The 142101-nt window shown below is 43.6% G+C and overlaps 1 protein-coding gene across 4 annotated transcripts; it reads right to left on the reverse strand.

Moving 5' to 3' along the window:
• Positions 1 to 25451: 25451 nt before the first annotated feature.
• Positions 25452 to 111868, reverse strand: LOC132897859 (acyl-CoA desaturase 1-like). 4 transcript variants are annotated; one of them, XM_060939102.1, is made up of 8 exons: positions 73248 to 73496; positions 70805 to 71021; positions 55910 to 56040; positions 49410 to 49615; positions 33371 to 33603; positions 30248 to 30298; positions 30095 to 30154; positions 25452 to 25670 (listed from the first exon to the last, which is right to left on the reverse strand). In XM_060939102.1, exons 2-7 carry the CDS (start codon positions 71004 to 71006, stop codon positions 30099 to 30101), a joined length of 879 nt encoding a protein of 292 aa, XP_060795085.1. In that variant the 5' UTR covers positions 71007 to 71021; positions 73248 to 73496; the 3' UTR covers positions 25452 to 25670; positions 30095 to 30098. The 4 variants fall into 4 exon arrangements, with proteins under 4 accessions (XP_060795085.1, XP_060795084.1, XP_060795083.1 ...); XM_060939101.1 differs by lacking the exons at positions 70805 to 71021; positions 73248 to 73496 and adding exons at positions 110929 to 111055; positions 111734 to 111868 and having other exon boundaries at positions 30095 to 30298; positions 55910 to 56018; XM_060939100.1 differs by lacking the exon at positions 73248 to 73496 and adding an exon at positions 110929 to 111009 and having other exon boundaries at positions 30095 to 30298.
• Between the last annotated feature and the right edge of the window lie 30233 nt (positions 111869 to 142101).

Here is a 142101-nt window from a genome sequence, read left to right on the forward strand (position 1 = left end):
GGTTAAACGAGCCCTTGAGGAGTGGAGGCACTGGCTGGAGGGAGCGCAACATCCATTCCTGGTGTGGACCGACCATAAGAACCTGGAGTACCTCCAGCAAGCCAAGAGGCTGAACCCATGACAGGCTAGGTGGGCTTTGTTTTTCAGCTGTTTCAATTTCACCCTATCATACCGCCCGGGCTCTAAGAAAACAAAACCGGACGCACTCTCCAGGCTGTTCTCACCCAACAACAGGGAGAGTGAAGTTGGGCCTATCATCCCTGTATCCCGGATTGTGGCTCCTGTACGCTGGGGTATTGAGGAGACCGTTCGACAAGCTCAACGCTGGGACCCTGATCCTGGGACGGGGCCACCGGGCCTCCTGTACATCCCTTGTTAAGCCCGGGCCAAGGTTCTCCAGTGGGGTCACTCTTCCCCTCTCACCGCCCACCCGGGAGCTCGGAGGACCCTGGACTTCCTGAAAAGACATTTCTGGTGGCCTAACATGGAGAAGGAAGTAAGGTCATTCGTCCTGTCCTGTGAGGTCTGCACCAGAACCAAGAACCCGCGACAGCGTCCCCAGGGTCTCCTGCATCCTCTGCCTATTCCCCGGCATCCCTGGTCCCACGTGGCGGTCGACTTCATCACGGGTCTCCCTGAGTCTCAAGGTAACACTGTCATTTTGGTCATTGTGGACAGATTCTCCAAGGCCTCCCACTTTATACCACTGTGCAAACTCCCTTCTGCCCTTGACATTGCTAAATTGCTATTTAATCAAGTCTTCCGAGTCTTTGGTCTTCCACAGGACATCGTCTCTGACCGGGGGCCCCAGTTCTCCTCCCAAGTGTGGCATGGCTTCTGCAAGCTCATTGGGGCCACTGCCAGCCTCTCCTCTGGGTTCCACCCCCAGTCCAATGGCCAGACAGAGAGGCTCAACCAAGACCTGGAAACCACCCTGCGAGTCCTGGCTATGGATAACCTGCCATTGTGGAGCACCTGGCTGCCATGGGCTGAGTACGCCCACAACACCCTGCAGTCATCGGCCACCAAGCTGTCGCCGTTCCAGTGCCAATTTGGGTTCCAGCCACCTCTGTTCCCGGACCAGGAGGAGGACGCTGGGGTGCCCTCGGTCAACCAATACGTGAGACGGTGTCGCAAGACCTGGAGCAAGGTCAGGAGGACACTCATCCAAACCTCCAGTACCAACCAGACTCAGGCCAACCGCCATAGGAGACCTGCCCACACTTTCCGCCCTGGGCAGTGGGTTTGGCTGTCCACCAAGGACCTTCCGCTATGGGTAGAGAACCGCAAGCTTGCTCCTCACTACATTGGCCCCTTCAAGGTTGTACGCAGAGTTAACCCTGTCTCCTACCGGCTCCAGTTATCACGTACACTAAGGATTAACCCCACATTCCATGTTTCCCTGTTGTGGCCCGTACTGACGTCCACGTATGCCCCTGCCCCTAGGAACCCCCCCGCATCTTCCAGGGTCAGACTGTTTTCACCGTGCGCCGCCTGCTGGACTCCCGCGGGGGTCTCCAATATCTTGTGGACTGGGAGGGCTATGGCCCTGAGGAGCACTGCTGGGTCCCAGCACGGGACATACTGGACAAAGAACTTTGTCGGGACTTCCATTCGGCCCATCCTGATCGTCCTGGGAACATCAGGAGACGCTCCTGGGGGGGGGGTCCTGTTAGGACTGGGGCTGTTTTGGCCTCTAGAGGCCGCTGTTATTTCCTTTTCTGGTCATGTTTGTTTTGGCCTCTAGAGGTCACCACTGTGTTCTGTGTTTTGTTTTTTCTTATTGCCTGTTTCCTGCCCCGCCCTGTCCTTAATTAGTTTGTGTATTTATACCCCTGAGTTCAGTCCTCTTGTCATGGAGTCTTTGTGCTGTTATGTTTAGCTCCAGTTTCCTCTGTACCGTGTTCCTTGCCTTTGTCTTTTTGGTTTTGCACTTTGCTTTGCTTTTTGGACTTTTTGGACCTTGTATTTACTGTTTTTTGGATCTTCTGAGCGTTGGTATTTTTGCCTTTTCTTTTCTGTTTTTTTGGCTTTTGTTTTGACTTTTGTACCTTGGATATTTCTTATTTTTCCCTTCATCTTCTGAGCATTTTGGATTATTTCTTTTGGACTGTATATATTGTAAATAAACCTTTTTGATACTTTTTCTACTTCCGCCTCTGCATTTGAGTCATCCCCCTGGTGGCCTAGTGGGGGTTTGCTGGATTATCACACCAGCGAACCAGGTTCGAATCCCAGCAAAACCCTAACAATGGTAGATTTGGATATTGATATGCCTACTTCCTGGAGAGTGTTGTTCACTTGGTTGCCTGTTGTGAAGGGGTTTCTCTTCACCATGGAAATTATTCTGCGATCATCCACTACTGTTGTCTTCTGTGAGTGTCCAGGGGCCTCATGTACAAAGCTTGCGTACGCACAAAAAAGCTACATATGTCACTTTCTGCGCAAACATTCGTATGTACAATGATTGACTTGGCATGGAAAAGTGCGGTACTCTACGCAAACCTCATGGCTGGCGTACGCACATTTCTGGTGCATCTTGGTACTTGGCGACACTTAGAGGCAGAGCAACGCAACTACATTTAGGCCTACTCGGTCAAGAGTCATGACATGGCGATAAGAGGCATCCAAAAATGCATCGGAACATCAGGATGCGTGAATTGAAATGTATGTCAGTCATACGACATTGTCGAGACACATAATGCGAGACTGTTGGGTAAATGCCAACAGATCCATCAACCATCCCTTCCATATTGTAATTATGGGAAATGAGAAACCCCAGCAATATCATTTCGATATTATTCCCATTGACTATTGGTTAATTAATTAAATTAAAGAATGCACATGCAGGACCATGCATTGCAGCTAGCTTAATAGATCTTCCTCGTGCATTTGCCGCGAGGTGTCAGACTGAAATATTATTAGTTGATGTTGTGTGGGGTAGCCTTATCACATAATTACTAAGCTCAATATATGAAATGATTTCCAAGTGCATACAAATCAGACACAACTGCGGTGTGTGGCGTGTTACACAATGTGGCACAGCGGCACGGCGTGCCAATAATGGAGCGAGACCTGCCGGAGGACCCAGACCCTGGGCCTCACAATGAGGTGCCACAGCGACATGGCATACAAACCCAGCAGCGCTTAATAGCCACAATGTGAAAAGGTAAGGACAGACGGGACACCATTCATTTTTTAAGATATTCTTTTAATGTGTTATTCAGTTCCTTCAATTCCTCGCGGATTCCCTCGAGGTTGTCGTTAATCGCCTCTATCCCCTTTAAAATTTCCCCCTGCGACTCAAGGACCGCGCGCGTCAGCACCCGGCCTGTGGACCCAGCGACAGTGGCAGGCGGTGGAGAAGGGGGGCAGGTGACAGTGACGCTGGATCCGCTCGGCTGGGGGTCCTCTTCCTGCTCGGGTGGGATGGACTGGGGGCCTCCTGTTGTTCCCTGGCACCCTGCTAGAATACATTTGTCATTAAAATCCTATTGTGGAAAATATGTGCACGTTTTATTTCTGGTTACATGTGGCTAGGAATATTGGGCCTACTAAGAGAGGAAGACATTTCCTCAAATACAGGGTGTCCCCGAAAAAATGTACACATTAGAGCACTAAAGGTGTTTTTTTGTTTTCAAAACCCATGTAACTCAAATAGACACTCATTGTGGCGCAGGCACTGCGGACGATGCGAATCATACCGTTATCTTGGTATAGGCTACATTCACATTCAGTGGCATACAATCAGTGACTGTTGCATGTCTCATAGCATACACTTTGAACATCACTTTAATTGGAGGTGACAGAACAATTAAGTGATGTATGTGAATTCTATTACACTGTGCTAAAGGCAGGGATTAACACGAATAAATGTTAATGTTAAATGTTAATAATAAATGTTAAATGTTAATTTGATTAACGCGAGATTTCTAACATTTAATTAACATTAACGCGTTAGTAAAAGTTGCCATGTCTTTTACCTAACGCGGGCCTTACTGCAGGTCTATTTATACTAATTAACATATTCAGTGTGGAATAATTGAGGGAGGAGACGGGGTGGGGAACGGGGCTCGTGCATGTGCACCGAATTCCACGTTGATTGGGATGTACAACAGGAGAGTGCGTGGAAACCTTCGTACGCACTGATTGATACATCCGGATTTTTTTGGTTGTACGCAAATTTCCCGATTTTGACGTGCGCACATATTTAGTGGGAAATCCACGCAGGTCTTTGTACATGAGGCCCCAGGTCTTTTTGCATTGATGAGTTCACCAGTGCTTTCTTTCTTTCTCAGGATGTACCAAACTATAGATTTTGCCACTCCTAATATTGTAGCAATTTCTTGGATGGGTTTTTTCTGTTTTTGCAGCTTAAGGATGGCTTGTTTCACCTGCATGGAGAGCTCCTTTGACCGCATGTTTTCTTCACAGCAAAATCTTCCAAATGCAAGCACCACACCTCAAATCAACTCCAGGTCTTTTATCTGCTTAATTGAGAATGACATAACGAAGGAATTGCCCACACCTGTCCATGAAATAGCCTTTGAGTCAATTGTCCAATTACTTTTGGTCCCTTTAAAAACAGGGTGGCACATGTTAAGGAGCTGAAACTCCTAAACCCTTCATCCAATTTTAATGTGGATACCCTCAAATGAAAGCTGAAAGTCTGGACTTTATGTTCATGTCCATTATATAACTATAACTTGAATATGTTTCAGTAAACAGGTAAAAAAAACAATTTGTGTCAGTGTCCAAATATATATATGGACCTAACTGTAGTCTGAGGTCCACTGTAGGGTTAGCCCTTTTTTTTTTTTTGAAAAACAGATAACTTGGGTCTTCTCAACAGACAAATGAAACCCCCACTCATGTGACCATCTTTTGACCTTGTTTATTGCGGCTTGTATTCTGTTCCTCAGATTATTAGTATTTCAGCCTCTCACCCACAGTGCCCCATCGTCTGCATAAAGTACTCTACTGATTCTGGAGTGTTTCCAACTAGCGGGCGGCCTACCTTGTTCCCAAACTTTATTATATAACTTTAAAACCACTTTTTTAGCCACATCAGATAACTGGTCAATCATCTTATATCATATTCCGTCTTTACCTGGAGATGTATTCTTAACACCTATGATTGCTCTCTTCAGTTCAAACAATGTAAAGTTTTTATCAAGGGCACTCTCACTTACTTCTTTCCTTCCCAGTATGTTACCATTATCCTCAATCTTTTTTGTTCTCCATAATAACTCTTCATTTGATAAGTTTTGAGAGCTATGTACCTTAACAAAAGCCCTAGTAAGCATCTCTGCTTTTTTCTTCCTTAGTTACTGCTTCGCCATCATTGTCTTTAATTACTGGTAAAGAGAGATCTGTTCTTATTCTTCCCATCTTTCTAATCATTCCCCATACCTCACTAACCTTTATTTCTGCCCCAATAGTACTACAGAAATTCCTCCAGTATTTCTTTTTGGTTTCTCTTATGATTCTTTTAACTTTAGACTGTGCTTTTTTTTTTAATATGATATCAAGTTATTAAAAGAGTGATTTGTTTTCACCATTCTAAATGCTTTATTTCTGGCTTTGACTGCTTCTTTACATTCGTCTGTCCACCATGGAACCATTTTCTTTTCCCTTATCCCAGAAGATTTGCTTATAGTCTCCTCTGCTGATTCATACATTATATTTGTAATTATGGAGTTTAACTCTTCAATATCATCACTTAAATTTGACATAATCTCCATAAATTTACCACTTGCTCTCATATTATAAAGTCCCCAGTTGGCCTCTCGCATTTTCCATCTAGGGTACCAGTTTTCTTCCAAACTTGCATCTTTTTTTTTGTATCTTGGTCCAAATAGGGTAGTGATCGCTTCCTAATGGAGTATTGTTAAAAACTTCTCACTGACTGGTTCCTGCTATTTGTTCTGATAATATAGTAAGGTCAATGGCTGATTCTGCTCCATGAACTACATCAAATCTGGTGCCTCTTCCATCATTTAAACAGACTACTTCATGATCATCCATAAATTCCTCAATTGTACTCCCATTTTCATCTGTTCGTATGCTTCCCCAGGGTGCATTATGTGCATTGAAGTCTTCACAAAAAATAATTCTACCATTTCCCTTCTCACAGATGTTTTCAAGCATCTCTCTTGTTATCATTTGGCAGGGGTTATATAAATTAATTATTTTAAACTTAAATTTACCAACCCATACTTCAACCACAATCACTTCAATTCCTTTATTTATGTTTAGAGCCCTATAATTAACACGTTGAATAAATTTGGCTACTCCTCCCCCATTCCTGAGTTTCTATCCTTGCGTACTGCTATATATCCATAAATAATAAAATCAAGTGATGGTTTTAACCAGGTTTCTTGAACACAAATAATGTTTGGTTTAACATACTGCATTTCAATAAAATGTTTAAATTCTTGTCCATTAGCGATTAAGCTCCTGGCATTCCACTGTAATATGGACAGTACCATCAAACTCCACCACCACTTTCAGACATCCCTGCTATTAATACTGCATTGATTGACTCAAATGATAGTTCCTCTATCTCAAGGTACTTTTCTGCTGCTTTTGTGATGATCTTGATTCTCTCTTTTCTGCTGTCTGTCTGTGCTGAGCAATTAATAACTTCCACTATAAAAGCAACAAATTTCTTCTTCTCTACAATCTAGGTATCTTCAGAGATTTTGCAGTTCAAAGGTTGTGCAACAATTTGAGCTGAAGGTTGAGACACAGAAACTGCTTTAGCATTAGGGCGTCCTTTACTATCTACCTTTTTGATTGCATCAGCATAGGTAAGTTTCTCCTTCACCCTTACATTTTGAATCTGCACTGCTCTTTTATGTGCCTCACATCCTTTATAAGCGGCACTGTGTTCCCTTCCACAGTTACAACACTTTATTTTAGTTCCTTCGGCGCATTTGCAATAATCATGCTCCCCTCCGCACTTAGCACACCGGGCTTTAGCCCTACAGGCTGCAGCAATATGCCCAAACCTTTGGCATTTAAAACACCTTGTTGGTGGAGGATATGTATGGCCATACTTGTTAGGACTTGGACTGTTTTGGCCTCTAGAGGCCGCTGTTATTTCCTTTTCGTGTCATATTTATTTTGGCCTCTAGAGGCCGCCACTGTTCCTGTGTTTTGTGTTTTTTTTTGTTAATTGCCTGTTAGTCCTAATTATCTTCACCTGTGTCCTTAATTAGTTTGTGTATTTATACCCCTGAGTTCAGTCCTCTTGTCACGGAGTCTTTGTGCTGTTATGTTTATCTCCAGTTTCCTTTGTACTGTGTTTTGTGGATCTTCTGAGCTTTTGCATTTTTGCCTTTTTCTTTTTGAATTATACTCTTTGTTTTTTTGTTTTTTTTTGTTTTGCCCTGGATTGTATATAGTGTACATAGTATAAATAAACCTTTTGTTACTTTTTCTACTTCCGCCTCATGCCTCTGCATTTGAGTCATTCCCCTGGTGGCCTAGTGGGGGTTTGCTGGATCATCACACCAACGAACCAGGTTCGAATCCCAGCAAAACCCTAACATACTAAGTAACTAACATACCCAGTCTTAACCCTTTCAGGTAATCTAAACTCATCCAGAGATAGCATAACCGACATACTTGGACCTTTAACTCCATTTCTTGTAAAAGGCAATTGTTTTACTTTGGTTACTCGAACCCCTCTCACATTAACTCTGATCTGTTCTTCAGTCAATTCTGTGGATACTCCAGAAATTACACCCATAGTCTTTCCCCTTTCCTCCCACACTTGTGGCTTGATCGCTTTTCCCAATAATGTCTTACACATCATTAGCCCCTGCTGCTGGTCTTTATCCCTACATACAACCATCAAATTGCCATCTCTTAAGGTTTTGACCGTACGTACCTCGCCTACTAGCTTGTAAACAGCCTCGCTGACTTTTAAAGGATTCAGAGTACATGGGGATTGGAATCTAAGTATCACTTTAATTTCATTTCCTTTACTTTCTTCTCCCCCCCTCTTCATCAGGTTCTAGTTCTTTCCTTTTCTTGCTCCCTTGGTTGATCTTCTGCCATTTTCCTGTGTGTGTATTTCTCTCACTATGATCATTGCTGGCGGCACAGTGGTGTAGTGGTTAGCGCTGTCACCTCACAGCAAGACGGTCCGGGTTCGAGCCCCGTGGCCGGCGAGGGCCTTTGTGTGTGGAGTTTGCATGTTCTCCCCGTGTCCGCGTGGGTTTCCTCCAGGTGCTCCGGTTTCCCCCACAGTCCAAAGACATGCAGGTTAGGTTAACTGGTGACTCTAAATTGAGCGTAGGTGTGAATCTGTGTCTATGTGTCAGCCCTGTGATGACCTGGGGCCTCATGTACAAAGACCTGCGTGGATTTCCCACTAAATATGTGCACACGTCAAAATCGGGAAATTTGAGTACGACCAAAAAAATCCGGATGTATCAATCAGTGCGTACAAAGGTTTCCACGCACTCTCCTGTTGTACATCCCAATCAACGTGGAATTCGGCACACATGCACGTTCCCCGCCCCGTCTCCTCCCTCAATTATTCCACACTGAATATGTTAATTATTATAAATAGACCTGCAGTAAGGCCCGCGTTAGGTAAAAGACATGGCAACTTTTACTAACGCGTTAATGTTAATTAAATGTTAGAAATCTCGCGTTAATCAAATTAACATTTAACATTTATTATTCACATTTAACATTAACATTTATTCACGTTAATCCCTGCCTTTAGCACAGTGTAATAGAATTCACATACATCACTTAATTGTTCTGTCACCTCCAATTAAAGTGATGTCCAAAGTGTATGCTATGAGACATGCAACGGTCACTGATTGTATGCCACTGAATGTGAATGTAGCCTATACCAAGATAACGGTATGATTCGCATCGTCCGCAGTGCCTGCGCCACAGTGAGTATCTATTTGAGTTACATGGGTTTTGAAAACAAAAAAACACCTTTAGTGCTCTAATGTGTACATTTTTTCGGGGACACCCTGTATTTGAGGAAATGTCTTCCTCTCTTAGTAGGCCCAATATTCCTAGCCACATGTAACCAGAAATAAAACGTGCACATATTTTCCACAATAGGATTTTAATGACAAATGTATTCTAGCAGGGTGCCAGGGAACAACAGGAGGCCCCCAGTCCATCCCACCCGAGCAGGAAGAGGACCCCCAGCTGAGCGGATCCAGCGTCACTGTCACCTGCCCCCCTTCTCCACCGCCTGCCCCTGTCGCCAGGTCCACAGGCCGGGTGCTGACGCGCGCGGTCCTTGAGTCGCAGGGGGAAATTTTAAAGGGGATAGAGGCGATTAACGACAACCTCGAGGGAATCCGCGAGGAATTGAAGGAACTGAATAGCACATTAAAAGAATATCTTAAAAAATGAATGGTGTCCCGTCTGTCCTTACCTTTTCACATTGTGGCTATTAAGCGCTGCCGGGTTTGTATGCCATGTCGACATGGCACCTCGTTGTGAGGCCCAGGGTCTGGGTCCTCCGGCAGGTCTCGCTCCATTATTGGCACGCCGTGCCGCTGCGCCACATTGTGTAACACGCCACACACCGCGGTTGTGTCTGATTTGTACGCACTTGGAAATCGTTTCATATATTGATCTTGGTAATTATGTGATAAGGCTACCCCACGCAACATCAACTAATAATATTTCAGTCTGACACCTCGCGGCAAATGCGCGAGGAAGATCTATTAAGCTAGCTGCAATGCATGGTCCTGCATGTGCATTCTTTAATTTAATTAATTAACCAATAGTCAATGGGAATAATATCGAAATGATATTGCTGGGGTTTCTCATTTCCCGTAATTACAATATGGAAGGGATGGTTGATGGATCTGTTGGCATTTACCCAACAGTCTCGCATTATGTGTCTCGACAATGTCGTATGACTGACATAATTTCAATTCACGCATCCTGATGTTCCGATGCATTTTTGGATGCCTCTTATCGCCATGTCATGACTCTTGACCGAGTAGGCCTAAATGTAGTTGCGTTGCTCTGCCTCTAAGTGTCGCCAAGTACCAAGATGCACCAGAAATGTGCGTACGCAAGCCATGAGGTTTGCGTAGAGTACCGCACTTTTCCACGCCAAGTCAATCTTTGTACATACGAATGTTTGCGCAGAAAGTGACGTACGTAGCTTTTTTGTGCATACGCAAGCTTTGTACATGAGGCCCCTGGCCACTTGTCCAGGGTGTACCCTGCCTTTTGCCCGTAGTCAGCTGGGATAGGCTCCAGCTTGCCTGCGACCCTGTAGAACAGGATAAAGCGGCTACAGATAATGAGATGAGATGAAAGTTTGAGCAACTATTCATGCACAATTTACATATTGAAAGTCTTTTCTACTTTTGCAATGGCCAAAAGGTCATTAAGGTGTTGATACAGTGGATATAAAAAGTTTACACACCCCATTAAAATGATTGGTTTTTCTGATGTAAAAAAAAAAATGAGACCACAATAAATAATTTCAAAACTTTTCCCACCTTTAAAGGGCTCCTGACAGCAAAACATATGTTAAATTGTTAATTTCAGCCATATTGAGTTGAATAAAATGACATATTTACTTCACACATCGCGCGACAGAATAGTAACAAACATTGTTTTGAATGGCCCGCCACGCAGATAAATTGATATCATAGCGAGCCAACCCACGGCCGAGGAAGAAGGCGGATATGTCACATGCAGAACCACTGACAGACATTTTCTCAACTTCTCGTTGTTCACCAGTGCTTGGTAAGTGAATATTTTTGCGTCTGAGTCATTTATTTTGGTGAATATGCCTGCTCGTTGTGTGGCTGGATTTTGCTCAAACCCCAGGGAAGCCGGGTCTAGTCTGTTTACCTTTCCCAAGGATCCCATCAGATGCGAAGAGTGGGCAAAACAAGTGCGCCGGACACGGGACATGTGGACTCCCAATGACAGGTGGGCCTCTGACAGACATGTGACACTTGTTTGATTAGTTGTTGACTGATGATTTTTCGGTGTAGATCTCCATCTTGTAATGAGATATTTACTAATAAATAATAGCAATAGGTGAATTTGTTAATGATTCAAAGTTCTGCCACACTCCACTGCAATACCGTGTTGGCTGGACCTTATAGGCCTAACATGCATTTGAATTTCATCAGTTCACAGAAGTTTTTATTCATATCAAATAAAAATGTGAGAAAACGGCCCAAATCTAAATGACCATGAACTTTCAAGAGAGCATGTTTTTTTAAAAGGAAATCAGTGCGGTAATATTGTCTGCATGCCCCCCCGAGGACTAGATCTATTATTATTATATTACCATTCAGTGTTTTGGAGCCTCCCGATATCAGCTGGGATCACGACGTCCTCTGCATTGGGCCCGTCGTCTGTGTCAGAGTCGGAAATCTTGCCTTCTGCAGGCAAATCGTCCAGATACGGCTCAAAACGATGAGGCAAAATGCCACCCACTGCTTCGTCTTCATGTAATCCGACATGTCCAGTTTCAACCTCAAAAGGGGCCTCAGTTTCTGAAGACTGGTCAGAAAATCGCTCTGTTTTGTCGGCCATAGCTGCCTTGAAGGCCGAGCAGTTGTTCTGCATGTGACGTCACGGCAAGTATGGCGGCCACTGACAGCGGCTTAGCGCTTGGCCAGATTGACGCAACTTTGCACAAAGACAAATCTACTGAATTCGTTCTGTTGGTGGTTAGTTCTATCATGAAAGTGATCAGTGGTGTTCGTAGTTTTATTACAGAAACCTATTTTAGAGCATAATTTTGCTGTCAGGAGCCCTTTAATGTGACCTATAACCTGTACAATTCAATTGAAAAACAAATCTGTTTGGGGGGGGAAGCATAAAAAATGTACAATAAGCTGGTTGCATAAGTGTGCACACCCTTAAACTAATACTTTGTTGAAGCACCTTTTGATTTAATTACAGCATTCAGTCTTTTTGGGTTCACAACTGCCATCAATTAAAATGACTCTGATTAACCTCAAATAAAGTTCAGACATTTACTCAGTTTCATCCTCCAGCAAAAGCCAGGGTTCACAGAGAGCTTACAAAGCATCAAAGGGATCTCATTGTTGAAAGGTATCAGTCGAGAGAAGGGTACAAATTTTTTTTTTTCCATAGCATTAGATATACCATGCGTAGCGAGTGCAAATAGGCACTGTGCCTTTAAGAGATGAGAGTTTCATGAACGCGCTTGGGTGTGCACGAGCAGCGGGAGAGATAGAAAAAAGCGGGATTGAGCGCTGTGGTCTGCGCGGTAGCTAGGCGAGAGCTACACTGTGCTAAAGATTAAATAAAGTAAAGTTTAGAGAACTGCATAAGTGAGTACATACGTTTGAAGTTGGTACCACGGTTACTCTTATGTTTGCGTTTTCTTTGATAGTGCGAGCACCGAAGTGGGCTGCCTTTAAGTTAACTTTCCCATTAGCTTTACAAAGTGGCATGGAGATGCACGGATAGGCTACACGGGTGAAGACGCCTGGAAGAGCGTAAAGGTGTGAGTCTAGTGCAATTGTTTATCGTCCAGGTCGCTTGAAGTAATAGAAAAGTTTTATTTCGTCATAGTTTCGTTTGTTTAAGTGAGTGCTACCCAGAGGAGAGCTAACAGTGGAATCCCGCCACCCTGCTGTACTACCACGAGGCGCCGCCATTTTCAAGCTCAGCTTCCTTTCTCCTGCAAGTAGAGCCTGCATTTGTTTCGTGAGCCTGCAGTTATAGCTACGAAAAGGTTTTCCCTGCCATCCTCCAGACATCCACGACGTGATCTCTGCTGTTTGAGGGTAATATCGGTACATTGCACGTCCCCATTTATACTGACTAATACATGCGTACTTGCGCGGCCTGAACTGAAGCTGCGCTCGTACACCTACAAGCACACATGCCACTCGCGCTTGGAGAGAGCCGGGACTACCTTTAGCTGCACTCTCCGCGCAGACTCAAACCGTGCCCGCCTCAGCATACTGCAGCAGAGCTCACACAGGACATTCTCACTCATACTGACACTGTTTATTGCCCTTTTGAATGTTTGTGAAAAGAGGGATATAGCCTAATGTCTGGAAATTGATATTGTTTTGAGAAAACAAATGGTTTTTTTTGTAAACTGGATGATTATTTTGAATGCTACCTTGTCTTGAGAGAGACATCAAGGGGATGCCTTTTGTTCCATTGATATGGTTCATTGATATAAGTGAATGTCATTTGAGTTGAATGTTGTATGTGAAGAGAATTCATTCAGTGAAGTTTATTTTGAAACTAGTTTAAAGTACCACCTCCCATAAGTGTATGGTTAAAAATGACCTGTGTTATGGTATAGTAAATGAAAGAAAGGTTTGGTTTACTGACAGCTGGCGGTAATATAGTCAACAGTGGAAGTACTCCTTTGTTAAAAGAAACATTGATCTTTATTTTTGTTTTTTTAATTTTTTTATTATCTTTCTAAAACAAAGCTCTGCTACAAAGGGGCTATAGACCCTGTAATCATTTTCTTTAATCATCCCGGTAATAAATGTTACTATATTGTTTATTACTTTAGCGTCTTGGGCTACTTATCTGGGGGTAGGGGCGCCTCACCTGTTCAGCTGGATTGGGAAAGTAGGGAGTGGTGCCGAGTCGATTTAGTACTCACCTTTTACACACTACACACACTTCAGGCAGCCACCGGACACTCTACATATCCTGAAGCCCACTTTACCCTATCTAAGTAAGTCAGTGCCAGGGCCAGGCTGCTGAACAGGAGACAACCTGCTCATATTTTTGAACACTGAGGCTAAAGGCATTGAGCGAGGAAGACTTGGATCCTGTCCTGCTCAGTCCACCCCAGACTTAAGTATTTGGTAACCCCTACAAGGCGGCGGCAATACCCCCGACCGCCACAAGTGGCATCACGAACAGGATCAAATATACTGCAATTTTACCTGAGATAGCCTATTACATATTTGAGCATACAACATGGCTGAATTAGAAGAGCTCAGAAAACAGTTTGATGAGATACAGGCAAAGTTCAATGACCAAGCTGATGCCTTGGTACAAGCCACAACTGAGCGAAGAGAGGCTCTGGCTTTAGCTAAAGCTGTTATAGATCAGCAGAAAGATAAGCCACCCACTGCTATCGTGTACATCCCAAGAGACCGCAAGTGCTCTGACTTCAGCGGTAAACAAGGGGAAGTAAGTGTTGAGGAATGGATTTCGTCAATGAAATCTGCTCTGCAGATCATGAAAATTCCTGCCGAAGATCAGGCAGAGTTTGTTAAGCAACACCTTAAAGATGAGGCTAAACTTGCTGTGAAGTATATGGTGAAAGATGCCGATCAGAGTGTGATGGAGATATTTGGTGCACTGCGTGAGACTTATGGTGACAAGGTCCCCTTAGGAACATGGCTTAAAAAATTCTATGACCGAAGGCAGGTGCCTGGAGAAACTACCTGCTCTTACGCCTATGACCTCCAAGAGAAGCTTATGCGGATTCAGCGGAGAGACTCAAAGCGCGTTCCAGATGCAGACCTAATGCTTAAAGAACAACTTGCACTTGGGCTCCGGGACGACATCCTGAGGAGAGAGATAAAGAAAAGACTTAAAGAAAGTGAGGGTCTTGCCTTCTCCGAGCTAATGCAAGATGCCATCTCATGGTCTGAAGAAGAGGAGGCTAGGGCTTTGGATGGCATGAGAAGCGGTTCCCGTTCCAAAGGGGTTGTTAATGTCACGGCAGCAGCAGGAGAGTCTACATTGCAGCTTACTATGGAAATGTTGCATGAAGCGATACAGAAGATAGCTACACGCCAAGAAGAACTCTTCCAGATGATAAACAGCAGGGGCATGCCACAAGGGAGAGACAGCACAGTGAGAGGCCCACCTCTGAAGGATGAGGAAGGCAAGTTCATTTGCTACACGTGTAACGAGCCTGGGCACACGAGTCGGCGCTGTCCCCAGAAAAGAGTGCCCATTAGCCCAGCGCCTCCTCTGCCCACCACAGACGAGCCATCAGGGGTTGCGGGGACAGGGCAGCAGAGTCCAGGCATTTCCATAGTCACAAGTCACCTGGCGAGGCAGTCCACTGATGTGTCCGGCGGCTCAAACGAAAGTGCCTTTGGAGACTGCATGGCAGTGGACATTAAAATTGCAGGCGTTGCAACAAAGTGCCTCCTGGACACCGGGTCAGAGGTGACCACGATCCGTGAGTGCTATTTTAAGAAACATTTTGGAGAGTTGGCCTTATCTTCAGCTAACTGGGTCCAGCTCACTGCAGCAAATGGCCTGGAGATTCCCCTCTTAGGGTGCTTGGAGGCAGAAGTAGAATGTATGGGAAAGAATGTTGGCAAAAAGTGTGTCTTTGTGCTTAAGGACAAGAGTCCAGGTGTGGATGACATGAAGGGCCTTCCTGGAATCCTGGGGATGAATGTGCTGAGTGAGTTGACAGACCTATTTGTAGTGGCAGATGGGGTGAAGAAGATGAACAAGTACCATGGGCCTGAGGCCAAAGCAGATATCAAGAAAGAGGCAGGGGCCCTTGGACAGAGCGACCGAATAGGTTATGTAAAGGTGGCTGGACGAGAAGCTGTAACTATCCCTCCTCTCAGCGAACGTATCCTTGAAGGCCGTTGTGGTGTTCCCTTGAAGACAGGCCGTCAGGTGTTACTGGAGGCTACCTCTGAAGTAAGCCTGCCCAAGAGTCTCCTTGTCGCTAATGTACTTGCTAAGACATCAGGAGGTCGTGTGCCTGTCCGAGTGCTAAATTCCAGCCAGAAGCCTGTGAGACTGAAGCCACGGTCCCGAGTTGCAGTAGTGTATAGGCCGCAAGAGGTGCTGTCGAAAGAGCTTGTGGAGTTTGAAGAGAGAGACGGCACGCTGCATGTGAAAGTCATTGAACACGACCCGATTCCTGCTGGCAAGAGCAACACAGAGCAGCTACCAGTTCCAGTCCAAGTCAAGCTGGAAGGGCTCACCTCAGCCCAGCATGATAGAATCTGAGACCTGTTAGCTAGGCACCAAGATGTCTTCTCAAAGAATGACTCAGATTTTGGATACACCACTGCAGTTACTCATAATGTACTGACGGGAGACGCCCCTCCGATTAAGCAGCGCCATCGGCGGGTACTGCCTCAGGTTTTCCAACAGTTTAAGAAACATATTCAAGATCTGGTCTCTCAGGGAGTTCTCAAGGAGAGCTGTAGCCCTTGGGCCTCGCCTGCTGTAATAGTTCTCAAAAAAGATGGCAGTGTTAGATTTTGCTGTGACTACCAGAAGCTAAATCAAGTGACATGCAAAGACACCTACCCACTGCCGCGTGTGGATGAATCGCTGGACGCATTAGGGAAAACGCAGCTGTTCTCAACACTTGATCTGACCTCCGGCTATTTCCAGGTAGCCATGGATGATGCAGATAGAGCAAAGACAGCAGTCACCACACCATTTGGACTGTTTGAGTGGTCCCGAATGCCTTTTGGACTATGCAACGCCCCAGCCACTTTTCAACGGTTAATGGGCGTGGTGCTGGGTGATCTGACATTTGAAATACTGCTCGTCTATTTGGATGATATCGTAGTCTTTTCTAAAGATTTTGAGACACACTGAGAGATTGGAGCTTGTCTTCAACCGACTGAGACAGCACGGCTTAAAGTTGAAACCAAGCAAGTGCCATCTCTTGACAGACGAAGTGAAATTCCTTGGTCACATAATCTCTGCCCAGGGTATCCGGGTAGATCACGAAAAGGTCCGGGTCTTGGAAACATGGCCATCTCCTAAGTCAGTGAGAGAAGTGAGACAAGTCTTGGGGTTCATGAGTTATTACAGAAGATTTGTCCCCAGATTTGCCAATTTAGCTCGACCCCTCCATGCTCTCGTCGGCAAGGGCAGTAAAGGGGGGCCTACTGAACCGTTCAAATGGAGTGACGAGTGTCAGCTGGCTTTTGAGGAGCTAAAGCACAGTCTGATGCATCCACCTGTCCTAGCCTACCCTGATTTCAGCCTACCCTTCATACTCACCACTGATGGGAGTCGACAGGGCTTGGGGGCTGTATTGAGCCAAAAGCAGGGGGGAGTTGAACATGTCATTGCCTTCGCTAGCCGGGGCCTACGTGGTGCAGAAAAGAACGACAGGAACTACAGTGCATTCAAATTAGAGCTGCTAGCTCTTAAATGGGCAATAACAGAGAAGTTTAAAGAGTATCTTATGTACTCAAAGTTCACAGTTTTATCCGACCACAACCCTTTACGCTATCTGGCCTCCATGAACCTTGGAGCAGTGGAGCAACGCTGGGTCGCTCAGCTTGCGGACTATCACTTCGAAGTTTGCTACAAACCCGGGCATCAGAACACTAATGCTGATGTCTTATCAAGGATTCCAGTGACCACAGAACCAGATGAAGACAACATGGGCAAAGACTTCATACGTATAGGAATGGAGGAAGTGCGTGCATGTCTTTGGCCAGGGCCAGAGGAGAAAACGTGTGCACCCGATCCAGAAGGGGCCACACAGAATGCAGTAAGAGGGACCGTGAGTGGCTTCAGCTGGGCCGAGATTGAGCAAGAGCAAAAGCGAGATCCCAGTGTCCAGCCTGTCCACTCGGCTGTGTGGAACAAACAAAAGCCCACCCTGGCCGAGTTAAGATGCATGGACCCTAAGCTGAAGCGGCTCGCCAAACAGTTTGAGCGGCTGACTCTTCAAAGGGGAGTCCTTTTCCGATCAATCTATGACCCGAAAGATGGGAAAGAAATCAGACAGTTAGTTGTTCCAGAGAGCTTGCAGCGTCATGTGTATGAAAGCCAGCACGAACATGGTGGTCATTTTGCGGAACAGAGCACCTTGGGGCTAATGAGACGGGGCTATTATTGGCCAATGATGACCAAGGATGTGCAAAACTGGATAAGAGAATGCAAGCGTTGCAGTTTGGCTAAAGATGTCTTCCCAAAAATTAAAGCTCCCATGACCTGCACCAACATCACGGCACCCCTCGAAGTTGTGGCAATGGATTATACCTTACTGGAGAGGTCAAATGGGGGGTATGAGAACGTGCTTGTTCTTACAGACATGTTCACTCGGTTTACAGTGGCTGTCCCGACCAAGAACCAAACTGCCTACACAACCGCCAAGCACCTTGTGAAGAATTGGTTTGTCCATTATGGGTGCCCAGCACGACTGCATTCAGATCAAGGGCGGTGCTTCGAGGCGAATGTGTTAAAAGAACTTTGTAAGATTTACAGAATAGGGAAAAGCCGCACCAGCCCTTATCACCCACAGGGCAATGCCCAATGTGAAAGGTTCAATCGAACCATGCACGAGATGTTGAGAACTCTGCCGGTCGAAAAGAAGTGGAGGTGGGATGAATACCTGCCTGAACTAGTCATGGCCTACAACAGTCGCATCCATTCTTCTACGGGCTACTCACCTTTTTACCTGATGTTTGCAAGAGATCCTAGGCTGCCAATGGATGTCCTAGGGGAAAGGACCTGTATGACGAGGAAGTGGATAACCTTGATGACTGGGTTAGGGCTCATCATGACAAGTTCAAAACGGCTGTGGAAGTAGCTAACGCTGCAGCACAGGATGCGTCCAGGAAAAGGAAAAGAGCATATGACCGCAGGTCTGTGGGAGCTCTCCTGAGGGCTGGAGACCGTGTTCTTTTACGCAACCACTCACACCGGGGCAGAAATAAAATAGGAGACAAGTGGGAACCCTTTCCTTACATCGTGCTCAAACAGAACCATAATGACATTCCCGTGTACACTATCTGCCCTGAAAGAGGAGGCCCTTCCAAAGTTGTCCACAGGGACCAACTCAGACATTGTACTTTCCAGTCACCACCACCACACCACACCAGTGCTCGCCAGCCTACGAAAGACTCTGACACAGACTGTCCCGATATCATTTGCATCCCTGTCACTACGCACATGCCCAACACAAACATGGACATGGGGAATGGAGAATTAGTGCAGGAGCAACCGGGCGATGGGGATCAGGGCCAGGGTGAGGCTTTAGATGACGAGGGGCCTATACCTGAAGAGATGGGAACTGTGGGTGGGTCAGATGCAGAGAGTGAAAGTGAAAGTGTGTATGAACCTAGACGGTCTACTAGACAGAACAAGGGTACACTTCCCTGTAGGTTTATGCGGGATTATGTTTTGAAGTAATGTGTGTCCATGGAAAGTGTTATAAACTTGCCTTTATGCATATACATGTATTTGGGTATTCTTGCAAGCAGTGAGTTATGATTTTTACTAGTTTGACTACTGAACAGTGTTCTGGGGCATCCTCATGTACCACAGTGTTAAGTGATTGTGTGACTGATACTGCATGTGTTGACATATTGTGCTTTGCTGTCTTTCAGAGATCACATCGTCGGTTGGATGTCATGGCAGGGTTTCGCAGGGGGGAATGTAGCGAGTGCAAATAGGCACTGTGCCTTTAAGAGATGAGAGTTTCATGAACGCGCTTGGGTGTGCACGAGCAGCGGGAGAGAGAGAAAAAAGCGGGATTGAGCGCTGTGGTCTGCGCGGTAGCTAGGCGAGAGCTACACTGTGCTAAAGATTAAATAAAGTAAAGTTTAGAGAATTGCATAAGTGAGTACATACGTTTGAAGTTGGTACCACGGTTACTCTTATGTTTGCGTTTTCTTTGATAGCGCGAGCACCGAAGTGGGCTGCCTTTAAGTTAACTTTCCCATTAGCTTTACAAAGTGGCATGGAGATGCACGGATAGGCTACACGGGTGAAGACGCCTGGAAGAGCGTAAAGGTGTGAGTCTAGTGCAATTGTTTATCGTCCAGGTCGCTTGAAGTAATAGAAAAGTTTTATTTCGTCATAGTTTCGTTTGTTTAAGTGAGTGCTACCCAGAGGAGAGCTAACAGTGGAATCCCGCCACCCTGCTGTACTACCACGAGGCGCCGCCATTTTCAAGCTCAGCTTCCTTTCTCCTGCAAGTACAGCCTGCATTTGTTTCGTGAGCCTGCAGTTATAGCTACGAAAAGGTTTTCCCTGCCATCCTCCAGGCATCCACGACGTGATCTCTGCTGTTTGAGGGTAATATCGGTACATTGCACGTCCCCATTTATACTGACTAATACATGCGTACTTGCGCGGCCTGAACTGAAGCTGCGCTCGTACACCTACAAGCACACATGCCACTCGTGCTTGGAGAGAGCCGGGACTACCTTTAGCTGCACTCTCCGCGCAGACTCAAACCGTGCCCGCCTCAGCATACTGCAGCAGAGCTCACACAGGACATTCTCACTCATACTGACACTGTTTATTGCCCTTTTGAATGTTTGTGAAAAGAGGGATATAGCCTAATGTCTGGAAATTGATATTGTTTTGAGAAAACAAATGGTTTTTTTTTGTAAACTGGATGATTATTTTGAATGCTACCTTGTCTTGAGAGAGACATCAAGGGGATGCCTTTTGTTCCATTGATATGGTTCATTGATATAAGTGAATGTCATTTGAGTTGAATGTTGTATGTGAAGAGAATTCATTCAGTGAAGTTTATTTTGAAACTAGTTTAAAGTACCACCTCCCATAAGTGTATGGTTAAAAATGACCTGTGTTATGGTATAGTAAATGAAAGAAAGGTTTGGTTTACTGACAGCTGGCGGTAATATAGTCAACAGTGGAAGTACTCCTTTGTTAAAAGAAACATTGATCTTTATTTTTGTTTTTTTTAATTTTTTTATTATCTTTCTAAAACAAAGCTCTGCTACAAAGGGGCTATAGACCCTGTAATCATTTTCTTTAATCATCCCGGTAATAAATGTTACTATATTGTTTATTACTTTAGCGTCTTGGGCTACTTATCTGGGGGTAGGGGCGCCTCACCTGTTCAGCTGGATTGGGAAAGTAGGGAGTGGTGCCGAGTCGATTTAGTACTCACCTTTTACACACTACACACACTTCAGGCAGCCACCGGACACTCTACATATCCTGAAGCCCACTTTACCCTATCTAAGTAAGTCAGTGCCAGGGCCAGGCTGCTGAACAGGAGACAACCTGCTCATATTTTTGAACACTGAGGCTAAAGGCATTGAGCGAGGAAGACTTGGATCCTGTCCTGCTCAGTCCACCCCAGACTTAAGTATTTGGTAACCCCTACAAGGCGGCGGCAATACCCCCGACCGCCACACATGGAACACAGTGAAGACAGTCATCAAGAAGTGGAGAAAATATGGGACAACAGTGACATTACTGAGTACTGGATGTCTCTCCAAAACTGATGAAAAGACAAGACAAAAACTGGTCAGGGAGGCTGCCAGCAACACTGAAGGAGCTGCAGGAATTTCTGGCAAGTACTGGTTGTGTACTATATGTGACAATGTCCCATATTCTCCATAAGTCTGAACTAGAAGGTAGGGTCAAAGAAAAAAAACATCCAGGCCCAGCTCAGTTTTGCGAATAATAATAATAAAAAATCAGGGCGGCACGGTGGTGTAGTGGTTATCACTGTCGCCTCACAGCAAGAAGGTCCGGGTTCGAGCCCCGGGGCCGGCGAGGGCCTTTCTGTGTGGAGTTTGCATGTTCTCCCCGTGTCCGCGTGGGTTTCCTCCGGGTGCTCCGGTTTCCCCCACAGTCCAAAGACATGCAGGTTAGGTTAACTGGTGACTCTAAATTGAGCGTAGGTGTGAATGTGAGTGTGAATGGTTGTCTGTGTCTATGTGTCAGCCCTGTGATGACCTGGCGACTTGTCCAGGGTGAACCCCGCCTTTCACCCGTAGTCAGCTGGGATAGGCTCCAGCTTGCCTGCGACCCTGTAGGACAGGATAAAGCGGCTACAGATAATGAGATGAGATTAAAGGGAACATCAATAGAATATGGCAGGATAGATGGAGTATAGAGGAGAAAGGAAGACGTGTATAATTTACAAAAGGAGGTAATAACAAGGAGTAGTGAACTGAAACGGCAGGAGGAGGTATGGATGACTAGGCTGAGGATTTGGGCACACAAGTCTAAATGGTTCTTTTGGAATTAGAATAAAACCTTTCCTTGAGGACTTGAATGTTAATTTGGACAGTCTAACACCGACACATTTTTGTTCTGTTCCCCCTTGGATTTTGAGACGACCTGACATTATAAAGGATTTAAGTCACAGGAAGAAATCAAGCACCCATCCAAATGAGTATCAGAATAGTTTTTTTGATGTACGACAGCGTTTCCCTTTACACGCTCCCATCTATACTGATGGCTCAAAAATGGATAACTGTGTGTCATCAGCAATAGCAGTTGGATCAAATCAGTGTGGCCTACGTATTCCAGAACTATGTTCTATTTTTACAGCTGAGGCTCGAGCCTTGCTTTTAGCTCTTGAATACATAGAAAAGACCAATCGACAGTATTCTTTGATTTGTACAGATTCTAGATCATGTCTTCAGGCACTGGAGTTTTTAAAAACTGATCATCCTTTGATTGTGCGAATACTTGAAAAAGTGGAACTTTTTAAAAATCTAAATTTGAACATTGTTTTTTGTTGGGTTCCTGGCCATGTGGGTCTGAGTGGCAATGAGAAGGCAGACAGTGCTGCCAAAAGAGCCTTGAGTGAAGAAGTTACCGAATGTCAAATCCCTGCCTCAGATATTAAACCTGTATTGTGTTCTTATATCTCTGATAAATGGCAATCTGAATGGGATGAATGTCTTAATAACAAATTATATGAAATATGTCACACTGTTAAGAAGAGACTAATATTTTCTTTTTCACTTCAACATGATCAAGTAGTTTATACTAGATGTAGAATTGGACATTCTAGACTCACACGTTTTTTTGTTGACTGGAGGTGAACTTCCACTGTGTCATTTTTGCAACAGGCCTTTATCAATTAAGCACATTTTATCATGTTCTGTCCTGAGAATTAAAAGGCAGCAGTTTTATAAAGAAGATAATGCTGTAAACATCTTTTCTAAGGTCCCACCTTTAAAAGTTTTAAACTTTCTAACTTGTATTGATGTAAAAAAAAAACCTTATTTAAATTATTTGTTTGTTTGATTGTTTAAAAAATTGTGTAATATTCATTTTTACCTGCTTTGGCCACAAAATAGCCACAGATGCTAAAATGGCAATAAATTAAATAAACAAACAAAAAACAAGTCAAAAAGTTCTAAGACAAATTGGGAAAAAAATCTTTATTTATGAAAATAACAAAGCTATTTCTCTACATATCCTCCATTTAAGTCTAAACACTTCTGCAAGCGGTGTCTCCATCGGAGAATTCCTTCTTTGTAGAATTCTGGGGGATGTTTGTCACACCTTTTGAAATTATAACATCTGTCTTAGAACTTTTTGACTTACCCTCGCGTGTGTGTCTGTGCATGTGTATATTAGTAAATGACCCCCACACAGGTGAAGTATTCGTCCACAACCTTTGACCTGACGATTTGTACAGTTCACTGCTGCACATGTAGGCATTTTTCTTAATTTTTCTCACCAACTACATAAATAACTTGTCCAACTTTGTGTAGCTTCTAGTAGTCTAAACGACGGTTCCACGCCACGATGGGAGTGGTAAGATGGCAGCCAGCTGGCTTCACTTTGATGGGCCTACAAGCTCTCCAGATTTTATATAGAGCTCAGTGGATGAGCCCCATCTCACCTCTAGAGCACTGAACCTCTTCCTGAACAAGTTCAAAGTCTTCCTCTGCATTTTCTTCATCTGATAACCAAGTTTGAACCCCCTGGATAATTTTGCACAAAATTCCATCTCCTACAATATTGTTGCCCACTATAGTGGGCATTCATAAACAGGCTTTTATTTGAAAAAGTCTGGAAATCATTGTGAACGATAAGGAAATTAAATAATTAATTATTTAATTTCCTTATCATTCACAATGATTTCTATTGTGAGCTAACTGAAATGAGAAGAGGGAGAAGATGCAAAAACCCAATGTCCACTACAAAGGACACAAATTAACAGGCTGGGTCTCAGGAGGATCTGTTGTGTGCACGTGTGATTGGCCAAATCTGGCTTGAATTAGTGGAAAGAAGTTGCACCTGAACTTTGTTATTGGACTGGGTTAGGGTTAGACTGGATTGGCCTACAACAAGTGAGGCTGTTTCAAATTTATTTTATTTATATATTTATTTTTAAAAGCTCACTTCATGGTATAACCCCTGTCTGTTATACAAGTGTGTGTATTGCTGTTACAGTAAAATACCGAGTGACAGGGTGGCATGAGTCTCAGTTACTGGTATCACCCCACAGCTGATCGTTTTCCTAGAACAACACATCCCCGTGTTTTATTTCTCTTATACCACAACAATTTGCCAAAGATTTTTTTAAATTAAATTTAACTTCAATCACAGCACTCTAATAATAGGTGCTGTACACAAGTCATCTGTTTATACAGTAGTGACATTTAATGCTGTGGAAAGTCAGTGAAATAATTTAGTCCCTTTTGTCATATTATAGCAGCTATAAACAGTTGTTCCCTCACCAGTCTCTCTCTTCAGAAGTGGCACCCCTACAGCTTACATTTCTGAGAAACTCTAAAGCAGCGTAAACTCCTCTGTCCCGAATGTGTCACAACTTAGAGCTTTACTTCAGACTCTTAGAAATCTAACACTGGGGACTCCATCCATAAAACATTAAACATGCTACTGAAAACTTTTTAAAATAGATTTTGAAAATCCATTTGTATTACACCTTGTGTACAAGTCTCTGTGAATGAGCTGTTACTATAGAAACAATAACATACTAGAAGCGCAAACCTGTGATTTGCAGCTGCATAACTGTCAGAGCTGCTGTTATAAAAATTTAAATCAACACCTTCTAGCCAGTCAGAATCATTATTCTACTGTGGGATAATTAACAGTTATTCCATGAAATTGAGTTGTACATGAGCTGATAGCTGACGAGGCACATAGCACAGAGTTGTCTATAAGCCATGAGATTGAGTGGAAGTTTTATTCTATACACATTCACTGGATTTTGAGAAACACAGCATTTTTATTTTTGAGCAAATTCGATAAATAAAAACGTCTGACAATCGTTTCCGCTTAGAATGTAAACAAACTGGCAAAATGACAGGAGCAATTTGAAAAATGCTATAATTCTTAAATTGTTTAAAAAATATACTTTTATTTCATATTTTGGGGGGTTGTTTTCTTCTTTAAGGTTTTTTTGGCAGTTGGTGAACCAACTTAAAGGTGCATTACCACCACTGACTGGGCTGGAGTGTGGAACAGGAGATACTGGGCGAAAGAAACCCCAATATTCTTTTAGCCATTTCGGTTTCTTTTAAATACTTGGCAATTTTGGGGGTTTTGTTTTCGAGTACAGTTTATTTCATCCTCAGTTGGTTCAGCAACATGCTCCGCCATTTTGTTTTTCTCTGCTCATGGTATATGAGCAGACAGGCTAGTAGTAGAGTAGCCAATCAGAGAGCGTGATTGCTTGTATCCAGTGAATGTGGACAGAATAAGTTAGATATCTCAGTCTTCAGTGGAGAGGAAGGAGTTTCAGTATTGCAGTATTTGTGTTATCAAATTTTATTGATTCTGCAGAAATTCCCTGCAAGCGCAAACCCCGACAAACATTCAACTCCGCTATGTTTAATGTATGAGATGTAATTCAGCATGTAGGAATCTGAAGATCCTCAAGTGATCTCAGCCTTTCTCCACTTCTGTACAGCATGCAGATGCCCAGGTCTTGATTTAATCCAGAGGTGGTGACCAGAGATGCATCACTGCAACTGACACACACAAACACTCAGTCATACACACTCCTCAGTTTGACTGAATGAAAGCTACAGCTATTCTATAACCAAAGTTCACTTGCACTGCATTCAACTCAAGGTCATAACTTGTAATTTCCAAACTCCAAATCAGTAAAAGCCGGGGGGGTAAATATTCTAACAATTTGAGACACTGGATTTCTGACTTTTTGAGCTATAAGCCATAATCATCAAAATTAAAAAAAAAAAAAAAAAAAAAAGACGAGCCAGATAAGAGACCCCAGCTTAATAAAATTGAGGAATGTGTAAAGGACATTAGACACTGGACGCTTATTAACTTCCTTCTGCTTAACTCCGACAGAAGTCCTTGTATTCAGATCACATGCAGATAGAAGTAGGTTTTCTGATTCCACAGTAACTCTGGATGGCCTTTCCAGATTATTGTAATGCCTCACTGTCTGGCTGTTCCAGTAGGAGCATAAACAAGCTCCAGTTCGTCCAGAACGCAGCAGTGAGGGTCCTTACTAGAACTAGAAGATATAACCCCATCACCTCGGTCTTATCCACACTGCATTGGCCTTGTGCTACAGTATCTGAGCAAACTTCTGGCCTTTTATGACCCACCACACCTACTTGGATCAAAAGGTGCAGACCTAACCCTGGTACCTCATATAGTGAAGGTTACATCAAAGGGCGGAGCCTTTTCTTACAAAGCCCCACAGTTATGGAACAGCCTTCCAAGTAGTGTTTGGGACCGAGACACAGTCTCAGCTGAAAACATATATTTAGTCAAGCTCTCCCTTTTAGTTATGCGGTCATAGTTAATCTCGCTGGAGTCCCTGCTTTCACGTAGCACAAAATGTACACTGTTCTTAACCATTAGGTGACCGTAGGCTAGGCCTGTCGTGATATTCAATATACCGACTTATCGTACGGTAAATGAAAATGAACTCGTTAATTTTTTTTACCATGATTTTGGTATTTACACGCTGTACATCTACATAGGGAAGTCGCCAGAGTATTAGCTTAACCCAGTGACTGAATAAAACACTGCATTGTTTTGTCGTCTCACGCAACTCTCAGTCAGAGGCGGGGCCTCCCAGCATGCAACAGTTATCCAGCCAGGGTGTTCACTGAATGGGGAAAGGACAACAACACGTTGCTCCGTTGTACAGACCATAGGCATAGAATTTAGGTATGGACGGGTCCCTACCAATATCAAACGACAGCTGATATGTCCCTACCAATATTTCTGATGGGGGGGAAATCGTGCTCCGTGCGTGGTACACAAATGGTTACTGCAGGTTTCCACTGGGCAAAACCACACAAAATTTGCTCATGAATATTCGCTCTGGGGGCGTGGTCGCGAAAACAGCAAGCAAGTTCGGCTACCATGTCAATTAGCAAGTGCGGTTGCAGTGCAGTGACCAGCTGCTAGCTAGCAAACTGTCCTTGAGGAATGTAACATTAGATTAGCTCATAAAATTAATCAGTTAACAACAGTTTGTATTCAGTGTGTAAAAATGACAACAGACGAATATGACTGTTTTCTAAGTTTGTGTGGCACGTAAATAACAATCCGACTTGATTACAAACAACTGGTGTTCATTAAGGTCACAAAGACATTATTAAATCATATCAAATTGTACTAATGTTGGCTAATATTGCACTGAGTCTTGCTTGTGAAGTGCCTGCAAACTTTAGCAGCCCGCTAACCCTGAATTTGAAGCGCTTCAGTTAAGACCTACAGAGTCCTGACCGAGTTCGTGTAACATGACGCATGTAATCAACAACCTGATGGTGATGTGGACATTGTTCGTGGCCCAGACACCTTTTAAATCAAATCAAATATTTTCACGTAATAAGCAGAACAGCCTCCGCCTTCTGGATCAGAAATGTTTGGTTACTCTGCCTCTCTTTTGAAAACGTCACATACCGAGTCCACACATCCGCTGAACTGATTGGTTTTCGAGGCGGTTGATTTGAAAGCGGTGGCTAAAAACATCTCTGTAGAACCCTGTCCCTCCTCCCCTCCCCGCTCTGCTCTAGGCTCAAGAACACAACAAAAGGGCAATAATATAGCAACCAATCAGAATTTAGATACATTTTGTTGTCAGGTAAAATTGTAACCTTTCAACGTGTCAAAGTTGGCGAGCCCTCGTGCTGTTTTACCGTTAGATCGATCACATATCAGCTTAAACTAGCATTCTAAAACTAGTTACAGATCCCACAGAAGAGAGGCGACTCCCCCTGCAGCCTCATGGAACGCAGTGTTTAAGGCTCCGGATGGGTTTTACTTCCATTTGAGGGCAAGGAACATATACCCTCCCGACAGTCAGTGCGTTATCCGCTTGTAAAACACGTTTGCAAATTGGTAGAATGAGTTAATCATCACATGCAAGATTTGCAATTAATCAGATGAATTGCATTATTATTATTATTATTATTATTATTATTCATGAATTACTACAGTTCTGAACTTCAAATGTTAAAAGTCTGGCCTTTGGAGAGATGATGGAGACTCTTTTGGTGGAACACAACACAGCAAAATATTGTGACCCTCTAATGTTGACCGGAAGTTGGCGCCACTGGGGGTTGGCATTGGGTTTATGTCCCCACCAATGTTAATACCAAACCCACGCCCTTGCCTACATGTTCTCATTCTAATTGTTACTTTTATCCAAATGACAGCTGGCAATACGTTGTTACTTTGCACTTTGTTTATCTGGGTTCTAATCTTTGAGAAACTGGATTGGCAGAATGGTGCCTGTGAAGAAGTGTCTTTATTACCCTGTGCCAAGTTAATATTTACTTAAGCACAATTTTTAAGAGCCATAGATTGTATTTTATTTATTGTTTTTGTCGTGAGTGGTTTTTTGTTTGTTTTATTTCTTTAGGTTATTTATTTATATATTTTTTACATTCCACTGTTGAATTGAATACTGTAAGTTGACTTAATTAAAAAAAGTTTACTGTTCTTTGAAAGGGTGTATTTGCATGATCATTATTATTATTTTACTAGTGGCATAAACTTGTCTTGAAAAAGATGTCAACAATAATACCGTTTATCACAATTTCTGAGACAATATATCGTCCAACAAAATTTATCATCATGACAGGCCTACCGTAGGCATACCTAACAATTTCTCTCTTTCTCTCCCTCACACACACACACCTCCTGAGATACCACTGATCTCAGTGACCTCTGCTGACCTCTCCTGCTTGATCCATCCTGATGCCCTACTTCTGGCTGAGAATCTCATCATTTTACTCCTCAGAATGACCCCATATAGACAGCCTAAAGATGCACTTAATGCAAACAGTTTTGCTCTGATGGTTCAGGACGACAATCGCAATGATAACTTTACGACTGCAGTTGTCATGAACAGTTTTATACTCAAGTCTCCATCATCCATCCATCCATCCATCCATCCATTATCTCTAGCTGCTTTATCCTGTCCTACAGGGTCGCAGGCGAGCTGGACCCTATCCCAGCTGACTATGGGCGAAAGGCGGGGTTCACCCTGGACAAGTCGCCAGGTCATCACAGGGCTGACACATAGACACAGACAACCATTCACACTCACATTCACACCTACGCTCAATTTAGAGTCACCAGTTAACCTAACCTGCATGTCTTTGGACTGTGGGGGAAACCGGAGCACCCGGAGGAAACCCACGCGGACACGGGGAGAACATGCAAACTCCACACAGAAAGGCCCTCGCCGGCCCTGGGGCTCGAACCCGGACCTTCTTGCTATGAGGTGACAGCGCTAACCACTACACCACCGTGCAGCCCAAGGCTCCGTCAGTGAATGATTTATAACTTCAACAAAATAGAATTCATGTTAAAACTATAATGAATTTCCTGGTTACACGGTTGTACTTTCTGACTATCAGACACAGTTATCGAAGTGAGTTATTTATAATCATGCTGTCACCCAGATGAGGATGGGTTCCATTTAGAGTCTGGGTCCCCTCAAGGGTTCCTCACGTCATCTCGGAATTTTTCCCTTGCTTCAGTTGCCTCAGGCTTGCTCATTAGGGATAAATTTATTAATACATGTTTAAAATCTATATATTTTGTCAAGCTCCTTTACGACAATGGCCATTTGTTCAAGCATTATACAAATAAATTGACTTGACATTCAGTTGTTTAATCTACAACACTGACTATATAGTTCTGCGTTTCAAAAGGAATCATCTTCACATGGTGTGTGATGTGTGCCAAGATGGGAAAAGATCTCATTCCGACCTGCAAATTACAACTTAAAAAGGCAAGTTGAACACAGCAAGAATGACCGAGGTTTACAATAGGGGCAGAGTTTAATCTTAAGTATGGGTTATAACAGGGGTGGAGCCGATATATATTTTTTTAATTTTACATATTTACCACATTACCCGCTAAAACATTTACAATAATGTTAATTAAAATTATTTACCGAATTATCCACTCCTGTGGCTCCCGTCCCCGGTGCGCTTGGCACGAGCCATGACGAGCTCTGTGGGGACACGGCGGCGGTCTTTAGCCAGACCCAGAACACACATGAGGTCAATGAAGCAGGTAGTAAGGTTCAGCTTGTAGCGAAACTCACTGGTGGAATAGTCATATGGAAAGGTGTGGTGGTAGTTATGGAATCCTTCGCCTGAAAAATGAATAATTGATCATTTATATGAATGAAAAAATTAAAAAAGAGAAACAGTCCACACAGTCATTACTAATCTACAGGTTTAAAAAAATAACCTTAGGCCTGAACGCACAATCTTTGAAAGTCCCACATCAGTGTCATGGGATATGATATGAAGTAGATAGAGCATATATGAACAAGTGTATGAGCTGTTGGTATAGACCGAGTGTGTATGAGCAGTAGATATACAGCATTGAGAGGTGGGTGTAGAGCATATAGAAATAGAATGCACAGTGTATATGAATAGTGATATAAAAGTCGTATGAGCAGTAAATTATAGTTTTGTTTTGAATTATAAAATACTACTAGTGATCTATAAAGCACCAAATGGTCTCATGCCACGGTCCCTGAATGAACTTCTGGTCTTTCATGACCTGCCACACCTACTTGGATCAAAAGGTGCAGGCTATTTGTTGGTATCTCAAATAATGAAAGGTTACATCAGGGGGCGGAGCCCTTTCTTACAAAACCCCACAGTTATGGAACAACCTTCCAAGTAGTGTTTGGGACTCAGACACAGTCTCCGTGTTCAAGTCTCGGCTGAAAACACATCCGTTTAGTCAAGTCTTGTGAAAGTAGCCTTTTCTTATTAGGTAAAGCAGCAGATCTGGAGAGTTGAAGGGAAAAAAAAAGTGTTGTTGTAAACTAGGATAACTGGATGCTGTCCTCCACCCCCATGTTCACTCTGGTTTGTTGATGGTGGAGTGGCTGCTGCTTCATGTCCTAGAGTTCCCTCATGTCTGTATTACCTTCTGGCTCTTTCTTTTAGTTGTGTTGTCAGTCTTGCTAGAGTCTCTGCTTGAACTTAGCACACAATGTTCACTGTTCTTCACCATTAGGTGACAATATTAAAGAATGTGTTTGTTTCTCCATCTCCCCCCACCCCTCACTCTCTCTGTGGAGCTACACATGCTATTCCCAAGATACCAGTGACTCCTCCTGCTCACCAGGCCTGCCCAATTCATCCTAATGCCTGACTTCTGGCTGGAGTTCTCATCATTTCACTCCTGCTGAAGATGGGCCCCATAGGGACAGCCTAAAGATGATAGCAGCTTTGGACTGCAATTATGAACAGTCTTACATTCAGGTCTTCACCAGTGAACAGTTGATAGTCTCGTCAAATCAGACATGTTGAAACTATAATGAATTTCCGGGTTACACAATTGCACTTTGACCACAGAGCACAAAGTTATAGAAGCCAGTTGCTTATAAAATCACACCAATTCATCACCCAGATGAAGATGGGTTCCCTTTTGAGTCTGGTTCCTCTCAAGGTTTCTTTCTCATGTTTGAGTTGATCCCTTACCACAGTTGCCTCAGGTTTACTCATTAGGGATAAAATTTATACAACCCCAAAATCAGAAAAATTTGGGACCATGTGGAAAATGCAAATACAAACGTGGAACCAGCGAATTCTAAATATACTTTGACTTGTATTTCATTAGACAGAATGAACCCAAGATATTTCATATTCTGTTGGTCAACTTCATTTCATTTGTTAAAATACATCCATTCCTGCATTTCAGTCCTGCAACACATTCCAAAAAAGTTGGGACAGGGGCCATTTAGGGCTAGTAACGAGGTAAAATGATGCGATTTGAAACAGGTGATTGTAATCATGATTTGGTACCGGCGTCCAGGAAAGGCTGAATTTTTGTGGAGCAAAGATGGGCTGAGGATCTCCAGTTTGTCAACAAACGTATGAGAAAGTTATTGAAATGTTTAAAAACAATGTTCCTCAAAGAAAGATATGCAGGAATTTTGACGTTTCACCCTCTACAGTGCATAGGATCATTAACCAATCCAAAGGAATTTTGGTGCATAAAGGGCAAGGGCTCAAGCCTAATCTGAACACCCGTGATCTCTGATCCCTCAGACTGCACTGAATCAAGAATCATCATTCATCTACAGCTGATAGAACCACATGGGCTCCGGATTACTTTGGCAAACCTTTGTTGAGCTCGACAACAGAGCTACATCCACAAATGCCAGTTAAAATTTACTTTGGAAAAAAGAAGCCTTATGTTAACTGTGGCCAGAAGCGCCATTGACTTCTCTGAGCTTGGAGGCGTCTGAGGTGGACAATCGCACAGTGGAAATGTGTATGGTGGTCAGACGAATCAGTATTCCAGGACTTTTTTGGAAGAAATGGACACCATGTGCTCAGGACCAAAGAGGAAAAGGACCATCCAGACTGTTAACAGGAACAAGTCCAAAACCAGGGAGTGACATGGTATGGGGTTGGGTCAGTGCCCTTTGCAAAGCTAACTTACACTTCTGTGATGGAGCATTAAATGCAGAAAAGTACACTGAGATTTTGGAGCAACATCTGCTGCCTTCAAGACAACGTCTTTTCCAGGGAGATTTCAACAAGACAATGCAAAACCACATTCTGCTCATGTTACAAAGGCGTGGCTGTGGAAGAAGAGGGCGTGTCCCCTCTGTCCCCAATAGAGAATGTGTGGAGAATTTAGAAATGATAAATGACAGTGACAACCCCGAACTGTTCCACACCTTAAGACCGGTTTACAGCAAGAACAGGAGAAAAAAACAACACCTGAAACACTTCATCACTCAGAGCCTTCAGTCCATAAACATTTTTTAACTGTTGGGAGAAGGAATGGAAACAAAGTGGGAAATGCTTTACTGTCCCAACTTTTCTGAAATGGTGTTCATTCTGGGGGAGGGGGAGGAACCCCTTCATAAAGTAAAATATGAAATGTGCTGTTGTATTGTTTTGAATGCAATACAGGTCAAAGATTATTTACAAATCAATCATTGTTTTCAGTTTTAATTTAAACTTTGACATACCAACCCCCAATCAGGAAAAGTTGGGATATCAGTTCAGATATGTAAAATTTATATCCAGAATTATATATTTCTGTAAAGGTGCTTTCTAACGATCTCAATTGCTAAAAAGCACTATACACAAACTGAATTAAATACAGCACATGTACAGGCAGCAGATCTACAGCACAGAGAGGCTGATCGAGTGTATATGAACAGTGTATAGGAAAGTAAAAATCACACCAATGGCGCTGAAGGCGACGAAGTTGTTCTCTCGTGGGTTGATGTGAACATCATATGGTCGGTTCCCCCACATGTGGGCGGCGCTGTTCACTAACCAGGTGGCGTTTAGCACCAGCATGTACCTGAGGAGGGTAGGTACAAAAAAGCCCACCCACAGAGATTCTGCCCACAGGAACCATGGCAACACTGCTGGGATGAGGAAGCACATCACTACCACAGAGGGCTTATAGAACCTACAGAGAGACAGACAGAATTACATTTTCTTTCCATCCATCATTCCATTGATCTCCCTCCCTAATCATCCTTCCAACTCTTCTTCTCTATATTTGTCTGTCCTTTCCATCCACCATTTCTCCCTAGGTACACCATGTTATTCAAAATGGGAAAATAATCAGACACATGCACAAGTTGATATATAATAAAAATATAGGCTGCAGGACACCAACCAAGTCTGGATGCTTGCTTTATTTTATGCATTTCAGGACACTGCAGTCTCTCACAAGAAGTTTTTAAAATGATACTACTTACATTTCCACATTTTGGAACACACAAATCTGAAAACAGGTGGACTAAACACAAAGTGGAATTTAGAGAAACACTATTTACAAAGTTTACATTTACAGCATCATAAACCTTGCTATAAAAAAAGTGCTTTAAAAGTAGTACAAGTACAGCATTTTTATGAGCCCTTGAAGGGCATACTGTTTAAAACCAATAACCTGGACTCTGAAACTACAGTAGGCCTAGAATATGAGGTTTAAGAAAAGAAGTACAACAGAAAATCAACAGCTGTATGTATAACAATTTTGCACAGTAGCTGTGCTGTGATGACCGACCTTTTATGAATGTCCTTGCAATTTCATATTTAACCGCACATCAAATAAAAGGAGATCATGTTCTCCCATTACCAACAGTCTATTCAAACAATGTTCACCAACAAGGTTTTCAAATCATATGATAAAGTTTCTTGCCTGCACCAGCGTTTAAACTATACCATTTTTCCATTTTCCATCTTTTATTTGTACTTTTACTTTTCCCAAGTGACGCATTCATTTTCTCCAAGAATGTTTTTTCGTCTAACATTTGATGTTTAACATTCATCATGACATTCAGCTTGCTCAGTGTGTCAAATGCTGGATATTTAGTAATTCTTCCTCAGTCATTAATAGTATCCATTTATGACAATGGTGTTTGTAATCTCTGACAGAGAAGGCTGCAGCATTAGAGGTGAACATCCAGACTCTAGAGAGGGTTAATGAGAGCAGAGTAGTTTCAGTAGGGGAAAGTCTGGATGCCTTAGGCAGAGTCAGCAAACTCCCAACTCCAACATTAAAGCCACAGTGGGGTAAACGGGTCACAACTCTATAGCATAATCCCCCCCCCAAAAAAAAAGCCACACTCCTCCCCGCATCAAGTGTCTAACGGGTTTGCTCTCCTCAGTGAAGCAACTGCTGAGAAACCGGAACACTATCTTAGGGCAAGTGAAATTAACCCTTTGGGGCCGAGAGCTTTGCCAGCAAAGCTTGACAGGTTTAGAATGAGTAGGTCATGTATTGAGAGAAATATCTTCACGAGTTTATCATACAAGCATAATAAACTATTGACAAACTTCATACTTTCCTATGTGCCCACTGCCAATTAATATAGTTTTTAAATTACCTAAATTAGATGAAATATAAAACTTGTCACCTTACTCGGTCACACCAGAGTCGGAGCGCCCACTTACACGTTCATTAAAATAAATAAATAAATAAATAAATAAAATTTAAAAAAAAAAAAAAAGGACTATGCACATGGTGACGGCATGATGATCACTTTCACTCTTTCAGTTTCGATTGGCTTCTCTCTCGCAGTGGGAACGCCCACCGTAAACAGGACAAAATCTGTCAGAGTTTGGGCTATTTGGAGGTAAAACTTGTTGCGAGATGGCATGCAGATTTTATGCACTTTGAATGATTCAGGACAGCGATTCAATTCATGATTCATTTTATGTTTTAGGACAGCAAATCAATTCATGATTCAGGACAGCAATTCAGTTCAATCTTGAAAACTGCGACACAGATGATGAATAGTGCCTTCTTTTTTAAACTTCGACTTGATCCAGCCAAATATCAGCTCGAGTAACTGTAAATATTTCTTCCATTTCTTATGAGCAGATGTGTGTGCTCTGTAGTGCATACACAGAAAAAATTACTGAGCAATTTTTTTCCGGAGTTAAAAAAGTATTTTCCTCAAAAATAGTTAATTTTGCTCCATTTTGAGTTTAGGGAGTAAAATTTGGAGTGGGAGCAAAATTAGAGAGCAATTGTGTTAAGAGTTGGTTGTGGATCTGAACTGAGTAAAATAGTACCAGAGTTAATTTCAAGACACACTGAATAGTCAAATACCAGATAAATGAAGATGTAAAAATCAGTTTTAGAACTGTGTTGGAATGTGTGAAACAGCATGACCTTACCCACTGAGACTTGACCTGATGGGATTAAACGTTGGCAGTGGGAGGGGTTTTCACTCTTCTCATTGAATGAATGGAAATTTTCCTCCTCTTCTCATTGAATACCCCTCCCACTGCCAACCCTTTATCCTAAAACAATAGGACAAATTTTTTTGATGGCCAGTTAATTGTCCAAATCAATGGCGCAGATTTAAGTTTTTGTGCTCGATACATTCCTAAGACTGAACAGAATCACCTTAATTGACAAACGGTTCGACACAATGGGTAAGGTCATGTTCTCCCCCCCACATACATTCCAACACAGTTCCAAAACTGCTTTCTACAACAGCTTCATTTATGTTATTTTTTTATTTATTTTTTTTAAAAGTACAACCATGACATACATACTACATCAATATTATTGTAGCTGAACTTGTGCTGAATATAAATAAACAAATAAAATCAATGCTGCTTAGATTTGTTGAAATTGACAAATTGGAGCATACCAAAATCATTAGCGTGCCAGAAAATACCCTCAGACCCCAGAGGGTTAACTAGACTTTAAAGCTGCTGGAGCCCCTAAGTCAGATGTATACCGGGAGCCAGGGTGCTGGACATAGCAGATAATCTTCGGGTCCAAGGCAAGCATAGGTTTGCCAAGGTAGTTCTTGCTACATCGGAGCTCATGATACATTCGTCAGAAACTTTTTAAACTTAAATGAGAATAAGACTGAGATCATAATGTTTGGGTGTGAGCCATTGGATAGTATGGCAGATGTTCTTGGTCCACTAACGCCAAACATTCAGTCATCGGTTTAATTAAAAAAAAAAAAAAAAAAAAGCACCACACCTTTCTGGGTGATCTTTGACGCCAGACTTGAGTTTAAATCAGCAGATTAGCTCGGTTGTACAAACCAGCTTCTTCCACCTAAGGATTTTATCTAAAGTTAAGGGCTATCTTTCCCGGAGAGACCTGGAGACTGTAATTCATGCTTTTATTAAACACACAGCTGAATTACTGTAACTCACTTTATGTTGGCCTGGATCACACTTTGTTACATCGTCTGCAGAATGCAGCAGCCCACCTTCTTACTGGGACATGCAAGTGTGATCACATTTCCCCCAGTCTTAGCCTCACTCCACTGGCTCCCGGTCTCATTTAGGATTGATTTTAAGATTTTACTGTTCGTTTTCAAAGCTCTTAATGGGCTGGACCCCCAGTACTTGACTGAGCTGTTACACATTCATGCCCCTGGAAGAACATTAAGATCAGCAAATCAGCTGCTTCTGCCTGTACCCAAATCTCAGCTAAAGACCAAAAGGTGATCGAGCCTTTGGGGTGGCTGCTCCTAGGCTTTGGAACAGTCTGCCATGGCACATTAGATCGGCTGACTCCATAGATGTTTTTAAATCTTCTTTAAAAATGCATCTTTTCTCTATGGCTTTTAATTGAGTTGGCACTTTGTATTTGTATATTTATTAGGGCTCGAGCACCGTTCGGTGCAAAGACCCTATTGTTTTTCTAAGGATTATTATTATAATTATTATTATTATTATTATTATTTTTCTGTTGCGCTAGGCTTTTTTTGAGGCATTTCCCATGCACGAAAACTCATGAAATTTGATACACACAGTCATTGTAACCGCTTCTCAGCCACAGACGTTTGGCCCCGGGCATGACCCAGGGACTTCATAGCGCCCCTTTTTCCATTTCCCATTGAAATGAATGGGTAGAACTTGAGTTCTACCCAAAGTTCTACCCTTTCGATGATGTCACGCCCAACAGGAAGTGAGGTAATTGGGCTCATATGCGTTTGGACACATGGTCATTTATAACGTACTCCTCCTAGACGGTTCATCAGATTCATGTCAAACTTGGCAAACATGCTGCCGAGATATTGCTGATGCCAAGAAATTGCGATGGGATTTTTGATATCCCTTTGGGATTTTTGATATAAATGACGGACCCTAAAATGCTTTGCAGAATCATAAAGTCAATCAAGTGTAGGTCATAAAAAGAATATTCCCCGACACCTAATTATTTTTGTTTAGTGGACCGAAAGCTACTGATATTGACACATCTAATTCACATGCCTAGCACAGTATCACCATGTGGCCAAGCAGGAAATGTGCCAAAGAGTTCCAATGCTTTGATGGATTGATCTATGACATGCCTGACATAGCGCCACCAACACACTCACACTCGTATGCGCACACACACACACACAAATCATGTACACACACATGAATACTCATGAGAATGGGTAACATATACAATTCTGTGCACACACACACACATTTATGCATACACATTCAAGTATGCACACGCAACATCTATGAGCACACTCTTTCTCACACAATTTCTCTCTCTCTCTCCCCCCCATCTTTTTCCATTTCCCATTGAAATGAATGGGTAGAACTTTGGAGTGATGTCATAAGGTCATTTGGAGTGAAATTACACATGGTCATTTTTAACATACTCCTCCTAGATGGTTCATCAGATTCATGTCAAACATGATGCCAAGATATTGCTGAAGTTGAATTGCGAAGGGATTTTTGATATGTTGTAATATGTTGAAATAACATAATATGCCAAGATATTGCTGAATGTTGAATTTGATATCTTGTAATATGATTCTGATTCTCTTTAGCTGTTATGGCATCTTTATTAACAGTTACGATCTTACACTTTCTCTAGTTGCGGTGGGGAGAACTCTGAACTCTTCATCTCTTCACAAACAACACGCCTGGGCATGTCCTAAACAAAATGTGGTGTCACATCATGAGTTTCAGGCTTGTGACTTGTAACCCACTGTGGTGAAAACAAAACACTACACCTCATTAAACTGCATTACAATCACATATTGTAACTTTACAAAATATTGGATATCGGGAGTCTGATGATATAACGTATACAATTCTGTGCACACTCAGTCATATGCATATTTATCCATACACACATGCACTCAAGTACGCACTCACATGCACATGCAACGTCTATGAGCACACTCTCTCACATACACACACCTTCTCTCTCTCCCTCTGACTGACAGACAGACACACACAATAATAGTGACCTGCCATCATTGTGCATTTTGTTGCAGACATATGAAAACTCTGCATGTATACACACACACACACACACACACACACACACACACACACACACAAAGCTAAGATGACTTCAGATTACAGCATGAGATAGAGATAAAGAGGAGACACGTATAGTTTTGTACATGTACAGTTAGGTCCATAAATATTTGGACAGAGGCAACATTTTTCTAATTTTGGTTCTGTACATTACCACAATGAATTGTTCAGACTTTCAGCTTTAATTCAGTGGGTTGAACAAAATGATTCCATAAAAATGTGAGGAACTAACGCATTTTTTTAAAACACAATCCCTTCATTTCAGGGGCTCAAAAGTAATTGGACAAATTAAATAATTGTAAATAAAATGTTCATTTCTAATACTTGGTTGAAAACCCTTTGTTGGCAATGACTGCCTGAAGTCTTGAACTCATGGACATCACCAGACGCTGTGTTTCCTCCTTTTTAATGCTCTGCCAGGCCTTTACTGCAGCGGTTTTCAGTTGCTGTTTGTTTGTGGGCCTTTCTGTCTGAAGTTTAGTCTTTAACAAGTGAAATGCTGCTCAATTGGGTTGAGATCAGGTGACTGACTTGGCCATTCAAGAATATTCCACTTCTTTGCTTTAATAAACTCCTGGGTTGCTTTGGCTTTATGTTTTGGGTCATTGTCCATCTGTATTATGAAACGCCGACCAATCAGTTTGGCTGGATTTGAGCACACAGTATGTCTCTGAATACCTCAGAATTCATCCGGCTGCTTCTGTCCTGTGTCACATCATCAATAAACACTAGTGACCCAGTGCCACTGGCAGCCATGCATGCCCAAGCCATCACACTGCCTCCGCCGTGTTTTACAGATGTGGTATGCTTTGGATCATGAGCTGTACCACGCCTTCGCCATACTTTTTTCTTTCCATCATTCTGGTAGAGGTTGATCTTGGTTTCATCTGTCCAAAGAATGTTCTTCCAGAACTGTGCTGGCTTTTTTAGATGTTTTTTAGCAAAGTCCAATCTAGCCTTTTTATTCTTGAGGCTTATGAGTGGCTTGCACCGTGCAGTGAACCCTCTGTATTTACTTTCATGCAGTCTTCTCTTTATGGTAGATTTGGATATTGATACGCCTACCTCCTGGAGAGTGTTGTTCACTTGGTTGGCTGTTGTGAAGGGGTTTCTCTTCACCATGGAAATTATTCTGCCATCATCCACCACTGTTGTCTTCTGTGAGTGCCCAGGTCTTTTTGCATTGATGAGTTCACCAGTGCTTTCTTTCTTTCTCAGGATGTACCAAACTGTAGATTTTGCCACTCCTAATATTGTAGCAATTTCTCGGATGGGTTTTTTCTGTTTTTGCAGCTTAAGGATGGCTTGTTTCACCTGCATGGAGAGCTCCTTTGACCGCATGTTTTCTTCACAGCAAAATCTTCCAAATGCAAGCACCACACCTCAAATCAACTCCAGGCCTTTTATCTGCTTAATTGAGAATGACATAACGAAGGAATTGCCCACACCTGCCCATGAAATAGCCTTTGAGTCAATTGTCCAATTACTTTTGGTCCCTTTAAAAACAGGGTGGCACATGTTAAGGAACTGAAACTCCTAAACCCTTCATCCAATTTTAATGTGGATACCTCAAATGAAAGCTGAAAGTCTGGACTTTATGTCGATTATATAACTATAACTTGAATATGTTTCAGTAAACAGGTTAAAAAAAAAAAAATTGTGTCAGTGTCCAAATATATATATAGACCTAACTGTATTAATGTATATTTTCACAACACACACACACACACACACACACACACACACACACACACACACACACACACGTCTTTGTCTGTCTCTCTCATCCATCAAGCAGTCATGGCATTTGCAACATGCACATCACCTTTGAACATTTGATGAATATACAGTGCCTTGCAAAAGTATTCATACCCCTTGAACTTTTTCACATTTTTCCACCTTACAACCACAAACTTAAAAGTTTTGTATTGAGATTTTATGTGATGGACCAACACAGAGTAGCACATAATTGTGAAGTGAAATGAAAATGATAAAATGGTCTTCAAAATTTTAAACAAATAAAAATCTGAAAAATGTGGTGTGCATTAGTATTCAGCCCCCTGTACTCTGATACCTCTAAATACAATCCAGTGCAATCAATTGCCTTCAGAAGTCGTCTAATTAGTTAATAGAGTCCTACTGTGTGTAATTTACTCTCAGCATAAATACACTTGTTCTGTGAAGGCCTCAGTGGTTTGTTAGAGAACACTGAAGAACAAACAGCATCATGAAGACCAAAGAACTCACCAGACAGGTCAGGGATAAAGTTCTGGAGAAGTTTAAAGCAGGGTTAGGTTATAAAAAAATATCCCAAGCTCTGAACATCAAGAAGCACTGTTCAATCCATCATTCAAAAATGGAAAAAGTATGGCACAACTGCAAACCTACCAAGACATGGCCGTCCACCTAAACTGACAGAGCGAGCAAGGAGAGCACTGGTCAGAGAAGCAGCCAAGAGGCCCATGATCACTCTGGAGGAGCTGCAGAAATCCACAGCTCAGGTGGGAGAATCTGTGCACAGGACAACTATAAGCCGTACACCCCACAAATCTGGCCTTTTTGGAAGAGTGGCAAGAAGAAAGCCATTGTTGAAAGACAGGCACAAGAAGTCCCGTTTGCAGTTTGCCAGAAGCCATGTAGGGGACACAGCAAACATGTGGAAGAAGGTGCTTTGGTTAGATGAGACCAGAGTTGAACTTTTTGGCCTAAATGCAAAGCGCTATGTGTGGCGGAAAACTAACACTGCTCATCACCCTGCACACACCATCCCCACTGTGAAACATGGTGGTGGTAGCATCATGCTATGGGGATGCTTTTCTTCAGCAGGGACAGGGAAGCTGGTCAGAGTTGATGGGAAGATGGATGGAGCTAAATACAGGGCAATCCTGGAAGAAAACCTGTTGGAGGCTGCAAAAGACTTGAGACTGGGAAGGAGATTCACCTTCCAGCAAGACAATGACCCTAAACATACAGCCAGAGCTACAATGGAATGGTTTAGATCAAAGAATATTCATGTGTTAGAATGGCCCAGTCAAAGTCCAGACCTAAATCCCATTGAGCATCTGTGGCAAGACTTGAAAATTGCTGTTCACAGACGCTCTCCATCCAATCTGGCTGAGCTTGAGCTATTTTGCAAAGCAGAATGGGCAAAAATTTCAGTCTAGATGTGCAAAGCTGGTAGAGACATACCACAAAAGACTTGCAGCTGTAATTGCAGCAAAAGGTGGCTCTACAAAGTATTGACGCAGGGGGGCTGAATACTAATGCACACCACATTTTTCAGATTTTTATTTGTTTAAAATTTTGAAGACCATTTATCATTTTCGTTTCACTTCACAATTATGTGCTACTCTGTGTTGGTCTATCACATAAAATCTCAATGAAAAATTTTTAAGTTCGTGGTTGTAAGGTGGAAAAATGTGAAAAAGTTCAAGGGGTAGGAATACTTTTGCAAGGCACTGTATGAAATGTGACTGTTTTGTTGGGTGGCGGGTTGTCCTGGGTTGCGGAATCATACGTGCGAGGGCCCGTCAAGGCCGCTAGCGGATTTAATTTCATATTTGTATTTTATTGTATTACATTTTGTAATATGTATATATTTTATGGCCTTTTTAAGTTTGGTATTTTATTACTTTTACTTTATGTCTACAACCCCGATTCCAAAAAAGTTGGGACAAAGTACAAATTGTAAATAAAAACAGAATGCAACGATGTGGAAGTTTCAAAATTCCATATTTTATTCAGAATAGAACATAGATGACATATCAAATGTTTAAACTGAGAAAATGTATCATTTAAAGAGAAAAATTAGGTGATTTTAAATTTCATGACAACAACACATCTCAAAAAAGTTGGGACAAGGCCATGTTTCCCACTGTGAGACATCCCCTTTTCTCTTTACAACAGTCTGTAAACGTCTGGGGACTGAGGAGACAAGTTGCTCAAGTTTAGGGATAGGAATGTTAACCCATTCTTGTCTAATGTAGGATTCTAGTTGCTCAACTGTCTTGGGTCTTTTTTGTCGTATCTTCCGTTTTATGATGCGCCAAATGTTTTCTATGGGTGAAAGATCTGGACTGCAGGCTGGCCAGTTCAGTACCCGGACCCTTCTTCTACGCAGCCATGATGCTGTAATTGATGCAGTATGTGGTTTGGCATTGTCATGTTGGAAAATGCAAGGTCTTCCCTGAAAGAGACGTCGTCTGGATGGGAGCATATGTTGCTCTAGAACCTGGATATACCTTTCAGCATTGATGGTGTCTTTCCAGATGTGTAAGCTGCCCATGCCACACGCACTAATGCAACCCCATACCATCAGAGATGCAGGCTTCTGAACTGAGCGCTGATAACAACTCGGGTCGTCCTTCTCCTCTTTAGTCCGAATGACACGGCGTCCCTGATTTCCATAAAGAACTTCAAATTTTGATTCGTCTGACCACAGAACAGTTTTCCACTTTGCCACAGTCCATTTTAAATGAGCCTTGGCCCAGAGAAGACGTCTGCGCTTCTGGACTGTCGAACTCCTTTCTGATATTGCTCCACTATTTGTCGGCGCAGAATTAGGGGGATTGGTGATCCTCTTCCCATCTTTACTTCTGAGAGCCGCTGCCACTCCAAGATGCTCTTTTTATACCCAGTCATGTTAATGGCCTATTGCCAATTGACCTAATGAGTTGCAATTTGCTCCTCCAGCTGTTCCTTTTTTGTACCTTTAACTTTTCCAGCCTCTTATTGCCCCTGTCCCAACTTTTTTGAGATGTGTTGCTGTCATGAAATTTCAAATGAGCCAATATTTGGCATGAAATTTCAAAATGTCTCACTTTCGACATTTGATATGTTGTCTATGTTCTATTGTGAATACAATATCAGTTTTTGAGATTTGTAAATTATTGCATTCCGTTTTTATTTACAATTTGTACTTGGTCCCAACTTTTTTGGAATCGGGGTTGTACCTTATTTTTATTTTGTTTCAAGTTCATTACTGTTCTACCGATCTGTGCAGCACTTTGGTCAGCTTTGGTTGTTTTAAAGTGCTTTATAAATAAAGTTTGAGTTGAGTCAGAGGTTATTAAGAAATGAGACTGTAGAAGTGTTTAAATTGGTGAAGGCCGCGTCTGATGCAGTAATATAGTCTTGCTCCATCCCAGTGTGGTGTGGCGATGTAGCTTACAGCAGGCTATGGTCTCTGAACTTCCGGATGTGCAGATGGTGCTATGAAAATATGGGCTTGACTGATAATTGGCGCGATGGTGAGCCGTTTTATGTCTCAGGGTGCCATCACGTCAGCATTCCCTTCTGGCTCTGCCTCTTAGTTATGCTCTCATAGCTATCCTTGCCAGAGTCCCTGCTTGCACTCTGCACATCATAAACCATTAAAAGGACAAGAGCATAACTAATGATCTGTGTTTTAACTCCCCACAAATACACCACCACCCCCTCCGTCTCTCCTTGTTGAGCTCCACGTGCTACTGCTGAGAGATCAGTAATCCTGACTCCTTTTGCTCTCATGGTTGTCTTTGCATTCCCTCATACTTGCGCCATCATTAGTTTCCTTTGTACTGGTCAGTCATGCAACAGACACGAATGGTGACTAACCAGGGACCCCCTCCGAGATCAGGTCCTAGGACTTCAGCCCCACTTAGCCCCCATTATAATCCAAATGTAATAGATTGTCAGTAGGTCTTTGCAGTGTTTCTCAGAACATTGCTCATTTTGATGTCTAATCTAGCTCACTGTACTGATAATATATAGTAACTAGTAAGCCAAAGTGATGGAACAAACCAAGGCACTTAACACTCAATTTCATAATTTATTGACTGTATGACCTTTGGCCTTAGTTAACACTAGAAGTACCTTGGCATGGTTAACCAGCCACTCCTTCAACAAATTCTACTTAAAGCATTTACGCAGAGCCATAGCCTCACTTTCGTTTATAAATGCCTTGAGGCCTCAAGAACGGCACAGGAATAGTTTTAAGCGTTAACAATAAATCTAATACAGTAATTTTTACGATTAAAGTGATTCATATAGGTAGCGGTCTGAGTGAATGACCTTGACGTCTGTAACGTCACAGCAGGAAGTCTATCGGTCTCATCGCCATTTCCGCTATACTAAAACACAGAGCTGACTGCAACTCCGATCCTCCATTTTGAGCTAATTTATCGCCATGCCACGTAGATGTGTTGCTGGCCGGTACAGCAACACGGCAGAAGGTGGATTTACGTTGCATTCATGGCCCAAGAATGTTCAAACTGCAAAGATTTGGACACGTTTTGCGAGAAGTTCACAGGCACATTGGGCGCCTACGAAGTGGTCTCTCCTCTGCACATTTTAATAATAAATAATAAGTTCAACTTATATAGCGCCTTTCAAGAAACCCAAGGACGCTTTACAATTATAGACAAAGAAAAAAAATAATAACAATAAAAAATAATAAATAAATAAATATAAGTAAAAAGTCCACCAAGTAGGGGCCAGGATGTAATTCCAGTGGTGTAGCAGCCACAGTCCCACCAAAAGGCGCATGAAAACGAGTCCCACATCTCCAGCACAGCCGCCGTGACGCCGCCAGCAACATCGCGCGAACACCATGCCGTGGATCCACAAAGCGAGCAAAGAAGCTCCGCCACGCAGAGCGCTGGTGTGTCCCAAACCACCCGCACAACCGCCACGACGCCACCGAGCAACATCACTCGGAACATCACGCCAAGCGTTAAAGCGCAGAGCGCTGGACAACCACGAATGTTAAATGAGCAACGAGCTCACTGCAGTCCACAGCTGGGAGCGCAGGCATCGGCGGTGAACCAAGGCCTGGAGGGAAACCAACGCCCAAAACTGGGTCCGGAGCCACACCACAACCGGCAGACAAATCACTCAAACAAACATCAAACTACACAAACACACAGAAATATAAATAAATAAAATGAAAACTGAAAAAGAAAAAATAAAATTTAAAAAAAGCTCTGGTGAGAAGCGGCAGCCAGAATGCGCACGACGTACTCTCAACCCGAAACGGAAACTTTACTCAAGACTCGTACGAAACCTCTGATCTGTTGAGGAGCGTTGGCTATAAGCCCGTATTGAAAGAGGGTGCAGTACCAAAAATTAAAGAAAGCTACAAGAAAAGGAAAGTATTTATTTATTTAAAAGGAAAGTGAGTTCAGTTGCACCAGTCCTCCCCGAGTGTGAGCCGAGGGTTGTTGCTAAAAGCCGGGACGGAACGGGATGGGACATATCGCTTGGGCAGCGACCTCCCTGCGGTTGTTGCCAAAACCGGTGACGTCCCGTTCCATCCCGGGTTTTAGTAATTGCCTGAAACGAGCAGTAATGGTGGAATACACAGTATGAAGAAAAGTGAATGAGTGGAGCAGCAGTCTTATTTCTAAACTGGATGTCGCTGCCATCTCGCTCTTACATGGCAGAAGGGAATGAACGGAGAACTGAACAAACTGAAAAAGTCAGATTGTTTTAAAAACAAATCGGCCTTCAAGAAGCGAGAACACAGACGGGTAAGCTCCGACTCTCATTTGGATTTAAAAAAAAACAAACAAAAAAAAAAACAAACAACAACAACAACAACAGCACGTCGTTTACCTGCATTTAGATTAATCAAATCAAGTTTATTTGTATAGCGCTTTTAACAATAAACATTTTCGCAAAGCAGCTTTACAGAATTTGAATGACTTAAAACATGAGCTAATTTTATCCCTAATCTATCCCCAATGAGCAAGCCTGTGGCGACGGTGGCAAGGAAAAACTCCCTCAGACGACATGAAGAAACCTCGAGAGGAACCAGACTCAAAAGGTTAATCCATGTAACTTGTATTGTGTGTTTAAGTTAGCGGTATAAGATTATTTAATTTGCTTCAGAATGTGATCGTCTCAGTTCATCTGATTATTTAATGAGCCTTTTACGTTTTATCAGTGAAAATGCATGCATGTACATGTATGCTGCATAAGTTATAGCACCCATCCTGTTTTAATGAGAGTCAACCCACAATCAGTGAATTCAAAATCAGTCTTAGCTGAGCGAGTCGGTAACGGGATTTCTTACTTTCACCGTAAGTTTTTTATTTATATGACTTTGGTCTATACAGTGGGGCAAAAAAGTATTTAGTCAGCCACCAATTGTGCAAGTTCTCCCACTTAAAAAGATGAGAGAGGCCTGTAATTTTCATCATAGGTACACTTCAACTATGAGAGACAGAATGGGGGGAAAGAATCCAGGAAATCACATTGTAGGATTTTTAATGAATTAATTGGTAAATTCCTCGGTAAAATAAGTATTTGGTCACCTACAAACAAGCAAGATTTCTGGCTCTCACAGACCTGTAACAACTTCTTTAAGCGGCTCCTCTGTCCTCCACTCGTTACCTGTATTAATGGCACCTGTTTGAACTCGTTATCAGTATAAAAGACACCTGTCCACAACCTCAAACAGTCACACTCCAAACTCCACTATGGCCAAGACCAAAGAGCTGTCAAAATACACCAGAAACAAAATTGTAGACCTGCACCAGGCTGGGAAGACTGAATCTGCAATAGGTAAGCAGCTTGGTGTGAAGAAATCAACTGTGGGAGCAATTATTAGAAAATGGAAGACATACAAGACCACTGATAATCTCCCTCGATCTGGGGCTCCACGCAAGATCTCACCCCGTGGGGTCAAAATGATCACAAGAACGGTGAGCAAAAATCCCAGAACCACACGGGGGGACCTAGTGAATGACCTGCAGAGAGCTGGGACCAAAGTAACAAAGGCTACCATCAGTAACACACTACGCCGCCAGGGACTCAAATCCTGCAGTGCCAGACGTGTCCCCCTGCTTAAGCCAGTACATGTCCAGGCCCGGCTGAAGTTTGCTAGAGAGCATTTGGATGATCCAGAAGAGGATTGGGAGAATGTCATATGGTCAGATGAAACCAAAATAGAACTTTTTGGTAAAACCTCAACTTGTCGTGTTTGGAGGAGAAAGAATGCTGAGTTGCATCCAAAGAACACCATACCTACTGTGAAGCATGGGGGTGGAAACATCATGCTTTGGGGCTGTTTTTCTGCAAAGGGACCAGGACGACTGATCCGTGAAAAGGAAAGAATGAATGGGGCCATGTATCGTGAGATTTTGAGTGAAAACCTCCTTCCATCAGCAAGGGCGTTGAAGATGAAACGTGGCTGGGTCTTTCAGCATGACAATGATCCCAAACACACCGCCCGGGCAACGAAGGAGTGGCTTCGTAAGAAGCATTTCAAGGTCCTGGAGTGGCCTAGCCAGTCTCCAGATCTCAACCCCATAGAAAATCTTTGGAGGGAGTTGAAAGTCCATGTTGCCCAGCAACAGCCCCAAAACATCACTGCTCTAGAGGAGATCTGCATGGAGGAATGGGCCAAAATACCAGCAACAGTGTGTGAAAACCTTGTGAAGACTTACAGAAAACGCTTGACCTCTGTCATTGCCAACAAAGGGTATATAACAAAGTATTGAGATGAACTTTTGTTATTGACCAAATACTTATTTTCCACCATAATTTGCAAATAAATTCTTTAAAAATCAGACAATGTGATTTTCTGGATTTTTTTTTCTCATTTTGTCTCTCATACTTGAGGTATACCTATGATGAAAATTACAGGCCTCTCTCATCTTTTTAAGTGGGAGAACTTGCACAATTGGTGACTGACTAAATACTTTTTTGCCCCACTGTAGCTGTAAAAGGCCTCGGCCTTAAAACCGGTTCCCGCTGTGATGTCATGCACTCAGGGCTGGCTGGCTCAGCGGGGCAGCGCCAATCACAACTTTGCGGTTGATTTTAACTCTCAATTTTTTTTTTATTCCCATTTATGCAGCATACAAGAGTCAAGGATGGAGACACTATCTACTCAGAAATTTCTTTAAAAATAAAGGCTCTGCGTATCTGCTTTAAAGAATGAGCACAGCATAAAGAGAATATCTCCATTTAGATGGTTAACTTACTGCAGGTGTTAGAATGAGATGAAAAGCATGGAGAGCAATGATTCCCCCTCTCCCTTACATTTGCTACTATTAGATGCATTACTTTGATTAAAATGACAGAAAATTTAAGCTAGCTAGCAAATGGTAGCTCACTCAGTCACAACTCAAAGCTCCAAAAACTTTTTCCTGGCAATGGTAAAATTATACGTGTGAAAATTATATGCCTGCAATTTAGCATTTGACATTTTAATTAAAATGCCACCGTGAGTCATATCTGCCATTTTAAGTTGCACACTTTAGGTAATATCACATAGTATATGCACTTCCAACATGAACAAGTATTCATCACCAATACAAGTAATAGCAAGAGTTTTCAGCCCCATTACAGGTAGCGCAACGCACAATTTTACAAGATGACTCTCATTTAAAAAAAGGGGGGGGGGGGGCTTTGAAACCATATAATGGCAGTAAATCACACAATGGTGTCCTTTCATACAGTCACTGGGCTCACCTTCTCTGGAACATGACGACTCCGTCATTCTTCAGGTCGCTAAGCTCCAGTTTTTGTCCAGATTTGATGACATTTGGGTGTTTCCTTACCAGCAGCCATCCGATGTGAGCAAAGAAGAATCCTCGGGAGGCATTATGGGGATCCGCATCGGTCTCAGAGTATTTATGATGGACACGATGGTCTCGAGACCACTCATAAATATCATTCTGATAAAGAGACAAAAAAAAAAAAATTATAAAATTTTATATATTTAAAAACACCCCACCATACAACCCATATCATATAGACACGAGTGTTTTGCTGAGAAACACACCACTGGTGTTTTTCATCCAAGCTCCATCTGGGACATGGAGAACCAAAACCGTGAAATAAATCTCTATACATCACTTGTGAGGAAATCAATGAATTGTTTTGATAAATTTCGGTACTGTGTGAATGTATCTATAAAACAAAAAAAACTTCACACGTGGGATTGAAGATACAAGTTTTTTCAACACGAGTTGATAAACTTCATATTTCGTTTGAAAAATGCATCGCAGATCTGAGGGATACATTTCACAATATTTCACTCCGATGACATCACTCCCAGTGTTTTCCTGCTGACTGGACGCACATTGCCAAAATGGCAAACCGGTTCAAAATTAAAATTCTTTTGATTAACTTGCATATATTTTGTGTATGGGTCGACAGAAGAAAGAACATCACATGGTTGTGCGAAGATATGAAGTTTATCTTCTTGTGCGAAAATATTTTCACTCGTTCACTCACGATCTGCACATTCACCACTCGAAGATAAACTTCTTATCTTTGTGCAACAACAACATTAGTGAGTAGATGTTCTATAGATCTACATCTGGAGTCTTGATCCATCGGTCCTACCTTTTGATTGAATTTGTTTAGTCCTCAACTTCTGGATCTACTGATGTTCTGGCAGACAGGGACAGTCGGTTCTGTGAGCCACTTGCTGCTTTTGCCAATTCTTTTCTCCTTCATGCACTTGTAGGCATCGCTGCTTTTCAAAAACGCACCTTACTGCACTGGGGTGGGTTTCCCAAAAGCCTCTTAATGCTAAGAGCATCTTAACTAGGAGAGTGTGTTCATTGTGGTGCTTGCGCTACCATTTAACAATCTTTGTGCTACAATGCTTTTGGGAAACCCATCCCAATTCATTATTGTAATAAGACAAAATGGTTGACAGAGCAGGTCGATGACCCTGTCCTAATAGTGTGTTGTGATTGGTCAACATGTGTTACCTTCATTGCAAGTCAGCAACACTCGTTAGGGCACACTTTCTTTCTGTGGTAGAACAAAGGTGCCAGGCGCTTGGAAAGTTCTGGAAAATTATGAGTAGGGTGCATATAAATGTGGCCGTGGTGCTAGTATTTGAGGGCCGGGTGCATGTTCTAGTAAAATAAAGTAGCTGGAACACCGAGTTAGTAACTATGACACTGCTGAGTAAATATTTAGTAAGTAAATTAAAACTGACGATTGTATCTATATTTAGATTTAAACCTGAAGTAGACATGGGTTAAGTTTTTTTTTTTTTTTTTCATAATTGGTCACAATTTGATGTGCACAGGACTTTTTTTTTTAATCCTACTGTATTTACACTTTTTTTTTTAAATTTGTATCTACCTGCAATATTTCCAAATTCAGCTGGTTCGACTTCCCAAAATATAAACTAGCTACTAGCCTAATTTAAACCACTGCAACTCTGACCAGGCATTAAGGATGACAAATATTAAGTCATCATCATCATCACCACATTTATTGTCCACAGATGTTCACACTTGTGTTCTCCTTCACAGGTTAGGTAAAACATCACAGTAGTCCAATAAATATAGCTGCAAGCGGTGAGGACAGGCCTCACACCTTCAGTGCCATCACCAGATTAACACAACACAACAATTAAAAACGGGATGAACAAGATCAGACAATTTTTCAGGCTTTTTGTTTTACCTGGAATTTATTTATACACATCCCTGTTTCTATTCTTTCCCAATAATTCATGTTTATAATTCTGGACAGTCGGTTTGTTCTTGGTCACCAGCTGCCCATTCCATGTACACATTTATGTAATAAATAAACAAACAAATAAATAAATAAATGAGATGGTGGGATGTGTTTAAAACACTTCCAACACGGCATCTAAAAAAACCCATTGTTCCTTATATCGTATGAATCAAATTTCCTGATTTGGTACAAGTGTTGTATTGCTTTTTAAAAAATCTATTCATGTCAGCTATAAAACCTAAAATACAATCATAAAAAGGTTCCTAAATATTTAAACTCCTCCACTGCTTCAACAGGCTGAACATTAATCAAAACAGGTGGAAAATTATGACAGGCATTAGGGTGACTCCCAATAACTAGCTCATTAGTCTTATTTTCATTAATAAAAAGGGCCACTGTCTTCACACCACGTAGTAAGCTCAACAATATCGTAAAAACATGTAGACTGGTCCCCTGCCTGCACAAGGCCAACCAGCACCACATCACCTGCCCATCTGTACAATCAGCAGATTGAATTTAATTTCATTAGTGTATAGTGTTCGAGACTCAGACACAGTCTCAGCGTTTAAGTCTCGGCTGAAAACACATCTGTTTAGTTAAGCCTTTTGTTAATAGTGTTTATGAGGTAAAGGTGTAGATCTGGAGGATCCTCAGGCATACAGTGTTTTGGTAAACTGGGATGTATGGATGCCATCACCCCCCACTCTCACTCGCTCACTCAGGTTTGTTGATGGTGTAGTGGCTGCTGCTTTATGTCCCGGGGCTCCCTCATGCCTGTGTTACCTTCTGGCTCTCCCCTTTTAGTTATGCTGTTATAGTTAGTTTTGCCGAAGTCCCTGGTAGCACTCAGCGCACAATGTACACTGTTCTTAACCATTAGGTGACATTGGGCATCCCCAACAACTTGTGTTTTCTCCCCCCCTTCACTCTGTCTGTCCCTCTGAGTGACATGTCGATCCTGATTTCTTCTGCTCCTCGGACCTGCCTGATCCATCCTGATGCCCTACGTCTGGCTGAAGTCTCATCACATCGCTCCTGTGGAGGATGGCCCCCATACGGACAGTTGAAAGTCACACTTGGAAGACGCTCTGGACACTTACAGTAATGCATTTATGGCTGAGGACTTCAGTTAACTTGCTAACTTTAGGACTGCAGTTGTTAAGAACAGTTTTACACTCAACTTTCCATCAATAAACAGTTTATAACTTCAACAAAACAGACTTCCTGTTAAACTATAAGAAATTTCCTGGTTATACAGTTGTACTTTGTGACACTATAGGACACAGTTATAGAAGCAAGTTAGTCATGTTGTCTGTTATTACCCAAATGAGGATGGGTTCCCTTTTGAGTCTGGTTCCCCTCGAGGTTTCTTCCTCATGTCATCTGAGCGAGTTTTTCCTTTCCACTGTCGCTACATGCTTGCTCATTGGGGATAAAATTTGCTCATATTTAAAGTCTTGAATTTTCTGTAATGCTACTTTGTGACAATGTCTATTGTTAAAAGCACTATAAAAATAAACTTGACTATAGGGAAAACAGGTGAAAGCACATAGCCTTGAGGTGTTCCTGTATTCAGGATAACTTTCATAGGCAATACCATTGCACATCACCTTTAATCCACTGTATAACGTGGCTATTGGTGTTCACATCACAAAGCCTTTTAAACCAGAGTATGTTTCTGCACAGGGTGGCACGGTGGTGTAGTGGTTAGCACTGTCCCCTCACAGCAAGAAGGTTCTGGGTTCGAACCCAGTGGCTGACAGGGCCCTTTCTGTGCGGAGTTTGCATGTTCTCCCCGTGGGTTTCCTCCGGGTGCTCCGGTTTCCCCCACAGTCCAAAGACATGCAGGTTAGGTTAACTGGTGACTCTAAATTGAGCGTAGGTGTGAATGTGAGTGTGAATGGTTGTCTGTGTCTATGTGTCAGCCCTGTGATGACCTGGCAACTCGTCCAGGGTGTACCCTGCCTCTCGCCCACAGTCAGTGGGGGATAGGCTCCAGCTCGCCTGCGACCCTGTACAGCAGGAGTGGGCAATTATTTTTTCCATGGGGCCACATGAGAAACAGAAAGTTTTGTGGAGAGCTGGACCAAAAGGCTGAACTAAATTCTGCATAATATTAATTGTATTTCTTTATATAAAGCAGTAAATAACATTGTTTTTACAAGCTGCTAGGAATGGTAAGAGTATGGAAAAAATGAGGTTGCCTTACAAAAAAAAAAAAAAGTAGTCATTTATTCAATCAAATTTCCCAAAACAATGGTTAAAATATTAACGTTTGTACCATTTTTTTCAGTCACATTCACCCCAAAGCACAATAGGCATATCACAATATTGTCTTTCTACTCCAAATATCAAGCAAGATACATCATATTATAATAATGATGCCCACATATGTAGTCTAATCACCTCATTTGGTGTTTTTTCAGTTTTTTGGATCTGCTCTCCGCAAACTAAACACACGGCTTCATCTCTGACTTCAGTAAATAAATATTTAGCAGTCCATGTTTTGTTGAAAGCCCTGCATTCGGCATCTACCTTTCTTCTTTTTGCAGACATTTTGGGGGCGAAAGTCTTCTTGTGACCTGCTCGCAACAACGTCGATTGGGTGTAGGTATCAGATCTACAGATCGGCTCGGGCTCCGGCGCCTGCTGGTGACGTCACACTATGTGATTGGCTGGACCGTTTGAAGGATGACCTACAAGTTTGTGGTTGGTCTGGACAAATGACGGAAGTAGTTATCGCGGGATTAGGTTTCGTGGGATTTCATGTCATGTTCATGTCGCGTGCATTGCATTTTTGTTGAACACAACTTCAAAAATAAAAGCAACGCACATTCAGTCCATGCATGAGGTAAAATTAGAAAATACGTTTATTTTGTAACTTCTAATTAACCTTACGCGGGCCGGTCAGAATGAACCAAAGGGCTGGACACAGCCCGCGGGCCGTAAAATGCACAGGTCTGCTGTACAGGATAAGTGGCTATAGATAATGGATGGATGTTTCTGCATACAATTAAAAGCTGAACAAAAATCTAAGTCTGGCATAACTCCGACTGCTGCAGATATTTACTAACATTTATCAGGGTCAACTGTATCTCCAGTATTTCAGCCCTTCTCGTATGCAAAATGAACTGGGTCAAAACATTCAGAGATGTTGAGAAATGACTGAAAATGACCCTCTCCATACATTTACATAGGATGCTGATCGGCACAAATGGTTGAAAATCATTGAGCTCTCCTGCTTGTAGCGTCTTAGAGACAAGAATAATATCAGAGTTTTTCCATATTTTGGGAACAGAATGTTCATTCAATAAAAGCTGGAACAATTTCATAAAAACTGCACAATTTAAAATCGCCCTACCCCTTAATCCATCAGGTCCAGGTGCTTTACCAGGTTTGATTCTAGTTGGATTGGCTACCATTTCTGCCTCTGTCAGTACAATTGAGGAGTGTTGGTGAACATAAAGTTATAATTATCATTATAATTAAAATCCTGTGATGACCTGGCGACTTGTCCAGGGTGTACCCCGCCTTTCGCCCGTAGTCAGCTGGGATAGGATCCAGCTCGCCTGCGACCCTGTAGAACAGGATAAAGCGGCTACAGATAATGAGATGAGATTAAAATCAGGGGAAATAAAATCTACAATAAAAAAAAAGTTATTCAGATCATGAGCAAATGATACCCCTTTATTCAGTTGGACAACTTGTCCCTCCCCTCCGTATCCATCACAATGAAGTCAAGTCAATTTTATTTGGATAGTGCTTTTAAACAATTAACATGTCACAAAGCAGCTTGACAGAAAAATATAACATTTTAAAAACGTGTGAATTTATCCCTAATGATCAAGCCTGAAGCGACTGAGGCAAGGAAAACCTCCCCAAGCCGACATGAGTAAGAAACATTGAGAGGAACCAGACTGTAAAGGGAACCCATCCTCTCATCTGGGTGATAACAGATAGTGTGATTAAAAACAACTCACTTCTACAACTGTGTCACCAGGAAATTCATTATAGTTTAACATGTTCAACTGTTCACTGATGGAGACTTGAGTGTAAAACTGTTCATGACAACTGTAGTCCTAAAGTTATCGAGGCGATTGTAGTCTGAAACCATTGCAGCAAAACTCAGGCTTCTTTGGCCTTACCGGTACAGAGATAACTCTCTTACTTTCCTTTATAGTTCATCCCATTCTTTAAAAAATAAATAAATAAAATAATTGGTAAAATGGGTCATGTATAGTCACACATTCATACTAATGGTCATTTTAATGTTCATGGCTAAAAACTGTTTGATACGAATGAGTATGGTCTATAGCTGTCCATCACTCACATGTAACAGCATGAAGGTAAAAACCTCCTGCTTGCATAGCTTTTTTTTTTTTTACATCCTGAGGAATCCCAGTTCTGACAACTCCAACCAGATGCCCTGTGAACCTTTACAACAAAACGGTTTGTGGTTTGAAGTGTGTTATGTATACATGTGTTACCTGGAATGCCATGGAGTTAGCAACAGCAAGAAAGATTCGTAAAGGCAGTGAGGCTTTATATGATCTGTGACTCCACAGCCTGTGAGCTCCTGCTGTTACACCTAATGCACTGAACACAAAGCAGAACACAGCTACACACACACACACACACACACACACGTGTCATCTAGCAAGCTACAAAAAAAAAACCACCCACAACTAACAAACTATGTGGACAAAAGTATGTGCACCCCAACGATCACAGCCATATATCCTTTCTGAACATCTCATTCCAGATTTATTCCCCTTTACTGTGATGATAATCTCCACTCTTCTGGGAAGGCTTTCAACTAGACTTTGGGGCATGGCTGTGGGGATGCGTGTTCATTCAGCTACATGAGTGTTCGTGAGATCAGACACTGATGTTGGGTGAGGAGGACTGGGGTGCAGTTGGTGTTCCAGTTCATCCCAAAAGTCTTCAGTGGGGTTGAGTTCAGTCAGAGCTCCGTGCAGGACACTCAAGTTCTTCAGGCCAACCTTCAAACACCATGCCTTCATGAAGCGCGCTTTGCGTACAGGAACTTCATCATGCTGGAACAGGTTTGGGTCTCTTAGTTCCAGTGAAGGGAAACTAATGTTCCAGTATATAAAAGACATTCTGGACAACTGTGCGATTCCAAATTTGTGGTAACAGTTTATGGAAGAACTACATACGAGTGTGATGGTCAGGGGTGCACATACATTTGTCCATATGGTGTAAAGTTAAGCTGCATCTTCTGAAGTGCACTAATGTTACAAATACAATACAATTTGCTTATCATAGCTAATAAGGAGCTAAATACAGTGTTCAGCAACTACCCTGTTTGTTTGTTGGGAAGAGTTCACTTGTGTCAGCTAGCTGAAGTTCTTGTTCCTGCATGACAATACACTTGCTGACAATCCTCACCTTGGACAATGATGAAAGTCTTAAAATTCCCCAGAGATGTTGTAATGGCCGTTTCATTATTATCAAAATTGGCCCATCACAGTAAGATTTTAGGAAAGCATTCAGTTTCACATCATAAGGCACCTGTAACAACTCCTCCTACTACTAATACTTGATATTCCTTGATATTCCAAGATGGCCCTGTGTGGCAGCGGCTACTCCAGCTCCTGATAGCAATGTGCAATTTACGTTAAATGTTCTGTCTGAACCGACACAGTCAAGTACATGACTTATTTACAATCGATGCACTTTGCTTAGACTTCACAAATCTGACTCATCCAACAACCTATCCAGTGGAATTCTGGCCTTGGAATGCAAAAACACTCTGCGAGCTAGGCATTCTACCTAGGCAAGACCCAGGGGCCTGCACAACAGCGGACTCCCCTACCATCACTGTCCGTCATAGGAGGCGGCGCAAGAGATGTCACAAACGCGGCAGTCGTGCGGGGATCAGCACCAGGCTGAAGGCTAACCAACGTCCGCTCGCTGGAAAACAAAATGGATTATTTGAGACTGGATTAAACCACCCAATGCAAGGTGAGAGAATGCAGTGTTATCATCCTTACTGAAACGTGGCTTAATTACACCATATACATGGATGGGCTAACAACATTCCGTGCAGACAGGAGCTATGCTCTCAGTGGTAAATTTCGAGGAGGAGGAGGAGGAGGAGGAGATGTGTGCATCTCCATTAACAACAACAGGTGCGCAGACGTTGAAATGGTCTCAAGCCACTGCTCTGAGGATATAGAATTTCTATCTTTAAAATGCCAACCATTCGACCTGCTGAGGGAATTCACAGCTATTAGCATCACAGCTGTTTACATCCCCCCCAGTGCGAACACAAAAGACGCATTGTCAACACTGTATCAGTCTGTCACCTCGATGCAAAATATTAACCCGGACTGTGCTTACCTAATCGCAGGAGACTTTAATCAGACCAACATGAAGACAGTCCAACCACATTATTACCAACATGTAGACTTCACTACCAGGGGTGTAAACACTCTTGACCGTGTCTATACAAACATCACTGATGATGCCACAGCGACTGCACTTCATGTTAGCCTAGGCCATCTGGAGAACAAGAACAGCTACAGTATGTGCGGATGCTTCTCATCGACTTCAGCTCCGCCTTCAACACAGTCATTCCCCAACACCTGGTAAGGAAACTTGGCATCAACACCACACTGCGCAATTGGTTACTGGACTTCCTCACAGACAGACCCCAGACAGTACGAGTTGGAAAAAACTCCTCAGAGACCATCATGAACAATGGAGTCCCCCAGGGCTGTGCTCTGAGCCCTCTGTTGTTCACCCTGATGGCCCACGACTGCTGTACCAAGTACAACTCGAACCACATAATCAAGTTTGCAGACGACAACAATGGTGGGCCTCATCAGCAACGATGATGACTCACACTACAGAGAGGAGGTAAACCAACTCATTGCCTGGTGTGAAAATCTACAACTAAACATCAACAAAAAACAGCAGAAAAGATCACCAGAACATCCCAAAACACCCATACAAGATCTATACCAGTCACGCTGCAGCAACAGAGCCATCAATATGATCAAATACCCCACCCATCCTGCACATGGTCTGTTCTCCCTTCTATTGTCGGGTAAATGCTACCAAAGTTCATGGTGCAAGACTGCCAGATTCAGCAATAGCTTCTTCTCACAAGCCATCAGAATACGTAACACATTTAAAAAGTTCACATGAATATAATGGACTCAGGACTGTTGGACCCACTAATATACACAGACTATTACAACTGATAACCCCCTTAATGCACATACAGATTGTTGAAATGCTGCTATCCAGTATAATTTGCTGTCAGCCTGTGCAATATCTTTTTGAATTTTAAAACCCTCTTAAACCTACTGAAAGACTCATTTTGTGCACCTCTCATCTGGAGTTTCTAAATTAATACAAATACAGTGCCTTGCATAAGTGCAATATCTTGTTATCCTGTGCAATAATTCAATGCCATCACTATGCACTTTATCATCACCCACCAGTGTAATGGTTCATCCATTTTTTGTGTAATACATGTTCTCTTGTGCAATGTATGTTTGTGGCCCTGCTGTCACTGTCTACTGATCTATGTCTGTGTTAATATTGCAATATCCATGTCTGTCTAGCTGTCTGCAACCCCGATTGCAAAAAAGTTGGGACAAAGTACAAATTGCAAATAAAAACGGAATGCAATAATTTACAAATCTCAAAAACTGATATTGTATTCACAGTAGAAAGACAACATATCAAATGTCGAAAGTGAGACATTTTGAAATTTCATGACAGCAACACATCTTAAAAAAGTTGGGACAGGGGCAATAAGAGGCTGGAAAAGTTAAAAGGTACAAAAAAAAAAAAAAAACAAAAGGAACAGCTGGAGGACCAAATTGCAACTCATTAGGTCAATTGGCAATAGGTCATTAACATGAGGGTCACTGACATGACGCCTATATTTTCTGTCCAACTGCAATTTCTTCAGTTAAAAAGTGTTTAAATTTCATAATAATTTACCACATGAGTGATTCCACGCTTATGGGTACTGAAATGGGGACATGAACTTATTTTTAAAAATTCACCTAAAACCATTTCTTTTTTTTACCATCAGGTCACAAAACATGTAATCTTTAATGAATGATATGTTAAAAGATAACTTTAATTTTCTGAGATGTAATAAAAACATATTTATATGCCAAAGTCAGAACGTAACAGAAGTGTTCTGGACATATAGATTCTCAATTTTAACAATGTAGAATTACTTTTTGAAACATAGGAAGGTGATGTTTTAGCAAATATAATTAATAAACGTGTAGTAGAATAAACATACACATTCTTTCAATAAGATTAACATGGTATAGAGCTAGATTGTAATTAATTTGTAACAGACGCGAGATGGACAATCGTAACAGAAGTAATGTAACAGACATCATTTTGGAACTCATAGGCTTGACTTTGGCATATAAATGTTTTTATTACATCTCAGAAAATTAAAAAGTTATCTTTTAACATATCATTCATTAAAGATTACATGTTTTGTGACCTGATGGTAAAAAAATAAATGGTTTTAGGTGAACAAGTTCATGTCCCCATTTCAGTACCCATAAGCGTGGAATCACTCATATGTAGTACATGTGACCTCCATGGAACTAAATCTTTTTTTCAGAAATAATTAGTTAGCATGCAATTTTTTTGTCCTCAAAGTGTTAAAAAGTCATGTGGTGCGACCGTCCAACCTTAACTGCTGATTTTTAAACTTTTTAAAAATTACTCTAAATCTAAAATTTATTGTCTCTTTTTTGGCATATTTTCTGAAGTGTTTTGTAATCCCACATGAAATTTCAGCTTTCTTGAATATACATTTCTCCCATAATATACAAACAAAATGTCCGAGCCTGTCTATTTTTCCAAATATCATGTGGTGCGACCATCAAGAAATGATCATTTTGGGACTTTTATTTTAAATCCAAGTGAAAGACATGAAGTTGCATCATTCATCAATAGGCAAAGGACACATGGAATCAACAGGCAGGTCTGTAACCCTCTTTCATACATTTCTAAAAGTAATGATTTTAAGTGCTGTGATGCTGTTGCCATATTTGGATGTCAGGCGGTATGACCCCAAAAAGAAAACTATAATAAAGTTTTATTTACAAATGTATATTTTGATAATATAGTTCAAGGTGACCTTCTGTCAGAAACCAGCTAGTTTCGTTACAGTGGCTAATGCTAGGTCTGTAAATTTTCACTGAATCTAGAAAACATCATTTGGTCCGACCAATATCATGTGGTGCGACCATTGCAGGATACTTTCAATTACTTGTATACATTGAAGAGTTACATTTATTGTGCTTCAAAAGTTATTTTCATGATTAATACAAACAAAGGGTTGATTGTAAAATATATGTTTTTCCCATTTTTGAGTATTTTGTGTGTATTTCAGGAACAAGTTATAATTCATATTTCATAGTATAATTAGAAAAAACATAAGTGAGCGCTTGTCACTGCGATAACATATTTCCTATTTTATATATATTTATATATTTTAACTGTTTTTAATGTTTTTTTTTTCCAATCAGATGCCACTGTCCAGCAAAATAAAGACTGCCCGCCATAGGGAGCAGGTCAACTCTGACCCAGCAGTATTAGACCTCACCCCGCCATCTATGGAGAGCATTCCACCAGCTCTCCTTAATGTAGCTGTAGCTCCCGACCCATCCAGAAATGTGAATCTAGTGGACCCAATATTGAATAACGATTTTAGTCCACCAGTGGTGTCCACACCAGTGAGAGATGAGAGAAAGGATAAGTCAGGCCAGAAACTTTGCAAAAAACTGCGGCGGGAGAAGATAATGCTTAAAAAGCAAGTCTTGCATCTCAGGAAAAAGCTGATGGAAATGCAAAAAATGAAAAATAAAAGTAGAAAGCGTGAGATGAGAATGATGGAAATGCAAAGGAAAGTGAGAAGTGGAAAGGTCAAACAAAAGGGTCAGAAGAGACTGTCAGCTGAGAGAAAGCAAGCTGTTATACAGTTTTTGTTGAGAGATGAAAACAGTTGCCTTCTACCTGGGAAAAAAGACACAATCACGAAAAATAAACAGAGTACAAAGAAGAGTCCTGACAAAGCCTCTCAAAGAGCTCCACACACAGTATCAAACGGAGGTAGAACAGCACCTGTCCATGTCTTACAGACAGTTTACCCGACACAGGCCCTTTTACATTACAGAGCCAAAGTTACGGGACCGAGATACATGTGCATGTTCAGAACATGAGAACATCCGACTGTTGGCGAACAAACTAGCGAAGACAGGGCTGCTGAAGACAACCAGTGCCTCGGAGTTAGTGGGAATGATTGTGTGTGACCCCAAAAACAAAGCATGTATGGATCGTGCGTGTCCCGAATGCTGCTTTGATGAAATCGTCTTCCCGGAGACAGACAACTGTGAGACTACATCCTGGGAACAATGGGAGCGGGTGACATCAACTAATGGAGACAAAAACTTTGCACATGTTGTAGACTTGTTGTGCACTGTTGTGAATGAGAAAAAGTGAAAACTGAAATGACAATGTTGTGAAAAGAAGTAGACATGAAATGGAAAAAAAGATTAAATTTTCATTTTCACTGAGTGTTAAAAGGCAATAAAATTTGATTTAATCATACATGTTGCCTGCACTTTATCTGTTACTAATTTATTGCTATTTGTTTTGCCAATATGAGGATTTCCTGTCATTTGGTGCGACCATGCATCATATGGCACGACCAAAAATAGCAGTAATTTTCTCAAAATAAGAATATGACATTTCACTTCTATGGCTGGAATTTTAATAACTGACAAAGTTTACTTGGGTGGATGTTGTTCTTCAGGTATTTTTTCTTCATTTTGTACATTTTATAAGGAAAAGTCTTGTTTTAATTAGATGCAAGCAGGTGACTGCCATATTGGACATCAAAAGAAAATAACAATATTCATTAAAAGTCAAAATAAATGTCAATGGGTTGTTTCTATACACATCATACTACTCAGAACTTAGATTAATATCCAAACCATGTTTTGGAAAATAAAACAATTTTAAGGTTATTCTCGGTCGCACCACATGACATTTTTTAAGGTTGTAGCCAATTCGTGTACATTTAAAAAAAAAAAAAAACCCCTAAAAATGCCCAATATGAATATCAAAAATAGATTTATGCATACCTGACATTGTAAATATTTGAACATTCTCAATAGAAATTAATATTTTTTTATATTTTAAAATTTGCAAGTTGAAAATCCTTATCCGTCATTGACCCATGACTGGGTATAAAAAGAGCATCTTGGAGTGGCAGCGGCTCTCAGAAGTAAAGATGGGAAGAGGATCACCAATCCCCCTAATTCTGCGCCGACAAATAGTGGAGCAATATCAGAAAGGAGTTCGACAGTGTAAAATTGCAAAGAGTTTGAACATATCATCATCTACAGTGCATAATATCATCAAAAGATTCAGAGAATCTGGAAGAATCTCTGTGCGTAAGGGTCAAGGCCGGAAAACCATACTGGGTGCCCGTGATCTTCGGGCCCTTAGACGGCACTGCATCACATACAGGCATGCTTCTGTATTGGAAATCACAAAATGGGCTCAGGAATATTTCCAGAGAACATTATCTGTGAACACAATTCACCGTGCCATCCGCCGTTGCCAGCTAAAACTCTATAGTTCAAAGAAGAAGCCGTATCTAAACATGATCCAGAAGCGCAGACGTCTTCTCTGGGCCAAGGCTCATTTAAAATGGACTGTGGCAAAGTGGAAAACTGTTCTGTGGTCAGACGAATCAAAATTTGAAGTTCTTTATGGAAATTAGGGACGCCGTGTCATTCGGACTAAAGAGGAGAAGGACGACCCGAGTTGTTATCAGTAGGGGTCGACCGATAATCGGCCTGGCCGATATATCGGGCCGATATTCCGCATTTTTAGGGTTATCGGTATCGGCCATAATTTCCACCGATATGCCGATAACATGCCTTTTTGCAGCCATTTCGTTCCTAACGCGACTGTCACTGCACGTCCTTTCCTGCACTCGCCTCTCTGAGTTCAAGAACACGGTCCCGCCCACCACAACATCTGATTTGTTTGGCACAAGAGATATAGACCCTTTTCACGTGACATCACGACAAACGTGGCCGCCATTTTGGACATGTACTACCAGTAGTTTACCACAGCCAACATTGAGGAACGGCAGCAAAGAAAGTTTTTACTTTCAGCAAGACTTCCATCATGCCACTATATTGTTGTGTACCTGGATGTAGTAACCATCAACAAACAAGGCAAGGTTTATCATTTTATCGGATCCCGACGGAGAAGATGGATAGCGACCATTAACAGGAAAGATTGGCAGCCCTCGGCATACCAACGCTTGTGTAGTGACCACTTTGTTGGAGGTAAGACGAATAAAATTAGCCAGAAAAGGCATTACATTGCTGTTAACATTCTGTGGCGGCGAGTGTGTAACCAAATAGGTTAAAATAACCCATTGTAACCTCTTTGTTCTTCTGTAGTAGCTATTGTTGACTAGCTAATGTCAACAACATAGTAGCTAGTATGTTACTGTAGCAATGTTTGCGTTCAGTCATTTGGATGACTGTTAAAACCTTTCAGTCTCAAGTTTTTCCTTTACTGTATTTACTAGTTTACTGTAATTATGATCCGGCAGCTATTTACACTGGATCCAGTGTAAATAGCTGCCGGAGCTATTTACCTGTACAGGGCTTAATTTGAGGGGAGCAAGCCGGAGCGCGCTCCGGAACCTCGGACGTCGGCTCCGGCAGCTATTTACACTGGATCCGGTGTAAATAGCTGCCGGATCATAATTACACTAAACTAGTAAATACAGTAAAGCGAAAAACTTGAGACTGAAAGGTTTTAACAGTCATCCAAATGACTGAATGTAAACATTGCTACAGTAACATACTAGCTACTATGTTGTTGACATTAACTAGTGCTAACAGCTAGCTGCTAGTACACTGCTACAACACAGACACCGACCCTAATAATACAGTTCTTGGTCATTGCCTGGTAACAGCAAATTTATAACGGGCCATGTCTCAACAGACTAAGAAGTTATTTCAATGACATTTAATAACATTTTGTTTATCCTGAGGACCGAAAGTAAATGAAAATGTGAACAAACCTTAGCTGTAATAAGATGGCGACCACCGGCTCCAGGGACGACCCGCTGATGTAGGCATGTTACCCAGCCTGACACAAAATATCTGTAGGTATCCAAACTCTTATACGCTTTCAGATCAATACCTGTGTATGGCGATGGGTTTTTAATGACATAGGTATACAGATCATGTGGGCCGAAGTCAGGTAAAGACGAGGGCTTCGTGTACTTCCGTACGTCAGTGAACAATCCTGGTGGAAGCAGGTAAACGTCGTTCTCTAAGCCTGCTAACCTCAAATTTTGCAAATACCTCTCCCTCTGCTCGCCCTGTAAATGCCCTACGTCGCTGGATAGTGAAGGTGTTTTCTGCATCTCGCTCCTTTTTCTTTTATGTTTTTCGTTTGTCGCCTTCCTCGCATTCAAACTGATTCGAGCCGAAGTCCACTACATGTCCAAAATGGCGGTCGCGTTTACGAAGGTCACGTGACTGAAAAGGGTCTATAGCCAACCGACACGCGCAGCTAAACACTCTGAACTGTTTCAAGGTAAGGACACGCTGCTTTTGCCGCAATAAGTCACAAACACACAAGTTGCAAAAGCACAACATCATTATATGTTTACATTCTTCATCTACTACTCATTAAAATTGTCCATTTGCATCTGTGTAGCCAGGCAAACTTAGCTTACGGAAGGAAGCACTTGAATTAGCCTACAACCAACTAGTCTCGCTGAAACAGCATAACGTAGGCTGCAGTCATTTTTAAATCCCCGTCTGGAAACGTTGTGAATGTGTCAGTAGTTCTACTCGAACAGTAGAATGACAGCCATACAGAGAGGCGGTCAAGGCAACTTTATAAAGCGCTGTTTGAACATTTAAACACGCCAGGTGTGACTAGTATTTATAATTTTTGCGCAAGTGATTCTTCTCGCTAGCGCTTCTGATTCGGAAAGCGATATACTCTTAAAGGAGCAGCCGTTCCTAATAGGGAGTGATGGCCTACTTTACTGTATGTTTGATTTTACTTTTTAAAAAATGCTGCAGGCAGCTCCCTACACTTGATTTGTTATTTAAAAACTACTTGAAGTTGGTAAGTCTTACTTAGTTCTTAGTGTAAAAGAATCCAGAGTGTATTTTCATTTATTTTCCACTGAAAATGGTGAGCTGTAATATAGTAGGGAGTGATTTATTTTTTTATTGGTGAATATTTATTTTATTATTATTTTATTTCTCATTTTATTCTAACTAATGTTTGACTTTATTGTACAAATGCTGCTGGCATCTCCCTGCACAAAATTTCATGTTCAATTTTACAATTAAACATACATTTCATGGATATGAACGTCTGTGTCAGTGTGTGCTATGTTTAATTTCATGTGAATTATAATGTTTACATTTATCGGTTGCACATATCGGTTATCGGCATCCCAATTCCATAATAATCGGTATCGGCCCTGAAAAAAACATATCGGTCGATCCCTAGTTATCAGCGCTCAGTTCAGAAGCCTGCATCTCTGATGGTATGGCAGGGTTCTCCACGAGGGGTTTTAGAGGGGTGGGCCCCCCCCTTTCTGTGATTCCCGCCCCCCTTTCTGTGATTCCCGCCCCCCTTTAATTTCTGCCGCCCCTTTACAAAAGGAAGAGACGTCCCTTTGTTTTCTTTGTGACAGATAGCCTTTCTCTGTTGGAGTACCGACCATGCGACAACACCCGAGTGTGAAACTCATTTACCAGCAATTAGTTTAGTCAGTCTGACGATTATAGTCTAAGAAAAGCGTTTCACACTTCGGCGTTTTTGACACATTGCTCTTGCACCAGGAGATAACACGCTGTGGCAGCGGGGGCGTGGTCAAGTCTGTGACAGGAGGGCGGAGTCAGGGAAGGTAAGTGGCAGAATCACTACACCTGTCGTTAATTAATGTGTTTGTTTGTCTTCCCAGTGACCGTGCCCTATTTAAGGAGAGAGAGCTCTCTCCACAACCAGACGGCTGATGCGTGTGCGCGTGTGAAAGTATATATGAACGCTGAAAAGCTGAATAAGAGAGAGTTTTGTGAACTCAGTTCTGGCCTGCCGTCCTTCTGTGCTCTCCCGGGTTTCAGCACCACTGTGACAGTTCGTGTAGGTGGGTGGAGCACAGAAGGACGGCAGGCCAGAACTGAGTTCACAAAACTCTCTTATTCAGCTTTTCAGCGTTCATATATACTCTCACACGTGCACACACATCAGCTGTCTGGTTGGGGAGAGAGCTCCCTCTGCTCTCGCTCTCTCTCCTTAAATAGGGCGCGGTCACCGGGAAGACACACAAAACACATTAATTAACGACAGGTGTAGTGATTCTGCCACTTACCTTCCCTGACTCCGCCCTCCTGTCACAGGCTGATGCTTGACCACGCCCCCGCTGCCACAGACGCCTTTATAACAATGTGTGAATCGACACCAAGTTCGAGATAACTGTTATTGTCGGCAGAGAAATAAAGGATAAAAACAAGAAGTTCAAAGTTGGTGCGGCAAATAGCCATGGAGCAGTGTTAATATAGTTAAAACAACATCTTTTCAATGTACTTTACTCTCTAAAAAAAAAAATGTAATTTTTTCCAGTGGTGCTTCTAATTACATTTCCATTTCAAACAATGTCAGCTTTTGTGGAGCAGTGTGAATATAGTTAATACAAAAACTTCTGTACTTTTCTGTTCTTTTTTTGTAGTTTGCGAAATAAAAAAAATATTTTTTCCAGTTCCATTTCAAATAATGTGTCTGAATATGATGTGTAAGTGTGTAATGTTTGATGTACGATGTGTTTTGTACCAGTCCAATTGATTCCTCTATTCTAAATTATTACTATTTGAGAGTATTTTATGCAGGGCGGCACGGTGGTGTAGTGGTTAGCGCTGTCGCCTCACAGCAAGAAGGTCCTGGGTTCGGGTCCTGGGTTCGAGCCCCGGGGCCGGCGAGGGCCTTTCTGTGTGGAGTTTGCATGTTCTCCCCGTGTCCGCGTGGGTTTCCTCCGGGTGCTCCGGTTTCCCCCACAGTCCAAAGACATGCAGGCTAGGTTAACTGGTGACTCTAAATTGAGCGTAGGTGTGAATGTGAGTGTGAATGGTTGTCTGTGTCTATGTGTCAGCCCTGTGATGACCTGGCGACTTGTCCAGAGTGAACCCCGCCTTTCGCCCATAGTCAGCTGGGATAGGCTCCAGCTTGCCTGCGACCCTGTAGAAGGATAAAGCAGCTAGAGATAATGAGATGAGATGAGTATTTTATGCAAATTTTTTTGCAAATGACATATGTAAATTTATGCAAATTTGTTTCAAAGTCATCTGATTGACCCCCACCCCCCTATATTTTCAATCCGTGGAGAACCCTGTATGGGGTTGCATTAGTGCGTGCGGCATGGGCAGCTTACACATCTGGAAAGACACCATCAATGCTGAAAGGTATATCCAGGTTCTAGAGCAACATATGCTCCCATCCAGACCAGGGTTTCCGCTATGTACAATTGGCTGCGGCAGGCCACCGCACCTTGATTTTTGCCGCCGCACCTTCAGGAATTCCGTAGCACCCCTAGGCAGTCCTATTTAAAAAAAAAAAATAGGCTAAACCAATATTTTTTGACGATCAGCGGACTCGAGCCTGGCATGAACCGCTCCGACGCGCTATAATGACACCAATCTATCACCAGCCAATCAGGAGACTTGGCTCAAACGCATCCCCCGCCCACCAATCTACCACCAGCCAATCAGGAGACTTGGCTCAAACGCATCCCCCGCCCACTTGTGTCTGCGTCTGACGTTGAATTTTCACAGGAGGGAAGAAGTTGACTGAGGTAAGACTGTGTGATAAATGAACGAACGAATAAGAGAGGAGTTTCAACATATAGGGCTTAAGTTTGTTACCGTTAAATAAGCATTGCTTGTACAGTAACGTTATGTCGTTACAACGTTGACCCACTTTTAACGTGCCGAGTACTGACTCGACTGTAGCCAGTAACATGCTAATTAGCTTGCTGTCAAAAGTGCAAAGACCTTAAATTGCTCTGTGTAAATTAGAAAATGGCGCAACTTCCTCTGTAGCCGTCAACTCAACTTGTCTTGAGTTTTGAGCCGATCACAACAGGGCAGCACTGTGGCCTGAGGTAAAACACGATAGTTTTGTTTAAATTACAAAAATGAGCAACCCAATGACTGTCTCATATACTCTTCATATACTCACACTGTTTAAGTAATGCAGTAAAACTAATCTTTAAAAGTGGAATTTACTCAAACTGTTTGCATAGAATGAACTTTGGGGTTAACAGTGTAATAGTGTTGCAGTGTTCCGCAAATTTGCAATTTAATATTTCAGATCTTGAGACATGAAAGCGCTATTTTAAAAAATAAAAGGTCAGAGATATTTTCTTTGTCGTCTATTTAGTTCATTTTATTTCCTCAATAATTTTCCTTGATTGAGAAATCGGTCTGGGCTCTTATGGGTTAATCAGTAGCCTGCATGCTAGTATATGTTCCATTTACAGTCAAACATTTTGATGAACTCCAGGCTCAATTTTGATGAATCAAAAATCTGCGTAGTAGTACAGTCTGAAGACGCTCTTGCACATTCGGTGTCAATTGAACAGAAATTATGGGAGGACATGGGTTTAATAAGTTTTACAGTTTTTGAAGTGAGTGATGGATTGATAAATTTAGATGTCTTCAATATTTTCTTATCTTCAGACATAATATTGTAGATGTTTCTTTACCTGCTTGATAGTTTTGACCAGGACTCCAATCTTCCTCAGAAGAGTCATTAGTCCTTAAATTAAATTCGTTATAGACATGAACTTAAAATCATTGTTTTATTTTATGGCCTCGGTGCCCTGGCTTTTGGCCTTCGTGCCCTCGGCATCAGCAGAGCGTTCGCTTTCCACACTTCGTCGACTGAAATCATACCTCCGATCCACAATGACACAAAAGAGACTGAATGACTTGATGAACTGCCATATTCACCGTGACATTCTGGAACAAACTGACATGACAGCCATTGCAAAGGAGTTCGTGCAGGACAATGACAGATGCAGGCAGGCCTTTGGGAAGTTTTAAGCGCAAGTCATTGGTTACTTCTATTAGCACCGCCGAGTGCACTGCTTCCTCTATTTTCAATGTTTCTATACTGCATTGGTACTGATACAAGCAAGTTGTTTAAGTTGAGTTAGCCTACTACCGAGGTGCTTTTGTTGTGTACTGTTGGCTGTTTTAGCATTTTATTCTGCACAGTTATGTGCTGGCATGTTGTGGGCTAAAGTCATGACCGATGGATTAATCTATGTATAGCCTTCTGTGCTGTTGGCTGTTTTTATCCTCGTACTGGGGTGGGATGTCTGACCGCAGGTCTTGCCACCGCACCTTCAAACATTTTCTAGGGGAAACACTGCAGACGACGTCTCTTTCAGGGAAGACCTTGCATTTTCCAACATGACAATGCCAAACCACATACTGCATCAATTACAGCATCATGGCTGCGTAGAAGAAGGGTCCGGGTACTGAACTGGCCAGCCTGCAGTCCAGATCTTTCACCCATAGAAAACATTTGGCGCATCATAAAACGGAAGATACGACAAAAAAGACCTAAGACAGTTGAGCAGCTAGAATCCTACATTAGACAAGAATGGGTTAACATTCCTCTCCCTAAACTTGAGCAACTTGTCTCCTCAGTCCCCAGACGTTTACAGACTGTTGTAAAGAGAAAAGGGGATGTCTCACAGTGGGAAACATGGCCTTGTCCCAACTTTTTTGAGATGTGTTGTTGTCATGAAATTTAAAATCACCTAATTTTTCTCTTTAAATGATACATTTTCTCAGTTTAAACATTTGATATGTCATCTATGTTCTATTCTGAATAAAATATGGAATTTTGAAACTTCCACATCATTGCATTCCATTTTTATTTACAATTTGTACTTTGTCCCAACTTTTTTGGAATCGGGGTTGTAGTATGTTTACCTATTGTTGTCTTGTGTGCATTTACTGTAACATGTTTATTGTACATACCAGCACATTGGCATGTGGGGAAACGTAATTTCTTTCAGCCGTACACTGCTTGTTGTATGGTCTGAATGACAAAGTTTGACTTTGACTAATGTCTTACAGAGGTGCCATGCTTTAAACTAGAGCTTCACTGGCCACCCCCCTCATGCCATCCATGCTCTTTGGAGATCTGAGCATGTGATTAGATTGTAATGTAATTGTAAAGTGTGATGCATGAAAAGATTATGGCGCAAGGTAAACAAAAGTATACGGACTCACTCCACAGCAGTGTGTATGCTGAAGCCGAAGGGATGAGGAAAAGTGCGTACACAGCCGCAATGTGAAGTACACTCATCAGCACCACGTTTCTCCACACCAACACCACTGGAGCATCTCTACTCTGATTATGTGAGTGTGTGTGAGTTTCTTGAAGATCACACTCGTCCTCCAGCAGTCCTGCAGATCCATCAGCCGCCATCATTTCCACACGTTCAAACTGCAAAGATAATGTTCTGGACATTACAACAATAATCAGGAAGACAAGTCTTAAAACCACTCTGTTTTCCTTTTGGGGCAGAGACTGTTTTCAGAAGAACCTCAGCTTGTGGCAGAGAGGGAAAAAAATAAAAACACCAAACACCAGTTAAAACAGCATTCATATAAAGCTAAAAGTTGCTGCAGAATGCTGTGGTAGAGAAGCTAATTGAGTGTGCCTTCAAGTTTGAAGAAATGGCCAACAGTGTCTCAGGCACAGCACCCCACACCATCACACCTCCTCCATGCTTCACTGTGGGAACCACACATGCAGATACCATCCATTCCCCTTCTCTCTCTCTCTCTCTCTCGCCATCCTCATGTTTGAGGGTCAGTGATCCTGGGAGACGCACACGCACTCCTCCAACCCTGCCTGTCCCGTGCCAAGGCAGGGCACACGGCACCGGTCAGGCCCATCCAGTCTTGAACGTCATCGATCCATCTCCTCTTAGGCTGACCTCTTGATCTAGTCCCCTCCACCCGGCCCTCCAGGCTAGTACATGTTAGACCTCCAGCTCTTGTTATGTGGTCAAAATAAGCTAGCTTACATTTGGCGATAACAGGCAGGAGTTTCCTTTGGGTGTTCAGTTCCTGCACAATAAACTCATTAGTCCTATGTTCTACCCAGCTAACCTGTAAAATCCTGCGGTATCTGAACAACTCAAATGCCTCGATGCACTTCATATCTTTCCTGAAGGTCCAACTTTCAGCACCATAGGCTGCAATAGGCCAAATGAGTGTTTCAAGAAGTTTGACCTTCAGGGATTTACTGAGGGCTCGATCTTACCAGAGTTTGGCTAAAACTTTGATGGTTGTTCTAGCTATGCCAAACTGACGATGGATTTCCTTGCTGCAGTTAGCATCCCGGTAGATATACGCCCCAAGGTACTTGAACGAGCTGACTTGTTAAAGTAGCACACCATTGCAGTTGAAGTTGATTGCGTCTACCTCTCAGGTCGCTGGCATGGTCTTCCTTTTGGTGGGGTTGATCTCGAGAGACTATTCTCTTGAGACTGTGTCAACTTTATCTACCAGTTGCTGCAGCTGTTCCGGTGACGTAGCAATCAGAACAATGTCATCTGCATAATGAAGGTTGTTGGTTGTGCGGCCATCCCCTTCTCTGCGACTCACAAAAACACAGTGATTGGATCTAAAAGTCTTAAATTTGGCCTCATCAGAAGTACAGATTTCCACTGGTCTGAGGGCCACTCCTCGTGTTTCTTGGCCCAAGCAATTCTCTTCTTGTTATTGGCCTCCCTCAGTAATGGTTTATTTACAGCAATTTGACCATGAAGGCCTGATTCACATGTTCTCCTCTGAACAGTTGAGCTGTATCTGACTTGACCTCTGTGAAACGTCCAGATCAGCTCTAATCTGAGGTGATGTTAATTGGTGAAGTCTTGGTCTTGCTTTCCTGGGACAGTCCTCGTGAAAGCCAGTTTCATCCATAGCATTTGATGGTTTTTGCAACTGCACTTGAAGATACAAAGTTCTTGCAATTTTTTGGACTGACTGACCTTAACGTCTTAATGATGGACCATTGTCTCTCTTTACTTAGCAGAGCAGTTTTGACATGATCTGGATTATCAAATAGAGCTTTTTACTGTATACCATTACCACCTCAACATAACAACCGATGGTCTCAAAGGCATCAAGAAGGCAAGAAACTCAGCTTAAGACCTTTTGACGAGACACACCTGTTAACTGAAAAGCATTCCAGGTGACTACTTCATGAAGCTGGTTAAGAAAATGCCAATAGTGTGCTAAGCGTCCAGTTAAACACTGGATACTTTGAAGGATCTAAAATATGAAATATATATATATTTATATTGTTTTTTAAACACTTTTTTGCTTACTACATAATTCCATATATGTCCCAGATATTTCATAGTTTTGATGTATTCAGTTCTACAATGTAAAGAGTCACAATACAGAAACACCTGTGAATGAGTAAGGGTGTACAAACTTTTGACTGGTTTTCTCTCTCTCACTCACACACACTCTCTCTCTCTCTCTCTCTCACACACACACACACACAGCCTCGAGTTAAAATGTCACTTTAGTCATGTTCACCATTAAAATATATTTTCATGCCGTGTGATAATAAACACTAATAAAGTCAGTGGCTGCGGTCCACCGGCGGCCCCCGCGCGTGTGTAAGTGAATGAGCAGTCAGTGCGTTACTCACCGCCCGTTATTACCGCCGCGGAGCTGAAATGCGCAGAAATGAACTTCACAGCGGAATGAGAAGGCGTGAGACAGCGCGTGCGTGTGTTGTTGACTTAAATAACAGACTGAAGCGCTGTAAGCGGTCGCGCTCCTATTGGTCAGTCAGCTTGATGCCACCCAGTTCTGCGCTTCTGATTGGCTGATAATCATCTGCTGTTCAGGCGACTTCCTTCTTACTCATGTCGCTCGTTATTCATGTGTTCGTGTTCCAGCGTGGAGAAATATATATAAATAAATATAGATAGATAGATAAAACAATAAAAACATAAAAGATAAGCATAAAAATGACACATTTTACAGTTAGAAATAAAATAATAAAACACTGACTTTTCTGCAGGGAAAAAACAATGTTGTTAAACAGACGCAGTTGGAATAAAATATAACTTGATATTTTATCCTGTACTGCACATCACTGCCTCATGGCCACATTACAGTTATCAGGACTTTATTATTATTATTATTATTATTATTCATCTATACATGCATACATAGTATGTATGTATGTATGTTTAGGTTCCAAGATGGCGGCACATGTGGTTGCAGCGGCTCACGGCTCTCCTTTTCAGTGCTCTTTTTTTGTTTGTTTTTATATTTCTTTCTTGCTTGTTTGTGCACCATCAGTTCTGCGAACATCCGGTACACCCGCCAGTCACTTTTGGTCATCGGTGACCAACACCAGATATCTGTTTCAAGTGACTTTCACTACAAGCATGACATCCCAGATGACATAACGAGACCGCCGGGCTCTCCGTGGATTGTTGTCGGGTCTAGGAGGCGGCGCAGACGGAGGAGGGAGAGGAAGCAGAAGCGGGGCCGCAGGTTCGGTGCTATGCTAAGGCTAAGAAAACAACCACACAAGCCACCTCTACCAAGCCTGTATCTCTCCAATGCCAGATCCCTGGTGCATAAAACGGATGATCTGGAATTACAACTCGCTGGAAATCGCTATGTTCGGGACTGCTGTGTTTTAATTATCACCGAAACTTGGCTTCATCCGGAAATACCCGATGCTAGCTTGTAGCTAGCAGGCCTCACTCTGCTCCGCTGGGACAGGACTGAGGACTCCAGTAAGAGCAGAGGAGGGGGGCTCTGTATTTACGTGCATGATAATTGGCGTAACAACGGAACAATTATAGATAAACACTGTTCCCCAGACCTCGAGTACATGTCTGTAAGATGCCGGCCTTTTTTTCTACCGAGAGAGCTAACTGTAGTGATTGTCACAGCTGTGTATATTCCACCCGATGCCAGTGTAAACACAGCGCTCTCTCTCCTGCTGAACACCGTAAACAAACAGCAGCGGGCCCACCCTGACAGTGTTCACGTAATTGCAGGAGACTTTAATAAGGCCAACTTGAAGACTGTACTGCCGAAGTTTTACCAACATGTTAAGTGTTCTACTAGAGGGGAGAACACTCTGGATCATGTTTATTCTAACATCAAGCACGCGTACAGAGCCATACCCCTCCCCCACCTTGGCCAGTCAGACCATCTTACCCTCCTGCTCTCCCCAGCCTACACCCCCCTCAGACGCAGAGCCAGGCCCACCACAAGGACCATCACAACCTGGCCTGACAACGCACTCTCCAAACTACAGGACTGCTTTAAATGGACAGATTGGGACTTATTTGAATACCAGGAGCTGGAGACATTCACAGGAACGGTACTGGACTTTATCAAGTTCTGTATCGGAAATGTGACGGTGGATAAAAACATCCGGGTTTTCCCAAACCAGAAACCCTGGATGACCAGCCAGGTCCGCTCACTCCTCAGTGCTCGCAACGCTGCCTTCAGGTCAGGTGACAGAGCTCTGTACAGTGCCGCTCGAGCTGATCTAAAAAGAGAAATTAAAAAAGCCAAGGCGGACCATAGGCTGCATATAGAGTCCCACCTGTCCAGCAACAACATACAGGAGGTGTGGCGGGGCATACAAGACATCATGAACTTCAGAGACTGTGATGCGTCAACAGGAGACTGGAGTGTGCCGCTGGCAGAGGAGCTAAATTGCTTCTTTGCTTGCTTTGAAACATCTCAGCAGCACTCATCTGCTCCAGCCCTGCCTCCACCACCACACAGTTCGTACATCACCCCATTCACTGTACAGGAGCACGATGTCAGACAAGTGCTCCTGGCAGTGAACCCCAAGAAAGCTGCCAGCCCAGATAGAGTACCTGGTAAGGTGCTCAGAGCGTGTGCCCACCAGCTCGCCCCTACCTTCACCAGGATCTTTAACCTCTCCCTGGCTCAGGCAGTCATCCCGCCCTGCCTAAAATCAGCTACAATAATCCTGGTGCCGAAGAAGTCTCCCGTCACCAGCCTGAATGATTACCGTCCTGTGACCTTCACTCCAGTAATCATGAAGTGCTTCGAGAGACTAGTTCTTCAGCACATCAAGGACCACCTCCCCCCAGACTTTGACCCCTACCACTTCGCATATCTCGTGAACAGATCCACAGAGGATACCATCGACGTAGCTCTATACTCTGTACTGAACCACCTGGAGCAGCAGCAGAGCTATGTCCGCATACTCTTTGTGGATTACAGTTCTGCTTTCAACACAATAATCCCGGACATCCTTATCAGTAAACTGGACACTCTCGGCCTCCCCCCTCTCACATGTGCCTGGATAAAGGACTTTCTTACCAACCGGCCCCAGACTGTGAGACTTGGCCCCCACTTCTCCTCCACCCGCACGTTGAGCACCAGCTCTCCACAGGGCTGTGTGCTGAGCCCCCTCCTGTACTGCCTCTACACCCACGACTGTAGTCTGACCCACAACAACAACAACCTTATCGTCAAGTTTGCTGACGACACCACAGTGGTTGGACTCATCTCAAAGGGAGACGAGGCAGCCTACAGAGAGGAGGTCCTGAAGTTGGCAGCCTGGTGTTCAGAAAATAACCTCGCTCTGAACACCAAGAAAACCAAAGAGCTGACTGTTGACTTCAGGAAGCACAGCACCGACCTAGCCCCCCTCTACATCAACAACGAGTATGTGGAGAGGGTCCACACCTTCCGGTTTCTCGGCGTCCTCATCTCTGCCGACATCTCCTGGTCAGTAAACATTACAGCAGTCATTAAGAAGGCTCAGCAGCGGCTACACTTCCTGAGAGTCCTCAGGAAGTACAACCTAAACTCCAACCTGCTGCTGACCTTCTACCGCTCATCCATCCAGAGCCTGCTGACATACTGTATTACAGTATGGTACGGCAGCTGCACTGCTGTAGACAGGGAGAGGCTCCAGAGGGTAGTTAAGGCAGCACAGAAGATCATTGGCTGCCCTCTCCCCTCCCTGTTGGACATTTACACCTCCCGCTGCCTTAGCAGAGCTAAGAACATTATCAAGGACAGCTCCCACCCTGGCTTTGATCTGTTCGACCTGTTGCCCTCAGGGAGGCGCTACAGGTGCATCAGGACAAAGACAAATTGATTCAAAAACAGCTTCTTTCCAAAAGTCATAACCGCCCTGAACTCGGATATGCTCTGACTTTATAGTCTATTTATTTTACTATGTGACTCTCTTCGTGCAATAATAATGTGCAGTACTTTATAAGGTGACTCTAGGCCAATTTATGCTGACAACCCAGTCCTCGCAGACGGTGTCGCAGATAGTGTCTGCGTAGCCCCCCCCCCCACCTTCGCAGATGCTCTGCGCGCACCTTCCAAAAATTGTGACCACTGCAGAAGCCTCGCAGACAGCATTCCAGACAAGAGGGCTCTGATTGGTCCACTCTACATCCGCTGTACACGCACTTCCGCTTCACTACTTTCCCGGTTTGTTTTGTTTTCACGACCGGCATTTTTAAAAACACGAGCGAAGATGGAGCAGCATGAAGAGCGGATGATTGAGGAAGTATGTACATCTATACGACTCCAGTTCTAGTCATTATAAAAAAAAAAGTTCTAGTCATTATAAGTAACCGGAGGATAAACACTCCACTAACCACACCCACCAACTACTCCTAGCGACTTCGCGCCCCCTTGCGTTGTGCCGGTGAATAACATCGCGCACGCCTATAACTCGCCGCTCAACAATAAATTACAACTGTCTGCAAAAATCTATCTGCGAAAGCCTTGTCGCAAGAGCATGCAGAGGCCTTCTCTCTGTGCAATACTTTTATCATGTGCAATACCACACTCCATAATGTGAAACGCAACACATTCACCTCAGGACTGTGCGCCTTACACACAACACATACACCTCAAGTCTGTGCACCTTACCTTACCTTGCAATACTTCATAATGTGTAATATTTTATTTTATAATGTGACTCTCTCATGCAATAATTTATAATGTGCAGTACTTTATAATGTGACTCTCTCTGTGCAATACTTTATAATGTGCAATGAGCAATACCTCACTCCATAATGTGTAACACAACACATGCACCTCAGGACTGTGCACCTTACCCCCCTTACACCCTCCCCCCCCCTTTTTTTCCTCTCTCTCTCTCTACACACTGTTTGCACTGTTATTGGAGATGCTTTAATCTCATTGTACATGTGTATAGTGACAATAAAGGCATTCTATTCTATTCTATTCATACATACATGAGGCACTGTAACAATTCCTTTTTCAATATAATTATATTTAATTGTCTTATTCTCGGCGGCACGGTGGTGTAGTGGTTAGCGCTGTCGCCTCACAGCAAGAAGGTCCAGGTTCAAGCCCCGTGGCCGGCGAGGGCCTTTCTGTGTGGAGTTTGCGTGTTCTCCCCGTGTCCGCGTGGGTTTCCTCTGGGTGCTCCAGTTTCCCCCACAGTCCAAAGACATGCAGGTTAGGTTAACTGGTGACTCTAAATTGTCCGTAGGTGTGAATGTGAGTGTGAATGGTTGTCTGTGTCTATGTGTCAGCCCTGTGATGACCTAGTGACTTGTCCAGGGTGAACCCCGCCTTTCGCCCGTAGTCAGCTGGGATAGGCTCCAGCTTGCCTGCAACCCTGTAGAACAGGATGAAGCGGCTAGAGATAATGAGATGAGATGAGATTCTTGGCGGCATGGTGATGTAGTGATTACGGCTGTCATCTCACAGCAAGAAAGTTCTGGGTTTGAGCCCAGTGGCCGACGGGGGCCTTTCTGTGTGGAGTTTGCATGTTCTCCCCGTGTCTGTGTGGGTTTCCTCCAGGTGCTCCGGTTTCCCCCACAGTCCAAAGACATGCAGGTTAGGTTAACTGGTGGCTCTACCTAAATTGACCGTAGGTGTGAATGTGAGTGTGAATGATTGTCTCTGTGTGTCGCCCTGTGATGACCTGGCGACTTGTCCAGGGTGAACCCTGCCTCTCACCCATAGTCAGCTGAGATAGGCTCCAGCCCGCCTGCGACCCTGCACAGGATAAGCGGCTACAGATAATGGATGGATGTCTTATTCTCTTATACAATCAAGTCCATAAATATTTGGACACAGACTAACTGATTGTTCTTTTAGATTTCTGTAGGTATCATGCCGCCATCTTGTGTCAGAACTACAATTCCCAGGCATCTTCCGTGTGATCTACGTCACGCGTGGGCGGGATCATCTACGTCAGTCCGCCATGCACGCATAAATCCAAGCGGAAGCTCCGCCATCTTTGTCTCTCGCGTCGGGATTTCAACGAGTCTAGACGCACAAAAGGGATGCTCTCCACCCAAAAAGACATTTTCTTTCTTGCAAGATCCATCACTCAGCGTGATTTTCTTTCTTACCCTTGGCAAAGGTAAACTCTAGAGTCGCGCGATCTTTAAACTCAACCTGAGTTACAACCGGTTTATCCGTATTAGAAGTGACGTCACGACTGCAGCCCAGGCAGTTAAAAGTTAAGAAGTGATTGAATCCTTTTTAACTCAAAAGCGCTGTGCATCTGATTCTGATCAGAGACTTTTCCTCACGAACGCTGAGGTTCGGACCAAGAATCCTCTGCTTTCCACGGGAACCACCCAAGTGCTCCGCTGGACCCGAAAGTTTTCTGCGCCTCCATCACGAGCGGCTCACGTGCTCCCATGGCGAGGCCCGAAACTACACCGGCGAATAGTTCTTCATATCTTGCTAAAGGCAGGATTAAGTAAGATTTTGGCATTTGGGCATAATTAGGATAGTCTTAGGAATTTGCTTTTATTTGAAAGTGTGAATTTAAACCCAGGTTTATCTGTTACACTGTTAGACATGCAGCGTGTTGATTTATTTTGGTTCTATGTTCTCTCAATTGTTTAATAGGTTGTGCATGCTTCTCTTTCTCTTCATTCTTACTAACATTTTAATTTCATTATTATACATCTTGATCTCATCAAGATTTCAGTGGATTCAGTATGGTTATGAGCTAGTGGGTTAGCTACAGCTTCCCTTTGTCTGCTTAGCAACACAAAGCTAATCAAGGCCTACCATGTGCTCAGCAGGCCATTAGGCCTGATAAACCACACCTCAGCTAGAAATCCACAAGCTAGCTTTTAGTTAGCTACGGCTAATACCCTTGTCTTTAGCAACACGTGTTCAGTAGGCCTCACCAGGCCTAACAAACACACAAGCTAGGCCATACACACACACACACACACACACACACAAGCAAAGATTAGCAATAGAGCTAACCTTTTGTTCTACTTAGATAACATTCCTTTGTTTTAGCTAGCAACAAGCTAGGCCATACACACACACACCTCACTGCTTGTATATATTGATTTATTATTTTTTTTATCTTTGTATAATAAATTCATTTATTAAACAAACTGTGTTTATTTGAGTGAACAATATCTGAAGTCCCCAATCTTCTCAAAGAATTCAAAAAGGGTGCATATAAAAGTTATGTAATATGGTAAGTGATTGTAATAATTTGGAAATATACCATAATCTAGCTGTTTGGTAATTTATCCAGGATTAATGGTATGATTCACTAAATGATTCATTGAACGATTCACTAAATGATTCATTGTATGATTCACTAAACGATTCATTGAACGATTCACTGAATGATTCACTTCAAATGAGACTGATTCTATGGTATGATTCAATTCAAACGAGTCAAATTAAACGATTCAATGGGATTGATTCATTTTAATTATTGACCTTCAAAATTTAATGAGACTGATTTAATGAGATTGATCACTTAATATCAATAATTAACTGATTGCACCCACAATTTCTATCACAGTATATGAGAGTTGAAATTAGATATCACATTTGAGCTTGAAATGAAGACTTTCAGCTTTAGTTTGGGGGCATTTACATCTAAATTGGGTGACCAATGTAGGAATTACAGAGTATTTTTTATATGTGGTCCCTAGGGTGCATAAGTTGCCCCCTAAAAATGAAAAGTTCCTCCGATCATGATGCATTTTTGTTTTTATATTCCTTTTGGTAAGAAAACACACTGGGTGAAATATTTTCACAAAATTAAAAAGTTTAATGGTGGCACCAGGAGCTCAAAGTTATGGAAAAAGCTGCTATTTTATGACAAAATTTCGATCACTTTTCATGAAACATTACGGCACCTTATAGAGTATACCAAATATCTTAGATACACATTTTTAGTACATATTTTAAATATATTATCAAGCACAGTTTGAGTTTTAGCTGTTCACTGAATCATTGTTCAACTACTTTTAAACAATACAAATGTATTATGAATCACATTAATGCTTCTCAATCCCTTGCAAAGGTTCTTAACATGATCTCTGGGTCACAAGAAATCAATAAATGGAGTCAAACATTGTGATTCAAACCTTATGCGAAAACATAAAATAAGCGTTTTTTGGCAAAAAATGAACCTCGTGGTGCCACCATTAGACTTTTGAATATGGTCAAAAAATTTTACAGGATGTCTTTATTGGTGAAAAGGAACACCCAAACAAAAATGCATCAGATTTTATGAAAGTGAGGGCAACTGATGCACCCTAGTGGTCCCTCCTTTTTAAGGGACCAAAAGTAATTGGACAATTAGCTGTTCAACTGTTCCATGGCCAGGTGTATGTTATTCCCTTGTTATTTCATGAGATGACAGAAGAATTCTTTCAGCAAAGGAACTGCTCATAATCTGAAGTATACCACTCCATCTTATGGCATGGATCTATTGAGCTGTCAGTGGAACTGGTTCTCTTGTATTTATTGATGATGTGACTGGTGATACAAGCAGCAGCATGAATTCTGACATGTACAATGCCTTGCAAAAGTGGATCTTTGGCCGGTTAGCACCATTTGATTTACACAGCATGCCTACCATAGGTGCAAATTGTTTTGTTTTTTGTTTTTTTAATTGTGACACAAACAATAATTAAGATGAAAAAACATAAATTTGGAGTGTGCATAGGTGCAGCTGTTGGTGTACAGGGAGAAGAGTAGAGGATAAAGGACGCAGCCTTGTGGGGTTCCAGTTCTGATGGTTTGGGAGTCAGCGATGTATTTCCCCAGCTTCATGTGTTGCTTCCTGTCAGACAGGAAGTCAGTGAACCACCTGTAGGTGGAGTCAGGCACACTCAGCTGGGAGAGCTTGTTCTGCAGAAGAGCTGAGATGATAGTGTTGAAGGTGGAACTGAAATTGTCAAACAGGATCCTAGCATAGGTTCCTGGGGAGTCCAGGTGCTGGAAGATGAAATGGAGAGCCTTGTTGACAGCATTGTCTGCAGATCTGTTGGGTCTGCAGGTGAACTGCATGGAGTCCTGTAATCCTTGTTTTTTTGGGGACTTGAATTCATATGTTTAAAATTTATATCCAAAATTTATATATTACTTTAAAGCTGCTTTGTGACAATGCCCATTGTTAAAAGTGCTGTGCAAAATAAATAAAATTGAATTGAAATTGAAAGAGCAAGTTATTTTCGCTAAACTGCTGGATGTCCAAGTGGTGTTTTGAAAACAACAATAAAAGTGGGGTTTCATCTCATTCATCTCATTATCTCTAGCCGCTTTATCCTGTTCTACAGGGTCGCAGCCAAGCTGGAGCCTATCCCAGCTGACTACGGGTGAAAGGCGGGGTACACCCTGGACAAGTCGCCAGGTCATCACAGGGCTGACACATAGACACAGACAACCATTCACACTCACATTCACACCTATGGTCAATTTAGAGTCACCAGTTAACCTAACCTGCATGTCTTTGGACTGTGGGGGAAACCGGAGCACCCGGAGGAAACCCACGCAGACACAGGGAGAACATGCAAACTCCGCACAGAAAGGCCCTCGCCGGCCACGGGGCTCGAACCCGGACCTTCTTGCTGTGAGGCGACAGCGCTAACCACTACACCACCGTGCCACCCTAAAAGTGGGTTTTTTTTTTACAAATTGGTTAATATTGTTGGCAAGTCTGTCTTCTTAGGATAGGACAGTATCCATCTCACTCAGGCAGGTCCTGCTGTCATTTCTTGCAGCATAGCTCATAGTCTCCAACAGACCTATTTAGTCAGTGATAGTACAGAGCCAGGGCCAAGAAGCAGACAAACCAGCTAAAACAACTGTTTGCTAGCTGCTTTGCATCATCACAATTCCAGATTCCAACATACTGAGAGTGTATCTGTTCCCTACATTAAATAAAAATGTAGAAATACTCAACATTTTGTTCTATTAATCTAATTAACATTAAATAAGATAATACCAAATGTACAGCCATAAAACTATGTGACTCTATGACTGATTTAAAGGTGTATGAGGTAAGATTCATAAATGTTTTTCAATTAGGTCTTTAATGGTGTGTTGGACTGTGGCAGCGGGGGCGTGGCCAAGTGTCGGCCTGTGAATGGAGGGTGGAGTCAGGGAAGGTAAGTGGTGGAATCACTGCACCTGATGGGAATTAACCTGTGTTTGTGTGTCTTTCCCAGTGACCGCACCCTTTAAAAGGAGAGAGAGAGCAGAGAAAGGGCTCTCTCTCCCCAGCCAGAAGACTGGTGTGTGTGTGGCTGGGAGAGTGTGAAAGGCAAAGCTGAAATTAAAAGAGTTTTTGAGAACTCAGTTCTGGCCTGCCATGCTTCTGTGCTCCACCCACCTGGTCAGATACTACAGTGGTGCTGAAACCCAGGACGGAGTGCAGAAGGGAACAGCCACATGGAGTCCTCCCCCTTCAAGGACCTGGTCCATGCCCTCGCCACAGTCCAACAGAGCCAGCACCAGGTGCTGATTGCCCTTTGAAAGGAGCAGGAACAACGGTTCGAAGCCCTGGTACTGGCACAACAGGAAGATCACCACCACCACGGACCCTCCCCACCTCACCCTAATGAAGATGAGTCCGCATGACGACCCTGAAGCCTTCCTCGCTCTTTTTGAGCAGGCAGTAGAGGCATGGGGTTGGCCGGTGGAACAGTGCTTGGCGTGCCTCCTCCCCCTGCTAATGGGCGAGGCGCAGTTGGCCGCGCTACAGCTCCCCGCCAACAGCCGGCTGGTCTACGTGGACCTCTGCAGGGCCGTCCTCCAATGCGTGTGTCGCACCCCGAAACAGCAATGGCAGCACTTCCGCGCACTGTGCCTGGAGGAGGTCGGCCGGCCGTTCGCGTTTGGCCAGCAACTCCGGGATGCCTGCCGGTGGTGGCTGAGGGCCGACAATCGCGGCGCCGAGGGAATCATCAAACTGGTGGTGCTGGAACAGTTTGTCGCCCGACTTCCGGAAGGAACAGTGGAGTGGGTCCAGTGCCATCGCCCAGCGTCGCTGGATCAGGCCATTGAGCTGGTGGAGGACCATATGGCGGCCGTTCCGATGGCAGGACAGCGTGTCTCCCCTTCTCCCTTCTCTTCTCTCTCTCTCCCCCTCTGTTCCTTGTCCTCGCCCCATTCCCCCACCGCGGGGGTGGGGGCCGGCTCCACCCCAGCCGGCCTGCTGCACCCACGGTGCCCTACCGTTTCCTACTTCCTTGTCTGTTTCTTCCCCCCCTCAGGTGAGTGATCTCCGGAACACTGGTGCAGGGAGAGAGCCTGGGCTGGTATGCTGGCGCTGCAGAGAACGGGGCACCTCCAGCATCAGTGCTCAGTGATGGAGGTGGGTGCGGTGGTCCAGATCCCCAACGCGCCAGGGACTGCCCTCGATCAGGCCGGAGCGTATCGCATACCGGTGAGTATCCAAGGGGATATGTGTCAGGCTTTGGTGGACTCCGGCTGTAATCAGACCTCAATCTACCAAAGCCTGGTGCAAGACGAGGCATTGGGAAGAGCACAATTGGTGAAGGTGTTGTGTGTGCACGGGGATGTTCACAACTACCCTTTAGTGTCGGTCCACATTCTATTTCGAGGGGAAAAATTTAAAGGCGGCAGTCAATCCTTGCCTTACCCACTCGATAATTCTGGGGACTGATTTGCCGGGATTGCGGGAATTAATGATTCATTTAGTGAAGAGTGGGGCCTGCCATAGTTCAGTGGGAGGAGGTCCCGGAGTGGCATTGGCGGGAGCAGCTGTCACAGAGCCATCTACATCATCACCGCATCAGAGTGAGGAGCAGCATGCTCCTCCTCCCTCTCTCAGGGATTCCCTTGCGGATTTCCCGTTAGAGCAGTCGCGAGACAAGACTCTGCAGCATGCGTTTGACCAAGTGAGAGTAATCGATGGTCAAATGCTCCAGCCAAACGCCACCCTGTCCTTCCCCTATTTTTCCATTATTAAGGATAGGCTATACCGAGTGACGCAGGACACTCAGACTAAGGAACCGATAACACATCTTTTAATCCCAAAGAGCCGCTGGGTATTTATATTCCAGGCAGCTCACTTTAATCCCATGGCCGGACACTTGGGGCAGGATAAGACATGAGCCCAAATAATGGCCCAGTTCTATTGGCCAGGGATTCGCGGCGATGTCCATAGGTGGTGTAGAGCATGCCACGAATGCCAGTTAGTAAAAAAGAGATTCTGACTGATCAAGGCACCACGTTTATGTCACGCACACTGCGCAAACTGTATGGGTTACTGGGAATTAAGCCGATCTGCACCAGTGTTTATCACCCACAAACAGATGGCTTAGTCGAACAGTTTAATCGCACCCTCAAAAACATAATTAGAAAATTTGTAAGTGAAGACACACACAACTGGGATAAATGGCTCGAGCCCCTGTTATTCGCAGTGTTAGAGGTCCCGCAAGCCTTCACGGGGTTCTCCCCATTCGAATTATTATACGGGCGTAAGCCGCATGGCATTCTGGATGTGCTACGGGAAAATTGGGAGGAGGGATCTTCAACCAGTAAAAACGAAATTCAATACGTTATCGACCTGCATGCCAAACTCCACACACTCACGCACCTAACTCAGGAGAATTTGCAGCAGGCCCAGGAATGTCAAGTCCGCCTGTACGACAGGGGCACACGCCTTAGGGAATTCACACCGGGAGATAAAGTATCATGTTGTTGCCCCCGTCGAGCTCCAAATTGATTGCCAGGTGGCAAGGACCCTTTGAGGTCACACGGTGAGTTGGGGACGTCGACTATGAGGTGAGGTGAACGGACAGGGGTGGGGCGTTACAGATTTACTACCTCAATCTACTAAAACTTTGGAACGAGGAGGTCCCCTTGGCGTTGGTGTCAGTGGTTCTGGAGAAGGCAGAGCTGGGGCTGGAGGTTCAGAAAAGAAAACTGACATCGCCCACCGCTCCGGTCCCCTGTGGAGACCACCTCTCCCCAACCCAGCTCACGGAGGTTGTCCAGTTGCAAACAAAATTTTCTGACGTGTTCTTGCCCCTGCCCGGCTGCACCTACCTCATAGAACACCACATTGAGATGCCCCCGGGGGTAGTAGTGCGCAGCCACCCTTACAGACTGCCTGAACACAAAAAAATATCTGTGAAGAAACTCAGTCGTCCAGGTACATAGTAATCTGTGGTTGGTTGAAGAGAGCAACTGGACTTGCTTGACAATTCTTGAAAATGTTTTGCCTCTCATCCTAAAGGCATCCTCAGTTCTGTCTGACTACTAGGGAGTATCCAGTATTTATCCTCTCATGGATCATCATAGAATCCGAATCAGAATGCTGATGGCTGCATTGTAGGTGGCTGATAAAAGATGTCATAGACACCCACCTCTGTTCAATGATGGTCGTTCCAGGTTGACAAAAATGAACAATCCTCTCTGGCTAAGATGTCTGCCAGTTTTCTGGAAGTCCTCTCATACTCCCGCATCAGCCTTTAGGATGAGAGGTGAAACATTTTCAAGAATTGTCAAGCAAGTCCAGTTGCTCTCTTCAACCAACCACAGAACACAAAAAAAGGTGGTTTAGGAAGAACTTGAGGCCATGCTCGAAATGGGCATCATCAAGGAGTCCCACAGTGACTGGAGCAGCCCGGTGGTCTTGGTTCCCAAGGCCGACGGGTCGGTCTGGTTCTGTATGGACTATAGAAAAGTCAAAGCGGTGTCTAAATTTGATGCGTGCCCAATGCCTGGTATTGATGAGTTGCTTGATCGACTAGACATGGCTCATTTTTATTCGACACTGGATTTGACAAAGGGATATTGGCAGATCCCCTTAACTCCACTATCCCGAGAGAAAACGGCCTTTTCCACACCGTTTGGCTTACAACAGTTCGTCACACTTCCTTTTGGGCTGTTTGGGGTGCCTGCTACGTTCCAGCGGCTTATGGATAGGGTCCTCCGCCCCCATGCCACCTACGTGGCCGCCTACTTGGATCAGGGGTGGAAAGTAACGAATTACATTTACTCACGTTACTGTAATTGAGTACTTTTTATGAGTAACTTGTAATTTTCAGAGTAGTTTTTGAAATGTGTAATTTTTACTTTTACTCAATTACATTTTGACCCAAGTATTTTACTTCGCTACATTTGAAACCCCTCACGTTACTGAGTACAACATTGATAGTTAAAAAATAAATTCGGGCGGAAAACCACTTTGTCCCCGGAACTGAACGTCAATTACGTGACCTTGCTTTGCGCGCGCCCTAGCACCCAACGCGTTGGAGGATGGCTGTTGCAGGTGAGGTGGCTATAATGGAGGAGGAGCAGTCAGAACGGAAAGACACAAACTCTGAAGAGGAAATACAAAACAAAAACCCTTGGCCCAACTTGGAGGCGCTATTCATGTTCAAACGCAAACAGGGGAACAACGTAATCATGCAATGCAAAATGTGCCTGCCCAGCAAAACGGAGCTTTCAGCCTACAAAACTTCAACGTCGAACTTGCGAAAGCATGTGGTGGTAAGTTAGCACAAGTGTTTTGTACTTTACATTCCAAACTGTTAATTTATTGTTTGTTTTAACATCCCATATAACAACCTTCTCATGTAAGCACATTGTGCCGTGCCGTCATGATATTATTTTCACCATGATCAAGCGAAGTAGACGAGGGAAGGGGGTGGATAGTGATCGTTCAAAAGTATGGGTGAGTTGAGAAGGGCAGGCGTTGCAGGTATTGAAGTTTGCTAAATGTGACGATAAATGAAATGGGATGTTTTGATAGTTTTTAATATGAGGATTGAGGCGATATAACTAAACTACACCACATCAAGTTATTTAATTTGTAGAGAGAATTCACAAGTTTTTCACTGTCCTGGACGCCGAGCAATCACCACAGGACACATTATTTTGCTTAGCTATTCTCTACCCGTTTCCATTATTGTAGCCCTGTCACCTTCAGATTACAGTTTACAGGTGCAGTGTGTAATATTTTTAGTAGTTTATTTCCAGAATTCATGCTGCCCATTCACAAATGTTACCTTTTTCACGAATACTTACCACCACCATCAAATTCCATGTAGTCATTATGACTGCATTTATGTGCAGAAATACCCTTCTGAAACCATGTAGTTTTGCAGTAGGAATTTGTTGACAGAATTGCTGTATTTACATTAATGGTTGAATTATTTTAATGAATTTAATGCCTAGCTAACGGCAGCAATCCTACAGTAGGCCTATTCCAATCAGCATTTTTTTATATAACAGAGAGAGTACAGCACTTGCTTTATAAGGATGAGATTGTTCTAGCTTAAAACACGTTCTAGCTTTTAAATAGCATTTTTAACATGACTCTTCTGTACCTTCTTGTAATGTTTGTATTTACAGAGAAAGCATCCGTCAAAGCTGGCCGTTTTTAGTGCATGTTCACGGAAGTCACTACAGGAGCAAGGAAGCAAAAGTAAACAGAGCAAGCTCCCAGGCATCCAGGCCCAACTTGCGGTGGGAGGTGCCATCCGTGCGTCTCAAGGGACAGTTGACCGCTTCCTCATCAGGCTTATTTGTGAAGGTCACCACCCCTTCTCTTTGGTGGAACAGCCAGCTTTTAAAGAGTTTGCTGCTGCACTCAATCCTCAATACAAAATGCTCTCCAGACCCACAGTTAAGAGCAGAATTGCTGAAGCTACTGCTGATATGAAGACCAAGTTAACAGCACACCTTAGTAACATAGATCATGTTGCAACCACCACAGATTGTTGGTCTGCGCACCAAAAAAGCTACATAGGGGTCACCTGCCATTGGATTGATGAGGACACCTTCGAGAGAAGATCCGTCGTGCTGGCATGCAAGCACCTAAAAGGCTCACACACCTTTGATGTCCTAGCCGGTGTCCTGGATGACATCCACTGCCAGTACCGAATTCGTGGTAAAGTGGTTAGAACCACTACAGATAGTGGCTCCAATTTCATCAAGGCATTCTCTGTATTTGGTGAGTGCGAGTCAGAGTATGAGGATGCCAGGTCAGACACAGACCAAGAAGATTCAGAAGCGGAGGATGATGTTGAGTTTCTGGACACCTTCAGCATTCTTGAAGAGGATAATGGCCTTGAGTATCAGCTCCCCAAACATCAGAGGTGTGCATGCCACCTGCTGAACTTAGTTGCCACGACAGATGCTGACCTTGCTGAAAAGAACGACACCTACAAGAGGCTTTCACGTGCCACCTTTGGGAAATGCCAAGCTCTGTGGAACAAGTCAGGTCGCTCGCACACTGCAGCAGAAGCTGTGGAAGACAGATGTGGTCTTCAGCTCATTCGACCCAACAAGACACGGTGGAATTCAACATACATGGCTGTGGAGAGAATCCTACGCATCATAAAAGAACAAGGGGAGGATGCCATCAGGGGTGTCTGCGAAGAACTGAAAGTGAAAATGTGAGTTTTTGTTTTTACATGTCAAAATATTTAATTAGCATATCTTAGCATTTGTCATTCATAATGACTAAACAATGCTGATGCAAGAGTATAAAATACACAATAAACATAATACAATATAATAGAAGACTATGATATAAATACTATAAAATATTTAATTGGCATATATAGCTTTGTCAAAAATCATGATGAATAAACAGTGCTGATTTAAGAGTATAAAATGCACAATATATAATAAAATACAATATTATATAATGTTAGTTATTTTGTTCTTTATGGTTACAAAGTCCAAATCCTTTTATGTTAATAAACAAAACTCAGTTGTTGTTTTTGTATTTATTTATCTTGTGCAGGTTGAGTCCAGTAGAAATTGCTTTTCTGGATGAGTTCTGCTGTGTGATGAAACCAGTGGTAAAGGCCTTGAATATTCTTCAGTCAGAGACCAACACACACCTTGGGTGGCTGCTCCCAGTGATCTCTGAATTGCAGTCCAAACTGAGAAGGCTGGAAGCGTCGGCCAATATGTGCCTCCCTCTCATCTCGGCACTACAGCAAGGAGTCCAGAAGCGCTTCAGAGTCATGATGGAGGACCGAGAGCTTATCTCAGCAGCAATCCTCCTACCCAAATTTAAGACGGGCTGGACTGACAAAGTTGAAGTCACTGAAGCAGGTATGACTCCATTGTTTAATATCACAGTGATCAGTAATTCCTTTTAGTCTTGTTCATTTGTTTTCTCTCAACAAATACATATGAACAACATTTCAATATAGAATCCAAGGAGTTTTATTAGCCACATGTGTAGAAATACTAAAAAGCATAACATGACGTGAAATTTACAGTTTTGTATTGTGCTCGCATGTTTGTTAGTGGGAGGTGGAGTATTGAAGTGCACTAGTGGGCTATTGAAATGCAGTATGTTATATGACTTAGCTGATCATAGTACTCTTACAGAACAAATAGCTCTGTACTTAATGTCCCTACGGTGTCTGTCATTAAACAGGACTTCTTTATGTGAGGCATCAACTTGACCAGATGGCAGATGCTGAGGTGGAGCAGGGTGCAGGGAGCAGGCAGCATTCATCAGACGAGGAGGACTACTTTTCAACGATGAAGTCCCGCAAGTCAGAGGGTTCTGGGGAATTGGAGGGGTACCTGGCCTGTGCGTCAGACAGCATGGACCTGCTCAATTCCTTTCCAAACATTAAGAAACTGTCGTTGAAGCTCAACACAGGCCTTCCCGCCTCAGCCGCCTGTGAGAGGCTATTTAGTTCTGCCGGGTTGCTCTTCACGGCAAAGAGAGCAAGAATTACAGCCCAAAACTTTGAAAACCAGCTGCTGCTGAAACTAAACAAAAGCTTTACTGGTCTGAAATTGTAGATTGTGGACATTTTATTGTGAATAGTAGGATCCTGAACCCATTTTAGTTTGAATAGTCGGATCCTATGTGCATTTTATTTTTGATTTGTGGGATTTTGAATACTGTAATTCTTGTTTGAATTTCTTTTCTCATAATGTTGTCGGCTGGACAATGGGATTGAAAATGTTACTGAGCTCAGTCAAGGTTTTTTTTAAGTGTGGATGTGCACTTTTATTCAACTTCGAGGCATATTAAACAACTTGTGCTGAACTTTATTCATGACATCCTTTTTGCGTTAAATAAATGAAAGTAATGAAGTAACTTGTACTCAAATTACATTTTAAATGAAGTAATTTTGTACTTTTACTCGAGTACATTTTTAGATGTGTACTTTTACTTTTACTCTGAGTAGAATTTAAACAAAGTAAAGATACTTTTACTCAATTACATTTTTTCATTACTTTTTCCACCTCTGACTTGGATGATATTATTATTTACAGTAATGACTGGCTGCAGCACTTAGAACACCTAAGGGATGTCCTTAGATTGCTGAGGTGAGTGGGTCTCACAGCCAACCCGAAGAAGTGTGTGATTGGGTGGGTGGAAGTACGGTGTCTGGTTTTCCACTTGGGCAATGGGCAGGTGCATCCCCAAATTAATAAGACCGCAGCAATTGCAGCCTGCCCGAGGCCCAAGACCAAAAAGGGGGTGAGACAGTTCCTGGGGCTGGCTGGCTACTATCATAGGTTTATACCTAATTATTTGGACATCACCAGCCCGCTGACTGATCTCACTAAAAAAGGAGCACCAGATCCGGTCCAGTGGACGGCGCAATGCCAGCGGGCTTTCTCAGAGGTAAAGGCTGCACGGTGTGGGGGGCCACTGTTACACTCCCCTGACTTTTCTCTCTCCTTTATTTTGCAGACAGACGTGTTGGACAGAGGGCTGGGGGCTGTTCTGTTCCAGGAGGTGGAGGGGGAGGAACGTCCAGTGCTGTACATCAGCCGGAAGCTGTCTGTGCATGAGGGCAGGTACAGCACAATCGAAAAGGAATGCCTCACCATCAAGTGGGCAGTCCTTGCCCTCCACTACTACCTGCTGGGGAGCCCTTTCACCCTCTGTTCAGACCACGTGCCCCTGCAGTAACCCCACCGCATGAAGGATGCCAATGCGCAGATCACCTGTTGGTATCTGGCATGCCAGCCGTTTAAGTTCGAGGTGGTCCACAGGCCGGGGGTGCAGATGGTCATGGTGGATTTCCTCTCCCATCCGGGGGGGTTGGCAACAGGCTGGACGGCTCCCCGGCCTGAGTCGGGCGGTGGGGGTATGTGGCAGCGGGGGCATGGCCAAGCGTCGGCCTGTGAATGGAGGGCGGAGTCAGGGAAGGTAAGTGGTGGAATCACTGTACCTGATGGGAATTAAACTGTGTTTGTGTGTCTTTCCCAGTGACCGCACCCTTTAAAAGGAGAGAGAGAGCAGAGAAAGGGCTCTCTCTCCCCAACCAGAAGACTGGTGCATGTGTGGCTGGGAGAGTGTGAAAGGCAAAGCTGAAAAGCTGAAAATAAAAGTTTTTGAGAACTCAGTTCTGGCCTGCCGTGCTTCTGTGCTCCACCCACCTGGTCAGATACTACATGGACATTTAGATTAGATAGATTAGATAAAACTTTATTGATCCCTTTGGATGGGTTCCCTCAGGGAAATTAAGACTGGCTGATGTTTGTTTTTACTCCTGAAGCCTGCCCCCCTGTCCTTACCTGTGTTCACAAAGCTTTACCTCCCAGGACCTACAGAGGCCTGTAGGCCAAAGTTACCAAGTTCAACTATTGACTCCAACTTATTTCATGATGTACATATAGGTGATAAAAGTAACTCACTACAGAATAATGATGAGAGGATAACAGAATATTGGGGAAATGCATAATAAAGGATATTACTGAACAAAATAGTAAAAATAAGAATTTTAAGGAAAGAATTACAGTAGTGGTTTCCTGTTGCCTTCTACTGGATTATGATAGAGGTTTTCTCCTCTCAACCACTCACACATATGGGCAATTTAGAGTAGCCAGTTAACCTAACTGCAGGTCTTTGGATGGTGGAGGAACCCAGAGCACATGGAGGAAACCCGCATAGACACATGCAAACTCTACACAGAAAGCCATGAGGTTCGAATTTGGAACCCTCTTGCTGTGAGGCGACAGTGTTAACCACTGCACAACCAAGAATTAGAATAGACAGTAAAAATTTAACTCCTGTATTAAGTGCTTTCTATACAACTGACTTAAATTAATTATAATTTACATTTTACCCAGCACCCAGTTCTTATACAGAAGTAGTTGATAAAGCCAGAAGTCCACTAGTTCACTGGTCCACTGTCCACAAGACTCTGACGTCCTCAGTCTGGGACTGGTGACTTTCCCCACACCTGTCTGAAGACTAACTCCTGTGGATCTCTGGAGTAAGACAGAAAAACTTGCCCTGACAATTCATTTTGTTACTGGAGCCATCTTGTCTGTAAGGTTGCTATTTCTACATCTAGTGCATCTGGACATGTTACACTTTAATTGCATCCAAGTCAACTTTATTCAACTAATTATGTACCTTCTGGTGGTAACTGGTTCACCCAGAATTAATTTATGATTTTCACAGTAATGGGGATGAATACATATAGAATCACAACTTTTACAACTTGAAAATAATTTTACAAGCTTTTTTTTTCCTCTCTGAGATATTTTGCGTAGATTCAGTACATATAATCTCAGTTAAGTCCACTTTACTTCTAGGATGTAACATGACAAAATGTGTAGTGGAAAAGTTCAAGGTACTTATACAAGGCACTGTCATTTCCTCTTTAATTCCTGTTTGTTGTATCTAAGAAAATCAACAATAACAATAACAAAAATCTCAGTTTTATTCTGAGATACACTTCTTTTACTGAAGGTGTTAAATGTGTGGTCAGTGGTGTTTAAGTCTAAACGCTGTGTAAAATATATTTTTATACACTAAATGGTCAAAATATGGACACCTGACCAATCACACCCATGTATGCTTGTTGAACATCTCATTTCCCTCCTGAATGGCACAACTGAAAAGTGTTGGCCCTATCATGTGGAGAGTAGTTGGAATCCCGATGATGCCACAGTCATCTGTGACTGAGAGCTCAACAGAGTGAAATTGGTCTGTGCTCTCAGGGAGGGAGGGGTGGCATACTCTCTGTCCCCTATCAATTACAGCAATGCTAGCCAATCATAGGTGTCTGTGAGCTCATGCATACATAAATAAGTGGATATTGCTTTCTTCTGAGTGTTTCATGCCATCCCCTAACGCTGCATAAGCAGCAGTTCACAAAGATGCTGTCCATTGGTGTCATGTGCTTCAGAGGAAGCATGTGATAGCCTTTGTCCTCCCTGGTTCGTAGTTGTGTTACAGGGGAAACTTGTGTGAAGGTTGGGGTGCCGTATCTACCATCTCAATTCCAAAAAAGTTGGGACGCTGTGTGAAACATAAATAAAAACAGAATGCAATGATTTGCAAATCCTTTTTGACTATATTCAACTGAATACAACACAAAGGCAAGATATTTAATGTTCAAACTATTAAACTTTTATTGTTTTTTGGAAATATACACTCATTCTGAATTTGATGTCTGCAACTTGTTCCAAAAAAGTTAGGATGGGGCATGTTTATCACTATATAACATCACCTTTTCTTTTAAGAACACTGAGTAAGTGTTTGGGAACTGAGGACACATTGTTGAAGTCTTGAAAGTGAAATTCTGTCCCATTCTTGCTTGATATATAACTTAATCTGCCCAACACTCCACGGTCTCCATTGTCATATTTTGCACTTCATAATGTGCCACATGTTTTCAATGGGAAGTAGGCAGGTCAATTTAGCACCCACACTCTTTTACTACGAAGTCATGCTGTTGTAACATGTGCAGAATGTGGCTTGGCATTTTCTTGCTGGAATAAGCAGGAATGTCCAGGAAAAAGATGTTGTCTGGATGCAGCATATTGCTCCAAAACCTGTATGTACCTTTTAACATTAATGGTGCCTTCACAGATGTGTAAGTTACCCCTGCCATGGACACTAACACACCCCCATAACATCACAGATACTGGCTTTTGAACTTTGTGTTGGTAACAGTTTGGATGGTCCTTTCCCTCTTCAGCCCAGAGGACACAACATCCATGATGTCCAAAAACAATTTGAAGAGGATTTGACAGCATTTCTGGATGTTTTGATATATGGCTTTTGCTTTGAATGATGGATGCAGTGACAAACTGTGTTTACCACCAACAGTTTTCTGAAGTGTTTCTGAGTCCATGTAGTAATATCCTAATACAGTCATGTCAGTATTTAATGCAGCGCCGCCTGAGGGGTTGTACAACCCCAATTCCATAAAAGTCGGGATGCTGTGTAAAATCTAAATAAAAACAAAATGCAATGATTTGCAAATAATGGAAACCATATACAGTGTTACTTGAAAGTTTGTGAACCCTTTAGAATTTTCTATATTTCTGCATAATTAATATGACCTAAAACATCATCAGATTTTCACACAAGTCCTAAAAGTAGATAAAGAGAACCCAGTTAAACAAATGAGACAAAAATATTATACTTGGTCATTTATTTATTGAGGAAAATAATCCAATATTTCATATCTGTGAGTGGCAAAAGTATGTGAACCTCTAGGATTAGCAGTTAATTTGAAGGTGAAATTAGAGTCAGGTGTTTTCAATCAATGGGATGACAATCAGGTGTGAGTGGGCACCCTGTTTTGTTTAAAGAACAGGGATCTATCAAAGTCTGATCTTCACAACACATGTTTGTGGAAGTGTATCATGGTACGAACAAAGGAGATTTCTGAGGACCTCAGAAAAAGCGTTGTTGATGCTCATCAGGCTGGAAAAGGTTACAAAACCATCTCTAAAGAGTTTAGACTCCACCAATCCACAGTCAGACAGATTGTGTACAAATGGAGGAAATTCAAGACCATTGTTACCCTCCCCAGGAGTGGTTGACCAACAAAAGATCACTCCAAGAGCGAGGCGTGTAATAGTCAGTGAGGTCACAAAGGAACCCAGGGTAACTTCTAAGCAACTGAAGGCCTCTCTCACATTGGCTAGTGTTAATGTTCATGAGTCCACCATCAGGAGAACACTGAACAACAATGCTGTGCATGGAAGGGTTGCAAGGAGAAAGCCACTGCTCTCAAAAAAGAACATTGCTGCTACACTGCAGTTTGCTAAAGATCACATGGACAAACCAGAAGGCTATTGGAAAAATGTTTTGTGGACGGCTAAGACCAAAATAGAACTTTTTGGTTTAAATGAGAAGTATGTTTGGAGAAAGGAAAACACTGCATTCCAGCATAAGAACCTTATCCCATCTGTGAAACATGGTGGTGGTAGTATCATGGCTTGGGCCTGTTTTGCTGTCTCTGGACCAGGACGGCTTGCCATCATTGATGGAACAATGAATTCTGAATTATACCAATGAATGCTAAAGGAAAATGTCAGGACATCTGTCCATGAACTGAATCTCAAGAGAAGGTGGGTCATGCAGCAAGACAACAACCCTAAGCACACAAGTCATTCTACCAAAGAATGGTTAAAGAAGAATAAAGTTAATGTTTTGGAACGGCCAAGTCAAAGTCCTGACCTTAATCCAATGGAAATGTTGTGGAAGGACCTGAAGTGAGCAGTTCATGTGAGGAAACCCACCAACATCCCAGAGTTGAAGCTGTTCTGTATGGAGGAATGGGTTAAAATTCCTCCAAGCCAGTGTGCAGGACTGATCAACAGTTACCGCAAATGTTTAGTTGCAGTTATTGCTGCACAAGGGGGTCACACCAGATACTGAAAGCAAAGGTTCACATACTTTTACCACTCACAGATATGTAATATTGGATCATTTTCTTCAATAAATAAATGACCAAGTATAATATTTTTGTCTCATTTGTTTAACTCGGTTCTCTTTATCACACTGTTATTGGAGCCTAGCTCTGTTTTGTGACACCCACCATTTTTAAAAAATTTATTATGTGTTTTTTTATTGTATCTGAGGTGGAAGCTTATTGTATCTACTTTTAGGACTTGTGTGAAAATCTGATGATGTTTTCAGTCATATTTATGCAGAAACATAGAGAATTCTAAAGGGTTCACAAACTTTCAAGCACCACTGTATTTCATTAAAAATAGTACAAAAGCATCATGTCAAATGTCAAAACAGAAATTTTATTGCTCATTATATATATGCTCATTATGAATTTCATGCCAGGAACAAATTTCAAAAAAGTTGGGACGGGGCAACAAAAGACTGGAAAATAATCTTAAAAATAAACAAACAAACAACTAATTAGGTTAATTGTCAACAGGTCACTAAGATAATTGGATAAAAAAAGAGCAACTCAGAGAGGTGGAGTCTCTCAGAAGTAAAGATGGGGAAGGGTTCACCGCTCCATGAAAGACTGCATGGGCAAACAGTGCAATAATTTAAGAACAACATTCCTCAACATAAAATTCAAAAGATTTTGGGGATCACATCATCTATAGTACATAATATCATTAAAAGAGTCAGAAAACCTGGAGAAATTTTTGATCCAAGATGGCGGCGTGTACACACGCAGTGGCTCCTCTCCGTCCCGACAGAACAGTGTTTTTGTGTTTTTTGTGTTTTAAAACAGCGTGTATCTGTTTGTCTTTGTCACGTCCATCAGTCTTAAGGCGCACATACTCCCGTGAGTTTCTGCTCGACATCTGCAGAACTATATTCACGGATATAAATCCAGCAGACGCGGAAGTGCTATGCGACCATGGTTTGCTCCGGAGGCCTGCTCAACCACCGACCCCCACTCCTGTATCCAGCCCACAGTGGAAGCGCCACAGGCGGAACATGCGGAAGCAAAAGAGGGGCAAGTGCGGCGGTATCCAGGCTAGGCTAGCAGCTAGCCCTCACCGGCCGGCTATCCCTACCATCACTCTGGCCAACATACACTCGCTGGACAACAAGCTGGATTATGTCCGCCTACTCTGCTCATCTTCTAAGTCTGTGAGTGAGTGTTGTGTCCTCATGTTTGTGGAAACATGGCTTAACAACAGCGTCCCGGACTGTGCCATTCAGCTAGCCCGGCTAACATGCTACCGGTCAGACAGAGCACTAGTCAAGGGGGGGAAGACTCGCGGCGGAGGACTCTGTGTTTACATCAGTGATGCCTCGTGCCGCGATGCTGTTGTGATCTGCAAACACTGCTCACCACTGGTGGAGTTTATAATTATTAAGTGTCGGCCATTCTATCTGCCAAGGGAATTTACAGCCATATTGCTGGTAGCAATATACATCCCTCCCGGCTCCAATAACAACAGGAGTGACGCACTGAATGAACTCTATCAGCACATCAGTGAGCAGCAGACAGCCCGCCCAGATGCTTTCCTCATCCTGGCTGGGGATTTCAACCATGCAAACCCCAAGAGCGTGTTTCCAAAACTCTATGGACATATCAACTTTCCCACACGTGGAAACAATACTCTGGACAATGTTTACACCATGCATAAAGGTGCCTACAAAGCCCTCCCCCTCCCCCACCTTGGGGCCTCAGATCACTCCACTGTTATACTAATGCCAGCATACAGGCCGCTGGTTAAAGTCACCAAACCAGCTACAAAGCAGGTACGTGTGTGGCCAGAGGGGTCCTCAGAGGCACTCCAGGACTGTTTTTCCACCACTGACTGGAGCATGTTCAGACAGGCGGCCACCTACAACAACACTACAGATCTCCAGGAGTACACGGTGACCGTCACTGCCTACATGAGGAAGTGTATGGACGACGTTACAGTCACCAGAACCATCTCCATTCAGGCAAATCAGAAGCCATGGCTGACAGGGGAAGTCCACAGGCTCCTGAGGGCTTGGAATGCCGCCTTCAGAGCTGGGGATGAGGTGGGCCTGAGGACAGCTAGGGCCAACCTGTCACAAGGCATCAGGGTGGCCAAGAGACAGTGTAAGGATTGTTGGAGGTGGGTGGAGCACAGAAGCACGACAGGCCAGAACTGAGTGTTACAAAAACTCTTTTTATTAATAGCTTTTCAGCTTTCCACACTCTCCCAGCCGCACACGCACACACACAAGTGTTCTGGTTGGGGAGAGAGAGCCCTTTCTCTGATCTCTCTCTCTCCTTTTAAAGGGCGCGGTCACTGGGGGAGACACACAAACACAGGTTAATTCACGTCAGGTGCAGTGATTCTGCCACTTACCTTTCCTGACTCAGCCCTCCATTCACAGACCAACGCTTGACCACGGCCCCGCTGCCACATACCCCCACCGCCTGACTCAGGCTGGGGAGCCGTTCTGCCTGCAGCTGACTCCCCCCCGTTGATGGGAGAGGAAATCTGTCACAACCATCTGCGGCCCTGGCCTGTGGACCACCTCGAACTTAAACGGCTGGAGTGCCAGATACCAACGGGTGATCCGCACGTTGGCATCCTTCATGCGGTGGAGCCACTGCAGGGGCGCATGGTCCGAACAGAGGGTGAAAGGGCGCCCCAGCAGGTAGTAGCGGAGGGTGAGGACCACCCACTTGATGACGAGGCATTCCTTTTCTATTGTGCTGTACCTGCCCTCATGCACCGACAGCTTCCGGCTGATGTACAGCACTGGATGGTCCTTCCCCTCCACCTCCTGGGACAGAACAGCCCCCAGCCCTCTGTTTGATGCGTCCGTCTCCAAAACAAAGGGGAGAGAAAAGTCAGGGGAGTGTAACAGTGGCCCCCCACACAGTGCAGCCTTTACCTCAGAGAAAGCCTGCTGGCATTGCTCCGTCCACTGGACCGGATCTGGAGCCCCATTTTTAGTGAGATCAGTCAGTGGGCTGGTGACGTCCAAATAATTAGGTATAAACCTACAATAGTAGCCAGCCAGCCCCAGGAACTGTCTCACCCCCTTTTTGGTCTTGGGCCTCGGGCAGGCCGTAATCGCTGCTGTCTTATTGATTTGGGGACGCACCTGCCCATTGCCCAAGTGGAAACCCAGATACCATACTTCCACCCGCCCAATTGCATACTTCTTCGGGTTGGCTGTGAGACCTGCTCGCCTCAGCGACCTAAGAATGGCCCTTAGGTGGTCTAAGTGCCGTGGCCAGTCATTACTACAAATAATTATATCGTCCAAGTATGCGGCCGCGTAGGTGGCGTGGAGGCGGAGGACCCTATCCATAAGCCGCTGGAACGTAGCAGGCACCCCAAACAGCCCAAAAGGAAGTGTGACGAACTGTTGTAAGCCAAACGGTGTGGAAAAGGCTGTTTTCTCTCGGGATAGCGGAGTCAAGGGGATCTGCCAATATCCCTTTGTCAAATCCAGTGTTGAATAAAAACGAGCTGTGCCTAGTCAATTGAGCAACTCGTCAATACGAGGCATTGGGTATGCGTCGAATTTAGACACCGCTTTGACTTTTCTATAGTCCACACAGAACCAGACCTACCCGTCGGCCTTGGGAACCAAGACCACCAGGCTGCTCCAGTCACTGTGGGACTCCTCGACGATGCCCATTTTGAGCATGGCCTCGAGTTCTTCCCAAAACTTTTTTTTTGTGTTCAGGCAGTCTGTAAGGGCGGCTGCACACTACTACCCCTGGGGGCATCTCAATGTGGTGTTCTATGAGGTGGGTGCGGCCGTGCAGGGGCTAGAACACGTCAGAAAATTCTGTCTGCAACTTGGTGACCTCCGTGAGTTGGGTCGGAGAGAGGTGGTCTCCACAGGGGACCGGAGCGGTGGGTGATGTCAATTTTCCCTTTTGAACCTCCAGCCCCAGCTCCGCCTTCTCTGGAACCACCGACACCAACGCCACGGGGACCTCCTCATTCCAAAGTTTTAACAGATTGAGGTGGTAAATCTGTAACTCCCCGCCCCTGTCCATTCGCCTCACCTCATAGTCGACGACCCCGACTCTCCGTGTGACCTCAAAGGGTCCTTGCTACCTGGCGATCAATTTGGAGCTTGATGTGGGCAACAACATGAGTACTTTATCTCCTGGTGTGAATTACTTAAGGCGCATGCCCCTGTCGTACAGACGGACTTGACGTTCTTGGGCCTGCCGCAAATTCTCCTGGGTTAGGTGCGTGTGTGGAGTTTGGTGCGCAGGTCAATAACGCATTGAATTTCATTCTTACTTGCTGAAGGTCCCTCCTCCCAATTTTCATGCAGCACATCTAGAATGCCACGCGGCTTACGCCCATATAATAAATCGAATGGGGAGAACCCCGTGGAGGCTTGTGGGACCTCTCACACTGCGAATAACAGGGGCTCAAGCCATTTATCCCAGTTGCATGCATCTTCGTTTACAAATTTCCGAATAATGTTCTTGAGAGTGCGGTTGAACCGTTCGACTAAGCCATCCATTTGTGGGTGATAAATGCTGGTGTGGATTGGCTTAATTCCCAGTAACACATACAGTTCGTGCAGTGTGCGTGACATAAACGTAGTGCCTTGATCAGTCAGAATCTCTTTGGGGATTCCGACTTTGGAGATGACGCAGAAGAGCACTTCTGCAATACTACGTGCTGAGATATTGCGCAGAGGCACTGCTTCCAGATATCGCGTTGCATAGTCCACCAGGACTAAAATAAAGCGATATCCTCGTGTTGACCAATCTAATGGCCCAACGAGATCCATCCCAATTCTTTCGAACGGGGTCTTGATTAATGGCAGAGGGCACAAAGGCACTTTTGGAATGGCCACTGGATTTACTAACTGGCATTCGCGGCACGCCATACACCACCTACGGACATCGCCGCAAATCCCTGGCCAATAGAACTGGGCCATTATTCAGGCTAGTGTCTTATCCTGCCCCAAGTGTCCGGCCATGGGATTAAAGTGAGCCGCCGGGAATATAAATTCCCGGCGGCTCTTTGGGATTAAAAGCTGAGTTATCCGTTCCTTAGTCTGAGTGTCCTGCGTCACTCGGTATAGCCTATCCTTATAATGGAAAAATAGGGGAAGGACGGGGTGGCGTTTGGCTGGAGTGTTTGATCATCGATTACTCTCACTTAGTCAAACGCATGCCGCAGAGTCTTGTCTCACGACTGCTCCAACGGGAAATCCACGAGGGATTCCCTGAGAGAGGGAGGAGGAGCATGCTGCTCCTCACTCTGATGCGGTGATGACATAAATGGCTCTGTGACAGCTGCTCCCACCAATGCCACACTGGGACCTACCCCCGCTAAATTATGGCAGGCCCCACTCTTCACTAAATGTGACATTAATTCCCTAAATCCCGGCCAATCAGTCCCCAAAATTATCGAGTGGGTAAGGCGAGGATTAACCGCCACCTTTACTCTAAATTTTGCCCCTCGAAATAGAATGTGGACCGACACTTAAGGGTAGTTGTGAACATCCCCGTGCACACACAACACCTTCACCAATTGTGCTCTTCCCAATGCCTCGTCTTGCACCAGGCTTTGGTGGATTGAGGTCTGATTACAGCCGGAGTCCACCAAAGCCTGATACGTATCCCCTTGGATACTCTTCGGTATGCGATACGCTCAGGCCCAATCGAGGGCAGTCCCTGGCACATCAGGGATCCTGACCACCCCGCCCACCTCCGTTGCCGAGCACTGATGGTGGAGGTGCCCCGGCTCCCCACAGTGCCAGCAAACCGGCCCAGGCTCTCTCTCTGCACCGGTGTTCCGGAACTCACTCACCTGAGGGGGGGAAGACAGACACGGAAGTAGGAAATGGTAGGGCACCGTGGGTGTGGCGGGCCGGCTGGGGTGGAGCCGGCCCCCGCCTCCGCGGTGGGGGAATGGGGCGAGGACGAGGAACAGAAGGGGAGAGAGAGAAGAGAGGGGAGAAGAGGGGACACACTGTCCTGCCATTGGAACAGCCACCATATGGTCCTCCACTAGCACAATGGCCTGATCCAGTGATGCCGGGCGATGGCACTGGACCCACTCTGCTATTCCTTCCGGAAGTCGGGCGATGAATTGCTCCAGTGCCACCAGGTTGACGATTTCCTCGGCGTCGTGGTTGTCGGCCCTCAGCCACCGCCGGCAGGCGTCCCGGAGTTGCTGGCCAAACGCGAGCAGCCGGCCGACCTCCTCCAGGTGCAGCGCGCGGAAGCGCTGACATTGCTGCTCTGGGGTGTGCCCCACACGTTGGAGGATGGCTCTGCGGAGGTTGGCATAGACCAGCCAGCTGTTGGCGGGGAGCTGTAGCACAGCCAGCTGCGCCTCGCCCATTAGCAGGGGGAGGAGGTGCGCTGTGCGCTGTTCCACCGGCCAACCCCACGCCTCTACTGGCTGCTTAAAAACACCGAGGAAGGCTTCGGGGTCGTCCTGTGGACCCATCTTCATTAGGGTGAGGTGGGGAGGGTCCGCGGAGGTGGTGGACCCCGCCGATGCGAGAAGGCGCTGGAACGCCTGGCGATCTTCCTGCTGTGCCAGCACCAGGGCTTCGAACCGTTGTTCCCGCTCCTTCCCGAGGGCGACCAGTGTCTGGCGCTGGTTCTGGTGGGCTGTGGCAAGGGCATGGAACAGGTCCTTGAAGGGGGAGGACTCCATGGGGCTGTTCTCTTCTGTACTCCCAATCCCGGGTTTCGGCACCACTGTAAGGATTGTTGGAGGTGGGTGGAGCACAGAAGCATGGCAGGCCAGAATTGAGTGTTACAAAAACTCTTTTTATTAATAGCTTTTCAGCATTCCACACTCTCCCAGCCACACGCACACACACACACAAGTGTTCTGGTTGGGGAGAGAGCTCCCTTTCTCTGCTCTCTCTTTCCTTTTAAAGGGCGCGGTCACTGGGGGAAACACACAAACACAGGTTAATTCACATCAGGTGCAGTGATTCTGCCACTTACCTTCCCTGACTCTGCGCTCCATTCACAGACCGATGCTTGGCCATGCCCCCGCTGCCACAGACAGTATTCCAGGGACATTGCTGTCTACTTCAATGACAGCAGAGACTCCAGAAACCTGTGGCAGGGGATTCAGACCATCACAGACTACAAGCCCTCGCCGCAGACCTGTGATAACTCCACTTCTCTGCTGAATCAGGTGAATGACTTCTTCGCTCGCTTTGAGGCAGACAACAGCACCACGGCACAGAAGACCCCTCCACCTCCCAGCGACCAGGTGTTGACGCTGTCCCCAGACAGCGTGAGGAGAGCTCTCAGGACGACAAACGCATGGAAAGCCCCGGGTCCTGATAACATTCCTGGTCGTGTCCAGAGAGACTGTGCCGAGGAGCTCACAGATGTCTTTACAGACATCTTCAACATCTTGTTGAGCCAGGCTGTTGTCCCCACGTGCCTCAAAGCCACCACCATCATCCTGGTCCTGAAGAAGCCGTCTCCCTCCTGCTTCAATGACTACCGCCTGGTCGCACTCACTCCCATCCTCATGAAGTGCTTCAAGCGGCTAGTCATGCGGCATATCAAGTCTGCCCTTCCCCCAACCCTGGACCCTTTCCAGTTTGCATATCAATCCAACTGTTCGACCGATGACACCATCTCCACTGCCCTCCACTCAGCCCTCACCCACCTGGAGACAAAAGACTCATATGTCAGAATGTTGTTCATAGACTTTAGCTCAGCATTCAACACAATCATTCCTCAGCAGCTCATTCATAAACTGGACCAGCTGGGACTCAACACCTCCCTGTGCAACTGGCTGCTGGACTTCCTGATGGGGAGACCACAGGCTGTATGGGTCTGCAGCAACTCCTCCAGCACCATCACATTGAACATGGGGGCACCCAAGGATGTGTGCTGAGCCCCCTCCTCTTCACTCTGCTGACCCACAACTGCACACCAACATCCAGCTCCAACCTCTTCATTAAGTTTGCGGACGACACGACCGTGGTGGGTCTCATCAACAATGGCGATGAGACAATCTACAGGAGTGAGGTGAGCCACTTGGCCATGTGGTACAAGGACAACAATCTCCACCTGAACGTGGAGAAGACTAAGGAGATTATTATGGGCTTCAGGAGAGCGCACACCCAGCATGCTGCACTAACTATTGATGGTGCTGCAGTGGAGAGGATGAGCAGCACTAAGTTTCTGGGTGTGCACATCTCTGAAGACCTGTCCTGGAGCAACAACACCACATCACTGGCCAAAAAAGCCCAACAGCGTCTGTACTTCCTCCACAAACTGAGGTAAGGTATTAGGCAGAGACCCGTCCACCCGTAAATTTGACGGGCAATTGCCGATTTCAACGGGCAAGTATACACACAGACGGATACTGAAACGGACGATAATGCCGAAAATTTTCGCACATGAATACTCCCACATGTCATCCGATAAATCCAGTTATGTTCCGCCCACACACGGACTGGCCATCGGGAGTAGCGGGAGTTTTCCCGGTGGGCTGGTAGTTCAGCGTGGGCCGGCGGAGAAAAAAAAAAAAAAAAAAACAGTTGCGCGCTGGCCTTTAATATGATAAGCAATGTTAACAGTTTGTTAAAGAAACTGTTAACATTGCTTATCATATTAAAGGCCAGCGCGCAACTGTTTTTTTTTTTTTTTTTTTTCTCCGCTGGCCCACACTGAACCACCGGCCCACTGGGAAAACTCCCGCTACTCCCGATGGCCAGTCCGTGTGTGGTTCCGCCATCATTTACAAATCGTAAGAAACACAGTTTAATACGAAAAATACTGAAAACTTGAAATGAAAAATCAGAATATTTCATCGTTTCCGCCATTTTGGCCCGCACTGAATCTTGTAACATGCGGACTGAATAAATCGCGAATTCTGATTGGTCAAAAATTGCCAAACACCCTGCGTTGTAGTTTCCTCTTTCTTGGCGGGAGAACCGCATTTTTTTTTGCTGACTCACTCTTCTGGATCAAGATGAATCCCAACAAACGCCCCAAATTGAATGTGACAAAAACTGATTCGTTTTTCCACAAAAAGACAGAAAAGGTATGTGTGATACATTGATTAACAAGGGGGTTTCATTGGGGTATGGTGAAATAGAATACTGTTGGTTTTTTTTTTTATTAAATACTGTAACTAGATCAAAAGATTATATACAATTCATTGTTGTTTATTTTCTTTTCACTTTTGTTACCAAATCAAACACCATACATACATCTGATACATTCAGGAGTGAAACTGAAAAAAATACAAAGTAAAAATATGCAATATTTCTGATCAAAAATTACACGCCATTTCACCCTGAAAATGTCCTAGAATGCAGGAAATGAAGTCTAAATTTCAAAAATTTTCTGGGGGGGCATGCCCCCAGACCCCCCTAGAGGGACTTCGCGCCTGCGGCGCTCGTCTTCGCACCTGCGGCGCTTATCAGGATTATATAAAATATTATTTTTGACTGGTAAATTTCTTTTTCTGCCTAATACCCTAAACTGAGGAGAGCAAGAGCCCCGGCCCCCATCATGCACACATTCTACAGACACACCATCAAGAACATCCTGACCAGCTGCATCACCATGTGGTACAGCGCCTGCACCGTGTCCTGCTGCGAGTCTCTGCAGCGCATCATGAAAGCAGCTGAGAGGATCATTGATGTCTCTCTCCCTTCTCTTATGGATATCTATAACTCCCGCCTCACCCGCAAAGCCATCAGGATTGCAGGTGACCCCACCCACCCATCTCACAGCCTCTTCAGCCTGCTGCCGTCGGGGAGGAGACTGCGGAGTCTCCGGGCCAAAACCAGCAGGGTCAAGGACAGTTTCTTTCACCAGGCGGTCAGGAGGCTCAACTCCCTCCCTGTTCTGCCCCTCCTCCCCCCTCTGCCCCCTGCCACAGATTCTGCCCATACACCCCCCCTGCCCCCCTTCAGCATCTGACATCATGTCATCCTCACAGTCCCCCCCAACACACACACACACACAACATTCATTCGCACACTGAACTCAGGGACCGCACATTTCACTTTACCTCACTCATTTGCACTATAACGCACTACCTCACCTTAACAGCTATTAGTTTATAGTTTATACTGCTTATTTCATGGTTACCTGCTATACCTCAAGTGCCCTTGACTGTTTATTTTATGTCCTTTTGCTCCAATTTATGTGTGTGTGTGTGTGTGTGTGTGTACAGTATGTATATGTATATACAGGTAGTCGTCGACTTACGACTGTGTTTGGTTACGACTGACTGGTCGTAAACCGATCTGGTTGTAAGTCGGCCTATGTTAAATGAACGTAAGTATATTGTGATGTGTAATGATATTGTAATCATCTTAAAGTCTTATTTTATCAACATTTTCTTATTTCATTACCTTGGTTCATTATTTGGTTTAAGTCAAACACTGCATACTACACTGCGTACAGTACAATTCGTTTAATATGTGCAAAACAAAAAATACGAAATACAGGTGTGAAAAATAGAAAACATTTTAGTTTGAAACATACCAAAATACAAATGTAAAACATAGCAAAATACAAAATTTAGTGACCGCTGGCATCACTGGTGCTTGGCTGTGGGTCGTCTACGTCATCATCAGCTGTTGCAGCGCTCGGGCTGGCGGGAGGATTTGCTCGTTTCATAAACCAGGAACTGGGGCAGAAACTGTATGATGGAGTGCATGAGGGAGCGCGAGAGAGACTGCACATGTGCCTGGAGCTGGGACGGAAAGTGTTGTACACGGCGAGAGGCGCTGCCGGGAGCTGGGGCAGAAACTGTCATACACTCAGCTAGCTCAGCTGGGAAACACTTGTCAGTCATAACCAGATGGTCGTAAAGTCGATCGGTCGTAAGTCGCATAGGTCGTAAGTCGACAACTACCTGTACGTATATGTGTGTGTGTGTGTATATATATTTTATATATATATATATATATATATATATATATATATATATATATATATATATACACACACACACACACAGTGGTGCTTGAAAGTTTGTGAACCCTTTAGAATTTTCTATATTTCTGCATAAATATGACCTAAAACATCATCAGATTTTCACACAAGTCCTAAAAGTAGATAAAGAGAACCCAGTTAAACAAAAGAGACAGAAATATTATACTTGGTCATTTATTTATTGAGGAAAATGATCCAATATTACATATCTGTGAGTGGTAAAAGTATGTGAACCTTTGCTTTCAGTATCTGGTGTGATCCCCTTGTGCAGCAACAACTGCAACTAAATGCTTCCAGTAACTGTTGATCAGTTCTGCACACTGGCTTGGAGGAATGTTAGCCCATTTCTCTGTACAGAACAGCTTCCACTCTGGGATGCTGGTGGGTTTCCTCACATGAACTGCTCACTTCAGGTCCTTCCACAACATTTCGATTGGATTAAGGTCAGGAGTTTGACTTGGCCATTCCAAAACATTAACTTTATTCTTTTTTAACCATTCTTTGGTAGAACAACCTGTGTGCTTAGGTTTGTTGTCTTGCTGTATGACCCACCTTCTCTTGAGATTCAGTTCATGGATAGATGTCCTGACATTTTCCTTTAGAATTTGCTGGTATAATTCAGAATTCATTGTTCCATCAATGATGGCAAGCTGTACTGGCCCAGAAGCAGCAAAACAGGCCCAAGCCATGATACTACCACCACCATGTTTCAGTGTTGTTCTTTCTCCAAACATAATGCTTTGCATTTAAACCAAAAAGTTTTATTTTGGTCTCATCCATCCACAAAACATTTTTCCAATAGCCTTTTGGCTTGTCCACGTGATCTTTAGCAAACTGCAGATGAGCAGCAATGTTCTTTTTGGAGAGCAGTGGCTTTCTCCTTGCAACCCTACCATGCACAGCCTTGTTGTTCAGTGTTCTCCTGATGGTGGACTCATGAACATTAACATTAGCCAATGTGAGAGAGGCCTTCAGTTGCTTAGAAGTTACCCTGGGGTCCTTTGTGACCTCGCCGACTATTACACGCCTTGCTCTTGGAGTGATCTTTGTTGGCCGACCACTCCGGAGGAAGGTAACAATGGTTTTGAATTTCCTCCATTTGTACACAATCTGTCTGACTGTGGATTGGTGGAGTCCAAACTCTTTAGAGATGGTTTTGTAACCTTTTCCAGCCTGATGAGCATCAATAATACTTTTTCTGAGGTCCTCAGAAATCTCCTTTGTTCGTGGCATGATACACTTCCACAAACATGTGTTGTGAGGATCAGACATTGATAGATCCCTGTTCTTTAAATAAAACAGGGTGCCCACTCATGCCTGATTGTCATCCCACTGATTGAAAATACCTGACTCTAATTTCACCTTCAAATTAACTGCTAATCCTTGAGGTTTACATACTTTTGCCACTCACAGATATGTAATATCGGATCATTTTCCTCAATAAATAAATGACCAAGTATAATATTTTTGTCTCATTTGTTTAACTGGGTTCTCTTTATCTACTTTTAGGACTTGTGTGAAAATCTGATGATGTTTTAGGTCATATTTATGCAGAAATATAGAAAATTCTAAAGGGTTCACAAACTTTCAAGCACCACTGTAGAGATTGTGAACAATAAAGCTTTTTAGTTAATTAGACAACTCAATCACAGGGAGTGTACATTAAAAATACTATCAAGTGACCATTTTCATTGCACTCTGCACATGCCCTGATTGCTGGCAAAGTTAACCAACATGGTGGTGTAAGGTCTAGGAGAGTATGGACGAATGTTGAAAAGCTACTGGGAGTTGATGCCCAACAGGCAAGAAAAGCCATGATGGAAAAGGCAGCCCTCCTGCAACTGATGGATGTCAGATTTCCACCTCCATCCATTCAGAAACACCCCAAGGCTGGAAATGCACCAGGCAGGAAACTATGATAGTGTTCATGAGCAACTGCAGCTGAAACATAGGAATGAGCTAGCGAAGTGTGGAGGCCAAAGGTAGTGAGGTTTATACTGGTTCACTTTATCTGGAATATACCATTAACAGAAGGTTCCTATTCCCTGTCACTTATGCAGTTTAGTATCATGTTCTCGTGACAACAGGAAGGCTAAAGTTAAAAACTGAATTCGACACAGTTTTTACAACCTTGTCCATCGGTGTGACAGATGATTTAACATCATCTCTGTAACATAACCTCCAGTTATACGGCTGCAGTACAGCATTCAGTAACCTTACTCCAGCACAGTGAGTATCAGCATCAGTGTTTATCATAATTTAGAAGAGTTTATATTTGTTCAAGCACTTATGGCATTTACAGTCTTTCATTTTGTGTAGCATACAGTTATGGGGAAAAGAAAGTACACCCTCCTTCAATTTTGTGTGTCTATTTATCAGGGTGTAAATGACAATTGTGTGATCCTCAACAATTTCAATAAACAAACAAAAAACCTCATAACAGGGGAAAAAAAAAAGAAAAAAACAAAAGTCACCCCACCACCACCACCATGCTTGACAGTTGCTATAAGGTGTTTGTGGTGATAAGCTGCGTTTGGTTTTCACCAAACACGGCGCTATGGACGATGAAACATCTCCACCTTGGTCTCATCAGTCCAAAGGAACTTGTGTGGTTTGCTCAGATGCAATTTTGCAAACCTGAGTCATGCTCCATTTCCTTTCTGGAGAGAAGGGGCTTTTTCCTAGCCACCCTCCCATGAAAGCCATCCTCGAGCAGTCTTTTTCTGATTGTGCCATCATGAATAAACATTTTATGTGCTTACAGAAGCCTGTAGGTCACATGATGTAGAGCCTGGGTTTTTCCTGACATCTCTGAGCATTAAACAGTATGACTGTGGACTGAATTTGCTGGTGCACCCACTCCTGGGAAGATTGGAGACCGTTTGTAAACAATCCTTCTCGCTGTAGAATGGTGAATCTCAAAGTATTTGGAGATGGCCTTATAACCCTTCCCAGATTGATGAGCAGCAACAATTACTTGTCTGAAGTCATGGTTAATGTCCTTTCTTCTTGGCATGTTGTCGACACACACCTAAATGATCCTGAACACCAAACTGCCAAATGTTCTGCTTTTATAGAGGCAGTTACACTCCTTGATGATTAACTAATCGTGTGCCTTTCATTCATGACACTGGGCTGCTAATTACTCTCTTAATAATTGGGGAACTTGGAACGGTGTACTTATTTTTCCCCACCGGGTTTCTGGATGTTGTTTTACTTTTTGAAAAAAAAAAAGCTATTGAAATCTTATTCCTTTAATAAATTATGCATGTGACATGCATGCAATTCTTTTTTCCTGTTCGTAATAAGTTAGTGATGTGTGAGGCAAGTGAAGTTTATTTGTATTGCGCTTTTAACAACAGACATCGTCACAAAGCAGCTTAACACAAAATTAAAAATTTTAAACAAATGAGCTAATTTTATCCCTGAATGTATTTATCCTCATTTGTGTGCGTGTGTAAAACAGACCCGCGTCCATCATCAGGGTACGGTTGATAGTCCTCCAGTCTCAAGTTGTATTTCTTTGCAGCAGCCGCTCGTTCTTCTGCGGTGCGAGGATAGGGTCCGGGGAGCACCTTCTGAGAGGCACTAGAGGCTGCCCGTACACACACACACACACACACACACACACACACACAGCATTAATCCTGCTTATTTAAAATGAATTTAAATTATTTTAACAAATAAATCAGCATTGAAAATAATATAAAATTAAAATATGTGCAATGCATTTTTCAATCATATTCAAAAAGTGCAGTTGAATATATTTTACATTAAATAAAACACTTGCAGTAAAATACTGAAAGTTTCATGAATGATTGTTTCCCTCAGAAGGTTTTCGGCTCTTCCGGATTAATAAACCAAACAATCCAGACCTTTTCGACACTTTTTAGATGCTGTTGTTTTGACCTTTCGGTCTTCCATTAAGTTTTAAACACTTGATAAAAACAAGGCTCACACACGACGTACATGAGAGTACAGTGGAACAACAACAACAATAATAATTCCTCACTAATACCATCATCCTCATCTGTCCAGTAATTAACAAACAGGTTGTAAAGTTTGCTGAGATGAGAGTTATACTGTGGTTAATAAACTCCACGCAGTGACCGTCATTTAATCCCTATTATTATTATTATTATTATTATTATTATTAATCCCATCAGCGCTTTCTAACACTGAGAATGAGATTCTATTACAGCCGAGCGTGATACAGGATAAATGCGTCATTTACATGTTTTCCATCAGTAATGAATTAACATTAATCACAGACCTGGTCTTGTGGAAAGTAACTGATAAACGGTTTGCCCTCTGCTTTTGCCGAAAACCCAGCGACCTCCGATCAGCGCCGCCATGTTCGCAAACCTTCAGCGAAGCGCATGCGCACTACATAACCTTCCAGCGGATATACGTCATCAAAAATGGCAGAAGCAATTCTTCTTCTGTCGGTTTTTACTGGAGGTTCACAAACGGTGTGTATTACCGCCATCTACTGGGCTGAGGTGTGAGCCATCTCATCTCATCTCATCTCATCTCATCTCATTATCTGTAGCCGCTTTATCCTTCTACAGGGTCGCAGGCGAGCTGGAGCCTATCCCAGCTGACTACGGGCGAAAGGCGGGGTACACCCTGGACAAGTCGCCAGGTCATCACAGGGCTAGGTGTGAGCCAAGGGATATTAAATCATAGATGTGTTATAAAGAAAAAAAAAACAAAAACTAAACTAAATTCTTCTTGCTAATTGTGTTTCCCTTAAATACTGTATTAGAGCTGTCACTACTGGTTGTGTATTAGGCTGACTTAATAAATTATTCATAGTTACAGGTTTCCTTATTGCCCTCCTCATCATCTCTCTTTCAGTAGAATACGGTCTGCAGTGTAAAAGAACATGCTCCACTTTTTCCATCAGGCCCCAGACTGATGTTTCCCTACGGTATACAACCCACCATTTAGACTTGTGTGCCCAATCCTCAGCCTCGTCATCCATACCTTCTCCTGCCGTTTCAGTTCACCACTCCTTGTTATTACCTCCTTTTGTAAATTATACACGTCTTCCTTTCTCCTCTGTACTCCATCTATCCTGCCATATTCTACTGATGTTCCCTTTAATTATTACTTTAATTTCTGCTTTACTTAATGGAACCTTAAGTTCAACCTCATTTGCGGCTTCTTTAGCCAGTCTGTCCACCCTTTCATTTCCTTCAACCCCCTTATGTGCTGGAACCCATGTGAACTGAATAAGTAGCTTTTGCTGATTTATATTAAATATGAGGTGATTTATTTCATCTAAGAGGTCTTGTCGGCATGTGGATTTTCCGCTTTGGATACTGGTTAAGGAAGACATTGAATCTGAAAAGATGACTGCTTTACTAGGCTTCACCTCCTTCACCCACTGCAGGGCCAGTATGATAGCCATCATTTCTGCTGAGAAAATTGACAGATGATCTGACGTCCTTTTTTTTATATTAATATTGTAGCTGGGGATATATACTGCTACTCCTGTTTTACCAGTTTCATCTTTTGAAGCATCTGTATATATCTGTGTTGTATCATCATACATTATTTCTAAATACTGCTGTACATTCTGATAAACACCTCTAGATTTTACTATCTCCTTTGTTTCCATGTTTACAACAGGGAAACAGAATAACCAAGGGGGAATGATTGACCTTATTACAGTATTGTTTTACCGAATGGAAGGTTGTTGATCCCCACTTGATTTGCCTGCTGATTACCATCCCACCCAAAGCTACATATGAGGTGACCATACTCCCAGCATTACCTGAGTACCTGTTTGGTCGGGTGATTGTCCTCATGACCCTGTAGATTAAGCCAATATGATACTGATAATTTCAGCCGCCTGAGGTCCAGTGGCATCTCCCTTGTTTCCACCTGAAGTGCTGGGATTGGAGAGGTTCTGAAGGCACCACAGCATATACGAAGGGCTTTGGCTTGTAGCCTGTTCAGCTCTGATAAGGAAGACTTAGCTGCTGAATTATAAACTATACATTTATAATCCAAGACTGGTCGAACTAAAGCGCTATATATTCTTTTCAAGGATATGCTTGATGCCCCCCATTCCTTTCCTGTTAAGCATTTCAAAATGTTAATACTCTTCTTACACTTACCAGTAATCTTCTGTATGTGTACTAGGGTGCATCAGTTGCCCCCTAAAAATGAAAAGTTCCTCCAATCATGATGCATTTTTGTTTTTATGTTCCTTTTGGTAAGAAAACACACTGGGTGAAATATTTTGACAAAATTCAAAAGTTTAATGGTGGCACCAGGAGCTCAAAGTTATGGAAAAAGCTGCTATTTTATGACAAAATTTTGATCACTTTTCATGAAACATTATGGCACCTTATACAGTATACCAAATATCTTATATACTGTAGACAGTATGTCTAGAATGTCTAAAAATATTTGGAGGTTTATTTTAGGGTGTCACTAGCATTAGCTATCAATGTTATAACCCTGGTTTTAAGCTTGCCGCCTATGCATATGCTAGCCCCTATTAAAGTTATAATGATGCTGGATTACCTGTTTTAAAGACAACTGAAGATACAAGTGAAATGTTAACAAGCAAATTCTCAGTGTCTATTTCCTATGTGGCCGTCTCAGATTTGGAACCATTACTCTGTCTTTTGCTACAACTTGCACAATGTTCTGGAATCTTTCTTCTACTGTGGCAGAACCAATTTTCTCATGGGCTAGTTTAACCCCACGCTCTGCCACATCATTTGTCACAATGAAGTTTGTGAGTGTTGCCTTTATCCTCTGGTAAGATGCCAAGCCATCCCATTGTGACACTGGTGTTGAGAGCAGATGATCATCAAAAAAGCTGCAAAGAACAGTCACAAGTCTTCACCTATGAAGTTTTCCAGTTTGAGATCCACATTTTTAGTACATATTCTAAATATAGGGCGGCACGGTGGTGTAGTGGTTAGCGCTGTCGCCTCACAGCAAGAAGGTCCGGGTTCGAGCCCCGTGGCCGGTGAGGGCCTTTCTGTGCGGAGTTTGCATGTTCTTCCCGTGTCCACGTGGGTTTCCTCCGGGTGCTCCGGTTTCCCCCACAGTCCAAAGACATGCAGGTTAGGTTAACTGGTGACTCTAAATTGAGCGTAGGTGTGAATGTGAGTGTGAATGGTTGTCTGTGTCTATGTGTCAGCCCTGTGATGACCTGGCGACTTGTCCAGGGTGTACCCCGCCTTTCGCCCATAGTCAGCTGGGATAGGCTCCAGCTTGCCTGCGACCCTGTAGAAGGATAAAGCGGCTAGAGGAGATGAGATGAGATTCTAAATATATTATCAAGCACAGTTTGAGTTTTAGCTGTTCACTGAATCATTGTTCAACTACTTTTAAACAATACAAATGTATTATGAATCACATTAATGCTTCTCAATCCCTTGCAAAGGTTCTTAACATGATCTCTGGGTCACAAGAAATCAATAAATGGAGTCCAACATTGTGATTCAAACCTTACGTGAAAACATAAGCGTTTTTTGGCAAAAAATGAACCTCAGGGTGCCACCATTAGACTTTTGAATATGGTCAAAAAATTATACAGGATGTCTTTATTGGTGAAAAGGAACACCCAAACAAAAATGCATCAGATTTTATGAAAGTGAGGGCAACTGATGCACCCTAATGTGTACTTTAAAAGAAAGTTTAACATCAAACCATACACCTAGGTATCTTAAATTATCCACTTGCTTGAGTGGCTGCCCATATACAGTTAGGTCCATACATATTTGGACAGAGGCAACATTTTTCTAATTTTGGTTCTGTACATTACCACAATGAATTGTGAACAAAACAATTCAGATGCAGTTGATGTTCAGACTTTCAGCTTTAATTCAGTGGGTTGAACAAAATGATTGCATAAAAATGTGAGGAACTAAAGCATTTTTTAAACACAATCCCTTCATTTCAGGGGCTCAAAAGTAATTGGACAAATTAAATAATTGTAAATAAAATGTTCATTTCTAATACTTGGTTGAAAACCCTTTGTTGGCAATGACTGCCTGAAGTCTTGAACTCATGGACATCACCAGACGCTGTGTTTCCTCCTTTTTAATGCTCTGCCAGGCCTTTACTGCAGCGGTTTTCAGTTGCTGTTTGTTTGTGGGCCTTTCTGTCTGAAGTTTAGTCTTTAACAAGTGAAATGCTGCTCAATTGGGTTGAGATCAGGTGACTGACTTGGCCATTCAAGAATATTCCACTTCTTTGCTTTAATAAACTCCTGGGTTGCTTTGGCTTTATGTTTTGGGTCATTGTCCATCTGTATTATGAAACGCCGACCAATCAGTTTGGCTGGATTTGAGCACACAGTATGTCTCTGAATACCTCAGAATTCATCCGGCTGCTTCTGTCCTGTGTCACATCATCAATAAACACTAGTGACCCAGTGCCACTGGCAGCCATGCATGCCCAAGCCATCATGCTGCCTCCGCCGTGTTTTACAGATGATGTGGTATGCTTTGGATCATGAGCTGTACCACGCCTTCACCATACTTTTTTCTTTCTATCATTCTGGTAGAGGTTGATCTTGGTTTCATCTGTCCAAAGAATGTTCTTCCAGAACTGTGCTGGCTTTTTTAGATGTTTTTTAGCAAAGTCCAATCTAGCCTTTTTATTCTTGAGGCTTATGAGTGGCTTGCACCGTGCAGTGAACCCTCTGTATTTACTTTCATGCAGTCTTTTCTTTATGGTTGTTAGGACTGGGACTGTTTTGGCCTCTAGAGGCCGCTGTTATTTCCTTTTCTGGTCATGTTTGTTTTGGCCTCTAGAGGTCACCACTGTGTTCTGTGTTTTGTTTTTGTCTTATTGCCTGTTTCCTGCCCCGCCCTGTCCTTAATTAGTTTGTGTATTTATACCCCTGAGTTCAGTCCTCTTGTCATGGAGTCTTTGTGCTGTTATGTTTAGCTCCAGTTTCCTGTGTACCGTGTTCCTTGCCTTTGTCTTTTTGGTTTTGCACTTTGCTTTTCTTTTTGGACCTTGTATTTACTGTTTTTTGGATCTTCTGCGCGTTGGTATTTTTGCCTTTTCTGGTTTTTTGGCTTTTGTTTTGATTTTTGTACCTTGGATATTTCTTATTTTTCCCTTCATCTTCTGAGTGTTTTGGATTATTTCTTTTGGACTGTATATATTGTAAATAAACCTTTTGATACTTTTTCTACTTCCGCCTCATGCCTCTGCATTTGAGTCATCCCCCTGGTGGCCTAGTGGGGGTTTGCTGGATTATCACACCAGCAAACTGGGTTCGAATCCCAGCAAAACCCTAACAGAAAGACTTCATCATGACCGACTCAGCAGAGGCTGCTTCAACTGTCTACCCGGCCAACCTTCAGGGAATTATGTCAGCTTTGACACGCTTCGGAGCGATGCTCATGGATGAATGCTCACCAGCCAACGTGAGGCCCTTGCTTGCCACGAGGTACTGCTTCAGCAAATTGGGAAAACCCTGGCACAGCTGACACCTCTGCCTGCATCTCCTCATCCTGAGCTGGCTCCTGCTCCCGCTCCAGTGCCTCCTGCCATGCTGTCTCCTTCACCTCACGAACCCAGCCAAGACTCTGGCCGTCTGGGACTGGCCTACTCCCAAGTCCGTTAAGGAGGTTCAGCGGTTCTTAGGATTTGCTAACTTCTACCGCAAGTTCATTAGGAACTTCAGCTCCATAGCAGCACCTATGTCGGACCTCACCAAAAGGACTGGTGGTTCCTATGTCTGGTCCCCTCAGGCGGAAAAGGTGTTTAATGACCTCAAACACCACTTTTGCATGGCACCTATGCTGGTTCTCCCGGACACCTCCCAACCATTCATCGTGGAGGTGGACGCCTCGGACAGTGGTGTCGGAGCGGTGCTCTCTCAATGCTCGTAAGGGAAGCTGCACCCCTGTGCTTACTTCTCCCACCGCCTGAGCCCTGCCGTGTCCCGCTATGATGTGGGGGATCGGGAACTGCTAGCGGTTAAACGAGCCCTTGAGGAGTGGAGGCACTGGCTGGAGGGAGCGCAACATCCATTCCTGGTGTGGACCGACCATAAGAACCTGGAGTACCTCCAGCAAGCCAAGAGGCTGAACCCACGACAGGCTAGGTGGGCTTTGTTTTTCAGCTGTTTCAATTTCACCCTATCATACCGCCCGGGCTCTAAGAAAACAAAACCGGACGCACTCTCCAGGCTGTTCTCACCCAACAACAGGGAGAGTGAAGTTGGGCCTATCATCCCTGTATCCCGGATTGTGGCTCCTGTACGCTGGGGTATTGAGGAGACCGTTCGACAAGCTCAACGCTGGGACCCTGATCCTGGGACGGGGCCACCGGGCCTCCTGTACATCCCTTGTTAAGCCCGGGCCAAGGTTCTCCAGTGGGGTCACTCTTCCCCTCTCACCGCCCACCCGGGAGCTCGGAGGACCCTGGACTTCCTGAAAAGACATTTCTGGTGGCCTAACATGGAGAAGGAAGTAAGGTCATTCGTCCTGTCCTGTGAGGTCTGCACCAGAACCAAGAACCCGCGACAGCGTCCCCAGGGTCTCCTGCATCCTCTGCCTATTCCCCGGCATCCCTGGTCCCACGTGGCGGTCGACTTCATCACGGGTCTCCCTGAGTCTCAAGGTAACACTGTCATTTTGGTCATTGTGGACAGATTCTCCAAGGCCTCCCACTTTATACCACTGTGCAAACTCCCTTCTGCCCTTGACATTGCTAAATTGCTATTTAATCAAGTCTTCCGAGTCTTTGGTCTTCCACAGGACATCGTCTCTGACCGGGGGCCCCAGTTCTCCTCCCGAGTGTGGCATGGCTTCTGCAAGCTCATTGGGGCCACTGCCAGCCTCTCCTCTGGGTTCCACCCCCAGTCCAATGGCCAGACAGAGAGGCTCAACCAAGACCTGGAAACCACCCTGCGAGTCCTGGCTATGGATAACCTGCCATTGTGGAGCACCTGGCTGCCATGGGCTGAGTACGCCCACAACACCCTGCAGTCATCGGCCACCAAGCTGTCGCCGTTCCAGTGCCAATTTGGGTTCCAGCCACCTCTGTTCCCGGACCAGGAGGAGGACGCTGGGGTGCCCTCGGTCAACCAATACGTGAGACGGTGTCGCAAGACCTGGAGCAAGGTCAGGAGGACACTCATCCAAACCTCCAGTACCAACCAGACTCAGGCCAACCGCCATAGGAGACCTGCCCACACTTTCCGCCCTGGGCAGTGGGTTTGGCTGTCCACCAAGGACCTTCCGCTATGGGTAGAGAACCGCAAGCTTGCTCCTCACTACATTGGCCCCTTCAAGGTTGTACGCAGAGTTAACCCTGTCTCCTACCGGCTCCAGTTATCACGTACACTAAGGATTAACCCCACATTCCATGTTTCCCTGTTGCGGCCCGTACTGACGTCCACGTATGCCCCTGCCCCTAGGAACCCCCCCGCATCTTCCAGGGTCAGACTGTTTTCACCGTGCGCCGCCTGCTGGACTCCTGCGGGGGTCTCCAATATCTTGTGGACTGGGAGGGCTATGGCCCTGAGGAGCACTGCTGGGTCCCAGCACGGGACATACTGGACAAAGAACTTTGTCGGGACTTCCATTCGGCCCATCCTGATCGTCCTGGGAACATCAGGAGACGCTCCTGGGGGGGGGGGGGGGTCCTGTTAGGACTGGGGCTGTTTTGGCCTCTAGAGGCCGCTGTTATTTCCTTTTCTGGTCATGTTTGTTTTGGCCTCTAGAGGTCACCACTGTGTTCTGTGTTTTGTTTTTTCTTATTGCCTGTTTCCTGCCCCGCCCTGTCCTTAATTAGTTTGTGTATTTATACCCCTGAGTTCAGTCCTCTTGTCATGGAGTCTTTGTGCTGTTATGTTTAGCTCCAGTTTCCTCTGTACCGTGTTCCTTGCCTTTGTCTTTTTGGTTTTGCACTTTGCTTTGCTTTTTGGACTTTTTGGACCTTGTATTTACTGTTTTTTGGATCTTCTGAGCGTTGGTATTTTTGCCTTTTCTTTTCTGTTTTTTTGGCTTTTGTTTTGACTTTTGTACCTTGGATATTTCTTATTTTTCCCTTCATCTTCTGAGCATTTTGGATTATTTCTTTTGGACTGTATATATTGTAAATAAACCTTTTTGATACTTTTTCTACTTCCGCCTCTGCATTTGAGTCATCCCCCTGGTGGCCTAGTGGGGGTTTGCTGGATTATCACACCAGCGAACCAGGTTCGAATCCCAGCAAAACCCTAACAATGGTAGATTTGGATATTGATATGCCTACTTCCTGGAGAGTGTTGTTCACTTGGTTGCCTGTTGTGAAGGGGTTTCTCTTCACCATGGAAATTATTCTGCGATCATCCACTACTGTTGTCTTCTGTGAGTGTCCAGGGGCCTCATGTACAAAGCTTGCGTACGCACAAAAAAGCTACATATGTCACTTTCTGCGCAAACATTCGTATGTACAATGATTGACTTGGCATGGAAAAGTGCGGTACTCTACGCAAACCTCATGGCTGGCGTACGCACATTTCTGGTGCATCTTGGTACTTGGCGACACTTAGAGGCAGAGCAACGCAACTACATTTAGGCCTACTCGGTCAAGAGTCATGACATGGCGATAAGAGGCATCCAAAAATGCATCGGAACATCAGGATGCGTGAATTGAAATGTATGTCAGTCATACGACATTGTCGAGACACATAATGCGAGACTGTTGGGTAAATGCCAACAGATCCATCAACCATCCCTTCCATATTGTAATTATGGGAAATGAGAAACCCCAGCAATATCATTTCGATATTATTCCCATTGACTATTGGTTAATTAATTAAATTAAAGAATGCACATGCAGGACCATGCATTGCAGCTAGCTTAATAGATCTTCCTCGTGCATTTGCCGCGAGGTGTCAGACTGAAATATTATTAGTTGATGTTGTGTGGGGTAGCCTTATCACATAATTACTAAGCTCAATATATGAAATGATTTCCAAGTGCATACAAATCAGACACAACTGCGGTGTGTGGCGTGTTACACAATGTGGCACAGCGGCACGGCGTGCCAATAATGAAGCGAGACCTGCCGGAGGACCCAGACCCTGGGCCTCACAATGAGGTGCCACAGCGACATGGCATACAAACCCGGCAGCGCTTAATAGCCACAATGTGAAAAGGTAAGGACAGACGGGACACGGGACACCATTCATTTTTTAAGATATTCTTTTAATGTGTTATTCAGTTCCTTCAATTCCTCGCGGATTCCCTCGAGGTTGTCGTTAATCGCCTCTATCCCCTTTAAAATTTCCCCCTGCGACTCAAGGACCGCGCGCGTCAGCACCCGGCCTGTGGACCCAGCGACAGTGGCAGGCGGTGGAGAAGGGGGGCAGGTGACAGTGACGCTGGATCCGCTCGGCTGGGGGTCCTCTTCCTGCTCGGGTGGGATGGACTGGGGGCCTCCTGTTGTTCCCTGGCACCCTGCTAGAATACATTTGTCATTAAAATCCTATTGTGGAAAATATGTGCACGTTTTATTTCTGGTTACATGTGGCTAGGAATATTGGGCCTACTAAGAGAGGAAGACATTTCCTCAAATACAGGGTGTCCCCGAAAAAATGTACACATTAGAGCACTAAAGGTGTTTTTTTGTTTTCAAAACCCATGTAACTCAAATAGACACTCATTGTGGCGCAGGCACTGCGGACGATGCGAATCATACCGTTATCTTGGTATAGGCTACATTCACATTCAGTGGCATACAATCAGTGACCGCTGCATGTCTCATAGCATACACTTTGAACATCACTTTAATTGGAGGTGACAGAACAATTAAGTGATGTATGTGAATTCTATTACACTGTGCTAAAGGCAGGGATTAACACGAATAAATGTTAATGTTAAATGTTAATAATAAATGTTAAATGTTAATTTGATTAACACGAGATTTCTAACATTTAATTAACATTAACGCGTTAGTAAAAGTTGCCATGTCTTTTACCTAACGCGGGCCTTACTGCAGGTCTATTTATACTAATTAACATATTCAATGTGGAATAATTGAGGGAGGAGACGGGGTGGGGAACGGGGCTCGTGCATGTGCACCGAATTCCACGTTGATTGGGATGTACAACAGGAGAGTGCGTGGAAACCTTCGTACGCACTGATTGATACATCCGGATTTTTTTGGTTGTACGCAAATTTCCCGATTTTGACGTGCGCACATATTTAGTGGGAAATCCACGCAGGTCTTTGTACATGAGGCCCCAGGTCTTTTTGCATTGATGAGTTCACCAGTGCTTTCTTTCTTTCTCAGGATGTACCAAACTATAGATTTTGCCACTCCTAATATTGTAGCAATTTCTTGGATGGGTTTTTTCTGTTTTTGCAGCTTAAGGATGGCTTGTTTCACCTGCATGGAGAGCTCCTTTGACCGCATGTTTTCTTCACAGCAAAATCTTCCAAATGCAAGCACCACACCTCAAATCAACTCCAGGTCTTTTATCTGCTTAATTGAGAATGACATAACGAAGGAATTGCCCACACCTGTCCATGAAATAGCCTTTGAGTCAATTGTCCAATTACTTTTGGTCCCTTTAAAAACAGGGTGGCACATGTTAAGGAGCTGAAACTCCTAAACCCTTCATCTGATTTTAATGTGGATACCCTCAAATGAAAGCTGAAAGTCTGGACTTTATGTTCATGTCCATTATATAACTATAACTTGAATATGTTTCAGTAAACAGGTAAAAAAAACAATTTGTGTCAGTGTCCAAATATATATATGGACCTAACTGTAGTCTGAGGTCCACTGTAGGGTTAGCCCTTTTTTTTTTTTGAAAAACAGATAACTTGGGTCTTCTCAACAGACAAATGAAACCCCCACTCATGTGACCATCTTTTGACCTTGTTTATTGCGGCTTGTATTCTGTTCCTCAGATTATTAGTATTTCAGCCTCTCACCCACAGTGCCCCATCGTCTGCATAAAGTACTCTACTGATTCTGGAGTGTTTCCAACTAGCGGGCGGCCTACCTTGTTCCCAAACTTTATTATATAACTTTAAAACCACTTTTTTAGCCACATCAGATAACTGGTCAATCATCTTATATCATATTCCGTCTTTACCTGGAGATGTATTCTTAACACCTATGATTGCTCTCTTCAGTTCAAACAATGTAAAGTTTTTATCAAGGGCACTCTCACTTACTTCTTTCCTTCCCAGTATGTTACCATTATCCTCAATCTTTTTTGTTCTCCATAATAACTCTTCATTTGATAAGTTTTGAGAGCTATGTACCTTAACAAAAGCCCTAGTAAGCATCTCTGCTTTTTTCTTCCTTAGTTACTGCTTCGCCATCATTGTCTTTAATTACTGGTAAAGAGAGATCTGTTCTTATTCTTCCCATCTTTCTAATCATTCCCCATACCTCACTAACCTTTATTTCTGCCCCAATAGTACTACAGAAATTCCTCCAGTATTTCTTTTTGGTTTCTCTTATGATTCTTTTAACTTTAGACTGTGCTTTTTTTTTTAATATGATATCAAGTTATTAAAAGAGTGATTTGTTTTCACCATTCTAAATGCTTTATTTCTGGCTTTGACTGCTTCTTTACATTCGTCTGTCCACCATGGAACCATTTTCTTTTCCCTTATCCCAGAAGATTTGCTTATAGTCTCCTCTGCTGATTCATACATTATATTTGTAATTATGGAGTTTAACTCTTCAATATCATCACTTAAATTTGACATAATCTCCATAAATTTACCACTTGCTCTCATATTATAAAGTCCCCAGTTGGCCTCTCGCATTTTCCATCTAGGGTACCAATTTTCTTCCAAACTTGCATCTTTTTTTTTGTATCTTGGTCCAAATAGGGTAGTGATCGCTTCCTAATGGAGTATTGTTAAAAACTTCTCACTGACTGGTTCCTGCTATTTGTTCTGATAATATAGTAAGGTCAATGGCTGATTCTGCTCCATGAACTACATCAAATCTGGTGCCTCTTCCATCATTTAAACAGACTACTTCATGATCATCCATAAATTCCTCAATTGTACTCCCATTTTCATCTGTTCGTATGCTTCCCCAGGGTGCATTATGTGCATTGAAGTCTTCACAAAAAATAATTCTACCATTTCCCTTCTCACAGATGTTTTCAAGCATCTCTCTTGTTATCATTTGGCAGGGGTTATATAAATTAATTATTTTAAACTTAAATTTACCAACCCATACTTCAACCACAATCACTTCAATTCCTTTATTTATGTTTAGAGCCCTATAATTAACACGTTGAATAAATTTGGCTACTCCTCCCCCATTCCTGAGTTTCTATCCTTGCGTACTGCTATATATCCATAAATAATAAAATCAAGTGATGGTTTTAACCAGGTTTCTTGAACACAAATAATGTTTGGTTTAACATACTGCATTTCAATAAAATGTTTAAATTCTTGTCCATTAGCGATTAAGCTCCTGGCATTCCACTGTAATATGGACAGTACCATCAAACTCCACCACCACTTTCAGACATCCCTGCTATTAATACTGCATTGATTGACTCAAATGATAGTTCCTCTATCTCAAGGTACTTTTCTGCTGCTTTTGTGATGATCTTGATTCTCTCTTTTCTGCTGTCTGTCTGTGCTGAGCAATTAATAACTTCCACTATAAAAGCAACAAATTTCTTCTTCTCTACAATCTAGGTATCTTCAGAGATTTTGCAGTTCAAAGGTTGTGCAACAATTTGAGCTGAAGGTTGAGACACAGAAACTGCTTTAGCATTAGGGCGTCCTTTACTATCTACCTTTTTGATTGCATCAGCATAGGTAAGTTTCTCCTTCACCCTTACATTTTGAATCTGCACTGCTCTTTTATGTGCCTCACATCCTTTATAAGCGGCACTGTGTTCCCTTCCACAGTTACAACACTTTATTTTAGTTCCTTCGGCGCATTTGCAATAATCATGCTCCCCTCCGCACTTAGCACACCGGGCTTTAGCCCTACAGGCTGCAGCAATATGCCCAAACCTTTGGCATTTAAAACACCTTGTTGGTGGAGGATATGTATGGCCATACTTGTTAGGACTTGGACTGTTTTGGCCTCTAGAGGCCGCTGTTATTTCCTTTTCGTGTCATATTTATTTTGGCCTCTAGAGGCCGCCACTGTTCCTGTGTTTTGTGTTTTTTTTTGTTAATTGCCTGTTAGTCCTAATTATCTTCACCTGTGTCCTTAATTAGTTTGTGTATTTATACCCCTGAGTTCAGTCCTCTTGTCACGGAGTCTTTGTGCTGTTATGTTTATCTCCAGTTTCCTTTGTACTGTGTTTTGTGGATCTTCTGAGCTTTTGCATTTTTGCCTTTTTCTTTTTGAATTATACTCTTTGTTTTTTTGTTTTTTTTTGTTTTGCCCTGGATTGTATATAGTGTACATAGTATAAATAAACCTTTTGTTACTTTTTCTACTTCCGCCTCATGCCTCTGCATTTGAGTCATTCCCCTGGTGGCCTAGTGGGGGTTTGCTGGATCATCACACCAACGAACCAGGTTCGAATCCCAGCAAAACCCTAACATACTAAGTAACTAACATACCCAGTCTTAACCCTTTCAGGTAATCTAAACTCATCCAGAGATAGCATAACCGACATACTTGGACCTTTAACTCCATTTCTTGTAAAAGGCAATTGTTTTACTTTGGTTACTCGAACCCCTCTCACATTAACTCTGATCTGTTCTTCAGTCAATTCTGTGGATACTCCAGAAATTACACCCATAGTCTTTCCCCTTTCCTCCCACACTTGTGGCTTGATCGCTTTTCCCAATAATGTCTTACACATCATTAGCCCCTGCTGCTGGTCTTTATCCCTACATACAACCATCAAATTGCCATCTCTTAAGGTTTTGACCGTACGTACCTCGCCTACTAGCTTGTAAACAGCCTCGCTGACTTTTAAAGGATTCAGAGTACATGGGGATTGGAATCTAAGTATCACTTTAATTTCATTTCCTTTACTTTCTTCTCCCCCCCTCTTCATCAGGTTCTAGTTCTTTCCTTTTCTTGCTCCCTTGGTTGATCTTCTGCCATTTTCCTGTGTGTGTATTTCTCTCACTATGATCATTGCTGGCGGCACAGTGGTGTAGTGGTTAGCGCTGTCACCTCACAGCAAGACGGTCCGGGTTCGAGCCCCGTGGCCGGCGAGGGCCTTTGTGTGTGGAGTTTGCATGTTCTCCCCGTGTCCGCGTGGGTTTCCTCCAGGTGCTCCGGTTTCCCCCACAGTCCAAAGACATGCAGGTTAGGTTAACTGGTGACTCTAAATTGAGCGTAGGTGTGAATCTGTGTCTATGTGTCAGCCCTGTGATGACCTGGGGCCTCATGTACAAAGACCTGCGTGGATTTCCCACTAAATATGTGCACACGTCAAAATCGGGAAATTTGAGTACGACCAAAAAAATCCGGATGTATCAATCAGTGCGTACAAAGGTTTCCACGCACTCTCCTGTTGTACATCCCAATCAACGTGGAATTCGGCGCACATGCACGAGCCCCGTTCCCCGCCCCGTCTCCTCCCTCAATTATTCCACACTGAATATGTTAATTATTATAAATAGACCTGCAGTAAGGCCCGCGTTAGGTAAAAGACATGGCAACTTTTACTAACGCGTTAATGTTAATTAAATGTTAGAAATCTCGCGTTAATCAAATTAACATTTAACATTTATTATTCACATTTAACATTAACATTTATTCACGTTAATCCCTGCCTTTAGCACAGTGTAATAGAATTCACATACATCACTTAATTGTTCTGTCACCTCCAATTAAAGTGATGTCCAAAGTGTATGCTATGAGACATGCAACGGTCACTGATTGTATGCCACTGAATGTGAATGTAGCCTATACCAAGATAACGGTATGATTCGCATCGTCCGCAGTGCCTGCGCCACAGTGAGTGTCTATTTGAGTTACATGGGTTTTGAAAACAAAAAAACACCTTTAGTGCTCTAATGTGTACATTTTTTCAGGGACACCCTGTATTTGAGGAAATGTCTTCCTCTCTTAGTAGGCCCAATATTCCTAGCCACATGTAACCAGAAATAAAACGTGCACATATTTTCCACAATAGGATTTTAATGACAAATGTATTCTAGCAGGGTGCCAGGGAACAACAGGAGGCCCCCAGTCCATCCCACCCGAGCAGGAAGAGGACCCCCAGCTGAGCGGATCCAGCGTCACTGTCACCTGCCCCCCTTCTCCACCGCCTGCCCCTGTCGCCAGGTCCACAGGCCGGGTGCTGACGCGCGCGGTCCTTGAGTCGCAGGGGGAAATTTTAAAGGGGATAGAGGCGATTAACGACAACCTCGAGGGAATCCGCGAGGAATTGAAGGAACTGAATAGCACATTAAAAGAATATCTTAAAAAATGAATGGTGTCCCGTGTCCCGTCTGTCCTTACCTTTTCACATTGTGGCTATTAAGCGCTGCCGGGTTTGTATGCCATGTCGACATGGCACCTCGTTGTGAGGCCCAGGGTCTGGGTCCTCCGGCAGGTCTCGCTCCATTATTGGCACGCCGTGCCGCTGCGCCACATTGTGTAACACGCCACACACCGCGGTTGTGTCTGATTTGTACGCACTTGGAAATCGTTTCATATATTGATCTTGGTAATTATGTGATAAGGCTACCCCACGCAACATCAACTAATAATATTTCAGTCTGACACCTCGCGGCAAATGCGCGAGGAAGATCTATTAAGCTAGCTGCAATGCATGGTCCTGCATGTGCATTCTTTAATTTAATTAATTAACCAATAGTCAATGGGAATAATATCGAAATGATATTGCTGGGGTTTCTCATTTCCCGTAATTACAATATGGAAGGGATGGTTGATGGATCTGTTGGCATTTACCCAACAGTCTCGCATTATGTGTCTCGACAATGTCGTATGACTGACATACATTTCAATTCACGCATCCTGATGTTCCGATGCATTTTTGGATGCCTCTTATCGCCATGTCATGACTCTTGACCGAGTAGGCCTAAATGTAGTTGCGTTGCTCTGCCTCTAAGTGTCGCCAAGTACCAAGATGCACCAGAAATGTGCGTACGCAAGCCATGAGGTTTGCGTAGAGTACCGCACTTTTCCACGCCAAGTCAATCTTTGTACATACGAATGTTTGCGCAGAAAGTGACGTACGTAGCTTTTTTGTGCATACGCAAGCTTTGTACATGAGGCCCCTGGCCACTTGTCCAGGGTGTACCCTGCCTTTTGCCCGTAGTCAGCTGGGATAGGCTCCAGCTTGCCTGCGACCCTGTAGAACAGGATAAAGCGGCTACAGATAATGAGATGAGATGAAAGTTTGAGCAACTATTCATGCACAATTTACATATTGAAAGTCTTTTCTACTTTTGCAATGGCCAAAAGGTCATTAAGGTGTTGATACAGTGGATATAAAAAGTTTACACACCCCATTAAAATGATTGGTTTTTCTGATGTAAAAAAAAAAATGAGACCACAATAAATAATTTCAAAACTTTTCCCACCTTTAAAGGGCTCCTGACAGCAAAACATATGTTAAATTGTTAATTTCAGCCATATTGAGTTGAATAAAATGACATATTTACTTCACACATCGCGCGACAGAATAGTAACAAACATTGTTTTGAATGGCCCGCCACGCAGATAAATTGATATCATAGCGAGCCAACCCACGGCCGAGGAAGAAGGCGGATATGTCACATGCAGAACCACTGACAGACATTTTCTCAACTTCTCGTTGTTCACCAGTGCTTGGTAAGTGAATATTTTTGCGTCTGAGTCATTTATTTTGGTGAATATGCCTGCTCGTTGTGTGGCTGGATTTTGCTCAAACCCCAGGGAAGCCGGGTCTAGTCTGTTTACCTTTCCCAAGGATCCCATCAGATGCGAAGAGTGGGCAAAACAAGTGCGCCGGACACGGGACATGTGGACTCCCAATGACAGGTGGGCCTCTGACAGACATGTGACACTTGTTTGATTAGTTGTTGACTGATGATTTTTCGGTGTAGATCTCCATCTTGTAATGAGATATTTACTAATAAATAATAGCAATAGGTGAATTTGTTAATGATTCAAAGTTCTGCCACACTCCACTGCAATACCGTGTTGGCTGGACCTTATAGGCCTAACATGCATTTGAATTTCATCAGTTCACAGAAGTTTTTATTCATATCAAATAAAAATGTGAGAAAACGGCCCAAATCTAAATGACCATGAACTTTCAAGAGAGCATGTTTTTTTAAAAGGAAATCAGTGCGGTAATATTGTCTGCATGCCCCCCCGAGGACTAGATCTATTATTATTATATTACCATTCAGTGTTTTGGAGCCTCCCGATATCAGCTGGGATCACGACGTCCTCTGCATTGGGCCCGTCGTCTGTGTCAGAGTCGGAAATCTTGCCTTCTGCAGGCAAATCGTCCAGATACGGCTCAAAACGATGAGGCAAAATGCCACCCACTGCTTCGTCTTCATGTAATCCGACATGTCCAGTTTCAACCTCAAAAGGGGCCTCAGTTTCTGAAGACTGGTCAGAAAATCGCTCTGTTTTGTTGGCCATAGCTGCCTTGAAGGCCGAGCAGTTGTTCTGCATGTGACGTCACGGCAAGTATGGCGGCCACTGACAGCGGCTTAGCGCTTGGCCAGATTGACGCAACTTTGCACAAAGACAAATCTACTGAATTCGTTCTGTTGGTGGTTAGTTCTATCATGAAAGTGATCAGTGGTGTTCGTAGTTTTATTACAGAAACCTATTTTAGAGCATAATTTTGCTGTCAGGAGCCCTTTAATGTGACCTATAACCTGTACAATTCAATTGAAAAACAAATCTGTTTGGGGGGGGAAGCATAAAAAATGTACAATAAGCTGGTTGCATAAGTGTGCACACCCTTAAACTAATACTTTGTTGAAGCACCTTTTGATTTAATTACAGCATTCAGTCTTTTTGGGTTCACAACTGCCATCAATTAAAATGACTCTGATTAACCTCAAATAAAGTTCAGACATTTACTCAGTTTCATCCTCCAGCAAAAGCCAGGGTTCACAGAGAGCTTACAAAGCATCAAAGGGATCTCATTGTTGAAAGGTATCAGTCGAGAGAAGGGTACAAATTTTTTTTTTTCCATAGCATTAGATATACCATGCGTAGCGAGTGCAAATAGGCACTGTGCCTTTAAGAGATGAGAGTTTCATGAACGCGCTTGGGTGTGCACGAGCAGCGGGAGAGATAGAAAAAAGCGGGATTGAGCGCTGTGGTCTGCGCGGTAGCTAGGCGAGAGCTACACTGTGCTAAAGATTAAATAAAGTAAAGTTTAGAGAACTGCATAAGTGAGTACATACGTTTGAAGTTGGTACCACGGTTACTCTTATGTTTGCGTTTTCTTTGATAGTGCGAGCACCGAAGTGGGCTGCCTTTAAGTTAACTTTCCCATTAGCTTTACAAAGTGGCATGGAGATGCACGGATAGGCTACACGGGTGAAGACGCCTGGAAGAGCGTAAAGGTGTGAGTCTAGTGCAATTGTTTATCGTCCAGGTCGCTTGAAGTAATAGAAAAGTTTTATTTCGTCATAGTTTCGTTTGTTTAAGTGAGTGCTACCCAGAGGAGAGCTAACAGTGGAATCCCGCCACCCTGCTGTACTACCACGAGGCGCCGCCATTTTCAAGCTCAGCTTCCTTTCTCCTGCAAGTAGAGCCTGCATTTGTTTCGTGAGCCTGCAGTTATAGCTACGAAAAGGTTTTCCCTGCCATCCTCCAGACATCCACGACGTGATCTCTGCTGTTTGAGGGTAATATCGGTACATTGCACGTCCCCATTTATACTGACTAATACATGCGTACTTGCGCGGCCTGAACTGAAGCTGCGCTCGTACACCTACAAGCACACATGCCACTCGCGCTTGGAGAGAGCCGGGACTACCTTTAGCTGCACTCTCCGCGCAGACTCAAACCGTGCCCGCCTCAGCATACTGCAGCAGAGCTCACACAGGACATTCTCACTCATACTGACACTGTTTATTGCCCTTTTGAATGTTTGTGAAAAGAGGGATATAGCCTAATGTCTGGAAATTGATATTGTTTTGAGAAAACAAATGGTTTTTTTTGTAAACTGGATGATTATTTTGAATGCTACCTTGTCTTGAGAGAGACATCAAGGGGATGCCTTTTGTTCCATTGATATGGTTCATTGATATAAGTGAATGTCATTTGAGTTGAATGTTGTATGTGAAGAGAATTCATTCAGTGAAGTTTATTTTGAAACTAGTTTAAAGTACCACCTCCCATAAGTGTATGGTTAAAAATGACCTGTGTTATGGTATAGTAAATGAAAGAAAGGTTTGGTTTACTGACAGCTGGCGGTAATATAGTCAACAGTGGAAGTACTCCTTTGTTAAAAGAAACATTGATCTTTATTTTTGTTTTTTTAATTTTTTTATTATCTTTCTAAAACAAAGCTCTGCTACAAAGGGGCTATAGACCCTGTAATCATTTTCTTTAATCATCCCGGTAATAAATGTTACTATATTGTTTATTACTTTAGCGTCTTGGGCTACTTATCTGGGGGTAGGGGCGCCTCACCTGTTCAGCTGGATTGGGAAAGTAGGGAGTGGTGCCGAGTCGATTTAGTACTCACCTTTTACACACTACACACACTTCAGGCAGCCACCGGACACTCTACATATCCTGAAGCCCACTTTACCCTATCTAAGTAAGTCAGTGCCAGGGCCAGGCTGCTGAACAGGAGACAACCTGCTCATATTTTTGAACACTGAGGCTAAAGGCATTGAGCGAGGAAGACTTGGATCCTGTCCTGCTCAGTCCACCCCAGACTTAAGTATTTGGTAACCCCTACAAGGCGGCGGCAATACCCCCGACCGCCACAAGTGGCATCACGAACAGGATCAAATATACTGCAATTTTACCTGAGATAGCCTATTACATATTTGAGCATACAACATGGCTGAATTAGAAGAGCTCAGAAAACAGTTTGATGAGATACAGGCAAAGTTCAATGACCAAGCTGATGCCTTGGTACAAGCCACAACTGAGCGAAGAGAGGCTCTGGCTTTAGCTAAAGCTGTTATAGATCAGCAGAAAGATAAGCCACCCACTGCTATCGTGTACATCCCAAGAGACCGCAAGTGCTCTGACTTCAGCGGTAAACAAGGGGAAGTAAGTGTTGAGGAATGGATTTCGTCAATGAAATCTGCTCTGCAGATCATGAAAATTCCTGCCGAAGATCAGGCAGAGTTTGTTAAGCAACACCTTAAAGATGAGGCTAAACTTGCTGTGAAGTATATGGTGAAAGATGCCGATCAGAGTGTGATGGAGATATTTGGTGCACTGCGTGAGACTTATGGTGACAAGGTCCCCTTAGGAACATGGCTTAAAAAATTCTATGACCGAAGGCAGGTGCCTGGAGAAACTACCTGCTCTTACGCCTATGACCTCCAAGAGAAGCTTATGCGGATTCAGCGGAGAGACTCAAAGCGCGTTCCAGATGCAGACCTAATGCTTAAAGAACAACTTGCACTTGGGCTCCGGGACGACATCCTGAGGAGAGAGATAAAGAAAAGACTTAAAGAAAGTGAGGGTCTTACCTTCTCCGAGCTAATGCAAGATGCCATCTCATGGTCTGAAGAAGAGGAGGCTAGGGCTTTGGATGGCATGAGAAGCGGTTCCCGTTCCAAAGGGGTTGTTAATGTCACGGCAGCAGCAGGAGAGTCTACATTGCAGCTTACTATGGAAATGTTGCATGAAGCGATACAGAAGATAGCTACACGCCAAGAAGAACTCTTCCAGATGATAAACAGCAGGGGCATGCCACAAGGGAGAGACAGCACAGTGAGAGGCCCACCTCTGAAGGATGAGGAAGGCAAGTTCATTTGCTACACGTGTAACGAGCCTGGGCACACGAGTCGGCGCTGTCCCCAGAAAAGAGTGCCCATTAGCCCAGCGCCTCCTCTGCCCACCACAGACGAGCCATCAGGGGTTGCGGGGACAGGGCAGCAGAGTCCAGGCATTTCCATAGTCACAAGTCACCTGGCGAGGCAGTCCACTGATGTGTCCGGCGGCTCAAACGAAAGTGCCTTTGGAGACTGCATGGCAGTGGACATTAAAATTGCAGGCGTTGCAACAAAGTGCCTCCTGGACACCGGGTCAGAGGTGACCACGATCCGTGAGTGCTATTTTAAGAAACATTTTGGAGAGTTGGCCTTATCTTCAGCTAACTGGGTCCAGCTCACTGCAGCAAATGGCCTGGAGATTCCCCTCTTAGGGTGCTTGGAGGCAGAAGTAGAATGTATGGGAAAGAATGTTGGCAAAAAGTGTGTCTTTGTGCTTAAGGACAAGAGTCCAGGTGTGGATGACATGAAGGGCCTTCCTGGAATCCTGGGGATGAATGTGCTGAGTGAGTTGACAGACCTATTTGTAGTGGCAGATGGGGTGAAGAAGATGAACAAGTACCATGGGCCTGAGGCCAAAGCAGATATCAAGAAAGAGGCAGGGGCCCTTGGACAGAGCGACCGAATAGGTTATGTAAAGGTGGCTGGACGAGAAGCTGTAACTATCCCTCCTCTCAGCGAACGTATCCTTGAAGGCCGTTGTGGTGTTCCCTTGAAGACAGGCCGTCAGGTGTTACTGGAGGCTACCTCTGAAGTAAGCCTGCCCAAGAGTCTCCTTGTCGCTAATGTACTTGCTAAGACATCAGGAGGTCATGTGCCTGTCCGAGTGCTAAATTCCAGCCAGAAGCCTGTGAGACTGAAGCCACGGTCCCGAGTTGCAGTAGTGTATAGGCCGCAAGAGGTGCTGTCGAAAGAGCTTGTGGAGTTTGAAGAGAGAGACGGCACGCTGCATGTGAAAGTCATTGAACACGACCCGATTCCTGCTGGCAAGAGCAACACAGAGCAGCTACCAGTTCCAGTCCAAGTCAAGCTGGAAGGGCTCACCTCAGCCCAGCATGATAGAATCTGAGACCTGTTAGCTAGGCACCAAGATGTCTTCTCAAAGAATGACTCAGATTTTGGATACACCACTGCAGTTACTCATAATGTACTGACGGGAGACGCCCCTCCGATTAAGCAGCGCCATCGGCGGGTACTGCCTCAGGTTTTCCAACAGTTTAAGAAACATATTCAAGATCTGGTCTCTCAGGGAGTTCTCAAGGAGAGCTGTAGCCCTTGGGCCTCGCCTGCTGTAATAGTTCTCAAAAAAGATGGCAGTGTTAGATTTTGCTGTGACTACCAGAAGCTAAATCAAGTGACATGCAAAGACACCTACCCACTGCCGCGTGTGGATGAATCGCTGGACGCATTAGGGAAAACGCAGCTGTTCTCAACACTTGATCTGACCTCCGGCTATTTCCAGGTAGCCATGGATGATGCAGATAGAGCAAAGACAGCAGTCACCACACCATTTGGACTGTTTGAGTGGTCCCGAATGCCTTTTGGACTATGCAATGCCCCAGCCACTTTTCAACGGTTAATGGGCGTGGTGCTGGGTGATCTGACATTTGAAATACTGCTCGTCTATTTGGATGATATCGTAGTCTTTTCTAAAGATTTTGAGACACACTGAGAGATTGGAGCTTGTCTTCAACCGACTGAGACAGCACGGCTTAAAGTTGAAACCAAGCAAGTGCCATCTCTTGACAGACGAAGTGAAATTCCTTGGTCACATAATCTCTGCCCAGGGTATCCGGGTAGATCACGAAAAGGTCCGGGTCTTGGAAACATGGCCATCTCCTAAGTCAGTGAGAGAAGTGAGACAAGTCTTGGGGTTCATGAGTTATTACAGAAGATTTGTCCCCAGATTTGCCAATTTAGCTCGACCCCTCCATGCTCTCGTCGGCAAGGGCAGTAAAGGGGGGCCTACTGAACCGTTCAAATGGAGTGACGAGTGTCAGCTGGCTTTTGAGGAGCTAAAGCACAGTCTGATGCATCCACCTGTCCTAGCCTACCCTGATTTCAGCCTACCCTTCATACTCACCACTGATGGGAGTCGACAGGGCTTGGGGGCTGTATTGAGCCAAAAGCAGGGGGGAGTTGAACATGTCATTGCCTTCGCTAGCCGGGGCCTACGTGGTGCAGAAAAGAACGACAGGAACTACAGTGCATTCAAATTAGAGCTGCTAGCTCTTAAATGGGCAATAACAGAGAAGTTTAAAGAGTATCTTATGTACTCAAAGTTCACAGTTTTATCCGACCACAACCCTTTACGCTATCTGGCCTCCATGAACCTTGGAGCAGTGGAGCAACGCTGGGTCGCTCAGCTTGCGGACTATCACTTCGAAGTTTGCTACAAACCCGGGCATCAGAACACTAATGCTGATGTCTTATCAAGGATTCCAGTGACCACAGAACCAGATGAAGACAACATGGGCAAAGACTTCATACGTATAGGAATGGAGGAAGTGCGTGCATGTCTTTGGCCAGGGCCAGAGGAGAAAACGTGTGCACCCGATCCAGAAGGGGCCACACAGAATGCAGTAAGAGGGACCGTGAGTGGCTTCAGCTGGGCCGAGATTGAGCAAGAGCAAAAGCGAGATCCCAGTGTCCAGCCTGTCCACTCGGCTGTGTGGAACAAACAAAAGCCCACCCTGGCCGAGTTAAGATGCATGGACCCTAAGCTGAAGCGGCTCGCCAAACAGTTTGAGCGGCTGACTCTTCAAAGGGGAGTCCTTTTCCGATCAATCTATGACCCGAAAGATGGGAAAGAAATCAGACAGTTAGTTGTTCCAGAGAGCTTGCAGCGTCATGTGTATGAAAGCCAGCACGAACATGGTGGTCATTTTGCGGAACAGAGCACCTTGGGGCTAATGAGACGGGGCTATTATTGGCCAATGATGACCAAGGATGTGCAAAACTGGATAAGAGAATGCAAGCGTTGCAGTTTGGCTAAAGATGTCTTCCCAAAAATTAAAGCTCCCATGACCTGCACCAACATCACGGCACCCCTCGAAGTTGTGGCAATGGATTATACCTTACTGGAGAGGTCAAATGGGGGGTATGAGAACGTGCTTGTTCTTACAGACATGTTCACTCGGTTTACAGTGGCTGTCCCGACCAAGAACCAAACTGCCTACACAACCGCCAAGCACCTTGTGAAGAATTGGTTTGTCCATTATGGGTGCCCAGCACGACTGCATTCAGATCAAGGGCGGTGCTTCGAGGCGAATGTGTTAAAAGAACTTTGTAAGATTTACAGAATAGGGAAAAGCCGCACCAGCCCTTATCACCCACAGGGCAATGCCCAATGTGAAAGGTTCAATCGAACCATGCACGAGATGTTGAGAACTCTGCCGGTCGAAAAGAAGTGGAGGTGGGATGAATACCTGCCTGAACTAGTCATGGCCTACAACAGTCGCATCCATTCTTCTACGGGCTACTCACCTTTTTACCTGATGTTTGCAAGAGATCCTAGGCTGCCAATGGATGTCCTAGGGGAAAGGACCTGTATGACGAGGAAGTGGATAACCTTGATGACTGGGTTAGGGCTCATCATGACAAGTTCAAAACGGCTGTGGAAGTAGCTAACGCTGCAGCACAGGATGCGTCCAGGAAAAGGAAAAGAGCATATGACCGCAGGTCTGTGGGAGCTCTCCTGAGGGCTGGAGACCGTGTTCTTTTACGCAACCACTCACACCGGGGCAGAAATAAAATAGGAGACAAGTGGGAACCCTTTCCTTACATCGTGCTCAAACAGAACCATAATGACATTCCCGTGTACACTATCTGCCCTGAAAGAGGAGGCCCTTCCAAAGTTGTCCACAGGGACCAACTCAGACATTGTACTTTCCAGTCACCACCACCACACCACACCAGTGCTCGCCAGCCTACGAAAGACTCTGACACAGACTGTCCCGATATCATTTGCATCCCTGTCACTACGCACATGCCCAACACAAACATGGACATGGGGAATGGAGAATTAGTGCAGGAGCAACCGGGCGATGGGGATCAGGGCCAGGGTGAGGCTTTAGATGACGAGGGGCCTATACCTGAAGAGATGGGAACTGTGGGTGGGTCAGATGCAGAGAGTGAAAGTGAAAGTGTGTATGAACCTAGACGGTCTACTAGACAGAACAAGGGTACACTTCCCTGTAGGTTTATGCGGGATTATGTTTTGAAGTAATGTGTGTCCATGGAAAGTGTTATAAACTTGCCTTTATGCATATACATGTATTTGGGTATTCTTGCAAGCAGTGAGTTATGATTTTTACTAGTTTGACTACTGAACAGTGTTCTGGGGCATCCTCATGTACCACAGTGTTAAGTGATTGTGTGACTGATACTGCATGTGTTGACATATTGTGCTTTGCTGTCTTTCAGAGATCACATCGTCGGTTGGATGTCATGGCAGGGTTTCGCAGGGGGGAATGTAGCGAGTGCAAATAGGCACTGTGCCTTTAAGAGATGAGAGTTTCATGAACGCGCTTGGGTGTGCACGAGCAGCGGGAGAGAGAGAAAAAAGCGGGATTGAGCGCTGTGGTCTGCGCGGTAGCTAGGCGAGAGCTACACTGTGCTAAAGATTAAATAAAGTAAAGTTTAGAGAATTGCATAAGTGAGTACATACGTTTGAAGTTGGTACCACGGTTACTCTTATGTTTGCGTTTTCTTTGATAGCGCGAGCACCGAAGTGGGCTGCCTTTAAGTTAACTTTCCCATTAGCTTTACAAAGTGGCATGGAGATGCACGGATAGGCTACACGGGTGAAGACGCCTGGAAGAGCGTAAAGGTGTGAGTCTAGTGCAATTGTTTATCGTCCAGGTCACTTGAAGTAATAGAAAAGTTTTATTTCGTCATAGTTTCGTTTGTTTAAGTGAGTGCTACCCAGAGGAGAGCTAACAGTGGAATCCCGCCACCCTGCTGTACTACCACGAGGCGCCGCCATTTTCAAGCTCAGCTTCCTTTCTCCTGCAAGTACAGCCTGCATTTGTTTCGTGAGCCTGCAGTTATAGCTACGAAAAGGTTTTCCCTGCCATCCTCCAGGCATCCACGACGTGATCTCTGCTGTTTGAGGGTAATATCGGTACATTGCACGTCCCCATTTATACTGACTAATACATGCGTACTTGCGCGGCCTGAACTGAAGCTGCGCTCGTACACCTACAAGCACACATGCCACTCGTGCTTGGAGAGAGCCGGGACTACCTTTAGCTGCACTCTCCGCGCAGACTCAAACCGTGCCCGCCTCAGCATACTGCAGCAGAGCTCACACAGGACATTCTCACTCATACTGACACTGTTTATTGCCCTTTTGAATGTTTGTGAAAAGAGGGATATAGCCTAATGTCTGGAAATTGATATTGTTTTGAGAAAACAAATGGGTTTTTTTTGTAAACTGGATGATTATTTTGAATGCTACCTTGTCTTGAGAGAGACATCAAGGGGATGCCTTTTGTTCCATTGATATGGTTCATTGATATAAGTGAATGTCATTTGAGTTGAATGTTGTATGTGAAGAGAATTCATTCAGTGAAGTTTATTTTGAAACTAGTTTAAAGTACCACCTCCCATAAGTGTATGGTTAAAAATGACCTGTGTTATGGTATAGTAAATGAAAGAAAGGTTTGGTTTACTGACAGCTGGCGGTAATATAGTCAACAGTGGAAGTACTCCTTTGTTAAAAGAAACATTGATCTTTATTTTTGTTTTTTTTAATTTTTTTATTATCTTTCTAAAACAAAGCTCTGCTACAAAGGGGCTATAGACCCTGTAATCATTTTCTTTAATCATCCCGGTAATAAATGTTACTATATTGTTTATTACTTTAGCGTCTTGGGCTACTTATCTGGGGGTAGGGGCGCCTCACCTGTTCAGCTGGATTGGGAAAGTAGGGAGTGGTGCCGAGTCGATTTAGTACTCACCTTTTACACACTACACACACTTCAGGCAGCCACCGGACACTCTACATATCCTGAAGCCCACTTTACCCTATCTAAGTAAGTCAGTGCCAGGGCCAGGCTGCTGAACAGGAGACAACCTGCTCATATTTTTGAACACTGAGGCTAAAGGCATTGAGCGAGGAAGACTTGGATCCTGTCCTGCTCAGTCCACCCCAGACTTAAGTATTTGGTAACCCCTACAAGGCGGCGGCAATACCCCCGACCGCCACACATGGAACACAGTGAAGACAGTCATCAAGAAGTGGAGAAAATATGGGACAACAGTGACATTACTGAGTACTGGATGTCTCTCCAAAACTGATGAAAAGACAAGACAAAAACTGGTCAGGGAGGCTGCCAGCAACACTGAAGGAGCTGCAGGAATTTCTGGCAAGTACTGGTTGTGTACTATATGTGACAATGTCCCATATTCTCCATAAGTCTGAACTAGAAGGTAGGGTCAAAGAAAAAAAACATCCAGGCCCAGCTCAGTTTTGCGAATAATAATAATAAAAAATCAGGGCGGCACGGTGGTGTAGTGGTTATCACTGTCACCTCACAGCAAGAAGGTCCGGGTTCGAGCCCCGGGGCCGGCGAGGGCCTTTCTGTGTGGAGTTTGCATGTTCTCCCCGTGTCCGCGTGGGTTTCCTCCGGGTGCTCCGGTTTCCCCCACAGTCCAAAGACATGCAGGTTAGGTTAACTGGTGACTCTAAATTGAGCGTAGGTGTGAATGTGAGTGTGAATGGTTGTCTGTGTCTATGTGTCAGCCCTGTGATGACCTGGCGACTTGTCCAGGGTGAACCCCGCCTTTCACCCGTAGTCAGCTGGGATAGGCTCCAGCTTGCCTGCGACCCTGTAGGACAGGATAAAGCGGCTACAGATAATGAGATGAGATTAAAGGGAACATCAATAGAATATGGCAGGATAGATGGAGTATAGAGGAGAAAGGAAGACGTGTATAATTTACAAAAGGAGGTAATAACAAGGAGTAGTGAACTGAAACGGCAGGAGGAGGTATGGATGACTAGGCTGAGGATTTGGGCACACAAGTCTAAATGGTTCTTTTGGAATTAGAATAAAACCTTTCCTTGAGGACTTGAATGTTAATTTGGACAGTCTAACACCGACACATTTTTGTTCTGTTCCCCCTTGGATTTTGAGACGACCTGACATTATAAAGGATTTAAGTCACAGGAAGAAATCAAGCACCCATCCAAATGAGTATCAGAATAGTTTTTTTGATGTACGACAGCGTTTCCCTTTACACGCTCCCATCTATACTGATGGCTCAAAAATGGATAACTGTGTGTCATCAGCAATAGCAGTTGGATCAAATCAGTGTGGCCTACGTATTCCAGAACTATGTTCTATTTTTACAGCTGAGGCTCGAGCCTTGCTTTTAGCTCTTGAATACATAGAAAAGACCAATCGACAGTATTCTTTGATTTGTACAGATTCTAGATCATGTCTTCAGGCACTGGAGTTTTTAAAAACTGATCATCCTTTGATTGTGCGAATACTTGAAAAAGTGGAACTTTTTAAAAATCTAAATTTGAACATTGTTTTTTGTTGGGTTCCTGGCCATGTGGGTCTGAGTGGCAATGAGAAGGCAGACAGTGCTGCCAAAAGAGCCTTGAGTGAAGAAGTTACCGAATGTCAAATCCCTGCCTCAGATATTAAACCTGTATTGTGTTCTTATATCTCTGATAAATGGCAATCTGAATGGGATGAATGTCTTAATAACAAATTATATGAAATATGTCACACTGTTAAGAAGAGACTAATATTTTCTTTTTCACTTCAACATGATCAAGTAGTTTATACTAGATGTAGAATTGGACATTCTAGACTCACACGTTTTTTTGTTGACTGGAGGTGAACTTCCACTGTGTCATTTTTGCAACAGGCCTTTATCAATTAAGCACATTTTATCATGTTCTGTCCTGAGAATTAAAAGGCAGCAGTTTTATAAAGAAGATAATGCTGTAAACATCTTTTCTAAGGTCCCACCTTTAAAAGTTTTAAACTTTCTAACTTGTATTGATGTAAAAAAAAAACCTTATTTAAATTATTTGTTTGTTTGATTGTTTAAAAAATTGTGTAATATTCATTTTTACCTGCTTTGGCCACAAAATAGCCACAGATGCTAAAATGGCAATAAATTAAATAAACAAACAAAAAACAAGTCAAAAAGTTCTAAGACAAATTGGGAAAAAAATCTTTATTTATGAAAATAACAAAGCTATTTCTCTACATATCCTCCATTTAAGTCTAAACACTTCTGCAAGCGGTGTCTCCATCGGAGAATTCCTTCTTTGTAGAATTCTGGGGGATGTTTGTCACACCTTTTGAAATTATAACATCTGTCTTAGAACTTTTTGACTTACCCTCGCGTGTGTGTCTGTGCATGTGTATATTAGTAAATGACCCCCACACAGGTGAAGTATTCGTCCACAACCTTTGACCTGACGATTTGTACAGTTCACTGCTGCACATGTAGGCATTTTTCTTAATTTTTCTCACCAACTACATAAATAACTTGTCCAACTTTGTGTAGCTTCTAGTAGTCTAAACGACGGTTCCACGCCACGATGGGAGTGGTAAGATGGCAGCCAGCTGGCTTCACTTTGATGGGCCTACAAGCTCTCCAGATTTTATATAGAGCTCAGTGGATGAGCCCCATCTCACCTCTAGAGCACTGAACCTCTTCCTGAACAAGTTCAAAGTCTTCCTCTGCATTTTCTTCATCTGATAACCAAGTTTGAACCCCCTGGATAATTTTGCACAAAATTCCATCTCCTACAATATTGTTGCCCACTATAGTGGGCATTCATAAACAGGCTTTTATTTGAAAAAGTCTGGAAATCATTGTGAACGATAAGGAAATTAAATAATTAATTATTTAATTTCCTTATCATTCACAATGATTTCTATTGTGAGCTAACTGAAATGAGAAGAGGGAGAAGATGCAAAAACCCAATGTCCACTACAAAGGACACAAATTAACAGGCTGGGTCTCAGGAGGATCTGTTGTGTGCACGTGTGATTGGCCAAATCTGGCTTGAATTAGTGGAAAGAAGTTGCACCTGAACTTTGTTATTGGACTGGGTTAGGGTTAGACTGGATTGGCCTACAACAAGTGAGGCTGTTTCAAATTTATTTTATTTATATATTTATTTTTAAAAGCTCACTTCATGGTATAACCCCTGTCTGTTATACAAGTGTGTGTATTGCTGTTACAGTAAAATACCGAGTGACAGGGTGGCATGAGTCTCAGTTACTGGTATCACCCCACAGCTGATCGTTTTCCTAGAACAACACATCCCCGTGTTTTATTTCTCTTATACCACAACAATTTGCCAAAGATTTTTTTAAATTAAATTTAACTTCAATCACAGCACTCTAATAATAGGTGCTGTACACAAGTCATCTGTTTATACAGTAGTGACATTTAATGCTGTGGAAAGTCAGTGAAATAATTTAGTCCCTTTTGTCATATTATAGCAGCTATAAACAGTTGTTCCCTCACCAGTCTCTCTCTTCAGAAGTGGCACCCCTACAGCTTACATTTCTGAGAAACTCTAAAGCAGCGTAAACTCCTCTGTCCCGAATGTGTCACAACTTAGAGCTTTACTTCAGACTCTTAGAAATCTAACACTGGGGACTCCATCCATAAAACATTAAACATGCTACTGAAAACTTTTTAAAATAGATTTTGAAAATCCATTTGTATTACACCTTGTGTACAAGTCTCTGTGAATGAG

This window comes from Neoarius graeffei, chromosome 14 (assembly GCF_027579695.1).
Source record: "Neoarius graeffei isolate fNeoGra1 chromosome 14, fNeoGra1.pri, whole genome shotgun sequence".
Taxonomy (NCBI): domain Eukaryota; kingdom Metazoa; phylum Chordata; class Actinopteri; order Siluriformes; family Ariidae; genus Neoarius; species Neoarius graeffei.

Excerpts from the sequence above, each read along its gene's own strand:
- LOC132897859 (XM_060939100.1), bottom strand. The coding sequence starts at position 71,006 with ATGATGGCGGCTGATGGATCTGCAGGACTGCTGGAGGACGAGTGTGAT. Across the intron at positions 33,604-49,409 it reads GTCGTCATGTTCCAGAGAAG|GTTCTATAAGCCCTCTGTGG; the intron begins GTGAGCCCAGTG and ends GTCTCTCTGTAG. Across the intron at positions 30,299-33,370 it reads CGTCGCCTTCAGCGCCATTG|GCGAAGGATTCCATAACTAC; the intron begins GTGTGATTTTTA and ends TTCATTTTTCAG.